General features: G+C 49.3%; 1 protein-coding gene and 2 long non-coding RNA genes across 6 annotated transcripts; 1 reads left to right on the plus strand and 2 right to left on the minus strand.

Moving 5' to 3' along the window:
- Window positions 1–31,633: 31,633 nt before the first annotated feature.
- On the minus strand, window positions 31,634–37,490 carry ENPP7 (ectonucleotide pyrophosphatase/phosphodiesterase 7). Its single transcript, XM_061392670.1, has 4 exons — window positions 37,126–37,490; window positions 34,411–34,556; window positions 32,667–33,293; window positions 31,634–32,021 (listed from the first exon to the last, which is right to left on the minus strand). The coding sequence occupies exons 1-4, from the start codon at window positions 37,376–37,378 to the stop codon at window positions 31,737–31,739; spliced, it is 1,311 nt and encodes a 436-aa protein (XP_061248654.1). The 5' UTR covers window positions 37,379–37,490; the 3' UTR covers window positions 31,634–31,736.
- A 34,535-nt stretch (window positions 37,491–72,025) lies between these two features.
- On the minus strand, window positions 72,026–85,318 carry LOC133232801 (uncharacterized). Its single transcript, XR_009731462.1, has 3 exons — window positions 84,734–85,318; window positions 83,832–83,893; window positions 72,026–72,471 (listed from the first exon to the last, which is right to left on the minus strand). It is a non-coding gene; the product is annotated as an uncharacterized LOC133232801 (long non-coding RNA).
- LOC133232800 (uncharacterized) lies at window positions 84,473–116,596 on the plus strand. 4 transcript variants are annotated; one of them, XR_009731459.1, is made up of 5 exons: window positions 85,308–85,559; window positions 87,441–88,503; window positions 88,708–92,314; window positions 112,232–112,334; window positions 112,973–116,596. It is a non-coding gene; the product is annotated as an uncharacterized LOC133232800 (long non-coding RNA). The 4 variants fall into 4 exon arrangements; XR_009731461.1 differs by having other exon boundaries at window positions 87,441–87,549; window positions 88,419–92,314; XR_009731460.1 differs by lacking the exon at window positions 85,308–85,559 and adding an exon at window positions 84,473–84,695 and having other exon boundaries at window positions 87,441–92,314.
- The last annotated feature ends 7,638 nt before the right edge of the window (window positions 116,597–124,234 follow it).

Genomic DNA, 124,234 nt, shown 5'->3' on the forward strand with positions numbered 1-124,234 from the left:
AGTGGAGAGGCAGCTGGGCACGTAGTAGGCCCTCCAGGGCTGAAGCTTTTCAAGCACCTGGGACCCGCCCCAGGCCACCTAACCTATTGCGTGGCCCCTAAACAGGAGCACAGACTGGACTCACCTGGATCCTGGGGCCTGGGGAGGTTAAGGAACACTGTTGTAGGAGGGAGGAAACAGCAATTAACCAATCCTTCATGATTGTACTTTGGAGACCAGACCGCAACCCTCTGTGAGAGACCTCCCTTGTATGTGGATTTTGTTTTTAAAGACTGTCGTTTATTAATTCTGCACTCATATAAGTGCATGATTCTAATTTCTTACAGCTAATGCAGTGAGAACATCTTTATTTTTTGAAACTGAAGTACAGTTGATTTTCAATGTTGTGTTAGCTTCTAGCTAAGCGATTCAGTTATGCATGTGTGTCTCTGTGTATGTATATATTTTCTTTTTCAGATTCTTTTCCATTATAATTTATTACAAGGTATTGAATATAGTGTCCTGTGCTATACAGTAGAACCTTGTTATTTATTTTATTTCTTAAAAAAATTTTGTAGCTGTGGTGGGTCTTTGTTGCTGCACGGGTTTTCTCTAGTTTCGAAGAGCTGGGGCTCCTCTCTGGTTGCAGTGCATGTGCTTCTTGTTGCAGGGACTTCTGTTGTTGAGGAGCACAGGCTTCAGTAGCGGTGGCACACAGGCTTGGTTGCCCTGAGGCATGTGGGATCTTCCCAGATCAGGGATGGAACCAGCGTCTGTTGTATTGCAAGGCAGATTCTTAATTACTGGGCCACCAAGGAAGCCCCTATCTATATTATATATAATAGTTTGTATCTGCTAATTTCAAACTCCTAGTTTATCCCTGCCCCCTCTTTCCCCTTTGGTAACCGTAAGTTTGTTTTCTATGTCTGTGAGTCTCTTTCTGTTTTGTAAATAAGTTTGTTTATATCATTTTCTTTTTAGATTTTCCATATAAGTGATATCATATGATATTTGTTTTTCTCTGTATGACTTGACTTCGCTTAGTATGATAATCTCTAGGTTCATCCATGTTGCTGCAAATGGCATTATTTAATTCATTTTTATGGCTGAGTAGTATTCCATTGTGTATATGTATCACATCTTCTTTATCCATTCATCTGTCGATGGGCATTGAGGTTGCTTCCATGTCCTGGTATTGTAAATGGTGCTGCTGTGAACCCTGGAGTATATGTATCTTTTTGAGTTAGAGTTTTCTCTGGATATGAGATTTTCTCTAGGAGTGGGATTGCTGGATCATATGGTAACTCTATCTTTAGTTTTTTTTAATGAAACTTCATAGTGTTTTCCATTGTGGCTGCACCAATTTACATTGCCACCAACAGTGTGGGAGGGTCCCCTTTTCTCTATACCCTTTGTAGCATTTATTATTTGTAGACTTTTTGAGGATGGCCATTGTGACTGGTTGAACATCTCTATCTTTGCATGTGCAAGATGCTAGCACATCTCTGGGATGGCATGCCTAGATGCTATACTGAAGGACAATGAGTCTACATGTTTTTTGTTGCCTATTGCCAAAGTGTGCCCCAAGGGCCTGCACTGATTTACACTTCCACCCCAGGTAGATAGGGTTGCTTCTGTCCCCACATTCTCAACACCTCCAGGAGGTGTAAGTCCGTCTAGGGCATTTCTGAAAGTGTTTAATGTTTAGCTGGTTTCAGTGGCACTCAAACACAAATTAGTCACGTCTGTTGCGCATCCCACATCTGCTTTTTTTCAAGATCTTTGCCTGGTACAGGATTGTTCGAGTGTAAAAAAGGTTTTATGAGTGCAGTTTCCCAGTGTGAAATCCATTATTTTCACAAATTTAACAATAACTTACACATAAAAGTTTTAAATTTTAGTGTGAAGCCCTTACTTAAAAATCAGTAATTAGTTTGGAGATTCAAAGCGGTAAACGAATATACATCATGAGGTTGCTAATTGTTCTCCCTGGATGCTGGAGGTGATCATGAACATCCTCTATACATCCTTTGGGTACCATTGATAAACCCAGGGGTTTCAGGAGTGATGGATCTGAGAATTGGGTTGCAAATCCCCCTCTGAATCAAATGTATGCTCTATTTCACTCCCTTCGTTAGCTGGATTACTTCTTGTCTAAAAGAACCCAAAGAAAGAAATGTTGCTCAGGTCTCACAAGACAAGAGATTTATGTTTCTGTCTTTAATCCCGTTGTTTTGGTGAGAGACTATGAAGATAAGTTCAAAGGACACACAGTTTTCATTTTATTTTAAAATTTTTAGTATAAAGTGTTTATTTATTTACCTAACTGCACTGAGTCTTAGTTGCAGCATGTGGGACCTAGTTCCCTGACCAGGAATTGAACCCAGGTCCCCTGCATTGGGAGCCTGGAGTCTTAGCCATTGGACCACCATGGAAGTCCCCAGGGCGCGACTTTTTTTACAAAAGCCATTTCCTGCTTCTTGTTGGCAAAAATCTCAATGATAATCAGAGGAATTGCATTTGGAGACTAGGAATGGTAAACCAGAACGCACGGAGAAAATTCCACATTGCAGGTGAGCACGGGGTGCCCAGAGGATGAGGGAATATCCAGTTTGATGTGTCCAAGGCTGATCTTCTGCTTTTGCTGGGCAGCATCTTGCCAGGTCCCCAGCCTCCAGCTGTGTTCCTCCACCACTGTGGACCGTCATGGCTGTCGACTCAGCAAGGAGAGTGAGACATGCCCTGCTGTCAGAAGGTTCAGAGTGTGTGTGTGTGTGCATGCTCAGTCATGTCTGACTCTTTGCAAGCCTCTGGACTAGACAGCCTGCCAGGATCCTCTGTCCATGGGATTCTCCAGGCAAGAATATTGGAGTGGGTTGCCATTTCAGACAGATACTGAAAAAGCTCCCTTTCCCTTTCCTGTCCTCAGCAGTATGATTCTTCACTCTGGAAGCAACAAACGCTACCGCTTCCTAGGTTTTCTTCCAGGGGTACCTGAACCAGCAAGGATGTGTGGAGCATTTCCTCTTGCCCCAAGGTCCCACTGGTTTCTTTTGATCACACAGATGGTAGTGCACTAAGGCTGTTCTGCATGCTGCTTTTTTTTTTTTTCCCTCTTAGCTGTATGGCTTGAAGGTTATAGGCCCCATCAAGTGGATAGATCTACCTGGCTCCTTTGAGTCTCTCCATGATATTCCGTAGTTGGATGTATTGTTGATATAACTAGATCCCGATTCACAGATGCTGAGTTGTCCCTGTGTTTAGCTCTTGCAGCAAAGAGTAGCATTTGTTTAAAGAACCGAGTTTTTCTGTTTGCTGGACTGTGAGAGGGATGCAGGCCTGCAGCAGAAGTGTCCATGGCGACTGCAGAAACAAAACATGTTGAAACGCTGTTAATTTAATCGCAATGCACGGCCATGTCCTTTGACTGGGCACGTTCTCACAGGTTCCGAGAGCATTTCGAATAACTCTCAGTGCTGACGGTGGTGGCCACTGTCTTTTGAGGTATTTTTATAGGCTATTCCTCTTTGGGGAGGAAATCTATTTTACATGTCCAGGCTTTATAAGTGAAAGGGGCTGCTGTCAACATCCCCATTTCATATTTCTTGGAGACCCTGGTTCGATTCCTGGGTTGGGAAGATCTGCTGGAGAAGGGATACCCAGGCTACCCACTGCAGTATTCTTGAGCTTTCCTGGTGGCTCAGCTGGTAAAGAATCTGGCTGCAATGTGGGAGACCTGGGTTCAATCCCTGGGTTAGGAAGATCCCCTGGAGAAGGGAAAGGCTACCCACTCCAGTATTCTGGCCTAGAGAATTCCATGGACTGTATAGTCCATGGGTTACAAAGAGCTGGACACAACTGAGCAACTTTCACTTAATACAAGTGCTTTCTAGAGCCTCATGGCCTAGTGTGAACGTTGCTGGATGGGAGCATGTGTCCCAGAATGAATAACACGACAGTGTACCCACAACTTCAGTAGACAGTACTCACTGCTACTGCTAAGTCGCTTCAGTAGTGTCCGACTCTGTGCGACCCCGTAGACAGCAGCCCACCAGGCTCCGCCTTCCCTGGGATTCTCCAGGCAAGAACACTGGAGTGGGTTGCCGTTTCCTTCTCCAGACAGTACCCACAATACCCACAAATTCAATATCAACAACCTCAGATGCTCAGATGACACTACCTTTATGGCAGAAAGCTAAGAAGAACTAAAGAGCCTCTTGATGAAAGTGAAAGAAGAGAGTGAAAAAGCTGGCTTAAAACTCAACATTCAAAAAACGAAGATCGTGGCATTCAGTCTCATCATTTCATGGCAAATAGATGAGAAAACAATGGAAACAGTGAAAGACTTTATTATCTTGGGCTCCAAAATCACTGCAGATGGTGACTGCAGCCATGAAATTAAAAGACACTTGCTCCTGAGAAGAAAAGCTATGACCAACCTAGATAGGATATTAAAAAGTAGAGATATTACTTTGCCAACAAAGGTCCATCTAGTCAAGGGTATGGTTTTTTCCAGTAGTCATTTATGGATGTAAGAGTTGGACCATAAAGAAAGCTGAGCACTGGAGAATTGATGCTTTTGAACTGTGGTGTTGGAGAAGACTCCTGAGAGTCCCTTGGACTGCATAGAGATCCAACCAGTCCATCCTAAAGGAAATCAGTCCTGAATATTCATTGGGAGGACTGATGCTGAAGCTGAAACTCCAATACTTTGGCCACCTGATGTGAAGAACTGACTCCTCGGAAAAGACCCTGACGCTGAGAAAGATTGAAAGCAGGAGAAGGGGACGACAGAGGATGAGGTGGTTGGATAGCATCATCAACTCGATGGACATGAGTTTGAGCAAGCTCCAGGAGTTGGTGATGGACAGGGAAGCCTGGCCTGCTGCAGTCCATGGGGCCACAAAGAGTCGGACACGACTGAGTGACCGAATTGAGACTGAGACTCAGTAGACAGAGTGGAACAAAATAATGAGGATGCATGCAGATGGGAATTTGCAAGGTAAATTTTGGGTTCAGAAGTGGTTATGAGACCACACACACAGCAGATATTTTTTGAGTGGCTCTCTTGGTCAGGCACTGTGTTAGGCTACCCTGAAGGAGTGGGGAACAAGGCTGGCAGGGACCCCGGCCGACAGTGACAGCAGAGCAGGGTCCACAGCCTCATTTGGGGTGGGGGTTAGGGTTCTTAGTGATTTTTAACCCCTCAAGTCCTCAATTAAATTAAAAATCAGTTTAAAAGGCCCTGGTAAAAGTTGAATGAGAATGTGAAACCAGCCCTCACGCAGCATGGGTAGGGATGCAAATGGTTTCAGTATTTCTGCAAAGTAATTTGCCATTGCATTTCCTAACACCACTCATGCCCTTTGATTAACATCTGCCTAAACTCAGACAGTAAAGAATCTGCCTGTGATGCAGGAGACCCAGGTTTGATTCCTGGGTCAGGAAGATCCCCGGAGAAGAATGGCAACCCACTCCAGTACTCTTGCCTGGAGAATTCCATGGACAGAGGAGCCTGGAGGGCTACAGTCCATGGGGTTGCAAAGAATCGGACACGACTGAAAGACTAACACACATACACATACCATTGTAGCAAGTGTGACCAAGATGCCAGGTGGACTCACATCTCTGATCTCTAAGAAAAAAAAACCCAGAGATGCACTAAAACATTTATTTTGTACCGATTTGTTCAATGCAGTAGAGCTTATAAATAAATTGGAAATAGTTCAATATCCATCAGTGGGCAGTTGAGTTAAATGGAGTGTCCTGTGAGCCAAGACTGAGTGACTTCACTTTTTCACTTTTCACTTTCATGCCTTGGAGAAGGAAATGGCAACCCACTCCAGTGTTCTTGCCTGGAGAATCCCAGGGACGGCAGAGCCCGGTGGGCTGCCGTCTATGGGGTCACACAGAGTTGGACACGACTGAAGCGACTTAGCAGCAGCAGCAGTACTCATGCAAGGAGATTCTCTACGATCTTCAAAATCCAAGTTTTAGAAGATCTTTTTAAAGGACGTGGTAGAAGCCATGTGTAATGTTAGATGAAAAATGCAGATTAGATAAACACATAAAGTGTGGTCTCAGTATTATAAAAATATCTATATGTGTGCATGGAAGAAAGTGAGGAGAAATAAAAATACTTTGTGAGATTAAAATTAGTTTTCCTTTTTTAAAAAATAATGTTTATTTATCTATTTAGACTCTGCTGGGTCTTCATTGCCGTGTGTGGGCTTTCTCTAACTGTGGGTAATGGGGGCTACTCTCGAGTTATGGTGTGGGGCTTCTCTTGTGGAGCACAGACTCTAAGGTGCATGGGCTTCAGTCGTTGCCTCACATGGGCTCAGTAGTTGTGGCAAAAGGCCTTAGTTGCCCTGTGGCATGTGGGATCTTCCCAGATCAGGGATTGAACCAGTGTCCGTTGCATCGCAAGGTGGATTCCTAACCACTGGACCACCAGGGAAGCCCTTTTGTTCCTTCTTATACCTGTCTATATTTTCCAGGATTTCTGTGACGAGTACATAGTATTCTTATTGTCAGCATTTCTGAACTCTCAAATCTGGCAGGTGGGTGGTGAGGGTGAGTAGGGGCAGACGTGGGAAGAACAGACCTTTTGAACAAGAGAGGGAGGAATTATGAGAAGGAAGAAAAGTGAAGAGGTGCTGGTTTAAGTTTTCAAAAAATCCTTAAAAAAAATCTCTCACTGAGACAAAGAAAGCTGTTGCATCTTTATTAAAGTTACAGCCCAGTGAGTTTTTCTGTTTATAAATTTGAATGCAGAGAGGTCGCTTTAAAATGCAGCAAGTAGGGCCTTCCCTGGCCGTCTGGTTAAGATGCCATGATCCCAATACAGGCGGCGTGGGTGCTATCCCTGGTCAGGGAACTAAGACCTCACATGCAGTGGCCAATAAATAAATAAAATGCCACAAGTAATGTCACAACTGTGATCACTCACCTAGAGCCAGACACCCTGGAACGTGAAGTCAAGTGGGCCTTAGAAAGCATCACTACGAACAAAGCTAGTGGAGGTGATGGAATTCCAGTTGAGCTATTCCAAATCCTGAAAGATGATGCTGTGAAAGTGCTGCACTCAATATGCCAGCAAATTTGGAAAACTCAGCAGTGGCCACAGGACTGGAAAACGTCAGTTTTCATTCCAATCCCAAAGAAAGGCAACATGAAAGAATGCTCAAACTACCACACAATTGCACTCATCTCACATGCTAGTAAAGTAATGCTCAAAATTCTCCAAGCCAGGCTTCAGCAATACGCGAACTGTGAACTTCCAGATGTTCAAGCTGGTTTTAGAAAAGGCAGAGGAACCAGACATCAAATTGCCAACATCTACTGGATCATGGAAAAAGCAAGAGAGTTCCAGAAAAACACCTATTTCTGCTTTATTGACTATGCCAAAGCCTTTGACTGTGTGGATCACAATAAACTGTGGAGAATTCTGAAAGAGATGGGAATACCAGACCACCTGACCTGCCTCTTGAGAAATTTGTATGCAGGTCAGGAAACAACAGTTAGAACTGGACATGGAACAACAGACTGGTTCCAAATAGGAAAAGGAGTACGTCAAGGCTGTATATTGTCACCCTGCTTATTTAACCTATATGAGAAACGCGGGGCTGGAAGAAGCACAAGCTGGAATCAAGATTGCCAGGAGAAATATCAATAACCTCAGATATGCACATGACACCACCCTTAAGGCAGAAAGTGAAGAGGAACTCAAAAGCCTCTTGATGAAAGTGAAAGTGGACAGTGAAAACGTTGGCTTAAAGCTCAACTTTCAGAAAACTCAGATCAGGCATCTGGTCCCATCACTTCATGGGAAATAGATGAGAAAACAGTGGAAACAGTGTCAGATTTTATTTTTGGGGGGCTCCAAAATCACTGCAGATGGTGATTGCAGCCATGAAATTAAAAGATGCATACTCCTTGGAAGGAAAGTTATAACCAACCTAGATAGCATATTGAAAAGCAGACACATTACTTTGCCAACAAAGGTCTGTCTAGTCAAGGCTATGGTTTTTCTTTTTTTTTTTTGCATTGATTGATTTTATTTTTAAACTTTACATAATTGTATTAGTTTTGCCAAATATCAAAATGAATCCACCACAGGTATACATGTGTTCCCCATCCTGAACCCTCCTCCCTCCTCCCTCCCCATACCATCCCTCTGGGTCGTCCCAGTGCACTAGCCCCAAGCATCCAGTATCGTGCATCGAACCTGGACTGGCAACTCGTTTCTTACATGATATTTTACATGTTTCAATGTCATTCTCCGAAATCTTCCCACCCTCTCCCTCTCCCACAGAGTCCATAAGACTGTTCTATACATCAGTGTCTCTTGGCTATGGTTTTTCCAGTGGTCATGTATGGATGTGAGAGTTGAACTGTGAAGAAAGCTGAGCGCTGAAGAATTGATGCTTTTGAACTGTGGTGTTGGAGAAGACTCTTGAGAGTCCCTTGGACTGCAAGGAGATCCAACCAGTCTATCCTAAAGGAGATCAGTCCTGGGTGTTTATTGGAAGGACTGATGCTAAAGCTGAAACTCCAATACTTTAGAGTTGACTCACTGGAAAAGACTCTGATGCTGGGAGGGACTGGGGGCATGAGGGGAAGGGGACGACAGAGGATGAGATGGCTGGATGGCATCACCGACTCGATGGACATGAGTCTGAGTGAACTCCGGGAGTTGGTGATGGACAGGGAGGCCTGGCGTGCTGCTATTTATGGGGTCGCAAAGAGTCAGACACGACTGAGCGACTGAACTGAACTGAACTGAATGTCACAACTAGAAGCTTGAAAGAGAGAACAGTTGCAGCTGAGACTCTCATGCATCTTTCTGAGAAGTCAGACCCAGGGGGCCTGACGGGGTGAGGCCTTGGAGGACCACACCCTCACTCTTTTGATGTCTTGAGGGAACATCTTGTTTTCCAGGCAGGATGTATTTGTATGCTTTGCTCTCTGACTCTGGTTATGTGGAGAACACCCACCTTCCTTTGGAGTGCTGACCCTCGCCCTCCCCGTGTAGCTGTGTGTGTTGGTGGTGGGGCTGGACATTGGTCCTGGGAGCTTATGCAGCTCCTGGCCTGGGGACAGCTATGACTCAAGTAGGGGCTATTACAGCCCTCCCCTGGCCTTCCCCTAAGGGTCCTGCAGAAGGATCTTCTTCCTCTGAGGTGGCTAAATTGGAGGGATATCCATCATGTCCCCTCCCTACCTACCCGCCACCCTCCCGGGGAGATAAGTGCATCTGCTGAGAGATACTGAAGTCAGCACACAGAAGAAGGATAAGAAGGAGAGAGCAAGAAATAGAGAAAAATAGTGGGAAACTTGGGACAGACCTGGAGTATCGGGATCCAACTGGGTCTTCCTTGCTTGGACATCCCCTTGGCGGCCCCCGCTAGTATGAGTTGGGTTTCTGCCCCCTCCCATCAACCCAAGACTCATTTCAACTTCCTGTCAAACATTTGTAAAACTTGATGTTCTAGGCCACAAAGAATATCAGATTCCAAAAGTGGAAACCATATGGGCCCCATTCTCTGATCACGAGGTAATAAAACAGGAGACTAACCCAAAAGGGGGGCTGTCTAGAAAGAGTCTAAACAAACACATCCCAGAAGCAGACATCAGCATGTCAACAGGCACCTCCAAAGTTGCTCCATGTCACAGCTCATTAGGGACACACACGTTAAAACTGCACCTCCGCCGAGCAAGTACAATTCAGAGGACTGCCAGTGGCAAGTTCTGGTGAGGGTGTGGGGAAACTGGAACCCACACGCACGGCTGGTGGGAAGGCAAAATGGTTCAGCCGCTCTGGGGATCAGTTTGGCAGTTTCTTAAAAGCTACATAGACACTTACCATATGACCCGGAAATCCCCCTACGTATCTATCCAAGAGAATTGAAAACATATGTCCACATGAATCGCGTACCCGAAGGCTTATAGCAGCTTCATCCAAAATAGCCAAATGCCAGTCAGCTGGTCAATGGATAAACAAGTTTTGGTAGGGCCATTCTAGGGACGGCTGCTCAGCAACTAAAAGGAAAGGATTACTGATGAAAGAAACAACGTGGACACATCTCAGCGTCTTCTGCTCAGTGAAAGAAGCCAGACGCAAAAGACTACTTGTATATATAAATGCTTTCATTTCTATGAAATTCTAGAAAAGGCAAAATTTACAGACACAGGAAGCAGATCAGTGGCTGCCTGAACCAGGGGTGGAGGTGGGGGTTGTCTGCAGAAGGCACTTTGGGAGTTTTTTTGGCAGGATGCTCCCCAAACTGGACTGGGGATGTGGTCCTAGGGTCTTTCTTTGCTGTTCTAGGGATTTCCTCCTTCTCTCTCATGGGATGGCCATACAACAGAATGTCTGATGGTCATAAAAAGTGCTGTAGAATTTTTTTTCTTGTCCTGGGCAGATAGACATATTAAGTTTTTTTTTTTTTTTAAAGCATGTTATAAAGCTATATACACAAAATGATTCCATGTTTGTTAACTATGTCCAGAAAAGGCTGGAAATACGTTTGTTTAATTCTTGCTTATTTAAAGAAATCATGTCTGCTCAAGGAATGTGTATGGCTTACATAATGAACAAATAAAAAATATTGTAAGAAAGCTTGGGGACCCTTCACTCTGGTCTTTTCCTCTATCATTTTCTGTATCCTAAAACTTAATTATGGTGGTGGTGGCACAACTATATACATTTCCCCAAACTGATAGAATAACTGTTTAAAATGGGTCCATTTTGGGACTTCCCTGGTGGTCCGTTGGTTAAGACACCCTGCTTCCAATGCAGGGGGCAAGGGTTCGATCCTTGGTCAGGGAACTAAGATCCCACATGTCCCGTGGTGTGGCCACAAAGTAAAAAATAAAATTAAATGGGTGTATTTTATTGTATTTAAGCTATATCCCCCAAAGCAGAAACTAGTGAAACTGGAGAAATCTGAAAGGGTTTGTGGACTGTACCAATGTCAATTTCCTGGTTGTGATATTGTGCTATAATTAAGCAAGATGCCAACTTTGAGAAAAGCTGGCAACCACCCAAAGCTGGAAGAGGCAATGAAGAGTCCTCCCCTAGAAACTTCAGAGGGGATGTGCCCCTGTCGACACCTTGATTTCAGACTTCTGGTGTCTGGAACTGTGAGAGGGTGAATTTCTGTGGTTTTAATTCATGTAGTTTGCCATACTTTGTTACAGCAGCCCTAGGAAGCTCATAGAGAGGACTGTGAGCCCCTAATGGTAGTGACACTGGAATCACTGTGGAGGGGTGGTGAGGCAACGAGAGGTGCCAGACTGATTGGTAATCTTCTAGGAAAAAAATGATAAAGTTATGCACTTTGTGTTGCTGTTCAGTTGCTAAGTCGTGTCCAATTCTGCAGCCCCATGGACTGCAGCGCGACAGGCTTCCATGTCCTTCATTATCTCCTGGAGTTTGCTCAGATTCATGTCCATGAGTCAGTGATGGTATCTAACCATCTCATCCTCTGCTGCCCTCTCCTTTTGCCTTCCATCTTTCCCAGCATCAGAGTCTTTTCCAATGAGTTGGCTCTTCGCATCAGGTGGCCAAAGTATTGGAGCTACACTAAACTAAAAAAGTATCAGATGGATAAAAGGTTAAATCAAAAAAAAGGTAAGGCTATCACAGGTAGAAGAATTCTTGTGATTTCTTCTATCACAGAAGAAAATATAGAAAAGAGAAATTTGTTTACTCATGGGAAGACTTTTCTAAGCATAATACAAAACCCATTTCCATTAAAGGAAAAAAGCTTGACTAGATTTAGACTTCTATGGCCAAGAAAACCCCAAGAACAAAGGAAAAAACAAATGACACTCCAAGGATGCATTCTTGCCAAAAAGATTTAATCTGAATCTAGTGGAGCATTCTCACTTTCAGAAAAGACAGGTAACCTTGGAACAGGTAAAATACCCTCACAAAGAAGCCATCAGACAAAACCAGGATGTGGTACACTCCACAAGACCATTGACTTGGACTTGTTGAAAGGGCATGGCATTAAAATAAAAAAGCTGAATAACTATAAAGATGCATTAAAAACCAAATGCAGTGGTGAAGCTTTGTTGGGTCTTGGTTTGAAAAGGAAACTTTGAGGATAGCTGGGAAAATCTGAACCTTGATTGACTGTTAGGTGACATGGAGACTTTTTTTTCATTTTATCGGGTGTGATTACCACATATTGAAAATATTGAAAAATATTGAAAAACCAACACATTTTTCCTGATTATGAAAGTAAAACATATTCCACAGAAAATATATGAACACCGGACTTCCCTAGTGGTTCAGTGGCTAGGGCTCCTTGCTCTCAATGCAGGGAGCCTGGGTTCAATCCTTGGTCAGGGAACTAGATCCCACATGCTGCAACTAAGACCTGATGCAGCCAAATAAATAAATAAACCCACTGAATAAACGTTAAAGTTTTAAAAAAATACATGCATAGTTAGATAGGATAAAGATCACCCAGGAAAGGGCAACGTTAATATACTTAAATAGTTGTTTTTCCTTACTTTGTACATAGATGATATATGGCTCATGATCCTTAGCCTGTCTTCACTTAATGTTATACCGTGAGTGTTTCTCCATAAAAACAAAGTTCTTTGCAAACATAACTTTACATGATTGCACAGTTATTGCAGGCTAATTGTCATTATTGATCATTTCCGTGCTAGGGACCGTGACAACACTTTACAGAAGTGAACTTGTTTAATCCTTGTCTCACACTAGTCCAAGAAGCAGGTATTAATAAAATAATGATTCCCACTTTAGCAACTTTAAATTTCCTGTTCTGGCTTGTAGCCCCTTCCTGCATCTTCTGGGTTGGCCTTGGAGCATTGTCTGCTGCTTCCGCTGACCTCTGCTTTCCCCATCACATCTCCTCCTCTGACTCCCACACTCCTGCCGTCTTCTTTCACTTATAAGAACCTCTATGATCACACGGGCCCATCGGATAATCTGGGACCATCTCCCATCTCAAGGCCCTTAACTTTATCATATCTTCACAATCACTTTTGCTTTGTAAGGCAGTATATTCACAGCCTAGGGCTTTCAGATGTGGACATCTCTGGGGGCCATTATTCTACCCACCTCACTTGCCCATATGACATGATGTAAGTGACTGAGGTCAGGCTCCTCTTTGCTGACACCCTGTGATCTATTGGATCTCTGCATATTGTTGGCTGGTTAGATTATTTCCAGTTATTTTAACATTGAATAAATAATGCTGTGACAAGCATCCCTGTACAAAATTCAAATTTTGTAATTTGAATTATTTCTGTATAGTATGTTTTTTGGAGGGAATCTTAGGATCAAAGGGTACAATCATTTCTGTTGTTCTTGATACTGAGTGCTTTCCGAAAAGGTTGGCCACTGCCCACCACCAATAGCACCGTATCAGGGAATTCTAGCTCACGCTTTTGTCTTAGAGCCGGAACAGCAAAAAGTGAATCCAGCTGGCACAAGTGCCCGGGCAGGGGACTTCTGCTTAGGGTAGGGGCTGAAAATTTCTGCTCTCAAGTTGAACCTGGCCCATAGATCCCCTTTATTTTGCTTGCACACTTTAAAAAATATGTACATAATTCACCAAGATAAAATTCACCATTTTAAAGTGTTCATCTTTTTAGTCTATTCATAAGGCTGTACAGTCAGTTTAGAGCACTCCTACCATTCCCAAAAGAAACTCTGAGTCCATCAGCAATCTGTCTCCCTTCCCCTCTCCCCACCAGGCCCTGGAGACACCAGTCTACCTTCTCTCTATGGAGTTGCCTATTCTAGAATTTCATACAGTTGGAATCATACGTATGTGGCCTTTTGTGTCTAGCTTGATTCATGAGGTCGCAAAGAGTCGGACGCGACTGAGCGACTGATCTGGTCTGATCTTTCACTTGAGCGTTGTGTTTTCAAGGTTCATGTCTAGTGTGTAGTGTGTCACTGTTTCACCTCTGCTTATGGCTGTGAAGGTGGCTTTATTTGAAAAACAGGGTCTTTGAAAAAAGATATGATTAAATCAAAGATCTTGAGATGAGATCACCCTGGATTTCATCTGGGCCCTAAATCCTGTATCAGGTGTCTTGATATGAGAGGAAGGAGAGGGAGATTTGAGGCACAGACACAGAGAGAAGGCTGTATGCTGGCAACGTAGAGACTGGGGTGATGACTCTACAAGCCAAAGATCTCTAGTAAACCCAGAAGCTGGACCAGGCAAGGATGGACTCTCTCTCTCTCTCTCAGCCTCCAGTAAAAAAAAAACCTGGCAGCCTTGGTTTCAGACTGCTGGCATCCAGAGCAATAGGTTTTTGCTGTCTTAAGCCCTCCAGATTGTGCTAATTTGTTAACAGCAATCCTAGGAAACTAACATGGCTTGTGTGAGAGCCTTTTAGTGCTAAACCCAGGAGAATCCGGCACAGAGAAGGGTTGGTCAGTCTGACACTGGAAATGCCCGTCATGTGTCTAATTTTTTAAAAATTAAAAATAATCTTGCCAGTTAAAAAAGAATGTTTATTTAGATATTTTTGGCTGTGCTGGGTCTTTGTTTGCTGTGCGGGACTTTTCTCTGGCTGCAGAGAGTGGGGGCTACTCTCTAGCTGTGGTGTGCGGGCTTCGCATTGTGGTGACTTCTCTTGTTATGGAGCACAGGCTCTAGGGTATGTGGGCTTCAGTAGTTGTGGCTCCTGGGATCCAGAACACAGGCTCATTAGTTGTGGCGCCCGGGTCTAGTTGCTCCGCAGCATGTGGGAGCCTCCCAGACCAGGGATCGAATTCATGTCTCCTGCCTCTGTCAGGTGGACTCTTTACCAATGAGCCATCAGGGAAGCCCTAACATTTTTTAAAATTTATTTTTTACTATGATGTATTCTTTCTTTGTTTTTATTTATTTATTGGCCACACCACGTAGCATGTGCGATCTTAGTTCCTCAACCCGGGATTGAACCCGTGTCCCCAGCAGTGGAACCTGCGTCCCCTGTATTGGAAAGCAGATTCTTAACCACTGGACCACCAGGGAAGTCCTTCCACTATGTTTTTTTAAACTGAAGTCAGAACACATGAGACAGCTCTGTCTCAGATGGCATGTTGAGCTTCTCTTACTTAGATCAGGACTGGTCACCCTTCTACATCTCAGCTCCTCCTTCTGTCCGTCTCTCTGCTGTCCAGCTTTTGGTAGCATAAGTTGCCCATGGCTTCCAGGGAGTAGGAATGGGCAGGGGGAGCCTGTGGTCCCCTCAGCAGCCCTGCATGTCTTTGGGAGTATGCAATCCCACCGCATCTCAGCTTCCCTCCTTTGAAAAAAGGAGATGCTTCCGGCCTGGGTTATATAGATGATCTGGCTTCCAGCTGAAAGATGCAGCGGATGACAAAGTGCCAAGTGGTCCTCACCTTCCTGGGGCTTGTTTCTGAGCAGAGAGACACTGGTGGTTTCACTTAGGAATGAAACTGCCAACATCTGGTGGCAGCTGGAGCCCAGAAGCCCTGTACTGGGAAGAGAGCTGAGCTTCCTTTTTCCTATTTCCTCCTGGATCAGATCAGCAGACCCACTGATTATCTAACCAGTGAGACAGCCTGAGAGAAAAGAAGAGCTCTACACTTCCCAACACCCAGACCCGATTTTCCTGATCGTCCACACAGGTGCCCAGGGAGCTTCTCCCAGGCCCCTCTGGGACTGACTTTGCAGCTGTAAAGAACAGCCAGGAAAATCATTTTGATCTTAAGACAGCTGGGGTCTCTCCTGGATTCATCCTGAGCTCTCCTGTCCTTCCAACTGTAGTGGATCACCAGAAACCTCCTCTGACATTCTGGAAGCCTCCCAGGAACCCCCCCAGAGCCGTTTTCCTCCATCTCCAGCAATGCAGAGTTGTGTGGCTGAGGCCTGCCCCTGGACGAGGCCTCTGGAAGAGCACAAAGAATTCCTTTTGATCTCACAATTTCTCAAGTGCAAGTATTTAGAAATGACTCTCGCCCCGAAGCTAGTGGCCAAGTGCCAGGAGGGCAGGCTAGATGGAGGAGTGGGGCAGGCTGGGGAGTGGTGCAGATTCCTCCAAGGCCAGGCACAGAGGAGGGAACCAGTTTGCACATTGGGGGGCGGGGAGGTGCAGGAGGCAGAGGCTGGAGGAGCTCTACTCTCTCAGGAGTCTGGTCTTCCATTTTCCTTTCATACTGTATTGTCCATATACATAAAAGTAATACATACTCTAAAGGAGGTATTTCTATTTTGTGTCTTTAATATATCCTTAAGAGATTTTTTAATGTGTTTTTATATATATGTGCAAGTAATACATGCTCATGGTAAAACTATATTTATGGCTTGTCTTTTTGAGTATTTTTAATATATTGTGGTTTTTGTGCATGGAAAGTAGCATATGCTCACTAGTATGAGCTAGACTAGCAAAAATAACTTGTAAAATTGAGATATAACTTACATATCCTAAAGAGTACAGATCTTAAAGAAATTGCTCAGTATATTTTCACATTATGTATGTATCTATGTAATTATCACCGTGGCAAAGGCTCCCTTGGACCCCTCCAAAGAGGTCACCTCTATTCCAACTTATAACACCATGTGAAAGTGAGTGAAGTTGCTCAGTCGTGTCCGACTCTTTGCGACCCCATGGGCTGTAGCCTACCAGGGTCCTCTGTCCATGGGATTTTCCAGGCAATAGTCCTGGAGTGGATTGCCATTTCCTTCTCCAAAAAAATTACTTATTTAGACTGCTCTTCACAGCATGAACTTAGTTCCTTAGGGATCGAACTTGTGCCCCCTGAAGTAGAAGCTCAGAGTCTTAACTACTGGACCACCAGGGGTTCCCTGTCTGGCTTATTTCACTCAGCACTAGCCTGCAAGGTTCAGATAGTGAAAGTTGCCCAGTCGTGTCCGACTCTTTGTGATCCAGGCCAGAATACTGGAGTGAGTAGCTGTTCCCTTCTCCAGGGGATCTTCCCAACCCGGGGATGGAACCCAGGTCTCCCGTATTGCAGGCAGATTCTTTACCAGCTAAGCCACAAGGGAAGCCCTACATTTTTATAGATGAAGCCAAATTGGTCTTCCAGAAACTTTCACCAATGCCTACGTGCACCAACATTAGGTGAGAATGCTTTAATTTAACTTTAAAATAGATGCCCCCTCCCACCCCCTGCCACACGCCAGTGGCATCTCACTTTGCTTTGTGTTGCTTTAGTTGTGAAGCTAAGTACCTTCTCTGGGATTCATTGACCATTGACATACTTGAGAAAATTCTTTTCTTCATTTTTGATTGTGTTGGGTCTTCGCTGCTGTGCAGGCTTTTCTCTAGTTGCAGCGGGCGGGGGACTGCTCTCTAGTTGTTGGGTGAAGGCTTCTCATTGTGGTGGCTTCTCTTGTTGCAGAGCACGGGCTCTAGAGTGTGTGGGCTCAGTAGTTGTGGCTCCTGGGCTCTAGAGCACAGGCTTAGTAGTGCGGTGCGCCGGCTCAGTTACCCCATGGCATCTGGGATCTTCCCGTACCAGGGATTGAACCTGTGTCTCCTGCACTGGCAGGTGAATTCTTTACCACTGAACCACTATGGAAGCCCGATATACTTCTTTTTTGAGGATTGTCTAAATATTTTATTAAAATCCTTTCTGTCATTCATCTTTTTAAAATTATATTTGTAAACACTCTTTGTATATTGCAGAAAGACCTTGTATTTGAAAGGCATGGAAAGGAAATAGTTTTATATCTATAGCAAAACAGAGGAGGTTCCACTGATGTTAGTTTTTTCTTTTTGCTGCTTGGACTAGGGATCAAACCTGTGCCCCCTGCTGTGGAAGCACAGAGACCTAACCGCTGGACCACCAGGGAATTCCCTCTGGTGTTAGTTCTGAAACTCAACTGTCCAACCACACTCTTCTTTTGCTTGTATATTATACCTTGATCACACAGTATCAAAATGAGGAGTTTAAGTTTGATTTTGGTAAGTGCTTTGGAATAAGATAAACCCAGAACTGGGAGGCACCATCACTTCTCCATTTTGACAGCATGCTTTCCTTCTGAGCCTACAATGGGCCTCAGAATCCTTCCTAACACAAAGCTCCATGTGGCCTGTGGTGACTCGAGTTGGCATGAGTTGAGACCTCTGTGCTTCCATGATGGAATGACTCCTGGAAGTTACCTGAATGTAGTGATGCCCAGTAGAGGTGGGATGGAGGAGCTATCAGGGTTTGTACTGGTTTCATCAGGCTGAGGGCAGGTCGATAGAGCTCCAGGCTGGGGCTGCAGAGATTCAGCCCAGAAGATCTTGCATGGCCATAGTAGGTTCTCACTGAGCAGCTGATGAAATGTTGGTGATGAGGTCGTGTCTGGATTTTGCAGGTGAGGAGAGAGAGAAGGGGAGATTGGTGGCCCAGGGGGTTTCAAGATAAATGTAAAGGATCCAATTTTGGAACAAGAGGTGCATTGACTGCGTTTGTCTTTGTTCATGCTTGTTGCCCCCGCAGGTGAGTTCCCAGAACTGGAGGGAAGGAAGCCTGGATGGCAGTGGGGGACAGCTCCTACTTCCCTTCTCCAAAGTCTTTGCTGTCCTTGTTTTAGGCTGGGCTGGCCGGGTCTCAGGTGTCAAAGGTGGACTTTTTAAGCGCCTTGTGTTTCAGGCTGGAGATCTTGGGAAAGAAAATGTATTTGGGCATTTTGCCTATTCCTTTTCCTGCACAGAGAAGCCTCCCCCATCTGCCTCCAGGTGGCTTTGCAATTTAAACTTGAAAATGCTGAAGCCTTTTCCCACAGCCACTTTGGGATGACTTCGTTACTTTCCACATCCTCCCAATTAGTTCTCTGGCTTCGTGTATCCCTCAACATCCCTTCTCATTCCACTGCGAAATGAAATGTTTTTACGCAGTCTGAGGGAAATGTTTTAACATCCATATCCCCACAGGTAGCCTGTCTGGGCTTCTTCATGGAGCTGAGTGGATGGTGTTAGGTACCTGGGACGCACCTCCTTACCAACCCACCCCTCTGCGTATGTGTGCACGTGCGCACATGTGTACAGGCTCACACAATTCTCTGTATATCCAATCCTTTTGTATTGTGTATACTACAGACATTGCACTGAAAAACCAAAACATCAAATGGCATATGTTAAACCTACTTGGAGATAGGTGGTAGGCTGGGTGCCAGGGAACACCTGGCAGTCAGGGTTGCTGCTGTCAAGGAACTTTGCTCAGTTTCTGGATCGCAGTCAGTGGGCTTCATTTGGCACCACATAGGATGGGTGCATGTGTGCTTAGGTGGTCAGTCGTGTCTGACTCTTTGCAACCCAGGCTCCTCTGTGCATGGCATTCTTCAGGCAAGACTACTAGAGTGGGTTGCCATTCCCTTCTCCAAGGGATCTTACAGACCCAGGGTTTGAACCAGGGTCTCCAGCTTTGCAGTCTGATACTTTACCATCTGAGTCACCAGGGAAGCCCATACTGGTAGTATGAGACCTTTAACTTTACTACTTGTCCTGTGATGTGTGGCCCATGCTTTGTGCAAGCTGGGTCTTTTCAAAAAATTTAAAAGTTTAGTAAGATGTACATAACATGAAATTTACCCTTTGAACCGTTTCCCTCCTTTTAACCATTTCTAAGTGGACAATTCCGTGGCATTAAGCACATTCACATCATTATGTGACCATCACCATCATCCATCTCTGGAATGTTTTCATCTTCCCAAACTGAAACTGTGCCCATTAAACACTAATTCCCCATCCTTCTCCCCCAGCCCCTGGCACCCACCATCTACTGTGATCTGACTCCCGCAGGTCCCTCAAAGGAGCAAAATCAGAATATTTGTCCTTCTGTGACGGGCTGATTTCACTGAGCATCATGTCCTCAGGGTTCATCCACGTTGTAGTAGGTGTCAGCATTTCCTTCCTTTTTAGGGATAAATAATATTCCATTGTATGGATAGATCACATTGTGTTTATCCGTTCATCCATCGAGGGACACTTGGGTTGCCTCCACCCCTTGACTTTAGAGATAGTGCTGCTGTGATCATGGGGGTACAAATTGCAAACAGGACTTTTTAATATGTGGACTTAATTGTCAACATTTAATAATTGGGAAATTTCACCCCCAGAATATCTGCTGTCCAGTTTCTTGTGAAAAACAAGGCGATCTGGCCGTACTGGCCTGCTGTCCTGAGTGTCAGGCACTGCAGAGGAGGTGGGAACAGCTCTTGATCCTGGGATGATATCATCCAGACACTGAGACCAGAGGTTGACTGCTCTATGTTGTTGGGCTTATGCTGTTGTTTTTCTCATAGTCGAGTTACAAAGAAAGCAAAATATTTCCATTACTTGTGTCTCTATCAAAAGTGGAAAATAAAAAGCAGCTGGAGAGGTCTCCGTGTTCTGGGGAAAGAGGACTATTCTTACTTATTGAACATACAGAGTGGGTAGATCTGTGGGCAAGGAACCCAGAGGATTCGTTTCGTGTTATGAAATAAGCTAGCTCCTTCACCCACTTCAGGTCCCTGCTGGGCATGCCAGCTGACCTCCAGCTGGGGTTTTAGGAGTGCTGGCTAAAACCAGCTGTTTTTAGGAGTGTATAGCTCTGTCCCTGTTAATGGGTTGGTAATCCCTCTGGACAACCATACCCAGTCACCTCCAAGGCAAAGTTATTAGATGTATAAAGTAAGCAGGTCGAAAGACGTGTTCTAAGTCCTAACCCTCAGTACTGCTGAACGTGAGCTTTAATGGAAAAAGAGTGTTTGCAAATATGATTAAGGATCTGGTGAGGAGAGGAGGTCATCCTGGATGAACCGAGTGGGCCCGAAGTCCGATGACAAGTGTCCTTATAAGAGACAAAAGAGGAGAGATGCGAACGGAAGGGAAGGTCACATGATGATGGAGGCAGAGACTGGAGTGGGTGGCCACAAGCCAAAAAACGCTGGCAGCAGGAGCTGGAAGAGGCAAAGGAGCCATCTGCCCCAGAGACTTCAGAGGCAGCCCTGCCGACACCTGGATGTCAGACGTTTGGCCTCCAGAACTGTGAGAGAATAAATGTGGGTTGTTTGAAGCCATCCAGTTTGCTATGCTTTGTTACAGCCACCAGGGAAAACCCAGGTAGCTGGATTGTCTCTGTGGATGAAAGGGAGCTTACTGGTCAGTAACTTCAAGATATAGTTGAAGGACTACCCTGGTAGTCCAGTGGCTAAGACTACATAGTCCAATGCAGGGGGCCCAGGTTCGATCCCTAGTCAGGGAACTAGGTCTCATTGCTGCAACTAAGAGTTCAAATGCCACAACTAAAACTAGTGGGAAGCTGCTATATAACACAGGGAACGCAGCAGGTGCTCTGTGATGACCTAGAGGGGTGGGATGGGAGCGCGGAGAGGCTAAAGAGGGAGAGGAAGTATATATATATGTATACAATTATGACTGATTTGAGTTGTTGTAGGGCAGAAACCAACATAATATTGTAAAGCACTTAACCTCCAATTTAAAAAATTAGATTTTGCACGCCACAACGAAGATTGAAGATCCTGCATGCCACACCTAAGACCCAGAGCAGCCAAATCAATAAAGTAATTAATTAATTTAAAAAGATTCAGTTGAAGATAGAAAATACAGAAATGTTTTTGGCTTCACACTGGCCTTTGTGGTCAGAATAGCAGGAGAGCCAGGGTCTGGTTGGTCTATGTAACTTGCACTCCCTAAAGTGCCAAAACCACAGAGAACCCCATTTTAAAAAGAAGAAATTGGGCATGTAGATGTGATGATTTGCCCAGGGTCTCATACATAACTAGTGGCAAAACTCGAGGCAGAGCAGAACCAAAGAAAAAGTGAAAGGTGGGCGATGACTGATGCTTCTTATCTGGGTGAGTGGTGGCAGGACCCTCACTTTGTGTTTTATCTTAAAAAGCAATTATTAGGCCCAAATATTAAAAGCATCCCTCTGCTGTTGGAACTTGTGGCTCTTTAGAAAGGATGAACATTCTTCCCTGTGCTTGCTTACCGGTGCTTTAAATTTCTTTGCAGAATTTATTTACCCACGTTTCATAGGAGAAAAACAAACCTCTTTTGAAAATGACATAAACAGAAAACGTCAGTAGTCTAATAAAGTCTGAAGAGTAGTCATAGTAAGAAATGAATGACCAGAGCCTTTCCCAGGCAGATCCTCCCATAGGGGAGGATGGAGGGATGAGCGTGCTGGAAAGACATGGCGTCTTTCCTGTTGCCTGGGCTGGATGTTTATAAATTATGTGCTGCTGCCCCTGACCTGTTTCTTTAGCTGAAGTTTTCATGTAAAACATTGGATTTCCAGAGGGGTTTTCTCTGTGGTGTGGTTTGTTCAAAAAGGTTGGCTCTTGTATTTGTTCTCCAGAATGACTTTCTCCCCAGGAACTGCCGGTGAAAAGAACCACTTCCCCAATTAATTCCAGATGTGGAATACATCAACCTGCATCTTTTTCAAAATATTCACAAGCTTTTAAAAAACTGAATTAACTTTCTTTTTGGTTGCGCTGGATCTTCGTTGCTGCACAGCAGCTTTCTCTAGTTGCAGTGAGTGGGGGCTACTCTTCACCGCGGCTTCTCATTGTCATGGCTTCTCTTGTTGAGCACAGGCTCTAGGCACACAGGCTTTGGTAGTTGTAGCACATGGGCTCTAAAGCGTGGAGTTCCCTGCATTGGCAGATGGATTCTTATCCGCTGTACCACCAGGGAAGACCAAGCTGCATTTTTTATTAAGATGGTGGGAGTATTTAAGTTGTACTCTATTTAGAAAAATAAAAGCAATCTGATAATGGCTTGAATCTGATGATTGAAAAACGTCATTTTTCATGTTGAACCATCAGGCATCAATTCACCTGGGGGGATTTGGCTGACACCCTACAGCTGGAACCCAGAACAGCCTCCAGTAGGAATTCCCAGGGGCTCCTTGGAGCATCCTTATCCACCGTCCCTGAGCTTCTTTCACAGAGGAACCAGAGCTCCAGCCAGGTTCTGGTGGGAGTTGGGTAGACTTCTTCAGAGTGGGGACACCCCAAGCTGTTCTTCCTGGCTCCCCCGTGGGTGCCTACAGCAGCACTTATTAGCCAAGCAGGACACTGGGACAGTGGGAAGCCAGCTAAGCAAACTGGATCCTCTGTTTAGACTTCATGGCCTGAAATATGAACAATGTGCAGGCTCCGTGCTTTTTTTTCTTTTTTGGTGGAGCCCCAGAATCATTTTGTTTCCCAAAATACATATAACGTAAAACATATCATTTTAATTATCTTAAGTGTATAAATCAGTGGCATTTAATGCATTCACAGTGTTGTGTAACCATCACCACTGTTTAGTCCCAAAACATTTTCATCACCCCAAGAGGGAACTTGCACTCATGAAACAGTCACCCCGCCCCATTTCTCCTTCCCCTCAGTCCCTGGTGACCACAAACTCCGTTCTGTCTGCAAGGATGTGCCTCTTCCGGACATTTCATATGAATGGAATCAGGTGGCCTGTGGCCTTTTGTGTCTGGCTTCATTTACTTAGCACGTTTCCAAGGTTCACCTGTGTTGTCACGCATGTCAGTGCCTCACTCCTTCGTGTGGCTCAATACTATTTCACTGTAAGGCTACATCGAATTTCATTTATGTTCTTCTGTTGATAGATATGTGAGCTGTTTCCACCTTTTGAAGACTGTCAAGAATGCTGCTCTGAACATTTGTGTACAAGTGTTTGTTCGAACATTTGTTTTCAATTCTTTGGGTGTATATACCCAGGAGTGGAATCGCTTTGGTAATTCTGTATTTAACTTCTTGAAGACCCAGTAAACTTCCACAGTGGCTGCACCATTTTGCATTCGTACCAGCAATATATAAGGGTTCCAACTTTTCCATATCCTTACTAACATTTCTTATTTTCTTTTCTTTTTTTTAAATTACAGTCATCCTATGGGGAGAAGTGGTGTCTCGGTGTGGTTTTGATTTGAATCCTATGATGACGGTGATGTTGAGTGTCTCTCCTTGTGCTCCTCAGTCATTTGCCAAGGCGCCCTTGCACTTTACCAACACTCTGTGCAACAGCAGACAAATCTGTCCAGAAGGGAGTTGAACTGGGTGAATGGCTTTAAGCTACTTTGTCCACATAACTCCTGAAAGAACTTGGAAAAGTCGTGCCCCTGTGGTACCTTTTTATTAGGTCGATATCTGTTCTTCATCATGAGGTTTGTTAAGGTTGCAAAGGGTGTGATTTCTGGGGTATTGTCAATTTTGACTCAAAAATAAAAGGTTCCTCACTCTAGAGAAGCAGAACCTGACATTTTGTCTTGTTTGCAAGATCATTGAGCAAGTCATGTTCCTCTGCCAAAAACAAACCAGCCCAGAAAGCAACTTCACACCTTAAGATAAAAATCATAGTATCCAAATGATCACACCTTGCCTATTTCCTGTGAACCTCGACTCTATTCAATAACAACAAGATTTTTAGCCCTGACCTTTGCTCTTCCTGTCATGTCCTGACATTAGAATTAGCAATATCACATGAGAAAGCAGTTGTTGGTCCACTCAGGACAGACACATGTAAATTTGGTGACCGTGGTTTTCCTGTGATTTTTCCCCCTTTTCAATACTTGATGGCTCTTTGGATTTGGTGAGTTGGTACTTCTGAAGTCTGCCTTTTCTTTACTCTTTGCAAGAAAACTTTCTTTTTCTAAATGCATCTGCTGCTGGATTCCTTGGGCGATTATTTTAAATATATCAAACAAAATGTAACTTAGGTAGCAGTGTGGCATCATGATACCAAAGGTGTGGGCAAATTCTCCTTGGTTCTTTTCTCCTCCACTTTTCACTTCTTCTACCGAATTTTATTTTAATAAAAGCATTTTTTATGTTTGACAGTAACTCAAGGATAGGTCTCTGCAACAAAAACATGTCCATAATTTAAATTTAAAATATTTTCTTTCCTGTGACTCTAAGACTCTCAGTATTAAAAATTACTCTGGGTTGAATGATGTATACAATTAATCGATTCCTCAAACCAACCAAAATATATTAAAATTGTGGTATATATTTATGATATACATATAAAAATTAGTTGCTGGACTGAATCTCTTAATGAGATGAACGGGGCTGTGTGTTTTCAAATGGTTCATGTGTTGTTGGATGAATATTACTTATTATCTCAGACGTGGTTCAGAATCAATTCCATCCCTGTTTTTCATTTTTATTGGTCTAGACCATGAGAAAACTTGTTCATATAAAATTTATACATGGTAATGTTATAGTTTTGTTTTTGAACTTCTTGGAGATTTAAGCCAAAAGTCACAGTGATTTATCATCAGAAACATAACAAAACAAAAATGACCAGATTAAATTCTCCTCCTGGTGTTAAAGACTCTGGGCCTTAGCCACTTGCTGTCTTGGCAGTGGGGTTACACGAGTGGCCTGGGTGTCTCTCCTGCCGGGAGATTCACCACCTTCCTTCTCCTCTTGCCTTGTGGGATGGAAGGAAGGACAACCTCCGGAGGTGTGATGGGGTGAGGAGGCGGCGTCCCGGTACTGGTGGTGGTGGGGGTGCTCCCAGGCTCAGCCTCTGGCAAGCTCTCCCTGGAAACGCGCCCCCGGGCGGCCAGACCCAGACAGCCTCAGACCCGCCCGCTGCGCTTTGGCCATTAAGAGATGCCGGGGTCAGGGCGCTCCGGGCGGGATAAGGAGTAGGGGGGTCCGGGGTCGCCGCGCAGACCGTCCCACCTGGGGTGCGCGCCCCAGGGTGCTGCTCTGCCCCTGAAGTGATCCTTCAAGGTCGAACTGCAGAGAGAGTCAAGGAACCCGCTGCCCACCGATCACAAAGGGGAGGGGCGCACCAGCTTGCTGCGCGTGCGCGGGCAAGTGTGCTACCCGCCCGCGGGCTGTACATGCGGGTGGCGGGGGTAGGGGGCGCCTGTTCGGAGCGCGTATCCTCTGATGTCAGGATCCCGAGCGAGTGTGGGATGTGTGTGTGTGTGCGCGCGCGCGTGTGTATGTTGTACGTGTATTTATGCGTATGTGGCTGGGATGTGGAGTAAGATGGTGTTTTGTATGAGGTGCATGCAGTGTGCTCAACACGTATGGAGTGTTTCTGCGTGTGTGGCGTGTTTTGTGTGTATGTGGGGTGTGTGTAGAGGGTGGGATATGTTACATACGGCGTGCGGGTGAGGTGAGTGTGGAGCGTCGCAGTTGCTTGCAGCGCTCCGGGTTCGCGTCCCATCTGGTTTGGGCTGCGCTCCCAGCTTGGGGCTCAGCGGACCTCTGCCTGCCGCGCAGGACCACCAGCTTGGGCTGGACCGAGTGCGGCAGGTAACCATGGAAACAGATGCTCCCGCGGCGGAGGTGGACGGGTGGCGGGTGGGGGAGGCATCTGATGAGGCGCCCAGGCTGGTACTGGACACGCCGCTTCCTCGGTTGACTGGGGGACCCGGGGTCCTCACTCGGTCGCTCGGCAGGCCTGGGGCGGGGCCCGAAGGATTCCTGCTGTCTCACCTCCCAGCAAGGAAGCCCTTGCTGCTTCCAGGTGTGAAGGCGCAGCAAGTCTTTGGCGCCTCGGATCCTGCTCAGGGGAGACGAACCCCCGCGTTCTAAAGGTGGCCGGGAGCCTCACAAGCAGTTATCGGGTTTTATGACCCGCAGGTGCTCCTGTTGGGTCCCAGGACAAATGAAAAACCTGGGAAGGGCTGAAGGGAGGCCTGGTGTTTGGCACAGGCTTCTCTTCAGTGGAGAGGGGAGCAGCTCACAGGTTCTGGAAAGCAGACTTCACTCCCATCCAGTAGATCCTTTGTGGGAAAAGACTGGCCAGGCCTACTAGCCTTGATATACCTGTCCTCCCCTCTCACCTCTGTTCAGAGCCAGCTGGTGGGCGATGCCACCTCAGTTCTTATCCTGTGTAATGGGAGGAGGTTGGTCTAGATCACTTTTCTTCATTCACTCGTTCATTCATAACCTTTATCTAGTGCAAAGATGCTCAAGTGTAGCGCCAGGGCCAGCAGCATCAGAATCACCTGGAAACTAGTGAGAAATGTACATTCTCAGGCCACCTCCAGACCTACCAATGTGAGAAGCACTGATCCGCGGTGACCCTTGTGCTAAACATGGGGCTACATGATCCCTCCCATCATGGGATTCTAAAACAAACCTAGTGGGGAAAGTTCTAGCTCTTTTTTCTGAACATCCTGTGTTTTGCTTGGGGATCCATCTAAAACTAGATGAAGCATAAATACTTCTTGGCCACATCCCCAAGGCTGGTCTGAGAAGGAGTGGGGCTATTTCAGAGAAGGAGGAGTAGAAGAAGTTGGACAGGAGGTTCGGAATTCCTCTCAACTTCAGAAGCTGCTTGAGAAAGACTTCAAGGGGTGTTGTGGAGCCCAAGAGCGCCGCCTCCTGGTGACAGCATGCAGGACTGATTCTAAAGAATGGGGTTTCTTGACAAAGGGGGCTTTCAGTGTCCCAATCATACACCCAGCCAGGCATGAACTACCCGGTCATTACTCAGGAACGTTTCATCCATTACTGCCAGCAGCTGGACTGGCCAAATTCAACAAAGGCTCTGAGAAAACAGGAAGTTGTGTGTGGCTGATATGTAAGAGAGTCCCCAGTCATGTCCACGTGGCTCGAGAATGCAGTGCATGGCTTTGTTTCAGCTGGGGTTTTCTCCAGACCTTTTTAGTCAGGCTAATAGTAAAATGAACTTTGTACAGAGAACTGCAACATTAGTTTTCCGTGGAGTCCTGAAATCCTCTGATAGGTACTGAGAAGGGTGCAGGGCATGGTGGAAATCCAGTGTACTTTTGTGGAGGGGTTGGGGGGGCAGTCTTTGGACACTGGCCTTGGGGAGGCTGAGTGCTGCCCTCCAGAGGCGTCCTGGGCTGGCCATGCTGTGGGAAGGGAGGGGAGGCAGGAGGGGCGTGGACAACCAGCGTGGCTATCCTGACTCTGGAAAACCTCCTTTATTATTTTTATTTTGTTGTGTCTACCAGTCAACATTTTTCTTTAAATCAACTCACTCTTTTTCACTTAAGTTACTTTTAAAAGGAAAAAACTTAGAAAATAACAGACATAAATGGAAAATCAGTAGCATTCACCCAAGCTGAAGGTGATCATAAAAACAAATATAAGGCAAATAACAGGGTTGTAACACTCTGCCCTGACACGGTTGCCCACCAGAGCTCTGAGCCTGGGTCTTCTCTCTATGCTACAGAGGGAGGTGTTTAAGATTTAGTATCAGCAAGCAGAAACTTTCTGCTAGAGAAACAAGAAGGTTTGGAGATGAAAAGGAAGGCAGTGTGACTTTCTCACTCTGTGATACCCTGTCTCTTTATAACTCCTGAAACGTAACACGTGGGCCTTCTGTGGGCCAGGCCCTGTTTTAAAGACTTTGCAAATACTAATTTCATCATTGAGACCACCTCACTGGACAGGTGCTGCTATTGGTTCTGATTTTACAGATGAGGAAACTGAGGCCCAGAGGTGAGAACCTGTCTAGGGCTGCAGAGTGTTGAGTTAGTGAGTGTCAGAGTTCCGGAGCTGTTTGAACCCATCATCTGCTCAGGGTGGTATCCCCCACCCCCCAGCCCACCCCCAGCTGCACAGATGGGAATCAGCCCACTGCTCGCAGCCTGCCTCAGCTCCCATGTTCCTGATGCAAGAAGCTTATTCAGTGTTAGTCAACCATCGGGACTTTTTTGGGGTGCTCTGGGGATGACAGACATCTGCGGTAGCAGAATACTTAATGTGGGCCAGGCCAGATTATTTTTCTCTCTTTTCTCTCTTTTCCTTTTCTTTTTGAAAAAGCCGTTTGAGAGTGATTCTCAGAATATCTGTTAGCTCGTCCCTAGAAAGTAGGCTAGCCTGACCATGGTCGTTGTGGGCTATTGGTGAAAGGTTGGGTGTCTCTTGGAGATGGGGGTCATGGCGGTTACGCTGGCATCTCTGAGCACTCACTGCTCCATGCACATGGATGCGAAGGGATGCCCCACCCTCCGGTTCCCTCCAGCCTGATTTGGGCCTGTCCAGATTTGGAAGCTGGTGTGGGCAGTCAGGAGGGCCTGGGTATCCCAGTAGGGCTGCACGTGGTGGGGGTGGGGCAGTCCTTCCAGGACAACTATGGGATGCAGGGCCAGGGAGCCACAGGGCCTTTCCGATTAGGCAGCACTCCAGCCCCAGGCTGGTGGTTAGGCAGCTGTGGAGGGCAGGTTGGGATGGATCCTGCAGATGGAGATGGGGCTCAAACTACAGGTAGAAGCAAGAGGCCCGGGCAAGGGAGAAGAGGGATTCATAGACAAGGAATAGGCAGATCCTGACAAACGCATCCTTCGAAGAATCTGTCTCTCATTGTCACAGCTGGATTTATATGCAAAAGCTGAATTTGACAACTTTAGCATCTCCCATAGTAGGGTTTTAATTATCCCTGTGGCTACTATCTAAGAACCACCTGCCTCGGTGCTTCGTCCTGGGGTAACCTCAGAGACATGGACACCTCCTTATTATCCCATTTTTCCAGATGAGGAAACTGAGGCTGGGGGAGGTAAACTACTCCCCTTAGGCCATGGGGACAAACTGGAGCAGTACTTGGTCTGACTCCAAAGTCCACGCTCTTGAGAGCTGTTGTGAGTGTACAGTCCTTGAAGTGGCTCAGTACTGATAGTGTCCAAGGCACCAGGTGGTGGACATTGGCCCCCTGCCCCTGGCCTGGCCACCCAGGTCCCCTCTGAAGCCAGTCAATGCTCACCTTTTCTTGAAACTTCTCCAAGGATATGTCTTATGTGTAGACTTACCACACACACACACCCCTCCCCCACAATTGCATTCTGCCATTTGCAGCATTTTCTGTTTAGCTGAGCAATGTGGCATAGAGTTCTGGTTTCCTTCAGTTCTCATCCCCCCTTTGCTTTTTAATGGGGAGCCCACCCTTTACCAGCTTTTGCTGGCAGTCCAACCAGGGCCTGTTCCCAACAAGAATGGGTAGGTTCCCCTGTGTTTGTCAGCCTCCTAAGAAACTAGGAGGTTATTATACCCTGGATCCAAGTGGGAAGGCTGTAAGAAACCAGCAGGCTTTAGAATGAAATGTTGCACCCACACTGGTCACTGTGTTTTGGTAACAGCCAGTGGGGTCCTTTATTCCCATCCGTGCTTTCTGCCTGGCGGTGTACTCCTGGTGGCCTGGGTGCAGGCCCTGGTCAGCTCAGATGGAGATGGCCCCTGGGCCGGAGGTGTGTGGACTCGGGGCTGGGAGCTCCAGGGCAGAGCCTCCTCATCGCCCACTGGAGCTGGAGTTCGGGGTCTGGGTGTTTGAGGCTTCAGTCCTATTGCAACCACCAGCAGGCCCGCTGCACCCTCCCAAGTGGGCACTCGGGTACCCCCCTCCCCATCACCGTGCACTCAGTGACCCCCTTCCCCCATCCATGCCCCCCTCCCTGTCCTGCTGTCATGGAGCTGGTTCTGCTGTGAGAGGAGGGGAGGAGGCAGAAAGGGTATGGGGCTGGTTCTGCTGTGAGAGGAGGGGAGGAGGCAGAAAGGGGGGTTGAAGGAGAGGGAGGGGGAGGGAAGGAACGGGGGCGTCTTGGGAGTCTGGGGGCCGTGGGCCAGTGAACCAGATGATGCCCCCAGAGATCTAAACCTGGGCAGGGGTCAGATTGCCAGCATCATCATGGCCAGGCCTGGGCTGGGGCTGTGGGGACACGGAGGCATGTAGGCCTGGTCCCATGTCTTCTGAGGAGACAGGCCCATCCATATCCAGTAGATCATCACAGCAGGAGCAGGCTCAGACCCTGTTTGCAGCTTCTGGAGGCTTCCTGGAAGAGGTGGGCCTGGAAGGACAGGTGTGTGTTGGGTTGGGAAGAAGGGATGGGGCAGGGGAAGGTGGAGGAGATGGAGCAGGTGGAGGAGATGAAGCAGACAGGCCTGGAGGGAGGGAGTAGAGGGAATTTGGGTGGGGACAGACAGTGCATGGAGGCACCCGTGTCAAGCGGAGACTGAGGAGGGCCCTTGTGGGAATTCCTGACCCTCAGCTGGACCTGGGAGGGCACAGGGCGGGTGCAGGTAGGGGCCCAGGGGTGCAGAATGACTCCAACTCCCTCACAACTCCATCTCCTGGGCCTCTGACCAGGAGGGGGTGTTATGCGACCTCAACCAGGAGAGTTGCAGCCACCAGCAGTCCCGTCACCAAGGGAGGCCAGCCGCTTGGCAGGAGGGCAGACCCTAAGGAAAGTCAGAGGATTAGTGAACGAGAGAAATGGGAGCATGTCCCTCACCCTAACTCTTTAATGGCAGGTGAAGTGTCCCCAGGCCACCCCCACAAGCTCCCTGGTTTCATCACACACTACCCACCCCTCCCCACCTTGTTCACCTGCCCCAGCTGCACTGGCCTCCTGGCTTGTGTTCTGTGTGACCCCTCACAGCCCCTGCCCAGCGAGGCCTGCCCATCCCCAGGCAAGTGCCCCCAAGAGCTGCCACCTTGCCAGCTCCTGGGTGACCTTTGCCCCTGAGATGGGTCAGGATTGGGGCAAGGATGTGTGTTGGGGAGGCTGAAAGAGGAAGACTCCAGGAAGGAGTCCTCATGTGGCCATGGAGCCTGGAGGTGGCCTGTCCAGTGGGCAAACTGCCAGCTCCTCTGGCCCTCAGCCTCCCCGTGTTAAACAAGGCTGCTCACACCCACCGGCTCTCCTGCATATGCAGCCGAGATGCACAAAGTGCACTGTGCAGTGTCAGGTGCCGTGGGGATGTCAGGGCTCCAGATGTTCCCAGGAGCCAGGGACAGGAAGGAGCAGGTGACACCAACTGGCTGGTGGGGCACCCTGGTTATGACTCTGCAGGCCCCCATCCCCTGCAGCTGCCTAGAGGCACACCTGAGGGGGTCGTGGTGGTCTCCTGGAGAATAGGCAGTAGGGTGCTGAGGAGCCCATCGTTGGCCTCTGGTACGATGCCCAGCAGTTTGCACATGAGCTCATACACGTGGACGCTCTCGAAAGGCTCCACCTCCAGGCCCTTCTTAAAGCTGGGGCCCACAGCCCGGAAAATGGTCTTCATGTCCATGACCTCATTGTCGAAGCCGTGCTCCCCGTTGTTGAACTGCACGTTCACTCTCTGCCAGGAGGGAGGGTCCAGAGTGAGTTTGTGCTGACCCTCCCAGCCCTCCCTACCCTCTCCAGGAGCACCATCTGCCGGGCCCTGGGTTGCAGAGGACTGCTGCAGGGAGTTCAAATCGGGAGGGTGGGGTGGGGTGGGAAAGATTCTGAGCCTCCCTGTCTCTGAATTCTCAGCCCCAAAGATCAGTGGCCCAAAGAAGGAGCCTCAGTGAAGACCCAGAGACATGAATGGAGACCCACGTAAAGGGGGCGGAGCTTCAGCCAAGGACACACTCTGGGTTCCTTTCCATGGCTGGGCGCCCACACGTCAGTACTCCTTGCCTAGAATCCTGCCCCTGCTCTGCATATTGCTTCCCTCTCAGCCTCCTTGAGCTCTCTCACCTCTTGTGTGTCACTCTTACAGCTAGCCTTCCCACTTTACCCTATACACGCACGTGCACACACAAACACATGTATGCATGCACACCCATGCACACAGGTACGCAGTGCATGTACACACCCCAATTCCTGTCGCATAGTGTGGGTGTGTCCCTTTGGAGGCTGACACACCTCAAGTTGGGGTCTGACTAGAAATAGGGAAGTGCTTTCTATAGAACCAGAGAGACTCAGCAGGGCAGAGATGTGCCTGCACCCTGAAACTCACCCCGTGGATGACATAACCTGGGTCGCTGTACATAAGCAGAGGGGTGATCCGCGAGTGATTGGCGTAGTGGAAGGATTTGGGGAAGAACTCCTTCTTGTAGACGTGGAGTCTGGGGTGGGCGTCCTTGAGGGCCTCGTACACCTTCTCCAGCATTCCTTCCTTGGGGAGCAGCATCCCGTTTGGTCCGTAGTCTAGGAGCTCGAACTCAATGTCCTTGAAGCTGAAGTTGGAGAACTTGTGGAACTCCACCAGGTCGCTGGCCGTCTTGTTGACAGTGGTCATGCCGTGGTCAGACAGAATGAGCAGGTTGAGGCTGCTCTCCAGGCCGCTCTTCCTGATGCTGTCCCGGAGGTAGCCCACGGTCCTGTCCACCTGCATCACTATCTCCTTCCTCTCCTGGGACTCGGGGCCATACCTGTGGCCTGTGGAGTCCGGTTCTCCGAAGTAGAGGGTGACCAGGTCCAGGCCCTCGTCCGTGAACCACGTCATCACCGTGTCGATGTTGGCCCTCCACTCCGCCTCGTCCTTGAAGTTGTGAAGGATGCCTTCCTTCCGGCTCATTGTCACAGCCTCGCCTTGGTAGGTGACATTCCCGCCGGGGTAGAAGAAGGAACCGGTCTTCAGGCCCTGCAGGGGGAAGGTGGCATCAGGGCTGAGGGCCTCCTCCTGCTTGTCCCCTGCTGAAACATCTGCCCTGACCGCCTGCCCCCAGACTGCACGCTTACCCATCCCTGCTCCTGCCTGCAGCCACAGGGGTTCGTATTTTCTAAAAGACCTTTCATAGCTCTTATCTTATGTTATTAGGGCTGATACTGATTTTATAGAGGAGAGAGCAGGTGCCCAGTGGACTCAGCACTAATCAGATAGTGGATATAAAAGTGTCCCCAGATATGCTGTGTCCTCATTGTCACTGTGGCCGTAGGTCACATCGCTGCTCTGTGAACGCTCCCTTCCGACCTGCAGCCCAGCCTCTACTGCCATGCATCCATCGGCCTCTCCATTGCCTGCCCTTCTAGCCTTCAACCCGGCCATCCGTCTGTCTTTCCATAAACCAATTGCTGTTTTGTTTACAGATCCATCTGTCCTTGCCACCATATGTCCACTGCCTCAGGTCATCATGTCCACCTTGAGATGTCAGTTCTAGGCTACGCTTTCTGCAAGCAAGCCTGGTGTCTGGTAGCTCCTTCTGAAGTGAGGGGACTCAGATGTGAGTTGGACCCCTGCCTGTGAAGTTTATTCTGGGCTCACCTCAAAATCACCCATTTGAATTTGTTGTCAGGAAGCCCAGAGCATTGCAAGAGGCTGGGGTTCTGGGCTTTTCACTGGGATGACCCACCTCTCACTCTTATCTTTCACCCTTTAGCGTTCGACTGCCAGGCCCTGAGAGGGGAACCAGGATGAAGCCATTTCATTGTTCCCTGCCTGTTAGTGGAGTGACATTATTTTCCATGTGGCCCCCTTTTCACCAGTGCCGAAGCCCAGTTTTCCCTCCAGTCAGGAGGATGCAACAATCCCTCTGGGTCCCAGGGAGGACAGGGCAGCCTGTGCAGCCACTGGCGGGTCCTCATGGGCACCTGGCTCCCATCTCCCATGGGGCCCACTCAGCACCTCTCCCAGGCTGGGAGCATTGAACTCCCGGGTCCTGCCGTGGATGCCCCGTGGTCATGGCATGGACACGGCCTGCTCGGCCAGGTCCCCCTCCCGCCCCCTCCGTCTGTCCAAGTGGGCGTGGGTACAGCATTACCTGCCTCTGGGCGGTGATCCAGATGGGCAAGCTGCCGTTGTCCCACCATTTCTGGATGCCCAGTGTGGTGTGGTAGGGCCACTTCACCTTGCTGCTTGTGTTGTAGAACATGTTGTGAACCACCCCGTGGTTCTCGACGTATTTGCCTGTGGGATGGCAGAGGGGGGTGGTGGGAGGGAGGGCACAGCCAGGGCAGGGGGCGGGGAGGCACACGTGGCCCTGGGAGCCGGGCTGGGCCACCACAGCCACGTACCCCGGCCCAGAGATTCTGCTTCCACTTAGAGTAGCTAATCCTGCCGCTGAACTCTTACAAAGGTGTTAATACCCACGTTCTGGGATATCGTTTGCAGCCTCGTTGGTTTTAGCAAAAGATTGGGAGCAACCTGGCTGGCTATCTGGAGAGAACTAATTAAATCAATTATGGCCCACCCATGAAATAGAATCTCAGGCAGGAAGATAAATAAACCGAGAGAAGGTGTCTTTTTTAACTATTTTTTTCAGGATTTCCCTGGTGGTCCAAGAGTTAAGATTCCGCCTTGCAATTCAGGGGACGTGGGTTTGATCCCTGGTCAGGGAACTAAGATCCCACATGCCGCAGAGCAGCTAAGCCCATGCACCGCGGCTACTGAGCCCTCGAGCCACAGCTAGAGAGTCTGTATTCTGCGACGAATGATCCCACGTGACGCAACAAAGACCCAGTGTACAACTAAGACCTGACACAGCCAAATAAATAAAATTTTAATTTTAATTTTAAAATAAATAAAATTAAAAAAACTACAAACCACCCCCCCCCCCAAAGCACTATGCTCTGTTGGAAACCTTGTGCACTGTTGGTAGGAACGTGAAATGGTGCAGCTGCTATGAAAAGCAGTATGGTGGTTCCTCAAAAATTAAAAAAAATTTTTTTCATGGCAATGCCTCCACATGAGTTCAGAAAGTAGAAAAAGAGGGGTGTTGAAGAGTCCACCTCCTTCCTTCATATTCCCCATTGTCCTGTGGTCAGTAAGGAGGTGACATGCAAAAGAGAGCACCATGGGCCTCTGCTTGCGTGTGGTCATGAAAATGCTGGTGTGAGAATAAGCTGTCTGTATGAGTGACATGCCTTAAAGTCATGCTTCCCTGGCAGCTCAGATGGTAAAAAAGATCTGCCTGCAATTCAGGAAACCCTGGTTCATTCCCTGGGTTGGGAAGATACCCTGGAGAAGGGAATGACAACCCCCTCCAGTATTCTTGCCTAGAGAATTCCATGGACAGACCATGCGGTCTCAAAGAGTCAGACACGACTGAGCGACTAACACTTTCACTTTCAAAGTCATGCCCACCCAGAGCCTCTGAATGTGACCTTGTTTGGAAATAGTCTTTGCAGATGTCATTAGTTTTGTTAAGATGGCGGCATCCTGGGGACTTCCCTGGTGGCACGGTGGTAAAGAATCTGCCTGCCAATGCAGGGGAAAGGGAAAGTGAAAGTCGCTCAGTCATGTCTGACTCTTTGTGATCCCATGGACTATACAGTCCATGGAATTCTCCAGGCCGTAATACCGGAGTGGGTAGCCTTTCCCTTCTCCAGGGGATCTTCCCAACCCAGGGATCAAACCCAGATCTCCCGCATGGCAGGCGGATTCTTTTCCAGCTGAGCCACAGGGAAGCCCAAGAATATTGGAGTGGGTAGCCTATCTCTTCTCCAGGGGATCTTCCCGACCGAGGAATCGAACCAGGGTCTCCTGCATTGCAGGCGGATTCTTCACTGACTGAGCTACTAGCAAAGCCCTCCAATGCAGGGGACATGGTTCAATCCCTGGTCTGGGAAGATCCCACATGCTGTGGAGTAACTAAGCCTGTGTGCCACCAGCACTCCGGAGCCTGCGAGCCACAGTTACTGAGCCTGCATGCTGCAACTACTGAAGCCTGGGCGCCCGGAGCCTGTGCTCTGCAGCAAGAAAAGCCCCCACAATGAGAAGCTCACGGCACTGAGTGAGGAGTAGCCCCTGCTCACTGCAACTAGAGAAAGCCCACGTGTACCAATGAAGACCCAGTGCAGTCAAAAATAAACAAATAAAATTATGTATAAAAAAAAGATGAGGGCATTCCACATCAGGTGGGCCCTAAATCCAGTGACCGGTGTCCTTAACAAGAAGAGGAAAGATACACAGAGGGGAGATGGCCATGTGACAGGGGGCAGGGATTGGAGAGCTGCGGCCACAAGTCCAGGATTGCCTGGGTCCCCAGAAACTGGGACAGGTGGGAAGAATCCTCCCTTCCAGCCTCTGGAGGGAGTGTGGCTCTGTGACACCCGGATTTTAGGCTTCCGGCCTAAATAGAGCAATGGTGGGTTCGAGGGTGGCTGGGAGCGAGCAGTGGAAAGAGCAGGAGCCTCAGGCTCAACTCTCCTGCCTTTCTGAATCCTGGCCACACTCACCTCCACCAGAAGCCCTCCTGGGTTGCCACCCTGGGTGTGGTCCCCACTTACGATGGGACCTCCAGGTGTTTTTTATCTGCCTCTATCACTTGCCCCCGACAGGAAGGGTTCCTAACATTCCCTTTGGCCGGGTCATGTCTGCCCAGTGAGGGTGTCCCCTCCTTGGCCTCACCTTTGCCCTTGCACTGTGTGCCCACCGGGTCGAGGCTCCATGCCCGCACTGCGGTTCACTTTGTGGGTTCCCTGGTTTCTCAGCTGCCCCCCCAGGACCCCAAGCCCCATCTGAGGCCAACACTCACCAGTGACCAGAGTGAAGTGGCAGGGGCTGGTCAAGGTGATGAAGGCAGGGGTCATGTAGCGAGCTTTCACCCCGTCCAGTGCCATGGCATCCAGGTTGGGGGTGTCCACGTCCTGGTCATAGTTCCAGCGGAAACCATCGAAGGATACCAGGAGCAGCTTGTTCCGGGAGGCCTGCTGGCGGACAGGAGCCCCTGATGCTGGAGCCAGGAGGGTGGCCAGGGCCACGGCAAGGAAGACAGCTGGGGCTCCCATGATGGGTTCGCCAGAGATGCAAGTGCCGAGGGAAGTTTTCTGCTGATGAGCAGAGCAAAGTCCCAGGGTCACTGAACAGCTCTTATCCTGTGCGTCTTTGAACTGAGACTGTGCGGGAGCCTCAGAGGTGGCCCCTGGCTGCTGTGTCCGCACCACCCTGGGCCTGGCCCTTGGGCGCATCTGCGTTTATTGACAGCGGATCTCGATGCCCCTCCCGCTTCGTGCACAAGTGTCTTTCCAGGGAGGATGCGGACCATTCTGGAAGGCGTGGTGAACAGAATCGACTCACTCAATCGGAAAAGCCTGTGTCCCCAACCCCAGCTCTCATAGTGACTCTGGGTCCCTGTGCCTGGCTCACTGTGTCCCAGAGCACCCGGATGGGGCCCTTTCCTCCAGACTATAATTTGGGGAGGCCTTTGGACCAGGGCTGTGGGTTCAGGGTTCAGGAGACTGGCCTTGTCTATGGGGAATCCCCAGCCTGGGGGAGCACCTCTTCCCCTTCCTGCCCATGCTAAGGGGGGTCCTGCGGTGGGGCAGGCAGAGCTCCAACCTGGATTAGTGCCTGCTGTGCCCTCCTTCTCAGGCCTCAAGGAGCCCCAGAGGGCACAGGCATGGGCAGCCTCACTGTTGGATTTCATCAGCAAGATGGTGAGAAGTGTGGCCTCCCTTGCTACACTGTGCTCATGGAGAGGGTGGTGTTGGGCGGGACCTCTGATTTCACTGTGCAGTTTTCTGTCTCACTCACTTTCTCTCCACTGTCTCTTTGTCTCTGTCTCTCTTTCTCACTCCCTATGAAACATGTGCCACCAGCCAGGTCCCAGTCTAAGTCCTGGGGACACGACAGTGAAGGAGGCAGACGGTGTTCCTGGCTTCTTTCAGTTTGGCTGGGGACACACAAAATGAATCAACAAGTAAAGCAGTAGAATAGTGGGAGTCAGCAAAAAGCAAGCAAGCAGGGAAATAAGATAGTGCGTCTGTCTGTTCCAGAAAAACATCTATTTCTGCTTATTGACTATGCCAAAGCCTTTGACTGTGTGGATCACAATAAACTGTGGAAAATTCTGAAAGAGATGGGAATACCAGACTACCTGATCTGCCTCTTGAGAAATTTGTATGCAGGTCGGGAAGCAACAGTTAAAAGTGGACATGGAACAACAGACTGGTTCCAAATAGGAAAGGGAGTACGTCAAGGCTGTATATTGTCACCCTGTTTATTTAACTTATATGCAGAGTACATCATGAGAAACACTGGGCTGGAAGAAACACAAGCTGGAATCAAGATTGCCAGGAGAAATATCAATAACCTCAGATATGCAGATGACACCACCCTTATGGCAGAAAGCGAAGAGGAACTCAAAAGCCTCTTGATAAAGGTGAAAGTGGAGAGTGAAAAAGTTGGCTTAAAGCTCAACATTCAGAAAACGAAGATCATGGGCATCCGGTCCCATCACTTCATGGGAAATAGATGGGGAAACAGTGGAAACAGTGTCAGACTTTATTTTTCTGGGTTCCAAAATCACTGCAGATGGTGACTGCAGCCATGAAATTAAAAGACGCATACTCCTTGGAAGGAAAGTTATGACCAACCTAGATAGCATATTCAAAAGCAGAGACATTACTTTGCCAACAAAGGTTCGTCTAGTCAAGGCTATGGTTTTTCCTGTGGTCATGTATGGATGTGAGAGTTGGACTGTGAAGAAAGCTGAGCGCCGAAGAATTGATGCTTTTGAACTGTGGTGTTGGAGAAGACTCTTGAGAGTCCCTTGGACTGCAAGGAGATCCAACCCGTCCATTCTGAAGGAGATCAGCCCTGGGATTTCTTTGGAAGGAATGATGCTAAAGCTGAAACTCCAGTACTTTGGCCACCTCATGCGAAGAGTTGACTCATTGGAAAAGACTCTGATGCTGGGAGGGATTGGGGGCAAGAGGAGAAGGGGACAACAGAGGATGAGATGGCTGGATGGCATCACTGACTCGATGCACATGAGTCTGAGTGAACTCTGGGAGTTGGTGATGGACAGGGAGGCCTGGCATGCTGCGATTCATGGGGTCGCAAAGAGTCGGACACGACTGAGCGACTGATCTGATCTGATCTGATCTGCCTGGTGGGTGGTCAGCCAGGGCCTGGTGAGAGGATGACTGTGAGGGAGTGATCTTGGGGGTCATCAGTCGGGGGAGTGGATCGGGGGCAGGCGGGAGGGCGGCAGGGTGGGTCCTGGGGCCTATGGCTGCCGTATGGAGTCTGGCATTCTTGTGCAGTGCAGGGGGGAAATGCCATGGGGTGGTTTTAAGCTTGTGAGTGACATAAACTCATCTAGCATTAAAAACAAGAAACTTCACTCAAGCGTTCCATTTGCAGGACTGTCAGCTTGACAAAGGAAAGCGGGTGGGGCGCTCCACAGGGAGGGGACTGCTGGTGTCCAAACCAGGATGGGGGCTGTGGGAGTGACAGGTGTGGGTAGTTTGGAGGTTCTCCTGGAAGGATTTGCATGTTGGGGAGAAGGAAAGGGAGCAATCAAGGGAGATGTCCAGGTTTCCTGCCTGGAAAGCTGGGGTGATGGTGTCTTACAGCTATCCCATAGGGTGGTCAGAGGTCAAAGGGCAGGTCGAGGGCAGAGCATTCTATCTTGGCCACGTCTACCTGAGGGGATGTGTTAAATAGTTGGTATGTCCCGAGTTAAATTGTCTTCAGCTGCTGAACTGCTGAGGGCGGTTCCACCCAGGACTCTGCTTGGCTGGCAAGAGGGACTATTGTCAGGCCATCCCAGGGTCTCAGAGCCCCCCACAGCCTCCTCTGCGGTGAAGCAGTGGAGCCCCGGGGTACAGATTCTTGGGCCCTTTCCCCCATCTGAGGGGCCACACCCTGGAGGGATCCACACACAATGCCGCCCCTCGTGAGCCTCTCAGAGGCTGGAGTCCGAGAGATGGAGATGGTCCCCTGCATGGACTTCTACAACCAGGATATGCAGGGATTGCCCTGTGCCGGCTTGGTGCAGGGCTGGGGCACAGAGGGCAGGCTTTCCTTCACTGAGCTTATGGCCCGGAGCTCCACCCGTGGACCTGTGTGAGGAGCTGCCAAAGGTACCACGGAGGAAGTGTGGGTGTCTTAGGAGAGGGCAGTGGGGACCACATTCATTCTAGTGCTGGAGTGGGGACCTGAAAGGCCCTCTGAGGATTCAACATTTCACGCAGTGCTGTGCTGAGTTGCTCAGTTGTGTCCCACTCTTTGGGACCCCATGGACTATAGCCCACCAGGCTTCTCTGTACATGGGGATTCTCCAGGTAAGAATACTGGAGTGGGTTGCCATGCCCTCCTCCAGGGGATCTTCCTGACCCGGGGACTGAACCTCCTCCCGCATTGGAGGAGGATTCCTTACCGTCTGAGCTACCAGGGAAGCCCATGACTACTAGAGTGGGTAGCCTATCCCTTCTCCAGGGGATCTTTCCAACCCAGCAATCAAACCAGGGTCTTCTGCATTGCAGGTGGATTCTTTACCAGCTGAGCTACCAGGGAAGCCTGCACAGATCTGTAGGATGGGTTTAGCTGGGAGATTGGAGAAGGAAATGGCAACCCACTCCAGTATTCTTGCCTACAGAATTCCGTGGACAGAGGAGCCTGGTGGGCTGCTGTCCATGGCCTCCCACAGAGTCGGACACGACTGAAGCTACTTAGCTGCAGCAGCAGCTGGGAGGTATGTGGGCAGGAAAACCTTCCAGGCAATGACGGTAATGAGGTGGAAGAGGGCACCAACCAGGCTTGAGGCTGGAAGACAGGCCTGGGGGACTCTGGATTTGATGTTAGTTATTCTAATGTTTGTTCTCCTAATATCTTCTAATGTGTATTATTCTTCCTTTCGTCTATAATAAAATGTCTACCAAGGAATAAGACTACATTTCCCAGCATGCCCTGCAGTGCAGTTTGGCCACAGTGAGCATGTCCTGGCCAATGGGTTGAAAGAAAAAATGTCTTGAGACAGCCCTCAGTCTGTCGGCGCCGGCTTTGCCCCTCTGGATTCTTCCTCCCTCTGGTACCTCAAGCTCAGAGGCTGCCCGGAGAACTGATGATAAGGGGCACTCTGAGAGAGGTTACACAGAAGGAGCCTGGTCCCCCAAGGCATCCTGGGCAGCGTGGCCGGCCCGCCTTGAATGGCTCAGCCCCTGGGGAACCCTCGCCAGGGAGAGTTACACACACTCTCTGCTTCCATTTCCGTTATTTGGGTTTTCTGTCACTCTCAGCAGGACCTAATCCGAGGCGATAATAGGATAATGGCCCTGGGAGGCACTGCTGGGCTTTAAGCAGGTGGAGTGACATGATACGCTGGCTGCTGCGTGAGGAGTGGGAGGTGGGAGGTGAGTAAGGGGCTGATGCAGTGATCCAGGGGTGAGGCCGGGGCCAGGGGCAGAGGGGCACAGACCTGGGGTACGAGGGTGGTGGGTGGGTGTGGGCTGTGGGGAGGGAGGGGTCGCTGTTCTCACTCTGCGCTTCCTCCTGCTGGTCCCCATCAGGGATGTGGAAATTCCCTGTCCTGCCCACCCTCTCCTGCCCACCCTCCTGCCGGCGTGGCTTTCTGGCCTGAAGGTGGCATGAAAGATCTGCTTCCTGCTCTCAGCCAGGCTTGGGGTAGTTCCTCTCCTTTTTTTGACTCTTTACCTCACTCATGTTTTGTCCCAGGGAGCTCCTTAGCTCACCCCCTGTTAGTTTCCTTTTTATTCCTTGGTCTCCTAGAGCTTGTCAGCAGAAAGAGAGTATGTTGACTATAGCTAACAGTTACACGGTGTCTCTGCAGACCAAGCCCTGGGCTTCATCCATGATCTTGTTCAAGCTTTGCAGCAGTTTTGGAGGCAGGAGTTAGTAATAGCCTCACTTTATGCGTGAGGATACTGAAACAGAGGTTTAAGGTCACTGAGCAAGTGGAGGAGCTGGGACTTGAGCCCAGGTGGTGTTTTGCCTGCAGAATCCCCCTTGGAAAACTACCAGATCCCAGTGACTTACCAGCCGCTTGGGGTCTTCTCGTCAGGCTTTGGGGCCATTGATTTTTTTCTTTAAAGAATAGTGCAGCTGTGAGTATCTTGGTGTCACTGACTTTTTCCTTTTCTTTCCCATTCACATTGTTTCCTTGGGGGAGAGTCTTTAGCGAGGGGTTATCAGACAAAGGATGTAAAGGCTGCTTGGTTCTTATAATCAAATTGCCATCAGGATACTGGTGGATAGATGCTAGTACCGCCTCTGGCCAACTGTTTTCACTGGATTTTATTTTTTGTTCCTTTTGGGTGACTTAGCAGGTGTGCAATGATGTCTTAACGTATTAAGCCAGGAAGGCTGGGAGAGCTTCATGTCACGATTTCTCATCTTGAGCTCTCCATGTACAGATGCTTCATCATCTCTGACCGTTGATCCAGTGGTCAAAGTGATCACTGAGTCTTAGGGCTTTAGTCTCTGTTTAATTTGCAGTGTATATTTTGGGGAAGATATACTTCTGGATTCTATTTTCCACAGCCTTCCATCATTTATATTAATATTTGTCACTTGTAACTTTCCCTACCCTCTTGCATGCTGGTCATTCTTCAGGTAGACTCAGAGCTCCCTGCAGGCAGGGGTTGCCATATTGTTCTTTGCTGGTGTGATGCCAGCCCAGAGTATGTACTCAATGTATATTTGTTGAATACGAATAAATACATTCAAAGGGAAAAATTATGCAAGTATCTACCATACTTTCTGGTTAGGCAAAACCTTTTAAAGAATAAGCTTATTTTATGATAATTTAGACTTATGGAAGAATTGCAAAGATAGTAGAGAGTTCCCATATACACCATGCCCAGTTTCCCCTATTATTAACATCTTACATTATGTGGTATTTTTCGCAGTTAATGAGCCAATATAGATTAAGTCATTTTTAACTCAAGTTCATATTCTGTTCAGATTTCATCAGCGTCTGACCCAGTGTCCTTTCCCTGCTCCAGCATCCCACTTTGCACTGAGTTATCACACCTCCTTACATTTCTCGTGGGTGTTTCAGTTTCTCATATTTTCCTTGTTTTTTATGACATTGACAGATTTTAAGGAGTGCTGGTCAAGCCTTTTGTAGACTGTCCCTCAGCTGGGGTGATATGATGTTTTCCTCTTGATTAGACTGGGGTTGTGGGTTCTTGGGAAGAAAAGCACAGAGATAAAGCATCTTGTCATTATATCATGTCAAGGGTACATACTGTCCACATGACTCATCGCTGTGGATGTTGACCTTGACCATCTGGCCAACAGAGGGTCGGTCAGGTTTCTCCACCATGAGTTACTGTCTCCTGCCCTCCTGTTTCATATTCAGCTTTCTGGAAGGAAAGTCATTATGTGCCACCCACACTTAAGGAGGGAGGGGTCATGCTTCACCTCCTTGGGAGAATCTGCATACATTTGTCTGTTCTTCCTCTTTGTTTAGTCAATCATTTCTACCTGCCTGGACCCATGGATATTTATTTTATACTTTGAATTATAATTCAACGCTACTGGATTTATTGCATTGCTCAAATTACTCCAGCATTGGCCACAGGGAGCTCTTTCAGTTGCCTCTTGCATCCCTCTGACCTACCCCATCATTTGTTTCCATGAGCACTCCCTTGCTTCTGGAGCACAAGGTGTGCTGGGTCGTCTTGGACATGTCCTACCTCAGTCCTAGAATCTCAAGCCCTGGTTCCTTGAGAGGCTGGACTATGATATTAGATCCGGGTGGTGGGTGTGTACCTTGCTACTGGGGTGTTGATAAAGCATTTAAAAAATCACCATCTCAGCTGTTCTTGAAGCCAAGGGCTCCCCAGCTGAGTCCGGTGCCTGTGCAGCTTTGAGAGACAGGGCTGATGTCTCCTCTGGGCGCAGCATTTATGGGCAAACCAGGATCCATGGTGGAGAGAGGTCCTGAAGGGCCCCTATTTGAGGACACAGAAGGAAGCATGAGGGGGGTTATTGAATGCTTTTCTTGTTTAGGGCATCATTGGTGCCCCACAGGACCTCACCCAGAGGCCTCGTTGGCCTGGGGACCAGGTCGATTTGACACATTCAGATGGCCATGTGCAACACACAGGTACCCTGGCCAGCTGAGCGGCACATGGGGCTCAGGTTGGGACAAAGCAGCCTGCCCAGCTGTGTTTGGTTTCTGCTGGGGAGAGCGACATACCAGGCATTGTCCCCATAATCTCATTTATGACTGGTATGCGTGAATTACGTTGCAGTTCTTTCTGTCTCCCCCCGTTAGGCTGTGAGCGACTTTTTATCCCCGCCTCCTGGCACACAGCAGGCATTGTATCATTCCTGATGCCTGTTTGAAAGAGTCCATGGGTGACGTTAGCAGGTCAGGACCGCTGCTGTGGCCTTCTGCCCCCGACCAATCTCCCTGCTTTTCTTTTGTCTCCTGAAAACGGGAATCTCTGTCTCTCTGGCCACTGTGCCCCCCGGGCTGTGCTGCCTGCCAGGGAGCCCCAGATGCCCTGGTGGGAAGTGGGTGTGGAAGCAGGGCCCCTCCAGCCAGGGGCTGTCCTCTTTGTTGGAGAAGCCTTGAGGTCAGGGGTCCACCTGCCAGATTTCTACAGTGATGAGTGCAAAGTTGGGTCTGGCTGGGTCTCTCTCAGCTGCCAGTTCATGCCCTTTCCTGGGGGGTGTGGTGTTGCTGGCATACTGTTTACTTCTGGGGATGCCAAATGAAGAGCAGCATGGTTATACAGTTTAGCTGGAGCAGAGGGTTGCCATTAGGAGGGCCCCGGACAAAGAAGAATTTGACTTGGGGACACAGTGATGACTCTTCCCAAACAGAGCCCAGGATGCAGGGCCTTGGGTCTTGGGAGGGGGTCCACATGAACTCCTGGCTTGGGGGCTGGAATGGGTGCCTCATCCTTGTGTCCCTGGGTGGGGTGGGACACTGAGCCATTGAGCCTGGGACAAGTGCCTGGGAGGCAGTGGGAAGCCACCAGGAGCCACACACAAAACTGAGCTCCTCTGGTGTGCCCCCAGGAGGGGTCACATCTTTACGACCTTGGTGGTGTTCCTTAAGGGGGAGACCCTGGTCCAAGGATGCCATTCCTTCTCAAAGGGCTGCTTCGGTCCAGCAGTGCTGGGGGGAGGAGGAGCAGAGAGAACTGGCTTCCTCTTGTCTCTGTCTCCACCACTGGCCCCCTCCAGTGTCATGGGAGGCGGTCACCCCTGCCCGCTGAGGCCGGGACCTGCTTGCTGATGACTGTTCTGATTACTGGGGCCTGACTCGACCTTCCCGGCTGGGATTTTATTAGCGTAACAATGATCCGCTTTATCAATTGCTGTTGCCTTTTATGACTTCTCAGGGCCTTTATCTCAGCGGCTACCTCGCCTCCTGGCTAAATGAGGATTAATATTTTAAAAGGATTATGTGCTGTGGGTTAGCAGTACTCTCGGGGGAAGCTGGGCGCTCCCCCTACTACCGCCTCTCTCCTCCTCGCAGGCCTCCTTCCTGGTGTGCAGGGGAGGTCTCCCCAGAGATGGGGTCTCTTGTTTCAGAGTCTGGGATGGGATGGAGGGGTGGGTGGGAGGGTTGGGGACCTGAACTCTGGGTGGGGGACAGTTTGTCTGAAGAGTAGGTTAGTCCTAGGGTAGGGACAGTCCTGGAGGGCAGGTCCCTGTAGAGACCGTGGTCTGTTTCCTGGGATCAGCGGACGTGACCACCTGGTCAAGGGGAGAAAGGAGGAAAATGGAGGCAGAGCTGTGGAGGAGGGAGACAGAGACAGCGTCAGAGACAGAGGGAGAAAAAGACTGAAGGGAGAGAGGGAAGGAAAGTGAGTCTGAAGCCAGGCCCTCAAACTGTTGAATTGAGGGACACCACCTTCTCTGCCCCTTTCTTACTTTCCTCTCCTCCCCAGTCTTCCAGATGTATGGAGGGTACAGTAAAAATAAAAGAGAGATTAGTTTTACGTTTAGCCTTTTTAGGTTCACAGGAAAATTGAGTGGAAGGTGCAGAGATTTTCCTTATATCCTCTCTTCCCACTCATGAATGGCCTCCCCCATTATCAAACCCTGCCCCGCCCCCCCCCCCACCGCAGGCTGGCACGTTTCTCACAATCAATGAACCTGCATAGACACATTATCATCACCTAAAGTCCATAGTCCATTGCTACTCTTGGTGTTGTACGTTCTATGAACTCGGACAAATTTACAACATGGATCCACCATTACGGTATTGTACAGACAATTCACGGCCCTCAGAATTCTCCGGGAGGGGGAAGCTTTCATTCCAGTTCCTATAGGCTAACTCCTGCCAAGAGAGCTTAGGCACCTCCTGTCCCTTGGGCTGGCTGCATCGAAACAAAACAGAATGAAACAAACCAGGGAACAGCGAGGATTGGTGAGGATGCGGGGAAGCGGGAACGCTGTGCACTGTTCTCGGGAATGTGGAATGGTTTGGCTGCTGTGGAAGACAGTATGGGGGTTCCTTAAAAAGTTAAAGTAGAATTCCCTTATGACCCAGCAATCCCTCTTCTGGGGATGTATCCAAAAAAGAATTGAAATTAGGATCTCCAGGAGATACTGGCACACCCATACTCACAGCAGCTTAATTCAAATAGTCAAAAGGTGGAAACAACCCAAGTGGCCATCAATGGGGGAATGGATAAACAAAACAGGGTCCCCTATTCAGAAATAAACTTAAAATGGATTAAAGACCTAAATGTAAGACCAGATACTATAAAACTCCTAGAGGAAAACATAGGCCTGACATTGTTTAACATAAATCACAGCAGTATTTTTTTGGATACAGTTCCTAAAGTAAAGGAAATAAAAGCAAAAATAAACAAATGGGACCTAACTAAACTTAAAAGGTTTTGCACAGCAAAGGAAACCATTGACAAAATGAAAAGACAGTCTACTGAAGAGGAGAAAATATTTGCAGAAATATATGACCAATAAGAGATTAATATCTAACAAACATAAACAGCTCATATAACTCAACATCAAAAACCCAAACAGCCCAATTAAAAAATGGGCCAAAGAACTGAATAGACATTTTTCCAAAGAGGAAATGCAGATGACCAACAGGCACATGAAAAGATGCTCAGCATCGCTAAACATCAGGGAGTGCAAATCAAAACCACAATGTGATATCACTTTACACCAGTCACAATGGCTGTCATCAGAAAGAACACACATAGCAAATTCTGATGAGGATACAGAGAAATGGGGCCCTTCATACCCTGTTGGTGGAGATGTCAATTGGTGCAGCCACAGTGGAAAAATTATGGACATTTCTCAAGAACTAAAAATAATACCATAGGACCCAGCAATTCTACTCCTGGGTATATGTTAAAAAGAAACCAAAACACTAATTTGAAAAAGATACATGCACCCCAATGTTCATAGCAGTATTATTTACAACTGCCAAGATATGGAAGCAACCTAAGTGTCCATAATGAATGGATAAAGAAGACATAATATATATCTATACATATGTGTAGAGATACACAATGGAATAGTACTCAACCATAAAAAAGAATGAAAATTTTCCATTTGCAACAACACAGGTGGCCTTGGAGAGCATTATGCTAAGTGGAATAAGAAAGCATACTGCATGACACCACTCACATGTGCGTGATGCTAAGTTGCTTCAGTCGTGTCCAGCTCTTTGCGACTCCATGGATTGTAACCCGCCAGGCTCCTCTGTCCATGGTATTCTCTAGGCAAGAATGCTGGAGTGGGTTGCCATTCCCTTCTCCAGGGGATCTTCCCTACCCAAGGATCGAATCTGAGTCTCTTATGGCTCCTGCATTGGCAGGCAGGTTCTTTACCATTTGTGCCCCCTGGGGAGCTCACTCATATGTGGAATTCAAAAATACAACAAGTAAGTGAATATAACACAAAAGAAGCAGACCCATAGGCATAGAGAACAAACTAATGGTTACCAGAGGTGGGGGAGGGGTATACAGAGGTGGAGGGGTGGGAAGGACAAGCTACTGGGGGTAACACAGGCTCAGTGATGGATAACATGGGATATATATAACCAATGTTCTCCAGTAAGTGTACATGGGAAATTATCTTTAAAAATTGTAAAAATTAAAAAAAACAAAAATAATAAAAACAAAACATGGTCCATCCACATAGTGGACTCTTATTCATCCCAAAAGAGGAAGGAAATTCTGACATCTGCTGCAGCATGGATGAATCTCGAAGGTACTATGTTAAGCAAAATAAGCCAGCCACAATAGGACAGATACTGCATTATTCCACTAATATGAATTCTTAAAGGAGTGAAATTTATAGAGACTGAAAGTAGAAGAGAGGTTACCAAGGGCTGGAGCGGGGGAATGGGGAGTTATCGTTTCACGGTGACAAAGTTTTAGTTTTGCAAAATGAAAACAGTTCTGGAGATGGGTTGCAGCAAACATGAATGTAAATTTTATGTTTTGTGTGTTTTACTCCAAGTGAAAATTAAAAAAAATCAAATTAAAAAGTTGAGTTTTTAAGTTAAAAACTTAAAAAAGATTTAATTAATAAAATAAAAATCAAAGGAATCCTAAGACCCTTCAGGGATGGCAAGAATGTTAGGGGTGATTTAACACTAGGTTTAGAGAATTCTGCTTCCCTGGTGGCTCAGATGGTAAAGAATCTGCCTGCAATGCCAGAGACCCAGGTTCGATCCCTAGGTCAGAAAGACCCCCTGGAGAAGGAAATGACAACCCACTCCAGTATTCTTGCCTGAAGGACAAGAATGGACAGAAGAGCCTGGTGGGCTACAGTCTTTGGGGTCAGAAAAGTTGGACACGACTGAGTGACTAACTCTTTCACTTTCGAGAATTCTAGATTCTGTCTTAGAGGTGGGGTGATATTCTCTAAATTGTAGGAAGCCACAGGGAGGCCTGCTCTGTGCTGGGGACTTGGATACAAAAATGAAAAAGATGACGTCCCTGCCCTTGCTGGAGGGCAGACACATCGATTGAAATCACAATAAAAGCTTTGTCCCCTCAAATTTAAAAATAATTAACACTATTTTAAAAGTTCAAAACTAACTTAGAAGATAATTTTGGAAAGAATTCAAATGTATTTCAGAAAATTTGGAAAATACAGAGAAGCATAGAGAGGGAGTTAGGAGTAATTTTTTTTTTTTAATATATTTTTGGCTGCAAGGCATATGGGGTCTTAGTTCCCTGACCAGGGATCAAACCTGAGTCCCCTGCATTGGGAGCGTGGAGCCTTAGCCACTGGACCACGAAGGAAGTCCCAGGGTTGCTTGTTAAGCCTCCAGAGTCCAGCACCATCCCCCCTTCCCCCATACACCTCTGCCTGTCTCTGACCCTCACCAGGCTCAAGTCTTCCCCTCCTTGGGCCCCTCCCTTTGTCGACTCTCTCCCTGGGCTCCCGCTGTGGTAGTTCAGCCCATCTCCTTGCTCTCACCTTCTTCCTGCCCTCTGTTAGCTATTCCACACCACGCTCCTCCCTGCTCACGCATCACTCCAATATTTATTCCATGACAGCAGCTGCCCATTAACCAGGAATTAACTTCCAGGTCCTGGCTGATGGAGGTGCTCAGACAGTGAGGGGGGCTCACCTTAGAGAGGGGTCTTGGGCTGGCAGGCCAGGTGCTCAGACTCACCTCTGGGACCCTCCATTCGGGGGGCTGAGGAGGCAAATGGGAGCCCATGGGTGAGAGTGTGTGCCTGAGTCCTCCCTGCGCCCTGGGTGATGTCCTGGTACCCTTCACTTGTTGAGCAAGCTTGCTTTCTGAGGTTCTGTTTGGCATAAAGGAAGCTTCTGTGTTCGTGATTCCTCTGAGAACCTCAGCAGGGCCCTGGACACTGGCCAGGCTTGGGAGCTCACTTGCTGGGCTGTTGGGAGTGACTAGCATCTCTTAGAACAGTCTGGGCCCTCCTGATCCCTCCTGCATCTGTGAGGAGAGGGGTGGCTGGAGGTCGTTTGTCAGCCAGGCACTTGCCCTGCGTTCCCACTGAGACGAACCAGCAGAGAAGGACTCATTTGCCTCGGGAAGATGCAGGTGGGACCTCGAGCAGGTGGCCCTGGGTCCAGCACTAGGGCCCAGCCCAACTCTCCGGGCTGGTGGTCAGCTGGGCGGGGAGGAGACTCTGCCCTTTAATGCAGGCTGCTGGCCTCCGTGGCCTCTCAATCTTGGGAGCAGAGTTCCTTCTGGACATGTTTTCCAGTAAATCTGCCTGCTGCCGCCTTCATAGAAAACTGCTGATCTGGGGACTTCCCTGTGGTCCAGTGGTTGGGAATTTGCCTGCCAGTGCAGGGGACACGGGTTTGATCCCTGGTCTGGGAGGATCCCGCATGCTGCAGGGCAGCTAGGCCTGTGCTCCAAAACGACTGGGCTTGCCAGCTCTCTGGAGCCTGTGAGCTGCAACTAGAGAAAGCCTGTGCGTAGCAATGAACACCCAGTGCAGCTCTCTGCCAAAATAAATAAATAAATAAAATTTAAAAAATGAAAAAATCAGCTGGGGAGAGGGGAGCAACTGAGGTGCTCAGCCTGTGATCTGGGTCATGATGGGATGGGCTGGTCTGGCGGCAGACAGCTAGCTGGGGACCAGCTCTGTCCACCAGGGACCCTGAGGCTGCAGTGTCCCTTCAGCCCCGAGAATCTACCGCAGGGAGGCCCCTCTGGCTTGCAATGCTTCCCCTGGAGCTAGCAGCCCCCCAGGAGGCCCACTGCAAGGAGAACAATGAGACAGAAGTGACTCCTGCCTCCTCTGAGGGGCTCCTGCGTCAGTGTCTGTGGAGCAGTGGTCCTTTCCCTGGACAGCAAGGCCTGAGTGGGTCTCTCCCAGCCCCCCTTCTCCTCTGGGTATGAGCACCACCTTCTCAGAGCACCCCCAGGAGAGGTATCAGGGTTGTGGGAGATGGGGTGGGCAGGGGATCCGAAGCAGCCTCTGCTAATTGGGGCAGGACGTCAGGTTTGCTGGCATCTCTTCTCACCTGTATCCCCCGCCCCCCAACCCCCGCCAGGTGACTCTGAGGTCTCTCAGCTCCTGACTGCCTGGGGGACAGCCAGGACCCTCCTTTCATGACCCCACTGGCCAGGGGCTCACATCCTTTGTTCTGTATTTGGCTGAGTCCCCCCAGTCCCAGGAACCCATTGCCTGGGGCGCCCTCCCCTGAAAGTCACAGCATCATTCAGAGCTTCTTGGTCCCCACAAAGCTCACCTACTGGTGCTTTTAATTCAAGCTTGTGTTGTCATTGTCCCCTCATTGTTTTGGGTATAAATCTTTTCTTCTCTTCTCTTCTTGGAACTGCAGCTGGTCTGGTCCTCTGCCACCAGCCGTGGTCTCCAGGGGCACTCAGGACTCAGGCCTGGAATTTTCCAAAAGGGTTTTATCCTGAGTGCGTTGGCGTAAACAATTTCCCCTTCTTGTTCCAGCGGCTGAGATCTGATGGGCAGGGGAAGAGAAAGGGCACAGCTCTAGGGGGTTAGGCCACGGGACAGTGTCTGAGGTCTCTATCCCTTCCACTGGCACCCAGAAAGCATCTGGGCACCTTGGTGGGCTGGGGGCTCTAAGAGGCACGAAGGTGGTGGATAGGGGTGGGAGTGGTGGGTCCTGAAGGCCAGAGCTGGCGGTGGACTCTTCTGGACACTGCGGACAGATGACATCTCTGTTTATTGCAGCATCTTCTCCCTCGAGACTTTTGGATGACCCACTATCTCCAGAACCATCTATTATATAACTATTTGGATGTTGTTTATGCTCTGATAATGAAGAAGGAACTTTCCAGGACAGATAAGGGACTACCTTTGACCCTGCTGAGCAGATAGGGGGTGTCTAGTATGTCACTGCCAGGCCTGCTTCTCCTAACTCATCATCCTTATCTGGGGACAGGAACGGTGTCCCTTTCGTGCCAGCAAAATGCCTTGGGTAGGTCCTTGGGAATCCTCACCTGCCCGCCTGTCTCCAGTGTTGTTGATGGTAACAGGCTTCGTGACTCAGGAGGCTGGGTGACCCCTGGAGGTGTGTGGAGTGAGCTGGGGCTTCGGACAGATAAAATCAAGAACTTGCATTTCCGGCTGTGGGGCAGGAGCAGGGCTGAAATGGAAGAGAGCGTATGTGGGGGGACCCTGTCTCCCACAGGGCTGCTCAGGCTGGGCCTCCTGGGGTCGGTGGAGGGGCTGGTGAAGGAGCGGCTCTGTCTCAGGGAATTAGTACAGCCTGCCTGGCGGGGCTGGTTCACTGCGGGTTTGCCCCTGCTCTCTGTTAAGGGAAAGTACAAGCAGGAAGGGAGGTGAGGCGTGGAGGGACGTGGTTGATGTATCACCTGCCCCCAAACCACCAAGGTGACCTTCTCAGCCCCTGTAGCTCCTCTGACTCCAGCATTCAGATGAGCCTTACAGAGTGCACGAGCTTCCTGTGGCTGCTGTAACAAATGACCGTAAACTCGGTGGCTTAAAATAACATGTATGACTCCCTACAGTTCTGGAGGTCAGCGTCTCACTGGGCTGAAATCAAGGACTTGGCAGGGCTGCCTTCGGTCTGGAAGCTTGAGTGAGGTGGCCGTGGTCCTGCGCCCAGGGTCCCCAGCTATATTGCAACCTTCCAACCTCTGCTTCTGTTGTCACATCTTCTCTGACCTCCCAACCTCTTAGAAACACCTTTGTGATGGTGACTCTGGGCCCACCCAGATAAGCTACCCTCCCAGGCTCCTTAGTCACACATGTAAAGTCCCTTTTTCCACATCAGGTACCATATTCACAGGCTGCATGGGATGTGAACATTTTGGGGGTCATTGCTCTGCCGACCACAGAGAGGGAATATAGGGACTACAGGACCTCTGGGGGATCTCCTCCCCCAGCACAATGTTGAACTGGGTCTTGAAGTCCACAAAGGCCGTGGAGGGGATGAAAGGCATCCAGGATCCTTGGTGGGGACCCAGTAGAGACTCCCCCCAGGTGCCCAGCCCTGCAACGAGAGCCCCATGGGCTTTTGGGTGCAGGAACCATAAAAGAGTAATGATAACATCATAGACTCTCTCCCCGAAATGAATATTTCCAGAGCAAGAGAGAAGGTGAGGCTTAGGGATATAAGTTGAGTCATCTTCTGCAACTTCTAAAATTTCTACAATGTCAGGTGAGGTTTGTAGGAGACAGGGCATGTCTTTCTTTAAATTTTTTTTTTTTTACAATGAAAGTTTTCAAAATCCTTTAAAGACAGACTAGCGCAATAAATTCTCATGTGTGCATTACCCCAATTTGACAGTTATCAAAATTATCACATTTACTTCATCTACTACTCTTTTCTTGTCCTTTGCTATTCTCTGGCTAAAGTACTTTCCAGCCTGTTAGCAGATATTCTGTAACTTTGCTCCTGCGAATATCAGGATGCAACTCTCCAAATATGGAAAGCTTGGTGACATAATTACAGCTCCATTAGCACAATGTCATAATTAACGGTAATTCCTTGGTATCAGCGAATGCCCTATTTATAACCACATTTCTCTGATCGTCTCAAAGAGACCTTTTTGCAGTTGGTCTATTTAAATCAGGTTCCAGACAAGGTCCACAAGTTAATTGTTGTGTCTTTTAAAATTTCTCTTAATCTAGATCAAGATCCTCCTCCTCATTTCCCTCCAGCTATGACTTGCTACAGAAACCAGATATACTGTCCTGCTGATTGTCACCCATATTCTGGATCTGATTGCTTCCTTTCGGTGGTTTAGTTGCTAAGTCGTGTCCAACTTTTGTGACTGCAGGGACTGTAGCCTGCCAGGCTCTTCTGACCGTGAGATTCTCCGGGCAAGAATACTGGACTGGCTTGCCATCTCCTTCTCCAGGGGATCTAACCTCCTGCGTTGCAGGCGGATCTTTACTGACTGAGCTACAAGATTGCTTCCTTTTGGTGTCACTTCATCCTCACCTTTCCTGGAAATGGGAGTTTAGCTCTAGAAGCTAGATTCAGGCTCACCTTTCTGCCAGAATCCTTCACGGCTGGAGCTCTGAGTTGGATTCTTAATCACTGGACAACCAGGGAAGTCCCAAGAAATACTTATTTCATGAGAGCTTGCAAATATGGTGCTTTCCTTCTAGAATCACTGTTTTACAAGTGAAGTCGCTCAGTCGTGTCCGACTCTTTGCCATCCCATGGACTGTAGCCTACCAGGCTCCTCCGTCCATGGGATTCTCATGTTTTACAAGGACCAGTGAGAACTCTGTTAAACAAACCTTCCCTTATCAATTGAGTTATCAGGTTACCCTGAAATAGACTTTAAAAAAGGGAAATCACAAATTGTTTTTCTTTTAGTGAACATTTTTTTTGAATAAAGAGTTAGGCCTTACTTACTTTCAACGAGTTTCCCATGAGGTTTGTTTTGGTTTGCTTATTCCCCCCTTTCTGTTTTTCTATTTCATGTATTCTGTTTGTTTCAGCCCGTTGTGTTCACTGTTCTTTCTTGGGCTTGATTTTCCTCTTTGGCCAGAGATTTCTGATTTTTTCCCCCTCAAAAGGCAGGCCACGGGCGCCTATCACATCAGTGATGGGAGGAAGGGCAATTCCCTTGGATGGTGGGTGACGGACAGGCTAGCACTGGGTAGGGGGCTTGCTAACCAGAAGCTCTTTCTTTGGGGGATTTATTTTCCTGCCTTGTTTGAAGTGCCTGGGTTGGGCCCTCTGATAATGAGCCATACCTAAGCAGGATCCGATTAAAGGGCAGTGGATTCTGATAGTCACAGAGCCGTGCTGGGAAAAGCGGAAGAAATCTCAGAACCGAAACAACAAAAAAACGCCTGGCTATGTAGTCTCCAACATGTCCACCAGGTGGTGCTGTTCAGCCACGGCTCTGTCGGCTTTGGTCCCAGCGGCCAGCTGGTGTCTCTCACACTTTGTCCCCGCTCAGTGCCGCTGCCCGCCCCCTCCAGCCAGGCTCGGGGAGCCAAGGGAGGACAGACACTGTGCCCTGCAGGGTGTGCAGTGGTGGGTTTGGTGGTGCTGTGCCCAACCTCAGCAAGCTCCTGCCAGCGACGGTGACAGCTGCAAAGCTGGCATGGCTTCCTGGCCCCTCTTCTCCCACTGTGCTGACTTGGGCTCTCCCCCACCTGCTCCAACATGGAAAGCAGGCATTTGTGTGGTTATCTGACTGAGGCTGGGGGGAGGACAGATGGGTGTCACTGAAGTAAGCTGACCAGTTGGTGGGTGCACTGGGGGTCTGAGGGCCCAGGCCCAGACTCCTGCACCCGAAGGGAATGGGGAGTGGTCCAGCGTGGTGGGCCGTGGGAAGGGCACCCACCCGCTCCAGGGTGCCTCGTGGTGAGTGGTGTGTCAGCAGGAAGGATCACGCTTGGTAAATGGACGCTCTTCCTCGGGGAATCCCTCAGGAGGGTCGTGTTGGGGTGGCAGGTGGGGAAAGGCCCTGGGGGCTGCGTGCTCCTGGGGTTGGAAAGGGACACAGCACAGTTGGGGTTCTTATCCTCCAGGCTCCTGCCATCTCCTTGCTGGGTGCCACCAGAGGGCTATTTTCAGGTTGGGGAGTAGGGTGTATGGGACCAGCCAGAGGGAGCTGACCACCTGCAAGGCTGCTCTCTGTGGCTTGCAGAATGGGCTGGTCTCAGTCTGACCCACCAGGAAGAACCCAGGCACAGGGTGTGCCGACAGACAGCAGGTAGATCCCCACGTCCAGGGGGGGAACCAGCCAGGGGGGAGCCAGCCCCCTCACCAAGGACGACTCATGTGCCCACTATGTCATCTGAGGAGGAGCACTCATGTTACACAATGAGGGGGTCCTGGGAGGGGACGGAGTGGCGGGCTCATGGACAAGGGGGTCGTGAGGCAGAGGCGGGGGCTGGGGTCTCGTGTCATCACCTGACCTCTTGGTGCTGTTGCTGCAGTTGACACTCCTGGGCTCGGCTGCCACCTCCCGAGGGCCCGAGAGATGCCCTGTAGCCAAGGTGGGTCCCCACAGGAGGCCCTGGTTTCCTCTGGGCAGACGGCAGGCGGTCGGCAGGTTGGGGTCGCCAAGGTGGGGCTTGCACTTGACTGAGGGCCTTGGAGGCCACATTGGGGCTTCTGGCATCCTGCTTCTGCAGCAGCCTGGCCTGGCCTGGGCCCCAGATAGCCCTGGCTCTTCTTCTTTCTCAGGCCACGGGGGTCCTGGGGAGAGGAAGGTGCTGCCCAGGGACCTGGAGGAGCGAACTGAGTGGGGGGTGAAGGTCTGGGTGAGGGTGCAGCCAGGCCTTTCCAGCAGGGACCCCTCAGGAACTGGACCCCCGACCCAGGCCTCAGGGGAGGAGGAGGAGATGTGTGGTTTCCGCCTCCTCCAGGGGCAGAGCCTTCTGTCTTCCTCTCTCTGCCCCCTCAGTTGTGAGGCAGAGTCTGAGAGGTGCTTCCTGCCCTGGCGGGGCTCTGCCGTCCCCTTCCCCTCAGGGGTGCCATATGGGGCCCGTCCAAGCAGCCAGGCCTGGGCTCTGGCTCCTGCCCGTCCCTTCCTGAGGGCCCCGCTGGAGCCAGGAGGAGGACCAAGTGGGCCGGGCAGATGGTGGGCTGCGAGGAGGGGCTGCCCGGGCAGACGAGCCGACTGTCAGGACAGATGGTGGGCCGGGCAGGGGTCCGGAGCCCGGCCCATCTGTTCCAGGCCCCCGGTGGGGCTTTTCTCATCCACCTGGGGCTGAACTGGGATAAGGCCCAGCGGTGGCTTCTGCCCAGCTCTGCTCACGTCCTCCTGGGTCATCTGTCCCCAGGGCTCAGGGCTGGGTGTCCCTCCTGGTGCTCATCCTCCTGGCAGGTGGCATATGGCCACGCTCACAGAGCTGGAGGAGTTCCCAAGGGCCCTGGGGGTGCCCGGGCAGAGCGTGCGGCACACCCTGGGGACAAAGCCGCCCATGGCAGACCGGCAATACCGAGAGGCTCCCAGAAGCCACCAAGGAAAGTTGAGTCTGTGCCCAGTTGTCATCATCAGCCAGCCCCGTTCAGCGGAGGAGTGGGTGGTGGGAAGGGGGCACTGCAGGAGCGGGGACTGCCCTGGTCGGGGGTCAGGACTACTTCTCAGAGGAAGGGGTGGTGGGACCCATGCAGGCTCCAGGATGAGGGGAAGGCAGGCGGGTGAGCAGGAGAGAGGGCCCCCGGTCGAGGGAGCAGCCAGGCCAGGGGGTGGAGGCTCCGCTCAGGGGTGTGGGTGGGAAGGCCCTGGTGTCCTTGCTAAGCCGTGGAGTCACCTCCCATGACTTCAGTCCTTAGATCCCTGGATGGGGGGGTCACAGCTGTGTCCTGGGGCCTGAGCACACTGGGAGAATTCATCCCATTATAGTCTTATGTTGATAATGATAATCCAGAAATATCTTCCTCTATCTTTTTTTAAACCAATTACAAAGAAAAACCTCTGCGGCCACTGTGGGCCACCCGTAGCTGTGTCCTCGAGCAAGACAGGGCTCTGCTTTTGTGCTTTCATCACTGCAGGGGAGCTGCTCCATTAAAGGCCGAGGGCAGGGACCAGGGAGGGGCATGTGGGCCTTGGGTGAAGGGCAGGGGTGTTGACAGGGTCAAGATTGCCCTCCAGAGGTCACTCTGGGTGCCAGATGGAGAGTGGTCCTGGTGTCTGCTCCAATGACCTCTCCAAGAAGCCAGAGGAGGGCTCAGGCTTTGGGGAGTGCCTCCTGTCCAGCCAGTGGGTGCAATGTCCTTCCGTAGCCAGCTCTGGGGGCCCAAGATGGCCCTTCAAGGCTGGGGCTGTGGCAGCTGCTTGCTGTCTTTTGCTGGCTTCCCATCATCCTCTTTCCTGATGGTGGTGTTTGTCACCCAGCTGTGTCTGACTCTTTTCGACCCTATGGACTGTAGCCCGCCAGGCTCCTCTGTCCATGGGATTCTCCAGGCAAAAATACTGGAGTGGGTTGCCATTCCCTTCTCCAGGGGATCTTCCTGACCCAGGGATCAAACCTGGGTCTTCTGCATTGGCAGACAGATTCTTTACTGTCTGAGCCACCAGGGAAGCCAGTTCCTCCTTAAATGCAATTGTCCTGGAGCCAGAGTGTGGGATTCAAATCACACTCTACCCTTACTGGCTGGGTGACCTTGGGTAAGTCACTCACCCTCTTTGAGCTTTGATTCCTTCAGCAATAAAAGGGGGATAGTAGGGCTCCCACTTCATGGGATCTTTGCGACAATTCACTGAGCTACACCCTTAGAACCCTGTCCAGCACATAGCTGGCACTCAATATCATTATTATTATTATTACTGTTGCGGTCGTTGTCTTATTTCATTGAAGTAACATCCACAGAACCTTCAATAAACCGTTTTAAAGTGAACAGGTGAGAGGCATTTGGTATGTTCACAGTGTTGTGAAACTGCCACCCCTCCATCATTCCAGAACACGGTCATTGTCCCAAAAAGAAGCCCTGTGCCCATTATCCGTCACATCTTATTTATTCCCTTGCCTCTGCTGCTACCGCGATCCCCTTAGAAGACCACCAACCCACTTTCTTCCTCTGGATTTGCCTGTCCCGGTCTTTCCTATGACAGAATCATCCAACATGAGGCCTCTTGTGTCTGGTGCCGTGTTTTCAAGGTTCATCAACGTCATAGCATGTGTTGAGCTTCCTTCCCTTTTTTGTGACTGAATAATACTCCAGTGTACGGATGGACCGCATTTTATTTATCTCATTCATACACTGATGGACATCTGAGCTGTTTCTACATTTCAGTACAAGGTTTTATTTGAACGCCTGTTGTATTTTTTCGTGTGAAACCCTTCACGGATTTCGGAGTCCTCCTTGCAGGGTCCCAGGCTGATTTCTCTGCACGGTCCCAGTTTGGGTTTATGTGCTGCAGAGGTGAACACCTGCTGCGTGTTTTCACGTCTATTATCTGGGCCCTTACACATCCAGGGCAGGACCCAGGTTGCCGTGTTGTTGTGAGGCTTCCGTCTTGTGGGCTGACTCCCTGCTGCCTTGCGCTGCAGATGGGGAAACTGAAGCACGGAGAGGCTCGGTCACCGCCGACCCCCCTCTGCTTTCCCTTGGTGTCTCTGAGCCCCCTGCCCCGGGCATGGCCCTGCCCTCCTGTCATGGGCTCCCCCGCTGGGCACAGCGGCCTTGGATCACCCCGTGCCTTCTTCCTCTCCTGTCTCCACCTCTGCTCTGCTCCTTCTTGTCCTCTGTCTCCGTTCTCTCCCTCCACCTCCTGCCTTTGCTGAGATCTTTCCGGTCATCCTGGAAACCCCTGTAGGTGTCACTTTGAGATATGGATGTGGCCAGCTTCTCCTTTAGACCTTCGGCTTCCAGAGCAGGTGCAGATCCTTTGTCAGGCCTGTAGATGCTCCAGTGAGTCTGGACACCAGGAGGGGTGTCTTGTCCCCACAGGGAGAAGCCCCAGGGCTCCCTGTGCCCGGAGAGCTCTGCAGAGCCTTCCCTCTGGGGGACAGTGTGGGGACACGTGGTCTGGTGCTGCTGTCCCATGGCCTTGATGTAATTGTAACTGCGTGATGACCCATGTTAGTAATAAAACAGGGACCAGAGTGGCCCAGGATCTCTGTAAGATCCTCACAGTGGGCTGGTGCCTGACACAATCTATGTGGTTCCAGGTCTGGGGGTGTGGGGGTGGACAGAACCGAGACCTTGAAAGGGCTGCCTGGGACTTGGAGGGACCCAGTGGGGGCCTAGAGTATGTCCCGGGGAAAGAGGCCCAGGGGACTTGGCTGGCTTTGCTGGGTGTGTGAGGGAGACAGGGAGCCATGTGGACGAGCTTCAGTGGTCACTGTCCCCGACCTCCCTGTTTCGTGCTGGACTGAAAGGAGGGTGACACGTTTTTCTTGCGGAGATCCGGAAATCCAAGTGTAAGTTCTCACTTGATCACGAGGGTCTTTGCAGTTCCCTGGGGAACTGCACACAGAGAAACATGCACACAGTCACTCAGACACCCCAGGTGACAGGGAATACCATGCTTGCTGCCCTCCAGGCTTTGGCCACGGCCTGTAAATATCACCTGCTACACTCTCAAGGGATCCCCTTGGGAGTCCGCCTAGAGAGGTCACGAGGCTGGCATGGGCGTTCTCAAATCTGCAGGACTGGAAGCTCGGGGGGCGCCATCTCGGGGGGCGCCATCTCGGATGGCCCCTGCTTCCCCGGATGGTGGGCACTGTTGGGATCATCCCCTCTCCAGCGGGCCCTGATCCTTCTCATGGATTCTGAATCTTAAGGTGGCTCGGATGGGAAGTAGGGCTGACTGGTCTTGTGGTGGCTGCCCTGTGCAGGGCCCGCCCTCCTGAATCTGATTCCTCGGCTCCTCCATCTGGGAGCTCATGTCCCCCGAAGCGCACCGCCTTGACTCCCACTGCCCAGTGCTGCCGCAGGAGCCGGCCTCCCCGGGACACTCGCACACCTCCTTCCTTAGGCGCTGCCACACGTCCACCCCCGCAAATCCCCAGTGTCCGGCTGTCAGCAGTTCTACTGGGCGACAGGGAGCCCAGACCATGGCGGTGACAGCAGGCCCCCGGAGGGGGAGAAGGGACACCCTGGCTGCCACTTGGGGTCGAGATGTCCCTTGCTGGCCCCGGTGTCCTCTGCAGGGCCCTTTCCTGTCTGTCCTGCTCACCCTGCATCGATTGCCAATTGGGCCCTTCGCTTCTATCCCATTTTCGCGGCTAATGGCTCTGCTGCCATTGATCTGCGTAAGGAAGCATCTTGATCAAGCACCGCCTTATGGTGCCTGATGGTCACTGAGACTTCCCTGCCTGCCCCTCCCCCTCTCGCCTGCCTCCACAAGTCCCCTCCTCACCACCCCCCCTGCGCCCCCCCCACTGCTCCGCCATCCCTCTAGGCCTGCCCTTCCCAACACCCACTTCCCTGGCTTTGTCCTCCTCCACACTCTGTCCCCTCTCTTCAGGCCCCTCTAGAAGGAAGAAGGAGTATCCACTAGGGCCTCCCCATCCCAGGGAGACAACTTCTCCCTTCTGCTCTCATCCAGCTGGTAGGAGGTCCTTGCTAGTGGGAAGCCTCAGGGGAGGGGGTGGTGGTGCCATTCACGGACCGGCCTTAACCTTGGCCTCAACCTTGGCCTCAGGCTCCCACCTACAGACTTTGCACCCCAGTCTGACCTGGGAGGGGAGACTCTGCCCTAGGCCATGGCTCCTGGAAAGGCCCCTTCCTCAGATGCCCCCTCACAGGGCCCTGGGGGAGGGTAGAGAGGTCCTGAAGATGGCACCAGGTGGCCCAGAAGGCCAGGGCCAGCTCCTTGCCAAAGCCGTGGACCCTGGACTGGACACAGCTTATCCATGGGCCTGTGGGGTCCCCTCCTGTCCTGCTTCCAGTCTAGGAAAACTGGATTCCTTGCCCCGAAGGAACAGGCAAGGAGAATGTTACTGAAGGATGAAGTCCAGTAAAAGTGCCCGGCCAGTGGAGGCCTCTGCTCACTCCTACCTTTAGCCAGGGCTCCCCAGCCTGCCTTGCCCTGCCTTGATTCCAGGGCCCAAGATGGGCTCTCGGGGCCCAGGGAGTCAGGAGCGGCAGTTGGGACTCCCAGATTTGGGGTTGCAGTTGCCACGTGGCTGTGTGAAGCTGTACACCCTTGCCCCTTTCCAGAAGCCTCTCTGCTAGGGGAGTACCCCAGCCTGTGAAAGAGCCTAAAAACAGCAGTGCAGGGAGATCACCCCTGGCACTGCCTGCAGCCAGCCTGCTCAGTCCAGTTCAGACAGGGAGATATTGCAGAGAAGCCTGTGTTCCCAAGAGTCCACGTGAGTGTGGCCCAGAGTGTCTGGTTCCCTGGGGTCATGGGTGGGGCCTGAGAGTCCACATTTCTAATGCTTCTGAGGGACCCCACTTTGAGAACCACATTAGCTGAACTCATAGAGTTTGTTCATGGAAAGTTTTGCCTTTTAAGGAAAGACATCAGGTTTCAGGTTTTTCTTGTTTTGACCTCAACGGGAAACATACCAGTTCCTAAGAGCCGTTGGAGCGGGCAGCAGGGGTGTGGGTGGGCCCCCTGCCTTGGGGAGGCCCCGGGTCTCACCCTCACAGGGAGACTGAGAATCGGGGGTGATCGGTTTGCTGCTTGCGGGGACCCCCTCGGTACCCTCTGCACATTCTGTGGGGCCTGCTCCCCTCCCACAGGCTGCCCTCACACAACATCACCAGCCTTCACATTAATGGGCATAAAATATTTACTTAACTCAGCTTTTTGCAAATATTCCTTCAGTTATTTCCCCTCTGCTGGGAATGTAAACTGTGCGGCCGCGGCACACGCTGAAAGGGTTGGTGTTAAATAATACAATGTAAAGCCTGTGAAGCCCAGACAGCTCTGTGCGGACCAGGGCTGCCAGCCTGGTCGCTGCACCGGCAGACAGGCCTCCTCGGGAGCTGGACAAGGGCTCCCTCGAGCCGGGCGGGGAGGGGGAGAGACAATTATTGAACACAATTGAACACAATTGTTCAAGAGACAATTAAACTTACATTTCCAAAGCCTCCCCTTCACCCCTCCAGAAGCAAGTTGCGGGGACCTTGGGGAAAAACAGTGAGATGTGTTTAAAAATGTATCATTCCTTTATATTTTAATATCCTTTATTGAAATATTTCCTTTTTTATGGCTTTTTTTCTGACAGCCATTTTGCTTCCCGATTCTCCTGGAGCTGTGGCTCCAGGTCCCTGAGGCTTTGCCGAAAAGCCCCAAAATAGAAACCTGTTCCAGTTGGTCCAGGGACCGCGGGCTTCTGTGTTATTCATGACTTGCTACCCGGCCCCATCGTTCCTGTGAAGCTGCTGATCTGTCAAGCAGATGAAGCTGGAACTCAAAGTTCGCGGGGAGCCAACTGGGGAAAGGGGTCTTACTGGGATCTTGAGAGGAGTTCTTCTCTGACTCAGGAGGGCGTCTTCCTCCTTTCCTGACACTTCCCTGGTGGACAGAAGCATATCCAGCTTCTCTAACCCAAGGGGCTACCTGAAGGGGGAGGGCTTGGTCACTGTGTTTTCTTTTTTTTTCTTTAAAGACTGATTGATGGGTTGATTTTCTGCACTGGGTCTTCATGGCTGCAAGTGGACTTTAGATGCGGCGAGCGGAAGCTACTCATTGCTCCCGTGCACGGGCTTCTCATTGCAGTGGCTTCTCTTGTTGCAGAGCACAAGCTCTAGACACGCGGGCTTCAGTAGTTGTGGCCCACGGGATCAGTTGCTCCGCGGCCTGTGGGATCTTCCTAGACCAGGGATCAAACACGCATCCCCTGCATTGGCAGGCAGATTCTTAACCACTGGACCACACCAGGGAAACCCCTCACGGTGTTTTTTCTTATCATCCCAGAAGGTTCTGACCCTTGGGAATGTGCTGAAGGCAGGGAAGGTTGTGGGGGAGATGGAGCCAGATAGAGAGATGGAGAGAGAGAGACAGGGAGACAGACAGGGATAGAGAGACAGAGAGACAGAGAGAGACGTGAGACTGTGGGAAGGCAAGGGATTAATCTGAGATCACCAGCTGCCAGGTGATAAATGTGTGCTGTTCAAACAAAGCGAAACAGCAGCCCTGCTTCCGCAGTAAGATGGCTCCATTGTGTGCGTCACTTCCGGCCATGAAACAACAAGGATTCATAGAATATTTCAGGTCTTCATCTAAGCGACATCGTGGGTTGCCTTTTCCCTATTGTCTTTCTGCCTGTGGACCTGTCACATTCAGGAGGCCTGGGGTCCTGGGAAGCTTGCAGACTGGGGCAGACGTGGAGGCCAAGGAGGGGTGTTCCTGGAATTGCTGATGAATTCTTGGGGTCTAAACCAGGCCGAGGGCTAGTGTTAGGAGCCAGGTGGCAGCAGAGCCCATTCCTCCTCCTTCACCTGCCTCCCCACACACCGGGCAGCTGTTGGGACCAGAAGACTGGTGATGGTGGTGTCCCTTTGCTGGGGCAGTGAGTGGCTGTGGACCGGGCTCTAGGCTTGTCCATTTCTCCTCCTTGTCTGGACTCCAGTAGAGCCATAGTGGCCACAACAGGCAAATCGTGTCTGAGAGAGAAGAGGTTTCCTCTTATCCACTGTCTCTGGGCAAATAAGCCCCGATTGTGCTGGTGGTCCTGCTGAGCTGGGTCCAGGGGGCTGAAGGGGCAGCAGGACTGTCGCATGTAACGTCCCCACAGGGCCAGACAGGCCTGGCCACGGTGAAGTTGTACGTACAAGAATGAAATGAAGCAGCTGGTAAGTTTATGATAATTTACAATAAAAACCTGAAGCCAAGTGTAAACCTGCATTTCCTCACACAGCTCCCACCTTCTTTAACTCTCCAGTTGGATGGACTCAGAGCTCTTTGGCAAGGACCCCAGTGTCCCCAGCCTGAAGTCCGGCAGACGCTGCGCTGGGTCTGAGACCTCCGTGAGCGTTAAGTTGAGGCTGAGGAGAGAGCAGAGGATGGTCAGGAGTCCACTGCAGCCCCCAGGGCCTGGGGACAGTCACCCAGGTGACCTGCAGGGTCCAGAACTCGGACAAGGTCTGACTTTAGGGAGGGGAGAGCCTGCACGCTCGGGGTCCCTTTGAGTGCACACTCTCTGAGAGTGTGTTGACTCTCAGCCGTGTGCCTGTGAGGTTTTACTTCCCAAGAGACAAAAGCAGGAAGGAGGGAGCTCCAAGGTGGCTGAAGCCCAGGAGAGAGCTGGGACACGGCTCTCAGACGCCCCCTTTCAGGGCTTCAGCCTGGCTGGGTGGGAAGCACAGCTCTCCCCACACCGCCGCTGCTTGCATCACTTCTGCCCGGACCAGAGTCACCTGGAGGGATACATAGAATTCATCACCCCGTCGTCTGGCATCTTCGCTACCCTGCTCCTGCGTGCCCCCTCAGTGCTGCTCCCCCCACCCCCTTCTGCCTGCCCAGCTCCTTCAGGGTCAGCTGACATCTCCATACCAGCTCCCAACCTCTGGGTCCACCCTGATGTCTCCCCATTCTGCCCTCTGCCCCTGCACCCCAGGGGCCACCTCCCTGTCTGCCTCGTGTCTCAGTGAGGTGACGAGGTCGGTGAAGGGCACGGCTCTATTCCCCACAGGCCAGCACAGCCCTGGCCTCACCCTCGGGGTCACAGGACCGAATGTCATGAGTGTATCTTGCCTGCCTATGACCTCTACCTCCGCGTGATTTGGGGACAAGCCACCTCCAGGGGGGAACACTCCCATTTATCATTTATTATTTAGCCACTGTCTGTGGCTCTGTGTGCCTCACAGATGTTAACCCCTGCGATCCTTGCAGTGACCCTGAGGAGGAAGATGCATTTTACAGGTGGGGAAACTGAGGCCTAGAGATGGTTTGTGAGCTGGGGAAGTTTCAGGCGAGTTTGAATGTGGCCAATCTGTGCCTCGGTCCTCTGTGATCCCAGGGTATCTCTCCTGTGAGCAAGGACTAAAGAACGTCTTATTTACTGTCTTGGCTGGGCATCTTTCCGATGCTGTTCCTTTTTTTAATTTCCTGCTTTCTCAGACGAAGCCTCTGTGCACCCCCCCTTCTCAGAAACACGCCCTCAGCCCAGGGACACCAGCCTTGACAGTCAGGGCCCTCTGCTCCCCGCTCATCTGCGAGCTTCCCTGGGTTTGCAGCCAAAACCAGGAGGGCGCTGTCTAGAAGAAGGATGGGCGGTGCGGAGGGCGCCTGGCTCCTCCACACAATAAAATGCAGATTTCCCATTAAAAGGCAAAGCTTTTACTTCAAAAGGTTGAATAGGATGCGACTTGAAAAAAAGATTTCCAGCTGGTTAAATTTAGGGCAGGGGACGAGGTCCAGTGCGCCAGCGCTCCTGGCTGCCGGCCTGCGGCAGAACCTTTGGATGGGAAATTGGAGCGTTTTCACTCTCAGTGCTTGCTTCTCCGTATTTTTTTCTCTCTCCCCCTGAGTTAGGCAAACAAATGTTGATCGCTGTGTTGGCCGGGGCTGTGCTTACTTAAAATAGGCTGTTTCGGTTGGGTGCTGGCCAGTTCGTGATGGGCCTCGTCCCAGCCTACACCCTCGCCGCACGGAGGGCAGAAAGTGTCCAGTGCCCGTGGCTTTCTCCTTCCAGTGACCACCAGCACCCTGACCCTGCTCTGCGCTTCACACTCACTCACAGTCATGTGTTCCCGGCCTGTCAGGTGTCCTGGGGGCAGGAGGAGTTGGGAGTGTAGCCCCTGAACCCAGTCTCCCAGAAGACCCATGACCACGGGCAAGTCAAGGGGCTGCTTGGACCTTGCTACTTGGTCTGATGGCAAAAAAGCTGGAGCACTCATCTCCAAGGTGCTGTCCACCTCTGACACGCTGAGTGGGCCTCCTTCATGGGGTCAAGCACAAATACCAGCCTGCAGAACCCCAGCAGTGGAGGACAGACTCTGGGAACCCCAAGTGTTCCCAGAACCCTAACTGTTGGGGCACGAGGCAGGCGAGGCTGTGTGGATGGGAAAGTCAGGGCAGTGTGCATGTGTGTGCATGCGTGTGCGTGGGTGTGGAGGGTGCATTTGGTGATGCGGGAATGCGGGAAGACTTGCATTTGAGGGTCTCACAGCCCAGACTCTCAAGAGTAGAGCGAGTGAGGAAGGTCACCTGACCAGGCTGTTGGGAATAACGCAGCCTTTTCAGAGCAACCAGCCAGAGGAGACTGGCATGGCCTTGACCCATGGCTGACTTTTCTCCTTCCTCTCTCTTCTCCCCTTTCTCCCCTCCTCCCTCCCCTGAGTAGCGCTGAGTAGCAGCACTCTGCAGGTTGTATTAGACCAGCCTCAGAGATGGGAAGTGAAGTTGCTTAGTCCTGTATGACTCTCTGCGATTCCATTGACTGTAGCCTACCAGGCACCTCCACCCATGGAATTTTCCAGGCAACTGTGCTGGAATGGGTTGCCATTTCCTTTGCCATCAGAGACTGGAGGCTCAGCTCAAAGGTGTTCTGGACTCTATCTGGGTCTGGGTCTGTTCTGGGCTCTATCTGGGTCTGGGTCTGGGAGCCCTAGCCTCTCCAACGCCCCCATTGCTGAGTCATGCTGGGTTTCTCCTGGGGGTGGGGCAGGCCTTTTATTCTCTGTGCCTTGTCTCCCTCTCTTATTCCCTGGACTGGAAACTCCAAGCCTCAGCCTCCAGCCCCCACTCCTCCTGGCCCCTTTCTTTTAGCTCCAATGCTGGACATGAAAGCAGACGCATGGGCAGAGTGTGATATTAGCGCCAGAACCTAATTTCACAGCGTTTCTGTGGAATACTCCATAAAACTGAACAAATGAGCTGTGGTCCAAATCCATCTCATTATGAGCACTGGGCGAGCAAAGGCAGCCGAGCCTCCAGATTTGGGGTTGCTGCTGAGTATTGGGGACTGGGAGCATCGTCGGGGGGGGGGTCAGCCTGGGATTGCCAGGAAGCAGAGCCCAAGGGGCAGGATCCCGTGTTACCTGAGGGACAGGTGGTGGGTCAGGAAGGGAGCCACAGCCCATCAGGCAGACTGACGGCTCAGCGCTCAGGACCATCTGCAAGGAGCCCTGTCCTTGGATGGTCTCTCCATACAGAGAGGGGAGACTGGCCCATGACACCCTCCTCCCATGGCCAGAGGCTAGCCATCCTGAGCTTGTACACTTGTGGGTGCTGAGTGGGGACCCAAGGTGTCCTCCTGGGTCAGGTGGAGAGGGGCAACCAACAGGGTTTGGCTGAAGAGGACTGGACAGCAGTGCCACATGCCCCTCATCCTCTGGTGGAGGGCGCCATGCCCAGGAGAACAGGTCATTGAGAGAGAAGGTGCCTCCCCCTTAGGATCTTGGAGCTACGGCTCCTTCTCCACCGGCCACCCATGCAGAGGGGGCACAGCAGGGAGACTAGGGTCAGGTGGGGATGAGGAAAGGAGGGGAGAGGGGAGGCACTGAGTAAGGAGGGTGAGTCCGGGTTCTGGGAAAAGTTGAGTGGCGGACAGGCCTTCCCGCAAGCTCCTATACCACACAGCCCCGTCCAGCCCAGGTCGGCCCAGAGGAGAGCAGGGTGTCCCCGGCCATGTGAGCCTTCAGGCGGGAGGACAGACCCAATAGCTTGAGATGCAGGTCAGATGTCAGACCCAGAGTGGATCTCCTCTGCAGCACAGGCCTCGAGGTGAAACTGGGCAGGTTGGGTGCAGAGCCCCAGCAGCTCTTTGGGGGGCACCTTCCGGGCTCTGAGGACAAGTCAGCCGTCCACGCCCTGCCCTTCCCCTGCCCCTCACTCCCCTCTGTCCCATCGCATTAGCGTCTTGCCTTCTCTGTTTGCTCCTTTCTTGCGTGATGAAATATGCATAGACATCGAAGTGTAAATAATAAATAAGCAAAATGTGCCCATGAATCCACCACCAGCCTGGAGCACAGACGGGTATCCTGGATCCCGTGGGTCCCACTGCCCCTCCTCTCCCCCCGTTTTATTCCCCTACTCCAAGATAGGAACCCTGCCCTGCATTTGGAATTGTTCATCCTCTTGCTTTTCTTTGTGGTTTGAACCCCTCTGTGTCTAGGTCTAAGCAGCATATCATTTCGTGGTGGCTTTTTGAGCTTTACTTGAATAGAATCTCGCCGTGTGATTCCTCTTCACCCTGGCTTTTTTTTTTTTTTTTTAAAAACTCTGGTCTTTGTTTCTGAGATTCAGGCATAAACGCAGTCCGTTTCTTTTCAGAGCCATGTAGAGTTCCAGTGAGTGCAGCACGACAAGCCTCCATTCTCCAGGTGGTGGATGTGTTTTTAATTATTTCGAGCCACGTTGCTATAAACACTCACGCTTCCTGGTGAACACGGGCAATCGTTTCTCTAGAAAAGTGGCTAAGAAGGGGGATTTCTGGGTCTCAGGGAGTGCGTTTTCTGCTTCACGAGATGAGGACGGATTGTGGCACGTCCATCCATTGGCAGTGTCAAGGTGATCGGTGATCCACACCCTCGTCAGCTCTTGATACTGTCTCATTTAAAATTTTTTACTGATCTGATGTCTATAAAATGGGATCTTGCTGAGGTCTTAATTTCCATTTCCGTTACTAATGAGGTTGAATACAGTCTCACGTTTTAATTGACAGTTGCATTTAGTCTCATGAAACACTTTTTTTTGTCTTTGGTTCATTTTCCTATTGTTGTGTGCTTTTTAAAACTTGATTTTTGCGAGTTCTACACACATTCTGGGGCTTCCCTGGTGGCTCAGAGGTTAAATCGTCTGTCTCCAATGCAGGAGACCCGGGTTCGATCTCTGAGTCGGGAAGATCCCCTGGAGAAGGAAATGGTAACCCACTCCAGTATTCTTGCCTGGAGAATCCCATGGACGGAGAAGCCTGGTAGGCTACAGTCCACAGAGTCACAAAGAGTCGGACACGACTGAGCGACTTCACTTCACTTACACACATTCTACCTTGGGATCATTTGTCACTTATTCAAGGTGTGAACACCTCCCAGATTTCTGTTCCTTTCCCCACTTCCATGTCTTTTTTGTATAACATTTAAAATTTTAATGCAGTTAAAAATCCTCAATTATTTCCAATTATTAGTCCATGGAATTCTCTAGGCCAGAATACTGGAATGGGTAGCCTTTCCCTTCTCCAGGGGATCTTCCCAACCCGGGGATTGAACCCAGGTCTCCTGCATTGCGGGCAGATTCTTTACCAGCTGAGCCACAAGGGAAGCCCAAGAATACTGGAGTGGGTAGCCTATCCCTTGTCCAGCAGATCTTCCTTACCCAGGAATTGAACGGGGGTCTCCTGCATTGCAGGCGGATTCTTTACCAACTGAGCTATGAGGGAAATGCTTTTATTTTCTTTAGGGATTGTAATTTTTTGGAAAAGACTTCTCATTGATTTCAAGATCATGAATCTTTTGCACTTCCTTTGAAAAATTGTAAAGTTGTGTGATGCATACTTGTGGTGTGGGGTAGGTGTTCAATTTCATGTTTGAAATAGGGTAACCAGGGGAATTCCTTGGTGGTCTGGAGTTAGGACGATGCCACACTCTCACTTCTGAGAGCCCAGGTTCAATCCCTGGTCGGGGAACTAAAATACCACAGGCTGCATGGCATGGCCAAAAAAGAAAAAGAAAAGAAATAGGGTGATCAGGGGGTCCAAGCTTGATTCCTGAAGAGCCCATCCTTCACAGCTCATCTACTTATGAATTCTCATGACCAAGCTCGTATCAGCGTGGGTACTGCTCAAGCGTGAAGGCATCTCCTGTGCTTTGTCTGGTGGTGCTGGGTCAGTGTGACAACTCTCCTGTTTCCAGACTTGGGGGGTCTTACCCTAGGGGCAAATGTGTGCGTATTTGCTTTCGCTTATCTTTCTCTCTCCTTGTCTCCCTCAACTTTCCTCTTTCTGTCTGAATTTCTGGCATGCATTTCACTCTCTCTGCTTCTCTCCTTTATGCTTCATATGTTTTAGATCCTTGTTTAAAATCAGAAGTTTGTTTATTTTTATTGTTTTTTTTTTTGAGAGTTATGTTTTATTTGGCAGGAATTTTTAGGACTTCAAGCCCAAGAAGCAGCATCTCAAGTAATCCTGAGAGAACAGCTCTGAGGGAGGTGGCCAGCTTATATACAAGTCTTACAACAAAGGGCAAGTGGTCTGAACATCAGAGGATTATTGTTAGTTAAGGAAAACCAGATATCTCAAGTTAAGGAATTTAGCACTTTTCTGTGTATGGGAAGATGGGAGAGTCTGAGCTCACCGACTTGTCTGGGGCCAGTATCCTGTTTAGATCCTACTTTGGAAGCCCCAGAAAAGTTCCCATCCCATTTGTAGGAGGCCTGCTGTCCCACAGCCTGGAGTCTAGCTCTTGGGATACGCAGCCTAAAGCAGAGTTGCTCTGCTGAGCCATCTTCAACCAGCTTCCTGAGATCAGACTGTAGACCCGTCAGAATGTAAACAAATATTTTTGTGAGCTGCTGACTCTGGAGGTATTTTGTTATGCAGCATTAGGTCAGCAGCAGCTGACTTATGCACTGGGTTTCGAGGAGGGGTGGCCTTTTGAGAAGCTGATGTTAGGGAGAGGGATGAAGTTGTTCTAAGGAGGTGGGGAAGGGAAGGACAATGCAGAGGTACAGTTGTGAGGAGATATGAACTCTGGGTGGGGGTTAGGAAGTAGGCTGGAGAGAGACAAGCAGGGAGTGGTGGGGAGGTTGGAAAGGCACATTGGAAGACGCTGTAAAAGACGGTGGTGGTTTCAGAGATGACTCCCGACCTTGGGCATCCTCCCTTTTTGAGCCTTTTATTTGCGCTTGCTCCTGAATCGTCATAGTACTTGGGAGCTAAATATTTCCGCTGAGGTGGTTACGGGTGCCTTCTGCTTGCACCCCATGGAAACACCTGGAATGTTTCAGTGAGAGAGAGATTCTGAGTACACCCAGGCTCCAGGCTTTAACTTGGTTCTGGTGCCTCAGCCTTTAGCCCCTCTCTATGGGACACATCCAAGTGGTCCCTTCAGAGCCCCTGCTTCCCAGATGCCTCCACTAAAGAGTGTGAACACAGAGGCAGGTACCAGGATTGGTGATTGCCTGGAGGGAAGCAGCAAAGGCTGGAACTCTGGGTATGTGGCCTGTGGAACCATGATTGGTGCGGACGGAGTGACTGGATGCCCCTGGACCTCAGTGTGGGCATGTGTCCTGGGTCAGAAGGCTGGTTGAGCGTGGGAGCTGGGGGTGGAGGCCCTCCCTGCAGGAATATGTCAGCCAGAGAAGAAGGCTGGGAGGTGAGGGGAGCAGGAGAAGCAGCTTCTTTTACTCCCTGTTTCCCAAGGCTCCTGATCCAACCTGAACATCATTAACCCAACAAAGGCAACAACCGACACAGTAAAAAGGTTCCAAATATAAACAGCGCACATTCCCATCAACATGTTAATTAGGGCTCATTAACTGTGAACAAGCCCCGTGCAGCCCGAGGAGGCAGCAGCCACTGGGATGATGTCTCCGGAACCTTCTGTCTGCCTCTGGCGACCTGAGCGTGCTCCCATCTGCTGGGACCCCGGGGCTGCCCAGCCTTCTGCCGCAGCCTGCACAGGTGCTGTGCCCATCCCCTTCTTTTGGGCTTTCTCTTTTGGTGGCTTGGTTTCTGTCCATGCTGGGGTCTGATGTGGGCATGGCTAACACAGCTCCACGACATAAAATCCATAGGAATGGTGTGCTAAAGCGGCAGCCACAAATCAGAAGAGAGTCACCTGCTCACAGCAGCCATTCCCGGTCACGACAGGGCCTGTCACCCAAGCCCCTGGCCAAGCATGTGTCAGCAGATGAGGGAAAAATCTATTTGGAGGAGAAAAGAGGATGTAATTTTATTTTTTTCTGCCCTACCCATTTAAATGCTAGCTGTGAGATTAGCTCCACTTAAAGCAAAACAAAACAAGAAATCAATGCTGCCTGGATCAACTGCCTTTTAATTATTATTACCATTATTTGCACCTCTAAACCCGTAATGATCAAAACTGCCTTCCAAAAGGTTGTGGACAGCCTGGAAATACTGTGATCATTGCTTTATAGTGCCACCAAGGGGTGCTGACCAGAGGGCCCAGGGAGAGCTGGGTTTAGGATCGGTTCTCAGGCCAAGGAGAGAATTTTGCCAAATTCTCCTCTACTGGGCTCTGTGGATGCTGCAGATCTAAGTCATGCCCTCTCCAGTTCTGCCAACTTGCAGCAACCCCCTCTATTGTGATCCACCCCTCCCAATGACCAGCAGGGCAACAGGAGGTGCCAAGGGGCTGGCCCCAGGGTGGGAGGAGTGGTTCTGGTGGTCCCGAGGGCCCAGGCTGAGGCTGGCCTTCTGATGAGACCACGATTATCTCAGACCCACATGGTTCCTTCCCTCTAGTTTTTTCCCCTGGGAGCCCCTGCCCCACCAGAATCCCATCCCCATCACCCCCACCAAACAGTGAGAGAACGCCCATCTTGGGTGCTCCTTTTAGGTACCCCATTGAGGATCCCTTGGGGACCTCTCTCAGTTTCCAAGCTGCATGCAGACCTCAGTTTCCCACTCCAGGTAATGGGCTGATGGCTTCTTAAGGAAAAGGGAGGGATGCTAACAGTAGTGATGATTTCTGTGATTAATCATAGCAATTCAGGAATTTAAGGCTAATGGGCTCAGTACAGAGATCAGTTCTGATCAGTGCAATCCCCTGCAAGGTCAGCCCTTTATGGGTGGCCATGCCTGCTGGTTCTTTCGGCTTGTGGCAGAATCTGCTCTATTTTCCCACTTTCTTTGCAATTTCTTTTCATATTAATAAAAGATTGAAGTTACCTAATTTTAATGGGCAAGGAAAGTTATGACCAACCTAGACAGCATATTGAAAAGCAGAGACATTACTTTGTCAACAAAGGTCCGTCTAGTCAAGGCTATGGTTTTTCCAGTGGTCATGTATGGATGTGAGAGTTGGACTGTGAAGAAAGCTGAGTGCTGAAGAATTGATGCTTTTGAACTGTGGTGTTGGAGAAGACTCTTGAGAGTCCCTTGGACTGCAAGGAGATCCAACCAGTCCATCCTAAAGGAAATCAGTCCTGAATATTCATTGGAAGGACTGATGCTGAAGCTGAAACTCCAGTACTTTGGCCACCTGATGTGAAGAGCTGACTCATTTGAAAAGACCGTGATGCTGGGAAAGATTGAGGGCAGGAGGAGAAGGGATCGACAGAGGATGAGATGGTTGGATGGCATCACTGACTCAATGGACATGGATTTTTGTGGACTCTGGGAGTTGGTGATGGACAGGGAGGCCTGGTATGCTGTGGTTCATGGGGTTGCAAAGAATCAGACATGACTGAGCAACTGAACTGAATTGATCCAGAAAGATGTATTTAAATTTGATACACTGGTGGATTTTTTTTTATTGAGGTAAAATATAAACTTAACATAACTTAACATAAACATAACATAAACATAACATCACTTAACATAAAATATACCATTTTAAGGTGAATAATTCAGTGGCTTTTAGTACAGTTACAATGTTATGCAATCAGCATCTTTATTTCCAAAGGATCTACTCTGGACAACTCATATAAACGAAATCATGCAATGTGTGCTGTTTTGTGACTGGCTTCTTTCAATTAGTGCGTTTCCAAGATTCATCCACATTGTAGCATGTATCCACGCTTCATTCCCTTTAATGGGCTGCATAATATTCCACGTACAGATGGACTGCTGTTTGTTTATCCCTTCATTGGTTGATGGATATTGGGTTGTTTCCACCTTTGGGCTATTGTGAATAGTGTTGCTGTGAACAAGTGTGTACATGTATTTTTCTGAGTATCTGTTTTCAATTCTTTTGACTAGGTACTTTGGAGTGGCATCCTGGGTCATATGGTCATTTTACGATTAAGTTTTTTGAGGAACCTCCAAACTGCTTTCCACAGAGGCAGTGCCATTTCACATTCCCACTGGCAATGCGTGAGGGTTCTACTTTGTCCAAGTCTTCTCGAACATTTGTTCATTTTCTTTCTTGCTTCCTTTTTTCCTGTCTCCCTCCCTCCCTCCTTTCCTTCCTTCCCTCTGTCCTAGGGGCTGTGAAGTGGTGTCTGTGTTTTGACCTATGTCTCCCTGATGATAGTGATGTCTTTCCCTGGGTTTCTTGGCCCTTCACCTGTCTTCCCAGAAGCTGTTCTTGCTCCCTGTTTCTGCTTTTCTCTTCCTGTTTCCTTCCCTTGCTCCTGACCCACAGGCCATTCCTTGAGCCCTATTGACCTCAGCAGCCCCTCTGCCTGTGGGCTCAGCCTGGAACAACATAATGTACATTTCAGGAGGTGGCGTCTTCCTGCTCCATCCAGCCCTGGGTCAGATGTCCCCTCCCCTTCCCAGCTCCTCGCATCACGAGGCTGAAGGTGGGGCTCTGATAAGGTTCCCTGGAAGAAGACCCCGAGATATATGCAGGTAGTTTACCTGAGGGTGCCAAGCACACGGGTCAGGGCGAGAGGAGGAGAGGAAGGTAGCCCCTAAGGGGAATTATCAGGCCAGCTGCTGGGGCCACACCCACGTCTCAGGGTTATTCCACCAGAGGGGCAGGGGCTGTCTGTCTGACACTGACCCCCAGACTCTGAGTGCTACTCCCTGGGGATGTTCAGGCTGGCTGCCTGGGATCCACAGTGAGGAGGGTAAGGACAACGGCTCTAAGGGCTCAAGAAAGCCCTCAGGCAAAGAAACATAGAGTTGTTTCTTTAGACATTGGGTTGGTGTGTGCTGAAGCTGTGGAGTGAGGGGATGGGTGGGGCGTGGAGAAGATCTGCTATATCTAGACCCTCTCCACACCCCACCTGTGTCCAGGGACTTCCAGTCCAAGTCCTGCCCAGGACAGGAGCCAATAAGAACCAAATGTGGCTTCCACTGGGGGCTACACTTCACCCGCAGGTGGGGCCTCATGTTCCTTCTTTGTCCTCAGCTTCAGAGGGCGGGGTGTTGTGGAGCTGACCGTGTGGAGCTGGCCACAGCTCTCCTGAGTCATCCACACACCTGGACGGTGGATGGTGACAGAGCTCCTGCCTTCTGAAGATGTCCCCTCCACGCTGTGCAGAGGACGCACGCCGGCCTCCTGGCATCCTCAGAATGGCTCTCCGGATGCCCCCGAGACAGAAGCAATTTCCAGGCACCCGGGGTGGCTGACCCAGCTGCCTCAACCCAAGCAAGGAACGTTTTTCACTCATGTCTGTTCTGTTCCCAAGGGATGAGTACGGCTCTGTCGCTGGCCGGGAGAAGGGAGCTCGTGGGACTGGGCTGGCCTCCCCGTATCCCTGGGTCCCCAGAGGATGCCTGCCTGCTCTCCCTCCCAGTGGGCTGAGAAGGCCATGAACACCATGGGGCAGCTGGGGCTGCAGTGGAGAGTCAGAGAGAAATACCTTCTCTTCTGTCCCCCACTTCCTGCCAGGAGGACCTCCAGGCGCTGACAGCTTTAACTGCTGGGATAAATGAGCATCCAGGGCTCTGGTCTCTGGGACTTGCTCTTCTGCACAGGGGAAGGGATACAGAAGCACAAGTGGAAGATACTTCATAGAGAAGCATGAAGGCTGGGCGTGGAATCCTGCCCCAAGGCCACAGACGCGGAGCCCAGAAACAAGGTCACCTCCAGAACTGACTGAGCCCCTTTGTGACTGTTGCCAAAAGCCCCCTGATCACCACCAGCAGGCTTCCTGACCCCATATTCGGCAACAATGCCCACTCCAGTGCTCACCCTAAAGCGCCTTAACCGATCACCTAAGGTCAACCCTCCACCTAAGGTCAACCCTCCAGCTGGAATTTTTCTTTGTCTTGAAAGTGAAAGTCATTCGGTCGTGTCTGACCCTCGGACCCCATGGACTATACACTCCATGGAATTCTCTAGTCCAGAATACTGGGGTGGGTAGCCACTCCAGTCTTCTTTGTCTTGAGGCTATTGAAATTGGCCACTAACCCATGAAAAGCGTCGACTCTCCCTGGCCTGTCAGGAGGTCGGCCCGCTGTGCTCGCAGTGCCTTCATTATCTCTGCTCCTTGCTTTTAATAAACTCACTCCTTTCTGAAATGCTGTGTACCTGGGAATTCTTTTCCGGCCTGCGCTCAGATTGGCATGACACTGGGGATAGGGGCCTTGTTTCTCCTGCTACTGACGCAGTTCAGTTGGTGCAACGTAATGGAGGTATGTGTGTGCATGTCTGAGCTTCAGGAACCAAAGGGGTGCCTGCAGGCTAGGGTGTATGTGGGTCTTAGCCAGCTGGCTGGCACGAGCCTGGTCAAGCTGTGCTGGACACTTCTCTCCACCGCCTAGCTCTCTCTTTCAGTCCACAGGCCCGGCTTTCATCCCCATCACTATTGACTGTGCTTTGGGAGCCTCCCAGGGATTTAAATTTACAGAGCTGGCTGGATACCTTACAAAGCAAGTGGCTGTCAGTGGTGAGCCCCAACTGTGACCTTCACCCTGGAAGGAGGCGTTTCATTTTGAGGCCATGTTGAGCTGAGAGTGGCCTTTTCTCCCCTCACGAAGAGACTGAGATCCCTAAATGCATCCTGGCAAAAGGGCCAAGCTGCCTCTCTTTTTCCTCAAAACGCAAGTCCGAGAGGGTCACAGTCTGTAAGGGCACCAGGGTTGGGGGTGGGCATTGCCGCCACTGTCTTGGGGTTAGAGGATGGCCCCTGTCCCCCCATGCCCCGCTCTGATACCATCGATTTCCTCCAATCTGCATCTGAAGAGATCTGCACAGGGATCAATACACCTGCAGTCCTGTGAGGGAACTCGGGGTGGGGGGAGCGGGAGGCAGAGAACTTACAGCTCAGGGAGACCGGCTTGCAGGTTGGCCTTCTAGTCAGCAGGGAAACCCACCCTCTGGCCAAGGCTGCACCCCAAAGACAGGATATGATAGCAAAGGGCAGCCAGGCACAGGTCACTGGAGCCCTTTGGACTGAAGGTGGGTGTGGACAGTAATTTGCCTGAGTGGGGACATCACCCGCAGTCCCTGAGCTGGGCTCTAGGAAGGGGGTGTTTCTCCCACATGCTGGACACGCAGGTCCCCAGGGGAGGCTGGGGTGGGAGGAGGGTTTGAATTTACTCCTGAGGAGCCACCAGGCTAGCACATAGCTGCCATTGTCTCCTTCTCATGGCAGGGCTGTCCCCACCTCACCTCTTGTCCGGTGTCTCCAACAGTTGCCCCAGGGCTGTTTGCGGTTTGGCTTCCACTGTTAGTCTACTCAGCCCTGGGCAGCCCATTAATGTTTGTGGAATGACTAAGTGAATTTCTGAGGGGCCATCCTGTCCCCCATGACTGTCACAGCCCCATTTGCATTTTGTCACCATCTAAATTTCTGCCTTGACCTAGGACCTTCTGTGGGGCATGTGCCTGGGGCATTTCCACCCTTTGAAATACTCCTGCACATCCTTCAACACCCCACTGAAATGTCACCTCTTCCAGGAAGCCTTTCATACATCTTCAGTTAGAAGTGGTCCTTCTATCCCTGAGCTCCTGAAACTTGCTCATAGCCTTCCAGCGGTGAGGGACTCCTACCTCGAGCCTAGACTCACCCATTAGTTAATGAATTCCCCACACTGTCTGGAGCCAGGCTTAGCCCCAGGTAGGCAGATCGTAAGCATTTATTTCAATGATTAGTTAAAGGAAACAATAAGGGGATGAGCTAGTGTTCCTGGAGAGTGCCCCAGGGTTAAGGCAGAGCCCAGTCCGTTTTCAGCCTCACCAGGGAGACACCTGAAGCCTTGGGTCCTGATGAGGACTCTGCCATTTAGCTGGGCTGTGTGGAGTCTGCAGGTTTCCTTATTCCCTCGTAGGCTCCACCCACACTGGGACCCTTGGCCTGGGTCCATCCCTGCCCTGACAAGTCCTGTCAAGAATGAAGACCAGCTTTCCTGGGGCCCCCTCCAGCTGAAAAGTCACCGTCTCCAACTTGCACCTGCCTGGATGCCTGGCCCCGACTGAGCACAGGTAGGTCTGTCTGTTTCATTTGCACTTGTGAGCTTGGGGATGAGCTTTGTGGGTGCAGGGTCGGTGTGGGGGCTGGTGGGATGGGGGTGCAACCTCCAAATGGCCAGGTCAGCAGAAGAGTGAGCATTGGAGAAGGAGGTGAGAGGGGCATGTCCCAAAGGATAGGGTGTATTTTCCGCTCAGCATGCAAGCTGCTACCCCCTGCTCAGGCCAGGAGCTTAGTGACCCCAGAGGAGTCTCCCTGCCACATTATGACTGTTTCTCTTTCTTTCTCCCTAAATAGGAGTGGTCGGCAATCACAGCTATGGCTGGCTGTCCCTGATCTCAACAGGGGTTTCTTTTTGAGAGGAAGATGGATTTTCAAAGTCTTAAATTTCTGTGCCTCAGGTGGCAATAATGCTGCCATGTCAACCTTTTGAAGCTAAGTCTCAAATCTGACCTAATCTCTGTTTTTCCTTCGGGCATCTGATGCTGGGTCTTTGCCTGCGTTCCATTTTGGTGCTTTGGTGCTTGCCTACTTTCCAATGATGCTTCCCATTTTGTCTGGACCCCCAAGGGGCTGGCAGAACAGTGGGGATCTCATGATGATCTCCCTGCCTCTGGCTTTGTCCCCATGGAGACACGCTCCCTGCTCCTGAGGTGCCCTTTCCTCCAGCACCAGGGACGCGGCTGAGCCCTTGTGGGCATGGTCACTGTGAACAGGCATGGAAACAGCCCATGGTGTGAGGGTGCTCTCCATCAGGGCAGAGGCCTGTCTCTGAAACTGACGCCTGAATCCCCGTTCCCTGGGCTGGAGGCTGCCCCAGGGTTGTACGGGGAGGTGTATCAGTCAGTCCTGCTGACTGCCATAACAAGTGGTCCCCAAGCCCCATTGACTTAACATACTGCATGCTTATTCTCATACTCCCCGATGAAGAGACTGAATATGGCCAAGTCTCAGTGAGACAGTTCAAGTTTGTGTTGAATATTACCCATGTGCTTATTTTCCCATTTTCCATGGCAAAAACTGTTGGAAAATGATAAGTAAAATTGATAAAAGGGATATAACTCTCCAGTATCCTTGTCTATTTATATAGAGAGTAAAGCAGAGATATAAGGGGTTAACACAGTCTTGTCTAAAGGAATCTTTCATCTGAAGACTCAAATAACTAAATTTGCCTCCTAGATCAGACAGTGGGAGTGTTCCCCACAAGAGCCAAAAGGGGGAAGCAACCCAGTGTCCATCAGCGGATGAGCAAACAAAAAATGGTCCGTCCACATGATGGAATATTATTCAGCCTTGAAAAAGAAGGAAATGCTGACACCTGCTACAACATGGATGAATTCTGAGGACATGCTGCTAAGGGAAATAAACCAGTCACAAAAGGACACACGCTGTCTGATTCTGCTCATATGAGGTACCTAGAGGAGTTAAATTCATAGAGATGGTGTGGTGGGGGGAAGGGGAGGTAGTGTTTAATGGGGACAGACTTTCTGTTTGGGAAGGTGAGAAAGTTCTGGAGATGGATGGTGGTGATGGCTGCACAATAATGAGAATGTACTTAATGTCACTGAACTGTACACTTCAAAACAGTTAAAATGCTAAATTTTAGATTATGTATATTTTACCACAATTTCAACTGTGGTAAAACTGCGAGGATTTCCAATGGTTCCCAAGCTTCCTCATGCCTTTTTTTTTTTTTGGCTGGAGTGTTTCTGATAGCACCAGGAGCCCCCAAAGGCAAATGCTGGGGCTTCTCAAGTTGGCAAGTCTTGCTTGTCAGGACCTTCCTTCCTCCGTGCTGTGCTAGGTCACTTTAGTCGTGTCTGATTCTTTGCAACCCCATGGTTGTAGCCCACCGGGCTCCTCTGTCCATGGGATTCTCCAGGCAAGAATACTGGAGTGGATTGCTATTTCATTCTCCTGGGGATCTTTCCCGATCCAAAGATCGAACCCAAGTCTCTTGTCTCCTGCATTGGCAGGAGAGTTCTTTATCACCAGTGCCAGCTGGGAAGCCTTCCAAAGCCAGCATCTTTTCCCTGACCCTAAGCATTTCTGGATTTCAGGTTTCAGGCCTCTCTCCTCCCCTGAGCTTTGTGCTCAACACAGGGCTTTGAGGAAATCTTGTATTGTTCTGCGTAAATTCAAACTTACAAAAGATACACTGGGGATGATTAACCAGTATCATAGAATCATTTGTCTCCCCCCTAGATTTGCTGCATAGTTGACTTCTAATAGATTAACTTCAAACGCAATTTACTCCGAGCTGTGTCCATGTGCAGCAACTCAACTTTTCTTTTTGGCTGAGAGTCAGGGGAGGCTGCATGCATCCATTATTGGAAGCAAATTACACATGACTGGTATTCCATTTTCAGAATAAAACCAGAGCTGCCTCAATGTGGTGGGAGGTGTAGGTAAAAAGGAGAAGAATGAGGAGAGGGTGACACAGGGCACTGGGTACTTGTAAAATCTGCTCTGGGGAGACAGTCTCAGTACTCTTGCATCCCAGAAGTCCTTGGCAAGGACTGAGCCCCCCACAAAGGCCTTGGGAGGGGACAGCCTCAGCCCAGGATGACTTCATTGTGGAGACAGAAACTAATTCCTCTCTAAGTGGGAAAAGGCTCTTTAGCTGCATTAAGAGGCTGAGATCTGATGAAAAGGCGAATAGATTCAATCTTCCTTGCATCAGTCACCTGGGACTTCATCAGACTCAAACCGATTAGAAAAATTCACATTGAAAGCATCATTTATAATAGACCCAAATTATAGAAAACATTTGGCCTGGAGGGAGGGAGAAATAGCATTTTCACCTAAGCCATAATCTTTCATTATCTCCCCCGCCTCCTTTATGGGGTTTGACAGCCCTGTCTCCTCCCCCAAACTAATCATTAGACTAATTAGGGGCTAATCAATGTTTAATTAAAACCTAGCCATTAATTACAGGAAGTACTATGGCAACTTGGGAATAAAATGTGGCTGCAGGAGGGATCAGATTTCCTCAAGCATGGCCAGTGGCCCAAGCAGAAAGCTTTCCTTCTTCTGTTTGTTTCCTTCTGTGCACTTTGGCTTGAGGGGATCTGGAGGTCAACAGGGGGAGAAGGGAGGGAGTGGAGAGGAGGATGGATTGCTCTGAGTGTCTTGGCTTCTGGCCTGTTACCCAATTTTCCCACTCACTCCACAGGAGCTTTCCCCTTGGTTCTAGCATCATTCTTCCCATGTCCCAAATTTAATCTATTTTTCCTCTGAAAATCTTTTATGGGCACCTACTTACTTGCATTTAGACTACATCCAGACCTCTCATCATGAACTGCAAATTCCCAGGTGAATGGTTCTCAACCCTGGTTGCATGTTAACCATCACCAAGACAGCGTAAAAAAATTCGAATGGAAGGATAGACAAATAGAGCAATGAAGAATAGAGAGCCCAGAAATAGACCCAGCATATGTGGGCATGTGATATACAACAGCACTGCTGAGGAGGGGGCATGAATGATCTTTGCCATAAATGGTGCTGGGCCAATTGGATAACCCCCGGGGGTGGGGATGGTAAATAGGAAGCTTGATCCCTACCTCACACCATACATGAAAATCAATTCCATTTTATAGAAGATAACATAGGAAAAAAATCTGGAATATCTTCATGGTAAAAAGAGAGAAAACTATTAAGGAAAAGATTGATAAATTGGGTTATATGAAAATTGAGAGCTTCTGTTTATCAAAGATACCATTAAGAGAGTGAAAAGATGGGGACTTCCCCTGGCAATCTAGTGGTTAAGACTCCACCTTCTAATGCAGGGGGCACAAGTTTGATCTCTGGTCAGGGAACTAAGATCCCACACGCTGCATGCTGCAGCCAATAAATAAATAAACAAAACAATTTTTAAAAGGGAGTGCAAAAGGACAATCACAAAGCTGGAGAGGACACTTGCAAAATACATAATCAAAAAAAAATTCATGGAGAAGGAAATGGCAACCCACTCCAGTATTCTTGCCTGGGAAATCCCATGGATAGAGGAGCTTGGCGGGCTACTGTCCATGGGGTCACAGAGTCAGACAGGACTGATCAACTAACCCTTTGTTTCACTTTCAACCCCATCCATTGGGAAGCTATGAACAGCTGTGGGGCTTGTGCATTGCACAAGGAGGCAGGTCCCGTCCAACACTGTGCACAAAAAAAAAAAAAAAAATTCATAGAAAACTGGGAAAGAGACACTAAGTACTTTACAAAGTGCTTCATTGGTCATCAGGGAAATGCAACCTGAGACGCTGCTATAAACCCATCAGGATGGCTAGAATGAATAGATTGGTGACCTCAAAGGTTGATAAAGACCTAGGACAATGGGAACATCGGTACATGTCTCATGAGAGTGAAAACCCGTGTACACCCATGGCGGATGCATGTTGATGTATGGCAAAACTAATACAATATTGTAAAGTAAAAAAAATAATAATAATAATAAAAAATTTAAAAAAAAAAGAAAAAAAAGGAAAAACGGTTCAGCAGAATCTGCTAAAGCAAAACATGTGTCTGCCTAGATTCCACGAGCACAGAGTGGGGAGTCGGGGGCATGCAGGAGGGGCTTGGCGACTCTTGAGGTGGTAAGTGATGTAGCACCAGGAGGACTCTTAAGACAGAACTCCCTGTTCTCAGGGGAGGAAGTGTATGAAGGAGAGAGCCTGGATCCTGGATCCCAGCTCTGCGTGAGCAACAGATTCACCTTTCTGAGCTGTGGTTTCTCCATCGGTACATGATGCTTACTGCGAGAGCTTGCAGGAAAGGACTACATGTGATGAATATTATGAAACACCTACCACATTGCATGGCCAATAGTTGGGATAAAATTTCTTTTATCACCCTAGGAGTCAGGTATAATCAGCCACGGTCTGCATTTAGTGGCTAGCTCTGCACTTTTATTCGGGGGTGGAGTCGTGGCTGGGTAGGATCTGAACGTGGTGTCAGGCTCTCTTGCAATCACACCAGGTGGCAGTGATGTGGCATTCCCTGTTCAGGGAGGCAAGCCAGCCTCAGACACACCTCAGACAAAAGGCAGCCTTTTTCACCCTAGGGTCCTCCGTCAGCCTCCCCTTTCTTTACCACTGAGCCACCTGGGAGGATCTAGCCCATATTATTTGGGCATAAAAAGGAATGAGCCCTGCGATATTCTATAACAGGGCTGGACTGGAAAATGCGCAGAGAAAGAAGCCAGACACAAGAGGACGAAGTTGCATGATTCCACTTACACAGAATGTCCAGATCCGGCAAATCCATGGAGACAGGGAGCAGATTGGTGGTTTCCAGGGGCCTGAGGGGCAGACGGGGGGATGCGGGTGACTGTTAAATGGCGTGAGGTTTCCTTCTGGGACTGGGATAAAATGTCCTGGGTCTAGATAGAGATGGTGGTGGAACAACACTACGAATGCACTAAATTCCATTGAATTGTAGACTTGAAAATAGTTAATTTTATGTATGTGAATTTCACCTAAATTAAAAAAAAATTGTTAGTCCAGCCTTTCCCTTGGGCTGCTGGGAGATGTGACAAACACACTGAATTGTTGCTGTTAAAAACCCACCCATGGTTGCCTCCTCTGAAATGATGGGCAGCAGGCTGGGTTCATCTGCCCCCATCCTAATTGCCCCCATCTGGACCCAGGGCCCTACAGGTGTTGGGAGCAGTTATATCTACAAACAGATTTATCCTGAGGCCTAGAGCTATACTATGACCAATGCAAGGATGCCCATCCCCACTTCGCTGACCCTTGATGCCTCTCCAGGCACTGGTAGGGTTTCAGCTTGGCCTGTCTGCACCCCCCATCCCACCCCCATCTCCTTTTGCTTCTAGAACAGGAATACACATGCCTGTTGAGTGGATACTGTTGCCATGTGCGCACACTGGTTTAAAAGGATGTGTTGAGCAGCTGACACAGAGATAAATGGGGATGGAGTTACAGGAAGGGGAGGGGAGGCCTCAGAGCAGCAGGAACAGGTATCACTCCCCACCCCTGAGGTGGGAGGGTGCCAACCTCATGCCGCCGTCTTGGAGGGGTCACCTACTACCTGCCTGCTGTCTTGGAGGGGTCACCTACTACCTGCCTGCTGTTACCTGTGTGAGTCCGGGTTCCCCACCTGTGCTGCCCTTACCAACCTCCAGGGGCGTCTGGAACCTGGAGAAGCTGAAGGTTAAGGGGTGCACGCAGGTGTTGGAAATGATCCAGGGGTACAAGTGTGATTCATCACATGTTGAGAGAGGGAGGAAGAGAGGAACTGTGTCTTTGTCCACGTGTAAATCAGGAGACAGATGACAGAGCCACTCCTGACTCCCTTCTAGGTCTTCCTCCATCTCCTTTCTTTTATGAGCACTGTGAGTCCTTCGCTTCTATAGCAGTGAATTTTCAACTCAAAGGGAAAAAAAATCCCATGAGTAAATTAAGTCCTTCTCCCGTGCTGCCTGTATTGGGGCCACTGAGACCAAAGGGTCTCATTTATTATTTTTACAGATGATCAAATTGTTTTCACCCTTTGTCTCATCCTCTGAAGCATGGGCTTATGTGGACTTGAGGGCCTCTGTCCAGAAGATGCCATCTGTGACCCCAGGAGGGACCTGGTCCTGCTGACACGTGCCCCTCAGTGTGGCCTCAAAGCATCTACCTGAGGGAGATGAGGCCTCTTTTAAAGACCCTGGAAGCAGACCCTTGAGGGTGCTCATCTGGCCCCTCCACTTTCTTTCCTTAGTGTTCCAAGACTGATTGTTTTAGTGACCTCAGAATGTTCCATGGCAGAATGATGTGAATGTTGGTGTCCAGCCCTGTACTGTGTGGGCTCCTAGAATCCATCCAGGGTTGGTATGTGTATGTGTGGCTGGGATGTTGAGAACGTGCTAAGAGTACATGGGAGTGAGGTGGGGAACGTGGAGGCTTGAAGACCCTCTTCAGTCTCCCTCTGGGCTCCCGGAACAGGCCACTGAGAACCAGGTCAGAGGAGGTTTCCAATCGCTGGGTACATGCTTCCTCCTCCCCTCGTCTTCCTCTTCCTTTATGCCTCTCCTCCTTCTCTGTCTCCCAACTTGTCCCGCCCATCCCCTCTCAGCCCTTGCCACCAACAACACACTGTGTCAGGAGCCTGTTTCCAGGTAGATCTGCTCTGTGCTCTGTGCCACCTTGAGCACGAATACATGTGTGTGTGTGTGTGTGCACGCGCATGCGTGCGCAGTGTGAGGGGACAGGGTACCTTGGCCCAAATGTGTCTGGACTGGGTGGAGCCCTCCAGGATGGCAAAGGACTTGGCCACAGTCAGCATAAAGAACCCAGTGTCTTCACCAAGGCCAGGAAGTTAACCTCGGTCCAGGGGATGACCTGCTGCCTGCCCGGCACCCTCAGTGCCTGCCACCCCTTGCCCTGCCTGGCTATGCTGCTCTGAGGGGATGCCTTGTCAAGAGCCCCCGGCACCTGGAAGGAGGAAGCGGTTATGGAGTCAGGACTGTACTCCGATTCCTGCCTTCCCCTCACGTTCCCACTGAGGGTGGCTGCGGGAGGAAAGCATCCTGGAGGGTCTGGATATGGTGGGAGTGGAGCTCCTGCCCCGTCCTCCTGACTCCCAGGACAGTGTGTCGAACCACACACGTCTTCCTGTCTCAACACACGGTCACCTGTATTTCATGTTGACTGCCTGCTCTCATGGACCAAGAAGCAGAGACATGGGGAGGCTGTCAGTGGCTCTGAGCCATGAATTTCTGGTCAGATTTAACTCCTTAAGAATGAAAGGGGAAACTTCCCTGGTGGTCCAGTGGATAAGACACTGAGCTCCCAGGGCAGGGGGCCTGAGTTCAATCCTTGGTCAGGGAACTAGATCCCACATGCCACAACTAAGACCCAGTATGGTCAAATAAATAAATTAAAAAAAAAAAAAGGGGGAAAGGAAGGGGGCCCAGGTTCCCTTGGCCTCCCTGGTTCTTCGTCTTGGTGCCCATGACACACGCGGCGGGGCCTCTCCCATGTCTGCTGGAGCCAGGGCTTCGCCTGCAGGGCCACCTCACACTGCCCCTCTGTGCTCATTCTTCTCCACGCCCCTTGACCTGTTGCCTCACTTCCTGCATCCTAGTTTTCAGTCCTCCGTTATCTCCCACCTGGACCACTGCCGAGGCCTCCCTGTTCCCCCAGTCCCTGACATTCCCCGCCTACATATCCCATTGCTTTCAGAGTTGTTTACTAGGAACAGAGCTATTTCCATGGCATGGAACATTCTGCTCAAGAACATTCAACAGCTCCCCATTACCTGCGGAAGGAAACATGTCCCAGGGGAGCCAGTCTTCTTAGCAGGGCATTGAAACTCCTCCAATTTGACTCTGGCTTCACTTTATGGGCCTGCCCAGCCTCATTGCCCTTCAACTCCTCACCCCCACATACTCCTGCCTTGAATTAAACAAGATGGCCTGTGGCAGTTCTCATCTGTGTTCACTCAGCCTGAGCTCTGTGTTGGAAAGGTCTGTGTATGAGAGGAGTCCCAGTAATTTTCCAGCCCACGCTACCTTCTTTTTCCTCTGAACTCAGAGTGTTCATGGTCTGGGTCACGCTGCATGGAAATTCATTTATGCAACAGACACACTTTCCATTGACATGATTCTTTAGTACAGCTTAACAAATTCTTCAAGCTCTTTGAGGGGGAACTTTTCTAGGAAACATCCCTCAGCCTGCTCCTAATTACCTGGTATTTTCAACCCATCTTTGTATGGTGTCAAAATCACGTCAGTGTATCATTTTCAAATTTCCATCATACAGAACTTACGGTTTTCCTGTCCTTTCGCCCTTTTATTCTTTCATCTACTGTGTGTTCGTTGAGTTCCTGTTTTGTGACAGGCGCTGATGGTGTGATGGACACAAGGCAGGCCTGTGCTGTTGTTGTCAGGCGAGGCAACACTGGAGCCCCCAGCACGTGAGAAGCGTGATGATGATGAGGGTGAAGAAGGTACAGGGTGCTGGGAATGCAGGTGATGGGAGCGCATGTGGTCTCGGGGCATGTGAGGACCCCTCTCTGGAGAGGGGACGTTTCAGTTGACATCTGAAGGATGAGGAGATATTGGACACAGAATGGGGGGGGGAGTATCTGGAGGGACTGAGAGGCAGGCAGACATGTGAAAGGCAGGAAAAATGTCCCAGGTGACCCAGAGTGGCTTGAAATCAAGGCCGAAAATCCAGGCAGAAAAGGCCATAGACCAAGTCAAAGGGTTTGTCTTGTAACAAGGGGTGATGGGAGCCATGGAAGCGCTTTGAGCTGGGGAGTGACACAATCAGACCTGCCTTTTGCAAAGAACAGCCTCTGCCTGCTATGTGGGGACACTGTTGGAAGAGGGCAGAGGGACTGAATGAACCGTAATAGGGGTCGTCAAGCTAGAGTTATGGGCCAAACCTGGCCCACGGCCTGTTTGTGTCTATAAAGCTTTATTGGCACACAGCTGTATCCAGTAGTTTATATATTGCTGCTCTCAAGAGGTGGAATAGTTGCCACAGAGGCCATATAGCCCTTGGTGCTTGATATATATATATATTTTTTTTTTTTCCTTGACTTTTTTTTTGGTGTTTTTTGTCCTATTATTTTTTATATTTATTATTTATTTTGGCTGTGCAGGGTCTTATTTGCAGCATGTAGGAACTTCGATCTTCATTGCAGCGTGAAGGATCTTTAGTTGCTACATGCAAACTTAGTTGAGGCATGTGGGATCTAGTTCCTTAACCAGGGCTTGAACCCAGGCCCCCTGCATTGGTAGCATGGAGTCTTAGCCACTAGACCACTGAGGAAGTCCTGATGCCTGAGATATTTACACTGACCTTTTACAGGAAAAGTTTGCTGACAGTTCTGTTAAAACACTGCCTTAATTTGGGTTGTTCTGGAAGCAGAGCTGACAGGAGGATGTGAGCGCAGGTATACTCGTGGTGAGTGGGTGGAGGGCAAAGATTCAGAAAGTGGGGCCAACAGGATGCGGGGCTGGAGGGGGTCAGGCGGGTGAGAGAGCGGAAGTGAGGATGGAGATGGAGATTCTGCTTCAAGGGCAGACCTCCAGTTCAGATCTGGGCAGGTCCTGAGCAACCCGACTGTTCCAGAACTTTCACTTTGTTTCTCTACGAGATGACCTCCAGTCTCTGCAGCCGAATAATACTCCACGAATCTTCCTCACCATGATTCACTAATGAAGCTGAAAAGGCTCTTCACTTTCTTCCCAAACGTGACCCAGAATTCCTGCAAATTCCTCTCTGAGCAAAGCATGGGTACCACCATCCTGTCTTTCCCCCGTCAGCAAAGCGGCTGTCTGCCTAATTCCTAATTATGCCCTTCAAGGTTGCATTAAATCATTGCGCCAGGACACTGCATTGTGGGTAATCAGCTGCTGTTTTAATATGTTTAGCTGCTCTGCATTTCCACAGGCAGAGACTGTCTGAAGTGAAAATTGTGCCCCTGTCTGTCAGGATCTCTGCTGGAGATCACAGAGCAGAGGATAAGTCTGGTGTGGCAGGTTGGATCGTGTTTCTCCCTGCAGAATAAACCCTGCCGAAGGCATGGGCTGGAACTTCCCCTTCTCACCCTCAGACACATCTCAGAGACTTATGGTCATCCTGGCTGGAGGAAATCCAGCTGGAATCTGTTCTATGAATTCCCAGCGTCCCTTCACTTCTTTTTAAAAAAACAGCTTCATCGAGATGTAATTCCTGTGCATAGAATTTGCCCATGGACAGAGTTTTTGGTATCTTCACAGAGTTATGCAATGGTCACCACAGTCAATTTTAGAACATTTTCATCATCTCTGAAATTGATAATGATAACTATCATCTCCCAAGCCCCCCCTTCCCCACTGCCCCATAACCCCTGGAAACCACTAATCTCTACTTTCTGCCTCTATGGATGTCCCTATTCTGGACATTTCATATAAATGGGATCATGCAATATATGGCCTTTTGTGTCAGACTTCTGTTACTTAGCATGTTTCCAAATCTCATCTTTGTTGTAGTGTGTGTCACTGCTTCATTCCTTTTTTATGGCTGAATGGTGCTTCTGGGACATTTACTTCCTGAGGCCCATCAGTCATCCCACCCTGGGGACTTCATCTTGTAGTCCTTACAGCACCCGACGCGGCAGGTCCCTGACCTTCACTTGATGGCTAGGGAAGCCGAGACTCAGAGTAAGTGCCTAATTCAAGGTCACATGGTTACTTTGAGGGAGGGGGGTCTAATCCTCGTGTTCAGAGCATCTTCCCAAATCTCCTGTAATTTTCCTAGAATCCAGAGCAGATTAGAGTGAATTAAGAGAGAGGGCCTCTGAATCTGATAGGGCCTGTGATGGGCTGAATAATGGCCCCCCAAAATGCCCAGGTTCCAACCCCTGGAACCAGTGACTGTGACCTTATTTGGAGAAAGGGCCAGTGCAGATGGGATTAAGGATCTAGAGGCGGGCGATTATCCTGGATTATCTGGGTGGGCCCTAAGCAGTCACATGTATCATTTTAAGAGAAAGTCAGAGGGAAATCTGACACTTTGACACACACAGAGGAGACACCCACATGAAGGTAGAGCAGAGAGAGACATGAAGCTGCTGGCCTTAAAGACTGAGTGATGTGGCCACAAATCAAGGATGGCCAGCAGCCCCTGGGGGCTGAAATAGGCAGGAAAGGCTTTTGTCCTGGAGTATAGCCTCGCTGACAGCTTGATTTCAGACTAGTGATGCTGATTTTGGGTTTCTGGGCTCCAGAACTGGGAAAAGAATCAATTTTTGTAGTTTGAAGCCCTTTGTATGGCATCTGTTAGGGCATCCTCAGGACACTAACACAGGGTCTCATACCTGATTCCCAGGCCCTTTGTGCCTGAGACAGCTTTCTGCACGTTCCTAGCCCGAGCACGTTGGTACAGCCGGCTGTGATGTGGCCTGTATATGTTGAAAGCTGGGAATAGCATCTAATACCTCTTATCTAAGAACTTTGCATAAATGAACCCAATCCCCACAACAGCTCTGTGAGATAAGCTCCTATTGTTATTCCCATTCTACAGATGAGAAAATGAGGCTCAGAGTGGCAGGTTCACCAGCGAGGGGCAGAACCAGGCGGTCCTGTTGCCCAGTAGCTTTCTAATGCTCTGTGCTGCCTTCTTAAACTACGCTGCTTAAAGAAGCATGTAAGAGCACAGGCTTGGAAGGCATTCATTCATTCAACAAATACATATCAAAATATTTACGAGCCCTGGAGAATCAGCTGTTAAAATGTGTGCCTTCCCCGCTGGGCCCTCACATGTGGTAGTGAGGCAATCGCCGAAAGTATAATGTGTAACCCTGGAGAAACACTGGACGTGCCAGGACTCTTTCTGGGGTGCATGGGTGTGCATATGTACGCACGTGTGTGTAAGCATGCTGTATTACACAGGGGATTGGGGAAGGGAACTGAGCAGGTGGGAGTTCAGTGGAGGCCTGCAGGGCCCAGGTGTGCTGGAGGAGCCCATGACTGGCTCAGCAGAAGGGGTGGAGTAGGACCAGAGGAGACTGGAGTGGGTGGAGGGGGCTGACTGGGCAGAGCTGTGCCAGTCACTGGGCAGGGCCCTGAAGAGCACTGGGCCGAGGGAACGCTTGAGTTGTCCCACCTTCCCTGTGTGGCTGTGGGTCAGAGCCTCCAGCTCAGTATTGTTGCAAATTTTAAATGCAGGCACGATTGTGCCTGGCGCTTGGTCTGTGTGTCTCCACAATTGATAACAAGATGCCGCCCACTGCCCGTCAGTGCCCTGTGAGTCTTGATCATCTTGTGGGGGGAGGCCCCCTCAGGATTAGGATGCCCCATTTCAAGAACCTTCGTTGTACCCTTAGCATACATAGTCTCACCTTTCTTTGGAAACTACTTATTTTTGGAATTTTCATCTTTCCCTCAGTTCTAAGTGGTTCCTTGTTCTGGAAGGTAACATAATATCCATCCACATTTCCTTCTCTAAAGCTCTAGAACTCCCCCAGAACTAGGTGGGTTTTGGCACTAAGGCTTGTTGGGATTTTAGAAAGATAACAGGATACATAGACTATGTCATGGAAGAGGTTCTGGGGTCTGGGGCTGCACTGCCTCATGGGAGGTCACCGAGAGGAGATGACAGCTGGGTGACCCGAGCTGGACCCGGGCCAGGAGAGGCTCCTTGCCCTCGCCCTCCTCACTTCCACTCTGTCCATCGTGCCAACTGCCACCTGCCACCTGCCAGTGCCGCTTTCAAAGGTGCAGCCGGGAGAAAGAGCAGTGTGCTGAGACCGCCCAAGGGGCCACGTGCCTGGCCCCCCAAGACCTTGCAGTAAACTCTCAGGATTTGGAGGCGCAGCTGCTAGAGAAGAGTCTGAGCCCTTGGTCATCCATAATTGCTCATTTATAAGTAAAATGAGGGCTTCCCTGGTGGCTCAGCTGGTAAAGAATCTGTCCGCAATGCGGGAGACCTGGGTTCGATCCCTGGGTTGGAAAGATCCCCTGGAGAAGGGATAGGCTACCCACTCCAGTATTCTGGCCTGGAGAATTCCATGGACTGTATAGTTCAGGGGGTCTCAAAGAGTCAGACAGGACTGAGCAACTTTCACTTTTCACTCAACCAGGCCCGAGAGGCCGTTCCTGCAGACGGCCCTGCTGCACCGCCCATGCGGCTGCCTTGCCCTCCGCCTCTGTCCCCGCTGGGGGTTCAGGCTTCACCCGGAAGCTCTGAGGGTGTAAAACCATGCAGCTCCAGTCAGCGTGGTAAGTAATGGCCGCCGGTCACTCTTGGTCACTTTGCGTGTTGGCACCAAAATTAGAAAACGTGAGGTTTTCAGAGTTAATTGGATTTTTGAATTTAGGATAAGGGGTGTGGACACGTGGGCCCAGCCCACACTGACAGAACTTTCTAGGTACCAGTCACTGCGCCTTTTCTGTGCGGCTTCATCAGGCCATGTCAGCCACCCCCCAAGGTGTCCAGGGAGCTGCTCAGGGAGGGGGCGTGGGGCCCCTAGGCGTCCCCCAGGCTTTCTTCCCCTTCATACTGGTCGAGGTAGGGGCTCAGGCCGCAGCCTAGGGCACACAGCCTCCCGCAAAGCCAAGCACGCAGACGCACGTGGGGCCAGGGCATTGGATTCCATCTGAATTCTGACGTTCACTCTTTTTTTAAAACGTCCGTGGAGTCAAGTCTTAGTTCGTAGAGGGGAGGCCTGCAGACAGCCAACAGGCATTTGAATCACATGGCTTCAGGGAGAAGGGAGGGAGGGACACTGGCGTCCTTGTGGTGACTTTACATGGGCTCTGAAGGCCACCTCCGAAAGAGGTGTCCCCAAGGTGTTTTAACTAGGTAGCATAAAAAAAAAAGGCCCTCTCCAAGGTGACAGAAATGTTCCAAAGGACAAAATTCTACTACATGTGAAAGTCCAGTTATTTTTGTTTGAAAACTCTCTCATTTTGTGATCATCAGAGCTCACGTAATAGGGTGGACTCCGTTACACCGAGGGCCTTGTGCCTGGGGCTGGATGCCATGCCCACCTTTGAGTTCCACGACCTAAGTACCTCCCAAAGACCCCACTGCCGAATGCTATCCCCTAATACTGTCACACTGGGAGTTAGGATTTCCACAGATGAATTTCCGTGAGGGGCACAAACATTCAGCCCATAATAGCTCTCTGTTTCCAAACATTACCTATGCATTGAAATTTCCTTACTCATCAGTTTTAGACTTCATTATTGATCTTTCTTTGATGGTATAATAAATCAGATTTTAACTTACTTACATTTCTTCTTCTCTCTCCTCTGCCCAAATAACTTCTCATTTTTTGGTTATATCTACATACAAGTTTTTCTTATCACAACTATCATAACCACAACAGTTTTCTTTCTTTCTTTGGTACAATTTTTCATTTATCCTCTGGTTAATAATTGCTTAGGTTTTCCCTGGCCCTCCAGCATACCTCCGCATGCAACCTTCCATGAGGTCAGTCCTGTCAGATAAGTTGGTCAGCCCTCTGAAGTTGCCCTGGAGCCTTCTGACACCTGCCCCAGCCGGTATGGGCTGCTCCAGGCTTGCTGCATGGCCCTTGTTCAGGACTTTCCTTTGCTCACTCCTGTGATGGAGCCCATGCTTCTTAGACCTTGGGCTTCGTCCTTTTGTTTCCTACCTATTCTTGGTGGAGCTCATTCTCTTATAACACCTGAGATGTCTTATTCTTTTCCCATATTCAGTTTGAATGTAGACTCCTGGTTTTGAAATTATTTTTACCTAGAATTTTGAAGGCATTTTCCTGCTGAATTCTGGTTTCCATGCTGCTGTTGAGTAGTCTGATGCCATTCAAATTTTTGATCCTATTTTATGACCTGGTTTTCTTCTCTCTGGAAGCTTTTATCCTTGGTGTTCTAAAATGTCATAAAGATATGCCTTTGTTCTTTTATTGTTTGGATACTTTGTATGCTCTTCAATCTGAAGGCTCATGCCTTTCAGTTCTGGGAAGATTTCTGGTATTATTTCTTTGATAATTTTATTCTCTTGATTTTCTCTGAGCTTTCTTTCTGAAATTCTTATTTGTCAGATATTGGACCTCCTGGCTTCATCATCTAGTTCTTTAATTAGAAAAAAAAAATCTCCTATTGTACATTTCTTTGCCTTTTTGTTCTACTTTCTGGAAACTTTAACTTCATTTTCCAAGGCTTCTATTGACTTTAATTTATAGTATTATATTTGTTACTTCGAGGCATTCTTGTTCTTTAATGGTTTCTTCTTGTTTCATGGACTGTAATAGCTTTTCTCATCTCTGTGAACATATTAATGGTACATTCTTTGAAGTTTTCTTCTCTTTGTGAAGTATGTACCTATACTACTTATCTGGTGCTGTGTAACAAATCACCCTAAACACGGTGGCATAAAAGGACAAACATGTCTTATCTCACAGTTTCTGTGGGCCGGGTATCTGGTAGGGCCTAGCTGGGTGGTTCTGGCTCAGGGTGAATTTGTAGCTAATGTGTCATCTAGGACTAAAGTCATTTAAGGCTTCAGTGGAGATGAAGGATCTGCTTTCAAGCTCAGTCATTTGGTTGATGGCCAGAGCCCTAAATTCCTCAGCACACGGGCTTCTCCATATGGCTGCTGGACATAGCAGTTGGCTTCTTCCAAAGTTAGTGAGAGGGAGAGAGAGAACCAAGATGGAGGCTATGCTGCTTTTTATAACCTAATCTCAGAAGTAACCACCGTCTCTTCTGTCATGATACAGTGTGGGAGAGAGGACTCAAGGATGTGAGTAACAGGAGACTGCCATCGAGGAGGCAGCTGACTACCCCGGCACTTGTTCCGAAGTTCCCCTAATTTCTTACTTGGGTCTCTGTTGTCCATGATGGAGGCTTGTCTTGAATATTTGGTGATCTCTCCCTCTGACTTCTTATATTTTCAGCACGCAAGTTGATTGGAGGCTGTGTGTATATGCCTATGTGGGGAGCTTGTAGACTGTCTCTGTAAGATTACTCCAGAAGTCAATCTTGTTATGAAGAGTTGAGGGTAAGCTGTTTATTTGGAAGGGGAAGGAAACCCCACTAGGGGAGTGGGGTTTTAGAACATGGAAAGGAAGGAGGCCAAGAGAGGGTATGATATTAAGTCATGCACTGAAGCATGTGTTTGGAACTTGGTCCTGCCGAGAACTCTGAGAAGTGGGGCAAAGCACATACCTCAGAAGGATCCTACCAGGATGATGTTGATGGAGCTTGGCTACTGGTGCCTGAGTCATTGCCTGAGGGCCGTGGGGGAGAGGGAGGGTGAGCATCAGGACCCGTCCGCCTGCTGCAAGAGGGCAGAGCAATCCTCTGAGGTTTTAGGGAAACTATCAGGCACACGATCCAGACGCCACTGTTGGAGTCTGAAGCACCTGGACGTGGCTAAGAGACATGTGACAGAGACAGTGACCACGGGCTTTGCTGTAGGGCACGGTTCCCACCCCTTTTTGGCACAATTTTTCCAGACTCAGAGAGGGGATAGTTTCAGGATGATTCAAGTGCATTATGTTTATTGTGCATTTATTTCTATTATTATTACATCAACTCCACCTAAGATCATCAGGCATTAGATCTTGGAGGTTTGGGACCCCTGCTGTAGGATGATTATATTTGTAGGTCTTTTCTCTGGGACAGCTTTTATTCTCTGCAGAGAGGGATCCTCTGATGGCTTGCTTTGGATGGGGTTGGGGTGTGGGGATAGGTCTGGCTTCTGGTGCTCTGGGACTGGTAGCAGAGGCCAGCTGGGTGGGGCTGTCACCCTCAGTGTGGAGACTTCTATTCCATATGCCTCTGTTCAGCACTGTGCTTGATCTCATCTCCTTTGAGCTGGCATCCCCAAGCCTGGGGTCTCTCTGATTCACTCCCTACAAGAATGAGCCTCAGGTCTCTGTGGGCTGGGCAAGGGTGCCTCGTTGTATGGAGGTGGGTAGGGTCCAATTTCACCCTGGCCTTCAAAGTATCCAGTTTCCATGATTTGGGGGAGGTCTTTGGGGGCACATCAGCTGGGTGCTGTCCCTTAACTCCAGCTTGCAGTTCTCTAGCTCTGCCTTCTCCATCCCAGGGTCCCCCAGCCTTTCTCTCTCAGCCACTTGACTTCATCATGACTGGGGATTCCACATCTCTCATTCATTGTGAGGTTGTCTTGCCCCCTCCCTCATCTTGCTAGTCCTGTTCTGGGAGGCCCACACCTGGAAAGTCGCTGGACGAGTGGAACTGGGCAAGAGCTGGGCCAGGGCAGGGCAGCCCAAGCTGTTGGTGAGCAGGGTAGAGGATTGAGGAGGAGACTGAGGTCAGGGTAGACAAACCTTGAGGTCACCAGGCCCTGGTCTGTGCCCGCGTCTGGAGGCCCAGTTCAGTTGGGGGAGGGAGGGCTGGTGGGCTGGGGTGGTCTGGTTGTCTGTGCTTGTTTGCTGCCCCCACGGGTTGTCTGCACGATCTCCTGAGGTTGAGGAGGTCGCTGGGGGCTGACTCTGGACCAGACCTGCTCGCATCTGATAGTGCCAGCGGGGGAGGTAGCTATGTTTAGAAGTAATTACTCTATCTGTGCAGAAGCATTGGAACATCCTCCCTGGCAGTGGCAGGAATTAGCTCGAGGCATCACTGCTGGAGCAGCAGCAACTTCTTTGCTGGACTGTCCTGCTTTCCTTCCTGGGAAATGGGGGACTGCGCTGAAGCAGGGAGAGGGATGGGTCCTGGAAGTGGTGGGAGAGAGAAACCTGCCCACGCTCAGAGAACTGGGTTATTCCTGTGAGCCATTGCTATGGATATGTTAAACCATCTGCAGCAGACAGCCTGGGAGGGATGCTGATGGCAGTCATTTACTTAACAATTGCTTATTAAAGGTGTCTGATTGCTGAACAGGGTTCTAGGTGCCTGGGATACGGCTTAGTTGTGAGCCAAGTCCTTGTCATTCTAGTGGACAGGGACAGGCAACACGTGCACACACACACACACACACACACACACACACACAAAAGCAGGTGGAAGTAAAGTTGAGAGGTGTTGCTGCTCCACATTAGGCAGGCCCCTCTGCTAAGGGAACACTGTGCAAAGACCTGACTGAGGCCAGTGAGTGACCTGTGCTCTTCTGGGGAAGAGTGTTCCAGGAAGCTGGAGCAGCAAGTGCAAGGGCCCTGTGGCTGGAGGGTGGTTGCAGGATGGACGGACAGTGAGGGGGCATGTACTCCTTGTTAACCCCTGCAAGGTGAATGCCCATCTGCTTTGAATGCTGGTGTGCCTGCTTCAGATTCATATGTTAGAACCTTAAGCCCAATGTGATGGCATTTGGAGGTGGGGCCTTTGGAAGGTGATTAAGTCATAAGTGTGGAAACTGGATCATTGCCTTTTAAGAGACCCAGAGAGCTCCCTCATCCCTTCCACTGTGTTTGGACACAGTGAGAAGATGGTTATCTATGAACCAGGAAGCAGAACTTCACCCCAAACTGAATCTAAAACGGAATCTACCAGCACCTTGCTCCTATAAATGTGAGAGAGATTCCTGCTGTTTATAAGGCCCCCAGGCTATGGTATTCTGCTAGAGCAGCCCCAATAGACTGACACACTATTGTTACCAAACAATTTCATGCTTCATGTCAGAGATGAAGACGGAAGGGGTCTACATTGCTCTTCGGACCCCTGCCTCCAGAGACTAAGTGGGGGCCCCTGGGCTTGAATGACAGAGGATGCTTTGGGCTGGCCAGGCCTCCCTGGGGTCTGGAGGGCAGACTGTGGGTGCTTGGCCTGGAGGTGGTTGCATTTCAGAGTAAGAAGGTGAGGACGGTGAGTACATGCAGCTCTGTCATGTGATGGACTTGCATCTCTGCAGCATCGAGAGCAGAGGAGGGGGCTCGAGGTGGATGCAGGTCCTGGCCCTGAAGCCACCCTGCTCCTGAGGGTGCTTTGTCACTGCTGGTGTCCATGTAGGAGGGCCCGGACGGGCAGCTGAGATGCTGAGCTCTGTGTTTTGTAGGGAAACCAGTCAGGGTTGGGGGCATCCCAGGGGCTCCTAGTATGAAAAGGGCTTCCTGGCGGGTGCTGGCACTCTCCCTTTGTCTGCAGTCTGTTTTGTCTCCCTCCACTGCTTCTCTGCTCTGACTCAGTTTCCAGGTTTTCCTTTTTCTTTTCTTTTTTTGTATTGAAGTACAGTTAATTTTCAATGTTGTGTTAGTTTCTGGTGTATCGCAAAGTGATTCAGTTATACATATATATGCATATTCTTTTTCATATTATTTTCCATTATGATTTATTAAAGATATTGAATATAGTTCCCCATGCTATGCAGTAGGACCTTGTCGTTTATTTATTTATTTTTTAAAAATATGTATTTCTTTGGTTGGGCCAGGTCTTAGTTGTGTCGTAAGGGATCTTTTGTTAAGTGCACAGACTCTAATTGTGGCACATGGGCTCCAGAGTACATGGGCTCAGTAGTTGCATCACACAAGCTTAGTTGCTCCACAGTGTATGGAACCTTAGTTCCCTGACCAGGGATTGAACCACGTCCTTTGCATTGCAAGGTGGGTTCTTAACCACTGGACCCCCAGGGAAGTTCCTATCTATTTTAAATAGAGTAGTTTGTATCTGCTAATCCCAAGCTCCTAATTTATTTCTCCCCACTTTCTCTTTGGTAACCAGAAGTTTGTTTTCTATGTCTATGAGTCTATTCCTGTTTCATCAATAAGTTCATTTGAGTTGTAGTTTAGATTCCACATATAACTGATATCATATATATGATATATGATGTTATAAGATATCTTCTTTTTCTCACTTACTTCACTTAGTATGATAATGTCTATATTCATCCATATTGCTGCAAAGGGCATTATTTCATTCTTTTTTATGGCTGAGTAGTGTTCCATTGTGTATATAAACCAAATCTTCTTTAGCCATTTATCTATCCACGGACAGTTGGCTTCCATGTCCTGGCTGTTGTAAAGAGTGCTGCTGTGAACACTGGGGTGCATGTATCTTTTCATATTAGTTTTCTTTGGAAATATGCCCAGGAATGGTATTGCTGGATCATATGGCAATTCTATTTTTAGTTTTTGAAGGAACCTCTATACTGCTTTCCATAGTGGCCATACCAATTTACATTCCCACCAACAGTGTAGGAGGGTTTTCTTTTCTCCACACCCTCCAACATTTGTAATTTGTAGGAGAAGGCAGTGGCACCCCACTCCAGTACTGTTGCCTGGAAAATCCCATGGACGGAGGAGCCTGGTAGGCTGCAGTCCATGAGGTCGCTAAGAGTCAGACACGACTGAGTGACTTCACTTTCACTTTTCACTTTCATGCATTGGAGAAGGAAATGGCAACCCACTCCAGTGTTCTTGCCTGGAGAATCCCAGGGATGGGGGAGCCTGGTGGGCTGCCATCAGTGGGGTCGCACAGAGTCGGACACAACTGAAGCGACTTAGCAGCAGCAGCAGCAATGAAGGCTATTCTGACCAGTGCAAGGTGGTTTTTATTTTGTAGTTTTGATTTGCATTTCTCAAATAATTAGGCACATGAGCATCTTTTCATGTGCTTATTGGCCGTCTATCTTCTTAGGAGAAATGTCTATTTAGATCTTCTGCCCATTTTTTGATTCTGTTGTTCATTTTTTTTTTTTTTCTGTTATTGAGTTGTATGAGCTATTTGTATATTTTGGAAATTAAGCCCTTGTCAGTCACATTGTTTGCAAATATTTTCTCCCAGTCTGTAGGTTGTTTTTCATTTTGTTTATGGTTTCTTTTGTTATGCAAGCACTTAAAAGTTTGTTTAGGTCCCACTCGTTTATTTTTGTTTTATTTCTATCGCCTTGGGGGACTGACCTAAGAAAACATTGATACTATTTATGTCAGAGAATTTTTGCCTGTGTTCTCTTCTAGGAGTTTAATGGTGTTGTATCTTATATTTGTCTTTAAGCCATTTTGAGTCTATTTTTGTGTATGGTATGAAGGTGCATTCTAACTTCATTGTTTAGCATGCAGCTGTCCAGGCTTTTCTTAAATCAGTTCCAGCTGGTGAGACAGCTTTTACACTCCCCAAGGTGATAATGGGGCCTCTTCCTTGTTGAGTTTCCTGACAACACTCTCCAGTGAGCCATCAGTTTCTTCACGACCCTGGGGACATGCAGGCTCCGTTTTCAAGTACATCCTGGGGCTTGGCATGTGTGACAAAAGGCAGAGGGTGAGTTCCACAAGAAAAAAATCAGGTGTGCATTTTTTGGTACATAAAAGACAATCTGAAGCTTCTTTTCATGGAAAAGAGGTGGTGGGGGAGCAGGATGGAAAGATATAGAAACTCATCACCATGAATGAGCGGAGAGGGGAGAGACCAGAGGAGAAGGAATGTGCAAGAGAGTGAGAAAGAGAGAGTGGGGTGCACGTGGATGAGGCAGATGCAGAGATAAAATGCTTTCACAGGAGGTGCAGGAACATCAGTTTAAATCAAGGATGTCAAATGATTGCGGGTGCCTTTGAGTCTCTGACACACATGCCTCATGCCGGCTGCACGCACTCTTCATGTCTGTACACTCTTGACTGTTGGTTCTGGGCCTTCAGCGGGGGCATCTTGCCACTGCCTCTGCCTCCCCCCACTGCCTCTGCCTCCCGCATCCACTGTCAGAAGGACCCCTCCCCGTAGTCCTTAGTGGAAGCTTTGTTGCTACTGCCCTGCCTCCCTTCTCCCTGGCCCAGGTGGCTCTGTATCCTTAACAAAGGAGGCCATTGTGGTCCAGGTGGAAGGGTTTAAGTGAGAGACACACAAACTGGATGATGTCTGTAGGGGTGAGGAAAGCCAAGTGCTACGTGCCTGGACCCTAGGAGGTAAAGAAGAGAGGAGGCAGCACCAGGAAGATGAGCAAGATGAGGGAGCTACTTGCATCCTTCACCTGCCCCCCAGGGTCATCCTCGCTCTCAGAAAGCCCTCACCAGCCCCCCAGCTCCCTCGGCTTGGCTAGGCTGTTGGTGGATCCAGAGGCAGAAAGAGGGCTAGTGGTGGTGACTGAGTGATGGGGCAGCCAGAATGGGTGAGGCTGAATTGCAGAGAATCCTGACAGCTGCCAGGAAGGATCCAGGGTTTGAGGCTGTCCAGATTTGACCCTCAGCCTTGGGTGAGAAAGGGGAAGTCCTGGCTTTGAGGTCCTGGTGTGATGAGTTGGGTTGGGGGCTTCCCTTGAATCTGGATTTGATACCAGTTACAAAGAATTCCCAGGTCTTCATCCAGAGGCCATGCGATGGGGACATGCAGCTTGTGTTCATCAGGTTCTGTCCACTGTAGTTCTAGTTCCCCCTACACACATTGTACAAACTGGGGAGCAAGGAGCAGTGGTCTTTTCTCTAACACACATTCCCTGTGAAATGATGCTTCCTGGGAGTTACTTGTCTGTAACTTCCCCAATTACTGCACCCCCTCTCAGCCCTGCCCAGTGCCATGGTGACCCATGAGGTTTCTATTTTCTTTTTTACTGACCTGAAACTTGGTCCTCCTGGACAGAAAAGTCAGGGGCCACAATGTCTCACAGAATTGACCCAGGACAGCAAGCCCTGGGATCTCACTCCTCAGCAGTTCCTTGCCCCAACTACTATGTGGACGATGATAGGTGGATCTGGGAACATCACTCTGGAGTTTGATTCTTTATCTACTCCCACAAAATGCCAGAGACTATCTGGCTTACAAAGCTGGACTTCAGGGATACTGGCCATGTAGCAGAGGATTTAACCCTGTCCCAGGAGAAGTCAGTTTTTTGCCCTTGGCCCATTGAAAGTAATCTCTAAGCCCCTGGGATGTTCTGGTCATGGTTCGCCTGGCAGCTTTGGGCCATACCAACAAAGTGATATAAGGTGGAGCTCTGGGCCACAAAAACATGTGAGTGAATGTGGGTAGGAGTTTGGGTCATATGGTATAAGCTTGACTTCTAGAGGGACTAGACTGAGGTCAGCCTCGTGGGCACCAAAGTGCCTCCATGGTAGACTCCAGTAAAGAGTCTGGATCCCAAGGCTTGAGGGCTTTCCTGGTTGGCAATGTCACCACACATTGGTGCTATGGAAGCAGCACTGTCCTGACTCTAGGGAGAGGGGCAAGTGGAAGCCCCTACATTTTGTGTCTTCCTGGACTCCCTGGTTGACTTAAATCTCTATCTTTTCACTGAAATAAACCATAAACCGTAACCATGAGTCTAGCAGCTTTCTTGAGCCCCAAGTCCTTCCAGAAGATTATCAAACCCCAGCGTGGCCTTGAGGACCCCAGCTTGCACTTGGTGTCAGAAGTGAGGGAGGTTTTAAGACCTGCTGCCTGACTACAGGCCACCATTGTGGTGATTCCCGACTGCTCCCAGACTTTATTTTTTTTTATTTTTACAGTTTTATTTATTTATTTTTGGCTGTGCTCAGTCTTCATCGTTGTGTGTGGGCTTTCTCTAGCTGCAGCGAGCGAGGGCTACTCTCTAACTGCAGTTCATGGGCTTCTCACTGCAATATCTTCTCTTGTTGCAGAGCATGGGCTCTAGGGTGTGCGGACTTCAGTAGTTTAGCTGCCCTGAGGAATGTGGAGTCTTCCTAGGCCAGGATCAAACCCATGTCCCCTGCATTGGCAGGTGAATTCTTAACCACTCACCCACCAGGGAAGTCCTACTTCTGGACTTTAATAGCTCTCCAACTGGTCTGTTTTTCTCACCCCAGTCAGTTCTAGTGCTGCAGCCAGAATGGGCATTTAAAACTGTCAGTCCTCGCACATTTTCCCCTGCTGAAACCCTCCACTGTGCTGTATCTGCATGGACTCTAAAGGTTTGGGCATGAGCTAAAACCCTGGTATAATCTGGCTTTTGCTGACCCTCTCCAACCCCATCCCCTTGCCTACCACATTCCAGCCCCCCTCATTCCAATCCCCTTTGGTGTGTGGCACACACCTGAGCTCTTACCTGCTTTGGAGCTATCTCCCATGCTAATCTCTTTCTTGCTCTTTGAGCCTCGCCTAATGTTAGCCTTTTCGGGAAAGTTCAGGGCATCTCATCCGCCATCTCAGAATCTATTCACAGCTTGCCCAGCACCCCTCTCAGTGTGGACTCATACACTTACATTGTTACCTTTCCTGTTTATTTCTGCTCTTTCCATGCTGGACATCCCTCAAAGGCAGAGATTTTGTGTGTATTTTATTTGCAGTTGTAGATCTTGTGTGTAGATCCTGAACCCAGCATCAGGTGGCTAATCAAACCCTGCTTGTTGGAGCAATGAGTGACCTTCCACCATAGCTACCGCATGGCTAACCTTCACCAGCACTAGCTGGTGGTGCCCCAGCCTCCTTGACCAAACTCCCCACCGATGTGGTCCCAAGCCACATGCTCCTGTGGGTCCTGATAGATGTCCTGGCTCCTGGGGTGTGTGTGTGTGTGTGTGTGTGTGTGTGTGTGTGTATTGTCCCTTTCCTTCCACTTTCCTGGTTGGATTATGGTGTGACTTAAATGGCACCCCACTCCAGTAGTCTTGCCTGGAAAATCCCATGGGTGGAGGAGCTTGGTAGGCTGCAGTCCATGAGGTCGCTAAGAGTTGGACACGACTGAGAGACTTCACTTTGACTTTTCACTTTCATGCATTGGAGAAGGAAATGGCAACCTATTCCATTATTCTTGCCTGGAGAATCCCAGGGACGGGGGAGCCTGGTGGGCTGCCGTCTATGGGGTCACACAGAGTTGGACACGACTGAAGTGACTTAGCAGCAGCAGCAGTAACCTAGTTATAGGCCTGATGGCAGGAGGGTGGGCAGGGGCAGACCCTGAGTTCAGCACATGTTGTCTTACGTGGGAGAGAGTTTCACATTGTCTTCAAGCAGGAGGAATGGTATGCTTTTCTATGCATCCGTCCTCGATTTTTGTGTCCCACAGAGTTTCTTCTGCCTCTTTGTTGTATTCTGGAGCTCCATCATTGCTGTTTTCATTGGTATCTAGTTGTTTATTCATTGTTTTTTGGAGGAAGATGAGCACTGAGATCTTCTAGTTCTCCATCTTGCTGTCATTACTGGAGAGTTTTTCCCCAGAGATTCAGCACATGATCTGTTTGGTGAATAGTCTGTGTACATTTGGAAAGAATAAGTATCTGCAATTGCTGGATTTAGTGTTCTGTAAATGTCAATTAGGTCCACATGGTTCATGTCTGTGTCTTCTATTTCCTTACTGATTTTCGTTGACTTGTTCTATCAACAGTTGATGGAGGGGTGTTAGAATCTCCAACTATAATTGTGGAACTCTCTCTTTAATTCTTTCAATTTTTGCCTTATGTATTTTGAAATTTTGCAATTTGATCCTTCAGGCTTGTGAATTTTATACTTTTCCTAATAAATTAACTCTTTTTTTAAATTATGGAGCATTACTGTCTTCAAGCTTAGTTAATCTGTTATTAATATAACCCCTCTGGCCTTCTTTTTATTGTTTGCCTAGTATCATTTTATTTTTTTAATTAATTAATTATTTTATTTTTGTTTTGGAGGCTAATTACTTTACAGTATTATATTGGTTTTGCCATACATTGACATGAATCTGTCACAGGTGTACATGTGTTCCCCATCCTGAACCCCCTTCCTTCCCCATCCCATCCCTCTGGGTAATCCCAGTGCGCCAGCCCCGAGCACCCTGTCCCATGCATCACACCTGGATTGGTGATCCATTTCACATATGATAATATACATGTTTCAATGCCATTCTACCAAACCATCCCACCCTTACCCTCTCCCACAGAGTCCAAAAGACTGTTCTATACATCTGTGTCTCTTTTGCTATCTCACATACAGGGTTGTTGTTACCATCTTTCTAAATTTCATATATATGTGTTCAGTTCAGTTCAGTTCAGTCACTCAGTCATGTCTGACTCTTTGCAACCCCATGAATCGCAGCACACCAGGCCTCCCTGTCCATCATCAACTCCCGGAACTCACGTAGACTCACATCCATCGAGTCAGGATGCCATCCAGCCATCTCATCCTCTGTCGTCCCCTTCTCCTCCTGCCCCCAATCCCTCCCAGCATCACGGTCTTTTCAAGTGAGTCAGCTCTTCACATCAGGTGGCCAAAGTATTGGAGTGTCAGCTTCAGCATCAGTCCTTCCAATGAATATTCAGGACTGATTTCCTTTAGGATAGACTGGTTGGATCTCCTTGCAGTCCAAGGGACTCTCAAAAGTCTTCTCCAACACCACAGTTCAAAAGCATCAATTCTTCGGTGCTCAGCCTTCTTCACAGTTCAACTCTCACATCCATACATGACCACAGGAAAAACCATAGCCTTGACTAGACAGACCTTTGTTGGCAAAGTAATGTCTCTGCTTTTGAATATGCTGTCTAGGTTGGTCATAACTTTCCTTCCAAGGAGTAAGCTTCTTTTAATTTCATGGCTGCAGTCACCATCTGCAGTGATTTTGGAGCCCCAAAAATAAAGTCTGACACTGTTTCCACTGTTTCCCCATCTATTTCCCATATATGTGTTAGTATATTGTATTGGTGTTTTTCTTTCTGGCTTACTTCACTGTGTATAATAGGCTCCAGTTTCATCCATCTCATTAGAACTGATTCAAATGTATTCTTTTTAATGGCTGAGTAATACTCAACTGTGTATATGTACCACAGCTTTCTTATCCATTCATCTGCTGATGGACATCTAGGTTGCTTCCATGTCCTGGCTATTATAAACAGTGCTGCGATGAACATTGGGGTACACGTGTCCCTTTCAATTCTGGTTTCCTCAGTGTGTATGCCCAGCAGTGGGATTGCTGGGTCATATGGCAGTTCTATTTCCAGTTTTTTAAGGAATCTCCACACTGTTCTCTATAGTGGCTGTACCCTAGTATCATTTTAAACTGTTCTACTTTCAGTCTTTTCCTGTTGCTGACAACCTCTGCTTTTTCACTGGGGTGTGTAGTACATTTATATTTAATCAGTGATATGGCCAGAATTAAGTCTATAATTTTGCTGTTTGTGTTCCTGGTTATTGTTCATTTATACCTCGTTTTCTTCCTTCATTTTGGTTAATTTATTCTCCACTTGATAGCTCAGTTGGTAAAGAATCTGCCTGCAATGTAGGAGACCCAGGTTCAATTCCTGGGTTGGGAAGATCCACTGGAGAAGGGATAGACTACCCACTCCAGTATTTTTGGGCTTCCCTTGTGGTTCAGCTGGTAAAGAATCCACCTGCAATGCAGGAGACCTGGGTTCGATCCCTAGGTTGGGAAGATCCCCTGGAGAAGGGAAAGGCTACCCACTCCAGTATTCTGGCCTGGAGAATTCCATGGGCTGTATAGTCCATGGAGCAGCAAAGAGTTGGACACGATTGAGCGACTTTCACTTAATCTGTTAATTTATATATTACCTTTGTAGACTTATCCACTGCACTTTTTTAGTGGCTTCTCTAGGGAGGACTATATATATATATATAACTTTATATATATATATAGTTATATTATATATAATATATTACAAATATATATATGTATTTAAAGGACTGAATGGGAGAAGTGATATCGTTCATACACGGTGGGGGAGATGTCTTAGAATTTAGCTGTTGAGCACCTCAATGTCTAGAGTTTGGGAAGGTGAAGGGAAACTAGCCAAGGTGACTGAGAAGGCCTCGATTAAGGTAAGAAAGCCTACAAAAGAGAAAGGTTACGTTTTTCTGCTGAGGTCAAACAAAAAGAGACTTTCTAGGGAAGTGAGTTAATGACTGTGTTCACACTGCCAGAGGAGGGGTGAGTGTGATCGGGGGTGAGGATTGACCATCGTGTTTGGCCATGTTGGTTGGGGTTGGGAGGGAGTCACTGGTAATCTTGGCAGAAGTTTTTCTTGGCAGAAGAGTGAAAAGAAAGTTGTTTAGAGTTACTTGAGGAGAGAATGAGAAGGGATGAAGTAGGAACAGCATGTAAAGACAACTCTTTTAAGAAATATTTCTTCAAAGGGGAGCAGAAAAGTAGTGCAGTTTTGAGGGAGATTTGCGTCAAGGGAGGGTTTTACTGTTGTTGTTGGGAGATACTAGTATTAATATTTAATGTTGTTGGAAGATACTAGCATATTTATACTAATGGAATGACTCAGGGCAGGGTAAAAAAACACATAATCTAAAATATAAACCACACTTATGCATAGATGTGTACTTATTAACAGTAATTATATTTTGATTGTGGGATCATGAATGATTTTTGTATTTGTCTCTGGTTGAAAATCTATACTTTATACTTTTTCCCTACAATAAGCTCATCTAACATTAAAAATAAAAAAGTGAAGTGGTGGAGATAATTAAATTCACCAAGAAAACCAGAGCTTTCTCATCTCTCTGAAAGCTTTTTTTTATTTTCGTATGAGCAACGTATGTTTGCTCACGGCAAAAACATTAAAACAGTATAGAAAAGTTAATAAGTAGAAACTAAAATCTCCCTGATTGACCCTCTCTTTTAATACCCAATTTCCACAGCTTAGTAAAGTTGGTGGTGTGTATTTCAGGAAAATTTCACACACACACACACACACACACACAGGCTTCCCTGGTGGCTCAGTGGTAAAGAATCTGCCTGCGATGCAGGAGACCTGGGTTTGATCCCTGGGTCAGGAAGATCCCCTGGAGGAAGGCATGGCAACCCACTCTATTACCCTAGAGAATTCCATGGACAGAGGAGCCTGACAAGTTGCAGTCCATAGGGTTGCACAGAGTCAGACAGAACTGAAGTGACTAAGCAGTATGTATACATATATTTATGAATATCCCTTTTCTCCCTACCTAAATAGGATTTTATATATATTGTTCTGGAACTTTCTTTGGAACCAGTGACCTATCAGCACATATGCATGCATGTGTACTCAGTTGCTCTGTTGTGTCCAACTCTTTGTGACCCCATGGACTGTAACCCATCAATCTCCTCTGTCTATGGCATTTTCCAGGTAAGAATACTGGAGCAAGTTATCATTTCCTCCTCCAGGGGATATTCCTGACCTAGGAATTGAACACATTTCTCCTGCATTGACAAGTGGATTCTTTACCATTGAGCTCCCTGGGAAGCCTCTTCAGCACATATAGGTCTTCCTTGTTTAAAACAAATGATTGTGGAATATGCCATCATGTGGGCATTTCAAAATTTATTTCCTAGTGGGTGGACCCTCTCCCTCCCAGTGTATTTCCTGCTACTACAATAATATTCACTTAATTTATTGTAAGTAAATGTTGGCTTACTTGTGAGAGTAAGTTAGTGGGATAGATCCCTGGAAATGGAATTGTTAAATCAAAAGGAATGTGCATTTAAAAACTAATGAGTATCACCAAATAGTCCTTCTGAAAGATTTTGCCAGTTTAGTCCATTTTCTGTGTATCATCTAGTATTGTGTATTGTTAACTATTTTGCAAATTTGAAACTTAATAATGGTCTCTTGATATTAGTTGAATTTCTTTATGAGGGAAGTTGAATATCTTTTCCTATGTTTAATGTTCATTTATATTTTTCTATGGACTAGTGATTTCACTACTGGTTGTCCTATACTTATTAATTTGCCAGAACTAGTGTCTGTCTACAATGTGGGAGACCCAGGTTCGATCCCTGGGCAGGGAAGATCCCCTGGAGAAGGAAATGGCAATCCACTGCAGTACTATTGCCTGGAAAATCCCATGGACAGAGGAGCCTGGTAGGCTACAGTCCATGGGGTCGCAAAGAGTCGGACACGACTGAGCAACTTCACTTTCACTTTCTATTTATGAAGGTGATCAATCTTTTTATCAGTTCAGTTCAGTCGCTCAGTCGTGTCTGACTCTGCGACCCCATGAACTGAAGCACGCCAGGCCTCCCTGTCCATCACCAACTCCTGGAGACTATCCAAACCCATGTTCATCAAGTCAGTGATGCCAACCAACCATCTCATCCTCTGTCGTCCCCTTTTCCTCCTGCCCTCAATCTTTCCCAGTATCACGGTCTTTTCAAATGAGTCAGCTTTTGGCATCAGGTGGCCAAAGTATTGGAGTTTCAGCTTCAACATCAGTCCTTCCACCGAACAACCAGGACTGATCTCCTTAAGGATGGACTGGTTGCAGTCCAAGGAACTCTCAAGAGTCTTCTCTAACACCACAGTTCAAAAGCATCAATTCTTCGGTGCTCAGCTTTCTTTATAGTCCAACTCTTAAATCCATACATGACCACTGGAAAAACCATAGCCTTGACTAGACAGACCTTTGTTGGCAAAGTAATGTCTCTGCTTTTTAATATGCTGTCTAGGCTGGTCATAACTTTCCTTCCAAGGAGTAAGTGGCTTTTGATTTAATGGCTGCAATCACCATCTGCAGCAATCTTGGAGCCAGAAAAATAAAGTCAGCCACTGTTTCCACTGTTTCCCCATCTATTTGCCATGAAATGATGGGACCAGATGCCATGATCTTCGTTTTCTGAATGTTGAGCTTGAAGCCAACTTTTTCACTCTCCTCTTTCACTTTCATCAAGAGGCTTTTGAGTTCCTCTTCACTTTCTGCCATAAGGGTGGTGTCATCTGCATATCTGAGGTTATTGATATTTCTCCCATCAATCTTGATTTCAGCTTGTGCTTCCTCCAGCCCAGCGTTTCTCATGATGTATTCTGCATATAAGTTAAAAAAGCAGGGTGACAATATACAGCCTTCACATACTCCTTTTCCTATTTGGAACCAGTCTGTTGTTCCATGTCCAGTTCTAACTGTTGCTTCCTGACCTGCATACAGGTTTCTCAAGAGGCAGGTCAGGTGGTCTAGTATTCCCATCTCTTTCAGAATTTTCCACAGTTTATTGTGATCTATATGGTCAAAGGCTTTGGCATAGTCAATAAAGCAGAAGTAGATGCTTTTCTGGAACTCTCGTGCTTTTCCCATGATCCAGCGGATGTTGGCAATTTGATCTCTGGTTCCTCTGCCTTTTCTAAAACCAGCTTGAACATCAGGAAGTTCACGGTTCACGTATTGCTGAAGCCTGGCTTGGAGAATTTTAAGCATTACTTAACTAGCGTGTGAGATGAGTGAAATTGTGCGGTAGTTTGATCATTCTTTCGCATTGCCTTTCTTTGGGACTAGAATGAAAACTGACCTTTTCCAGTCCTGTGGCCACTGCTGAGTTTTCCAAATTTGCTGGCATATTGAGTGCAGCAGTTTCACAGCATCATCTTCCAGGATTTGAAATAGCTCAACTGGAATTCTATCACCTCCACTAGCTTCATTCATAGTGATGCTTCTAAGACCCACCTGACTTCACATTCCAGGATGTTTGGCTGTAGGTGAGTGATCACACCATCATGATTATCTGGGTCGTGAAGATCTTTTTGTACAGTTCTTCTGTGTAGTCTTGCCACCTCTTCTTAATATCTCCTGCTTCTGTTAGGTCCCTACCATTCTGTCCTTTATTGAGCCCATCTTTCCATGAAGTGTTCCCTTGGTATCTCTAACTTTCTTGAAGAGATCTCTAGTCTTTCCCATTCTATTGTTTTCCTCTATTTCTTTGCACTGATCTCTGAGGAAGGCTTTCTTATCTCTCCTTGCTATTCTTTGGAACTCTGCATTCAAATGGGTATATCTTTCCTTTTCTCCTTTGCTTTTCACTTCTCTTCTTTTCACAGCTATTTGTAAGGCCTCCTCAGACAGCCATTTTGCTTTTTTGCATTTCTTTTTCTTGGGTATGGTCTTGATTCCTGTCTCCTGTACAATGTCATGAACCTCCGTCCATAGTTCATCAGGCACTCTATCTATCAGATCTAGTCCCTTCAATCTATTTCTCACTTCTACTGTATAGTCATAAAGGATTTGATTTAGATCATACCTGAATGGTCTAGTGGTTTTCTCCACTTTCTTCAATTTCAGTCTGAATTTGGCAATAAGTCAGCTCCCGGTCTTGTTTTTGGTGACTATATAGAGCTTCTCCATCTTTGGCTGCAAAGAATATAATCAATCTGATTTTGGTGTCAACCATCTGATGAGGTCCATGTGTAGAGTCTTCTCTTGTGTTGTTGGAAGAGGGTGTTTGCTATGACCAGTGTGTTCTCTTGGCAGAACTCTGTTAGCCTTTGCCCTGCTTGCTATATGTGATATAAATCTCTTCTCATTGTATTAATTTTTCTTTTAACTTTGTTGATAGTATTTATTTTTCTGATGCAAAAGTTTATCTTTTTGTCAAAACTCTTTTCCTTTTTTGGCTTCTGTGTTTTATATAATATTAAGTATTCTCCACTGCAAGATTTTAAAATAATTCATTTTATTATTGTCATGAAAGTGACTTTCTCTCAGTCTCCCCAGCTTTAAGCTCTGCATCCAGGGAAATAGTTTGAACGGGGGCAGGGAGGGGATGTGGCTTCACATGGCTGCATGTCACCTCACTTGGCCAGTGAAGCCATCAGGCCCCAGGCTTCCAGGACTCCTTTATAGCCATTCTTTCCAACCTCTCAAAGGGGTCGGAATGTTCAGGCTTCCAGTGTTCGGGTACCCATTTTTTGGGTACCTTTAAGAAGTGGCTCACGTGCCAAAGCCTGTGTGCAGGCTGAGTCTTAGGGATGCCAGGAAACCTCTGAATGCTCCAACCATTGACTGTAACCTTCCAAGCTTTGGGCCTGTCTCATCCATGCCTCAGAGCTTCTTCCTGAATTACAGAAGCAGAGAATTTTAGAACCAAGAGAAACCCTAGAGATCATCTAAGTCAGAGTCAATTTTATAGTCAGAGAAACAAGTGAAGTCAAGGATGTGTTGATAGTAAGTGACAGGCCAGGTCCCTTTGGACCAAGCGCTGACCCCTCGCCGCTCGCATCCTCTCTGAATCAGTTTCCTTGAAGGCTCCCCAAGGATGCTCCTGGGCATCCTGCAGCGTATCACCCACGCTCATTAGACGGAGATGAATGGTAGTGGGTGCTTTATGAACCCCTGGAGATGAGTCTTTGTAGGCTGGGAAAAGTGTCCACAGCTCAGTGTGCCCAGAAAGTCCACTTTGGACGTGGATTTGAGCCTGTCTTAGGGAAGAGCAATGGCAGACAGACTGCAGGTCCTCTGAAATGGAACACAGGGGCATACAAGATAGAAGTAGGGTTCACTCTGCTACTGGCTCTTGAGGACCTGCAGGGAGGGGTGGGACAGCACCCCCAGCCACTTGCCAGTGGTTCTGATGACAAAGCGGGCAGGGGCTGAGCCATGGTCAAGTACAGGGGAATCTGTGGTTCTTCACAGGCCAGTGTTCCGAAAACACAGGAGAGGCATTTGTTCTGGACTCTGGGACTCCCGTGGTCAGTCTTCCCTGCCTCCAATGGATACCTGAAGCCAGGAAAGCTACGTAAGCTCCACATCGAAGAAGCTGAGCCACCAAAGACTATGGGAGATAGGTTAAGAGCATCAGTAAGCTGGGACTGGCCTTTGGGTTATTTTATGAAGGTTTAGGTGCTTGAATAGGGGTTCCAGACTGGTATGGGGATCTGTTTTAACAGGGAACTAAGTGGGAGAGACAATGAAAAAAAGAAAATTGCAGACTTAGGGTTCTTTTCTTCCAAGAGTAGCATGTCAGGGGACACCGGCTCTGGGAAACTTCCAGTCGGAAGGGTCAGAAGGATGAGAGGAGCCTCACGATGTAAAATCCTACTGACCCTCCTGGCACTTGGTTTATTTTAATTACAATTATAAAGCATGTCCAAACTCTAGCCCCTGACATGTGAAGCAGATAGAATCACCGACAATTTTAAAAACAATCACTCTGAAGGCGGGTGCTACCATTTGCCTGGTCTGGAATTTGACCAGGTGCCTCCTCTGAGCTCCATGTTGCGGGTTTTGGCCTCCAAACTTCTTGGCTGGTGGCTCTGGTGCCACGCAGCCATGGGCTGCTCACTGGGCATGTAGGACCAGGCACCCTTGGGCTGGAGCTGCTGTGGTCTCTGCCTGCCTTGATCCACATGGCCTGCATGTCCCTTCACTCCACAGGTGCAGTGTGCCCCCCTCTCAGGGCGGCCATGGTGTTGGATGGGCCACACTGATTCGAGAAGGTCCGTATCCTTCACTGTGGCTTCCCTGAGCAGAGATGGGGGAAGATGTGCTCTGTGTCCTGGGGGACACAGATGGGGGCAGCCTCCCACTCAACTGGGAGGCTCTAAGCCCCCATGTGCAGCAGCCATGGGCTCTGTCCTCCAAGTGTAGTGTATGCAGGACACATATCCAACAGGGAGATTAGGTCAGCGGAAAGGCAAGACCAGGGTGTGTGTGTGTGTGTGTGTGTGTGTAATGTGTTGTCTTCAAGCCCAGCTCCTCTCCATTAGTGGGTGCCAATGAACTATCTTTTCAGATTAAGCTGGATGAGTTGAGTTTCTGTCACTTGCTCCCCAAATGTTTTGACTCTCTGCCTTGTATCTGAGGAGTGGGTGGGAATTCCTCATCTCCATAGCTAGCCCAAGCTCTTACCTGGAGTTTCTGCACCCCACTCCCCACCTCACTGGTTCCCATTGGGAAACTATTTTCTCCCCATCAGGGAATAAGTTGGGCTCACCCACCTCTTCCTCATCCCCTCCCCTTCTCAGGGCTTCAAGGGTCCTGCAGGCCTTGCCTTGGGTTGGCTGAGCTGGTCTCCTGGCCTGCAGTTGCCCCCATGGATGCAGCACAGCCTATGGGATGTGACCCTGAGCTTGTCTGCTGGGCAGTGACTGACTCCTAGCCTGGGCTCCCCAGCCCCAGCCAGAAAGGGGCCCCAGTGGTCAAGCCTCAGCTGCTGCTCAGTCTGGAGGCTGTGTCCTGGCACCTGGATGAGGGCGTGGGGTGCGGCTCCTCCAGGAGCAGCTCTCAGAGGAACCTGTGGGTGGTCCTGGGTGGCACTGTGGTGACAAGGCTGAGTGGCTCCTGAAATGTCCAGACATGTGTCTTGAGGACATAGCAGAAGTGTTTGTATCTCTTCTCACTTCCACCAAGAGACATAAGGGTGTTTAGATCATGTGTTCCAAGGGGTACAAGACTCTGAACCCTCTCACTCAGGTGGGTACCTTGGCCAACAAGGGCTCTGGGTTACAGAAAGGTGGGGCAAATGCAGGCAGATGTTAGGGACCCACAGATATGGGGCCACAGAAACTGTGAATATAGCAAGACTTCCAGCTGGCTATAGCAGTGCCCAGGGTCCCTATGGAGGGTTGTTACAAGGACCTCACCCTCCGACCATGCCCAGCTTCTCTCCCTCTCCTCTGGCTTCCAGGGACAACATAGCCTCCAGCCACCTCCATCCCTTCCTCCTAGCTTGTGTGGATCCCATCAAATGTAAGCCCCATGGCAAAGAACCCGTCCACGACGAATCAAGGCCGTCCATGCTTTCAAATATTAAATCTGTTCAGAATATTAAATAATTTCCTCTTCAATGATCCCAGTAAATTTAATTAGTGCTTGTTCTCCCAATAGAGTTGTCTCCTGGTTTCAGAGATGTTGCAGTCACGAGTATGGGGGCTCAGATTCTGGCAGTGCGCACGGCTGGACAGTCTCCCCTGACAGCCCCCCTCAGAGGCGGGCATCCTAGTTCATCAGCTGCCACATCCCTGTGGCTGGGTGGAGACACAAGCATTGTCCTCTGCAGGCCGTCCATTCTCTAAGAAGGGGTCCAAGTGAAGTTTGGGTACCAAAAGCCCTTACTGGTTGTGAGGTTATAAAAAGACCGTGGCCCCCACCTTGGGGCTTTTTCTCTCTGGCTCCTTAGATCAGACGCTCTGGGAGAAGCCAGCTTCTGAGACCAAGGCCAGTTTTCTGAGTCTGGGTTATTGAGACTCATTTTCCTTATCTGTAATTTGGGGGCAGTAACACCAACCTCAAGTCATTATTTCAAAGGTTAAATGAGGAAATTGCATGTTGGGTGTGTAGCCCACAGTAGAAATTCAATAAAAATTAATTTTCTTTTATTGCGCTCATGAATCATGAGCTTCAAAAATATTTATTGTGTAATGATGAAACTTCCAGAACTTCAGTTCAAAATAATAAACCCAAGAGGGAGCTCCTCCTGAGAGGACCCAGAGAAAGGGCTAGACTGTATTGCCAAGATGGTCCGTGAGCTTCAAAGAGACATGGGGAACTCCTGACGGCTTGATACCAGCAAGTCAACTCAAAACTTAATTGAAAAGGAAAGTCAAGAGGTTGACCATGGTATTCCCTCAGCTTCTTGGTCAAAGGCACGGGGACCTTTCACCCCCCGCAGGTAGAGCCTTGCCTTTATCAGGAACTGTCCTGATTCTTCCTCCTGCTTCGAGCTGGTGCACTGGCAGATAAACTGCCTCTGTAACATTTCTCATCAAAACGTAAAATTACTCCTTATATTTTTCCTGGTTACAAATATGATTGAGATCCAACATAGAAAACTTAGAATATACAATGAAGTTCAAAAAAGAACAATAAAAAATTACCCATTGTTCATCTGTATGGAGGGAATCACTTCCAGCCAAGAGAGTGTGTCCCTCCAGCCTGTTCCAGGGCCTGGAGAGTGTAAGTGGCATTGCACTGCACACTGTTTTAGAAATCTTTCCATTCAAAGCCTTATGAGCACTTTGCGATGGCACCGAATATTCTTCTACAGAAGGACTTTTAATGAGTGCACAAGTTATTTACCAAGCACCCAGGAGTTGCATGTGCAGTTTGTTTTCAGTCTTTTGATGTCATAAGCAATGCTGCAAATGTTCTGGTACATAAATCTTCCAAGATAAACCTTTGCGTTCGTTCCCGAGTTTCTCCTTAGGGTGAATTCCTACGAGTTGAATTGCTGAGTTAAAGGTTAAACACATTTTGGAAGCTTTTGATCCAAGTACCAATCTGCCCTCCAGACAGATGCCCCCTTCGACCCCACCAGCTAGTGCAGGAGAGGGTCACTTCCCAGCAGAAGCACGGAATGCAATCAGCAGTTTCAGAATCAGGCGGGTGGAGAAGCGGAAGTCTGTTTGTGTTTTGATTAGCGTTGCTTTGGTGGCTGGTGAGATTAGACACTTTCTGTGCTTTGGGGTCCTTTTTAAGTCTTCTTTGTGAGTTGTCTCTTCAAGCCCCCTCCTGTTGCAGTCTCATCCAGCATATGTGTCCCCATCTTTGGTGTTTAAAGATGGTGTTGGAGGTGAAGACAGCCATGTTAACATGTGGGAGTGTGGATGAAAATACTGATAGAGGATGGCAAGGCCACTCCGTGGGTGGAGTGTTTCTTCATGTTTTTCTCAAATCGCTTTACCATGTGACATTGTCATTGTGCTGTTTACCCTTCTGCCTCCCAAACTTAGCACCCAGTGCCTGGAGGGCCGCATCAGATCCTTTTCATGCCTGTGAGCCACTGACTGACCGAGAGCTGGGCCCTAGGAAGGTGCTCAAAGAATATATGTTGGATAAATGAATGCATGAGGAATTACTGTCTTTGGGTAAATGGCAAAGTTGTTCATGAAGGCAGCTTAAGACTGCCTGTCCCTTCATGTGACACTTTTGGAACATCCGTGAGTGTTAAGTGGGCAAGCCAAGAAGATGAGGACAGTATGACAGTCCTATTCAAAAAGCGCCAATGCTTTGGAGCAAGAATAGTAGGAAAAATTTGCATTTTATTCATTTAGCATCAAAAAGCACAGGGTTGGGGGAAAAAGAAGTGGCTGCTGGGTGGGCACAGGGTCTCCTTTTGGGGTGATGGGAATGTTTTGGAACTAGATAGGGGTTATTTTTGCACAATATTGTGAATGTGCTAAATAGCACTGAACTGCACACTTTAAAATGGTTAATTCTAGGTTATGTGAATTTCATCTTAGTTTAAAAAAAGGCACAAGGTTTTCCTGGCTGTTCCCTGCTCCCGGCCACTTCAGCCTGATATGTGGTGTGTCACGACTGCCAAAGATTCTGCAGGAAATTGCATTGGTGCACTGGGCCGTTGGTTTGTTGTGTTAGCCCTGAAGTCACAGATCAGAATAAGTCTCACTGTCCAGGGGAGTTGGCGGAGAGATGAGTGGGGAGTGAGCTGGGTTTGCAGAAAGCTGAACAGAGGGCGCATCTGGGTCAAGGGTCAGTGTGGGGTCCAAAGTAATTGGCCAAGGTTGGTTGACCATCTGTAGGCCTGATCTTGTGTTGGGGCAGAGGAGGACCCTCCAGGTTGGGAGCGGCCACAGCCTGGCCAAGGAAAGGTCAACACTCCATTTGGAGTCGGGTTCCCCCAGCAGAGCAGGAAGAGGCAAGTGTGTATGGGCTTCTAAATGCTCTGATGATCCCTTTCCTCGGTACTGGGCACTGTGAGGACCCTGGAGCAGGGGACCTGGCCTGAGAACAAGGCTCCTTATATTAGTCTGCTCCTGAGGGGGTAGTTAATTGAGGGATGGAGGGGTCATTGTTTGATTTTGAAATTTTGCAGCTTGAGAGCCATACCCTCCTTCCCCTGATGCTCTTCCCCCTTGCCAGGTGGGACTTGGCCATGAAGCTCCTGGAAGCAGGGAGGAGACAGGAGGGAAGGAGGCACAAGAGCTATTTTGGAAAAGAATGAGCTTCCAGAGGGGGAGGTAGAAGGAGGGAGATCTCTTGAAACAATAGGCAGCTCACCTCTCTTCCTGCCCCCACGTCTCCTTTGAGCACTGGCACTGCTGAGTTGGTCTGGGGCAGCCAGGCTGCTTCAGAGAGAACTGTAGGCTCCCAGCCCTGGAGATGGACTGAGGGTCATGAGGTCTGTCCCTGTACATTAGCATAGAAGCAAACCAAGCCCTGAAGATGCCCACGGAAGGTCCCCATCACACGGGAGGCCAGGCTGAGCTGGGCACCCAGGCCCTCTGTCCTCTGGTCTTGGATTGTCCTCCCCACCAAACGAGATGGGAGCCCACCATCTCATTTCTCAAGAACCGGTCAAGGGGGTGAGGGGGCCTGTGGCCATAGGGCCAGGCTCAGTGAACAGTCCCCGGGGGAGTTAGTGTTTCATTTTCAATGTTCATCTTATTTTGGTAGAAATCTGTCCTAGACATCCCAGGGGGCTGACTGTCCTGAATATGCACACACTGGGGGCCCTGTATCCAAGGATTTGGGTACATTGGGCCATTTACTGCCACTGTTGGGAACAAAACAGGAGGCCCAGCCTGGCAGCGGGGGTGCTCCCCTGGATGGGCCAGGAGACCAGGTCTGCTGGGCAGCAGTGGAAGACCTGTGGCCCCAGGGTTGCCACGCCTCACAAAGGTGTCAAAAGTGACATCTGCCCAGTCCACCTCTCAACTTCACTTGGAGATTCAGTGCTGGATGGAGACAAAAATGCAGCTTTAGTTAGGATGTAGATGGGGCTGAGCAGGGAGGGGAAGGAGGAGTGAGAGATATGGCTGAATTTCAGGACTGGGAACTCTGACTGTTAGGAGAGATAGGGACGTCAACAGGGTGTGTGGGCTGAACTGTCCCCCAGATTCACATGTTGAAGTCCTAACCCCTAGCACCTCAGGACATGCCTGTATTTGGAGGTGGGATCTTTAGAGAGGCAGTTAGGTTAAACTGAGTTCATATGGATGGGCCCTAATCCAACATGACTGGTGTCCTTATCAGAAAAGGTTAGGGCACAGAAGAATGATCACGTGAGGAAACAGGGAGAAGGAACCAGCCCGTCAACACCTTGATCTCGGCCTGCGGCCTGCAGTGTCTGTGCTGCTTTATTTTGGAGAACCAGGGCCACTAACACAGGGAGGGGCGCAATGTGGGCAGCCCTCCCCAGGATGGGTGCCTTGTCCGGAGTCCCCTGGAGCTGGAGGGAGGCGGCTTGCATCCTGCTGTTGCTCTGGTCAGGCAGAAGGCCTCGGAACTGGGAATCTGGCTGGTGGTGGTGACCGGCATCGCCTTTGTTGTTGGGGACGCGATCAGGCGTGTTTGTACAGGACCATGTGTACAGGACACGGAGATAACACGGTGCCCTGAGGTCTCTGGGAGGAAGCATGGAAATTAAGCCACAGTGTAAAAATGTCAGGTTCTAAGAGGCCTACGATCCACCTGAAGTTTTCTTTCCTCTGTTATTTATTCTTCTGCCTCCTTCGGGGTGACTCCCAAGCCATGTCATTAACACATGCCCTGACCTGTAGGATGTATGTGCCATTACATATTTGCCAGAAGCCATGTGACAACAGCCAGCACCCCAAGGGGACTGCAGCCTTTCCTGCCTATGTGAGCTTTCAGTGACTGGGGAGGGGGTGGGCTGCCTTTGGTTTCTAGAGGACATCGATCGGGTCATGTCCCAGTGAAACTGATGTCATTTCAGCCACCCCGACAACTGTCAACTCAGTTCACAGACTAAAAGAAAATTTAAAAATTTGAAGTGATGGACATGAACTAAATTATTTGGCAGTTACTACAATATATACATATATCAGATCATTATGTAGTACACATTAAACTAATATAATGTTATATCAATTTTGTCTTAACAGAACTGGAAGAAAAAAGTTTATGGAAATAGTAAAGGTCTGAATTTTCCATTAAGGCACTCAGTAGATTCCAAACTTTAATGATAAAAGCCATCCAAAGTGATTCAGTGAAGTGTTCTTTCTAACTATGTTAGTTACTTAGATTATTTAATAGCGGTACCCTGAAAATGTACATCCTTACGGCAAGCTACCCACTCAGGCGTGTGGGAGGGCACTGTATTCAGTTACTCACGGGTCTGGACCAGGCTTTCCTATCATGCTTTCAACCCAGGGATGATGCAGACTGAAGGTGAAAAGTTGGATTGAGGGCGCACTCGAATTCAGCGCAACTTCATCTTAACCATTCAATAATGTGTCAAGATGGCAGAATCAACATAGATGACCATTTGGATTCAATTTAACAGAAATAAGTCGAAACCCCCACCCTCACCTGTTTGGGCATACGCACAGAAACCACGCAGAAGAAACAGACTGGGAACGAGGCAGCCTGTGCTGTAGCGACGGTTAGGACATCTCAGTGGAAACTCCATGTCTAAAGCGGGGAATTACGTGTCCTCTTTGCCACCCAGCTGTGTTGGGACTGATGCCGGGACTTGTGCAAAGTCCCGAGATTCAGCAGGACCATGACCGCAGCAGAGTCCGCGTCCTCTTGAGAGGAAGGTTTCCCTGCAGTGCAGGCTCTCCTCTAATGGGGAGGCCGTCATGCGAGGTGGGGAGCGCACCGCCATGGCAGTGCCCAGGCAGAGCTGGGGATGCTATATCTGGGTGCTGTAACAGAGAGAGAGAGACAGGCTGGGCCAGATGATGGCCAACACCTGTCTGCTCTGAAGCTCGTCTGATTTCATTACTAATTCCCCTGGGAGTGGGTTGAATAATGTCCCCCCAAATTCACGCCCACCCAGACCGCAGAATAGGTCCTTATTTGGAAACAGTGTCTTTGCAGATGCAATTATTGAATAGTTAAGATGAAGTTGTGCTGAGTTTGAGTGCCCCCTCAATCCAATGACTGAGATCCTTATAAGAAAGGGAGGAGGATGCAGAGACAAACCCACATGGAGACAGAGGCAGAGACTGGAGCAATGCTGCCACAAGCCAAGGACACCAAGCACCATCGGCCGCGACCAGAAGCCAGAAGGGAGGCCTGGCATGATTTCTCCCTGGAGCCTTTGAGACAGCAGGCTGATACCTTTTCACCTTCAGTACTGTGAGAGAATACATCTCTGTTGTTTTGCAGCCGGTGGTTTTGTGTGATGGGAGCCCCAGGAAGCTGACACACCCTTTTGCTTTCACCCTGGGTTGTCTCTGTGGAGCCTCGGAAAAGGGAAGAAGCTCTCTTGACTTCATCCTTGTTTTAAAGACCTTCAAGTCTAATGGAAAATTCTTGTTATTTTTCATAATGCTGCATCCCCCACCTTTTCCTTTTACAAGTATTTTATGCTCACAACCAATGTTGTACCATCCACAAACATGTTATTGTGAGTGCGGTTTGGATGAAACTGTAAAGAGAGAGCATGTGCTTCTGTCTTGGCCTTGGGAGCACAAAGCCAAGCACAGCAGTGCCTGGGTGCTCCCAGCTCTGCTTCCTCCCTGCTCCTCCACCAGCTCTGGCCATGCATCCCTCTTTCCTTTCTCCTCCTGTCTCCAGTCTCTGAACCTGCTTAATTCACCTCTGACTGAAGGTGATGAAGACAGCGGAATGGGTAAGTCAGTTAAGATTCAAGCATGTTGCCTACACAATTCTAAGCACCTGGATTTGGGGAACATGGGAAACTAGATAGATTTTCCAGCATGCTCCCAGATGCCTCTTATCCTGCAGACACCCTCGGCCTCTTCTCTGTCCTCTGGAAAATCCATTTGTCCAAGCGGATGGGCACGTCTTCGGCTCAGGCAGCCTGTGCCTTCCCTCTGTCCATGACCTTGCTCAGATTCAGCTGAGCACATCCACACAACAGGGACAAGAGTGCTACTTCTGTGGAACAAGCTTAGCACAGACCTTCCCACAGGATCGCCCGGGGTTGCCTAGCAATCTGACAGCACTCTGCCTCAGCAGACACACGCCTCGGATGGATTTTTCCTATTTTTAATTTGTTTTCTGGGTGGGTATTATTGTGCAATCACAGGCAGAGCTCTAAGACGTGGCATGGGTCCCACTCAAAACAAGCAGATCTGAGAAGATCGGGAAGGACCCAGCTGCCCCCGAGCGGGCCACGGCATCTGTTCTGGGAGGCTCTTGGCTCTGACTGCCGCCCCTGGTTATGAAAGTTGGATGGTGCCTGGGAACCCTCTGCTGGCTCCTCTCATGCAATTTCCCAGGACTTCTCAGCTCTCCCAAAGCAGCCGGGTTACCAAGCAGCCCAAAGAGTGAAATGTGCTCGATGTGGGCCAGGGATCCTGAGCTGCCTGGATCTCCCTCTGACATTTCCCAGCCACGTGGGAGGAGAGATGGGACGATTTGCAAGTGGCTCACCCTCCTTTGGAGAAGATAAATGTCAGAACTGAAAGCAACTGGGTACTGATATAGAGCTGCCTGCTCTTAAATAAAATATCAAGTCTGGAAGTGTGTGTGTGTGACATTGCAGATGCACCCACCTGCTCCCCTGCATGTGAAATAAGAGGCAGTGTGGTGGGGGGCGGGGGGGGGGTGGGGGCAGGACTACTGGCGGAGCCAGAGGCGGGGTTCAGGGTCCAGAGCTGCTACCCAGGCATTGGGAGGCCCCCGCAGGGCACCTGGACACGCTGACCTCAGTTGTCTCATCTTTCTGGAGTTGCCTCCAGCTCTGAAATGCCGGGATGATGCCCGCGACAGTGACACCAAGGGAGGGGATGAGATCATCAAGGAAAATAACATGAAGGGACTGACAGTGGAGTCTCAGGGAAAGCGGGCATTTAAGGAGGAGCAAGGGAACCAAAGGGAGATGCAGAGGGAGCTGCCTCGGGAGGGAAGAACAGAGAGAAAGTTCTAGAAAGGGAGTGGAGAACATGCCACCTGCCTTGTTCCCTGCTGAGAAGGCCGAGGAGCCAGCAGAGGGTTCCCAGGCACCATCCAACTTTCATAACAAGGGGTGACAGAGCCAAGAGCCTCCCAGAACAGATGCTGTGGTCCGCTTGGGGGCAACCCCTTGAATGATTCACTGTGTGGAGGAAGGGGCACAGGCCAGTTGGTCTCTAGGGACGCCAGCAGAGCCATTTCCAGGGGGATGTTGGAGAGGAGGTGGGGACCACTTGTGATAAAAGGGAAGGCAATGGCAGGAGAGCATCACTAGGGTTTGTTCTCAAAGGATGGGTGTGGATTGACCACGCTTTTAGGCTAGAGCTCCTCAGAGCAGGGAAAGTGGAAGAGGAGGAAGCCCAAGGGGGCTAGACCAGTATGGGGAGAGGATTTGAAAGGAAAGAGAGCAGCAGGAGGAGTTGAGCATGGATGGAAGATGAGAGGAAAGAAAGCTGCTTAAATCTGAGCCCTCCCTTCTTGGAGAAAAAGAGAACCCTGTCTGTCTGTCTGCCAGGAATCAGGGTCCAGAGCACCGGGAGTGGGCAAAGTTTGGGACCATTGTTCAGGTGTGAGGGAAGACTGGGAGGCCGGTCCAGCTGTTGGGGCCCCTGTCGAGGCTGGGCGCGTGTTGGGTGCCTCCCCACTGGCTGTGAGCAGAGGCGTGGGCCTGAGCCAGTCAACCTCCACGTTGTCTCTTGTTAAGTTCTTGGATTGGTGTCTCTGACCTCCAAGGTTTCATTGTGACCTATATTTCACAGGATCCAGAGAGATACAAGCCCCGGAGCCCTACAGACTAGAAGCTCTTGCACGGCTGCCCTGCATTTTGTGTGTGAGAATCTTTTCTTAAATTTATTTTTAATTGGAGGATAATTGCTTTACATCGTGTTGGTTTCTGCCATACATCAACACGAATCAGCCATAGACACACACATGTCCCCTTCCTCTTAAACCTCCCTCCCAGCTCCTATGCTGTCCCACCCCTCTAGGTTGTCACAGATCCCCAGGCTGAGCTCTCTGCACTCTACAACTTCCTGTCAGCTCTCTGCTTTACACATGGTCATGTATCTGAGCCACCAGGGAAGCCCAATGTCTGTATCTCAATGCAACTCTCTCCATTCATCCCACCCTCTCCTTCCCCTGCTGTGTCTGGAAGTCTGTTCTCTCTGTCTGAGTCTCTCTTCCTGTCCTGCAAATAGGTTCATCAGTACCTTTTTCTAGGCTCCGTATATATGTGTTCATATTTGTTTTTCTCTTTCTGACTTACTTCACTCTGTATAACGCTCTAGGTTCATCCACTTCATATAGTAGGACCTGCGGAACTTTCCCTACCGGGAGATCACTAAGATAAAGAGCACTTCTTCAGAGTATCCTACCACGTCCTGGACTGTGGCCAAAGGGGAAAGCCCAGATATCCAGCAATGGTGGTGGGGAAATGAAAATATTTACATATTTATATGTAACACAAATATTGGAGTGTGTTTGTGTGTGTGTGCCTATGTGTAGAGAGAGACAGAGACAGAGAGTGAAATATTTATTCTTAGCAAGGAGGTTATGACTGCATTAAGTAACCTTCTCTGTTGGATTAAATGACCAGACAAGGAAGCCTGCTAATAGATGTAAAGTACACTCTCCGACAGCCCACCAGCTGGTCATAAAAGACCGACAGGGACAAAGAAGTCCCTTGGACTGTGTTTTCTTCAAACATATTACTGTTTTAGCGTCGTCTTATGTGCAAGCTGATTAACATAGAGAGCTAGCCATGACATCCTTTCTGTTTGGGGCCACTTTGGGCTGCTACTCACAGAAGCCTGGGAGAAGAGAAGAGAAGAGTCTTGGGGATCACAG

The sequence above is a fragment of the Bos javanicus genome, chromosome 19 (genome assembly GCF_032452875.1).
Source record: "Bos javanicus breed banteng chromosome 19, ARS-OSU_banteng_1.0, whole genome shotgun sequence".
Taxonomy (NCBI): Eukaryota; Metazoa; Chordata; class Mammalia; order Artiodactyla; family Bovidae; genus Bos; species Bos javanicus.

Bases quoted from the DNA above. Each gene is read 5' to 3' on its own strand.
- ENPP7 (XM_061392670.1), bottom strand. From the start codon at position 37,378: ATGGGAGCCCCAGCTGTCTTCCTTGCCGTGGCCCTGGCCACCCTCCTG. The intron at 34,557-37,125 runs GTGAGTGTTGGC...GCCATCCCACAG, and splicing joins CCACTTCACTCTGGTCACTG to GCAAATACGTCGAGAACCAC. The intron at 32,022-32,666 runs GTGAGTTTCAGG...CCCTCCTGGCAG, and splicing joins CAGGTTATGTCATCCACGGG to AGAGTGAACGTGCAGTTCAA.